Source organism: Danaus plexippus, chromosome 4, assembly GCF_018135715.1.
Source record: "Danaus plexippus chromosome 4, MEX_DaPlex, whole genome shotgun sequence".
NCBI classification, from domain to species: Eukaryota; Metazoa; Arthropoda; class Insecta; order Lepidoptera; family Nymphalidae; genus Danaus; species Danaus plexippus.
This window is the reverse complement of record NC_083538.1, coordinates 2,724,889-2,833,998: the sequence shown is the minus strand read 5'-3', so window position 1 is coordinate 2,833,998 and position 109,110 is coordinate 2,724,889. Positions and strand designations below refer to the sequence as shown.

General features: G+C 32.0%; 22 protein-coding genes and 2 long non-coding RNA genes across 26 annotated transcripts; 12 read left to right on the top strand and 12 right to left on the bottom strand.

Annotated features, from left to right (window-relative positions):
- Window positions 1-7,346: 7,346 nt before the first annotated feature.
- LOC133319885 (uncharacterized) lies at window positions 7,347-10,771 on the bottom strand. The gene is made up of 3 exons (XR_009753352.1): window positions 10,545-10,771; window positions 9,877-9,952; window positions 7,347-7,973 (listed from the first exon to the last, which is right to left on the bottom strand). It is a non-coding gene; the product is annotated as an uncharacterized LOC133319885 (long non-coding RNA).
- Window positions 10,772-20,126: 9,355 nt separating this feature from the next.
- On the bottom strand, window positions 20,127-27,522 carry LOC116768548 (visual system homeobox 1-like). The gene is made up of 3 exons (XM_061524531.1): window positions 27,021-27,522; window positions 20,459-20,697; window positions 20,127-20,177 (listed from the first exon to the last, which is right to left on the bottom strand). Exons 1-3 carry the CDS (start codon window positions 27,247-27,249, stop codon window positions 20,127-20,129), a joined length of 519 nt encoding a protein of 172 aa, XP_061380515.1. The 5' UTR covers window positions 27,250-27,522.
- Window positions 27,523-33,443: 5,921 nt separating this feature from the next.
- On the top strand, window positions 33,444-34,215 carry LOC116768636 (histidine-rich glycoprotein-like). The gene has a single exon (XM_032659401.2). It carries the CDS (start codon window positions 33,484-33,486, stop codon window positions 34,195-34,197), a length of 714 nt encoding a protein of 237 aa, XP_032515292.2. The 5' UTR covers window positions 33,444-33,483; the 3' UTR covers window positions 34,198-34,215.
- Window positions 34,216-36,766: 2,551 nt separating this feature from the next.
- LOC116768635 (histidine-rich glycoprotein-like) lies at window positions 36,767-37,571 on the top strand. Its single transcript, XM_032659400.2, has one exon. The coding sequence runs from the start codon at window positions 36,811-36,813 to the stop codon at window positions 37,522-37,524; it is 714 nt and encodes a 237-aa protein (XP_032515291.2). The 5' UTR covers window positions 36,767-36,810; the 3' UTR covers window positions 37,525-37,571.
- A 2,774-nt stretch (window positions 37,572-40,345) lies between these two features.
- On the top strand, window positions 40,346-41,172 carry LOC116768627 (histidine-rich glycoprotein-like). Its single transcript, XM_032659387.2, has one exon. It carries the CDS (start codon window positions 40,380-40,382, stop codon window positions 41,115-41,117), a length of 738 nt encoding a protein of 245 aa, XP_032515278.1. The 5' UTR covers window positions 40,346-40,379; the 3' UTR covers window positions 41,118-41,172.
- A 209-nt stretch (window positions 41,173-41,381) lies between these two features.
- On the top strand, window positions 41,382-42,462 carry LOC116768590 (histidine-rich glycoprotein-like). The gene is made up of 2 exons (XM_061526021.1): window positions 41,382-41,472; window positions 41,551-42,462. Exon 2 carries the CDS (start codon window positions 41,556-41,558, stop codon window positions 42,327-42,329), a length of 774 nt encoding a protein of 257 aa, XP_061382005.1. The 5' UTR covers window positions 41,382-41,472; window positions 41,551-41,555; the 3' UTR covers window positions 42,330-42,462.
- A 656-nt stretch (window positions 42,463-43,118) lies between these two features.
- Window positions 43,119-44,203, bottom strand: LOC116768418 (eukaryotic translation initiation factor 3 subunit K). The gene is made up of 3 exons (XM_032659130.2): window positions 43,809-44,203; window positions 43,505-43,724; window positions 43,119-43,311 (listed from the first exon to the last, which is right to left on the bottom strand). Exons 1-3 carry the CDS (start codon window positions 44,079-44,081, stop codon window positions 43,160-43,162), a joined length of 645 nt encoding a protein of 214 aa, XP_032515021.1. The 5' UTR covers window positions 44,082-44,203; the 3' UTR covers window positions 43,119-43,159.
- Window positions 44,204-44,437: 234 nt separating this feature from the next.
- LOC116768734 (TATA-box-binding protein) lies at window positions 44,438-46,028 on the top strand. Its single transcript, XM_032659537.2, has 4 exons — window positions 44,438-44,883; window positions 45,026-45,156; window positions 45,274-45,517; window positions 45,595-46,028. Exons 1-4 carry the CDS (start codon window positions 44,593-44,595, stop codon window positions 45,868-45,870), a joined length of 942 nt encoding a protein of 313 aa, XP_032515428.2. The 5' UTR covers window positions 44,438-44,592; the 3' UTR covers window positions 45,871-46,028.
- Window positions 46,029-46,413: 385 nt separating this feature from the next.
- Window positions 46,414-50,563, top strand: LOC116768538 (WASH complex subunit 4). The gene is made up of 5 exons (XM_032659276.2): window positions 46,414-46,802; window positions 46,914-47,080; window positions 47,210-47,700; window positions 47,771-49,900; window positions 50,106-50,563. The coding sequence occupies exons 1-5, from the start codon at window positions 46,525-46,527 to the stop codon at window positions 50,310-50,312; spliced, it is 3,273 nt and encodes a 1,090-aa protein (XP_032515167.2). The 5' UTR covers window positions 46,414-46,524; the 3' UTR covers window positions 50,313-50,563.
- Window positions 50,564-52,032: 1,469 nt separating this feature from the next.
- LOC133319552 (atherin-like) lies at window positions 52,033-53,120 on the bottom strand (the record flags this gene model as incomplete). Its single annotated transcript, XM_061524524.1, has 1 exon — window positions 52,033-53,120. A coding segment is annotated over one exon (528 nt), but the record flags the coding sequence as incomplete, so codon positions are not given.
- Window positions 53,117-62,104, bottom strand: LOC116768494 (pre-mRNA-processing factor 40 homolog A). Its single transcript, XM_061525696.1, has 18 exons — window positions 61,898-62,104; window positions 61,608-61,829; window positions 60,845-61,000; window positions 60,622-60,770; window positions 60,058-60,209; window positions 59,464-59,588; window positions 58,848-58,996; window positions 58,580-58,691; window positions 58,373-58,498; window positions 57,968-58,097; window positions 57,489-57,595; window positions 56,973-57,078; window positions 56,435-56,664; window positions 55,569-55,766; window positions 54,882-55,001; window positions 54,163-54,279; window positions 53,574-53,728; window positions 53,117-53,277 (listed from the first exon to the last, which is right to left on the bottom strand). The coding sequence occupies exons 1-18, from the start codon at window positions 61,898-61,900 to the stop codon at window positions 53,124-53,126; spliced, it is 2,511 nt and encodes an 836-aa protein (XP_061381680.1). The 5' UTR covers window positions 61,901-62,104; the 3' UTR covers window positions 53,117-53,123.
- Window positions 62,105-62,518: 414 nt separating this feature from the next.
- Window positions 62,519-63,626, top strand: LOC116768765 (barrier-to-autointegration factor). The gene is made up of 2 exons (XM_032659576.2): window positions 62,519-62,774; window positions 63,162-63,626. The coding sequence occupies exons 1-2, from the start codon at window positions 62,649-62,651 to the stop codon at window positions 63,306-63,308; spliced, it is 273 nt and encodes a 90-aa protein (XP_032515467.1). The 5' UTR covers window positions 62,519-62,648; the 3' UTR covers window positions 63,309-63,626.
- Window positions 63,627-63,720: 94 nt separating this feature from the next.
- Window positions 63,721-65,728, bottom strand: LOC116768682 (syntaxin-5). The gene is made up of 4 exons (XM_032659467.2): window positions 65,578-65,728; window positions 65,020-65,496; window positions 64,683-64,891; window positions 63,721-64,606 (listed from the first exon to the last, which is right to left on the bottom strand). Exons 2-4 carry the CDS (start codon window positions 65,405-65,407, stop codon window positions 64,148-64,150), a joined length of 1,056 nt encoding a protein of 351 aa, XP_032515358.2. The 5' UTR covers window positions 65,408-65,496; window positions 65,578-65,728; the 3' UTR covers window positions 63,721-64,147.
- A 1,930-nt stretch (window positions 65,729-67,658) lies between these two features.
- Window positions 67,659-68,837, top strand: LOC133319658 (RING finger and transmembrane domain-containing protein 2-like). Its single transcript, XM_061524819.1, has one exon. It carries the CDS (start codon window positions 67,718-67,720, stop codon window positions 68,684-68,686), a length of 969 nt encoding a protein of 322 aa, XP_061380803.1. The 5' UTR covers window positions 67,659-67,717; the 3' UTR covers window positions 68,687-68,837.
- A 114-nt stretch (window positions 68,838-68,951) lies between these two features.
- On the bottom strand, window positions 68,952-70,153 carry LOC116768751 (magnesium transporter NIPA2). The gene is made up of 3 exons (XM_032659556.2): window positions 69,937-70,153; window positions 69,727-69,869; window positions 68,952-69,655 (listed from the first exon to the last, which is right to left on the bottom strand). The coding sequence occupies exons 1-3, from the start codon at window positions 70,151-70,153 to the stop codon at window positions 69,053-69,055; spliced, it is 963 nt and encodes a 320-aa protein (XP_032515447.2). The 3' UTR covers window positions 68,952-69,052.
- A 944-nt stretch (window positions 70,154-71,097) lies between these two features.
- Window positions 71,098-74,789, top strand: LOC116768579 (ribonucleoside-diphosphate reductase large subunit). Its single transcript, XM_032659324.2, has 5 exons — window positions 71,098-71,327; window positions 71,398-71,486; window positions 72,001-72,178; window positions 72,427-72,626; window positions 72,702-74,789. The coding sequence occupies exons 1-5, from the start codon at window positions 71,288-71,290 to the stop codon at window positions 74,580-74,582; spliced, it is 2,388 nt and encodes a 795-aa protein (XP_032515215.2). The 5' UTR covers window positions 71,098-71,287; the 3' UTR covers window positions 74,583-74,789.
- Window positions 74,790-74,992: 203 nt separating this feature from the next.
- LOC116768354 (uncharacterized) lies at window positions 74,993-76,633 on the bottom strand. The gene is made up of 6 exons (XM_032659046.2): window positions 76,334-76,633; window positions 76,005-76,264; window positions 75,769-75,915; window positions 75,592-75,688; window positions 75,162-75,360; window positions 74,993-75,094 (listed from the first exon to the last, which is right to left on the bottom strand). The coding sequence occupies exons 1-6, from the start codon at window positions 76,403-76,405 to the stop codon at window positions 75,018-75,020; spliced, it is 852 nt and encodes a 283-aa protein (XP_032514937.2). The 5' UTR covers window positions 76,406-76,633; the 3' UTR covers window positions 74,993-75,017.
- A 1,023-nt stretch (window positions 76,634-77,656) lies between these two features.
- On the top strand, window positions 77,657-83,543 carry LOC116768353 (T-complex protein 1 subunit delta). The gene is made up of 11 exons (XM_032659045.2): window positions 77,657-77,882; window positions 78,304-78,356; window positions 78,437-78,526; window positions 78,625-78,792; window positions 79,083-79,224; window positions 79,953-80,161; window positions 80,557-80,696; window positions 80,917-81,121; window positions 81,390-81,672; window positions 82,093-82,292; window positions 83,123-83,543. The coding sequence occupies exons 1-11, from the start codon at window positions 77,777-77,779 to the stop codon at window positions 83,138-83,140; spliced, it is 1,614 nt and encodes a 537-aa protein (XP_032514936.2). The 5' UTR covers window positions 77,657-77,776; the 3' UTR covers window positions 83,141-83,543.
- LOC116768355 (mediator of RNA polymerase II transcription subunit 8) lies at window positions 83,535-84,770 on the bottom strand. The gene is made up of 4 exons (XM_032659049.2): window positions 84,433-84,770; window positions 84,120-84,365; window positions 83,893-83,989; window positions 83,535-83,803 (listed from the first exon to the last, which is right to left on the bottom strand). The coding sequence occupies exons 1-4, from the start codon at window positions 84,595-84,597 to the stop codon at window positions 83,565-83,567; spliced, it is 747 nt and encodes a 248-aa protein (XP_032514940.1). The 5' UTR covers window positions 84,598-84,770; the 3' UTR covers window positions 83,535-83,564.
- Window positions 84,771-85,165: 395 nt separating this feature from the next.
- On the top strand, window positions 85,166-86,050 carry LOC116768608 (rRNA-processing protein FCF1 homolog). Its single transcript, XM_061526275.1, has 2 exons — window positions 85,166-85,307; window positions 85,397-86,050. The coding sequence occupies exons 1-2, from the start codon at window positions 85,305-85,307 to the stop codon at window positions 86,009-86,011; spliced, it is 618 nt and encodes a 205-aa protein (XP_061382259.1). The 5' UTR covers window positions 85,166-85,304; the 3' UTR covers window positions 86,012-86,050.
- On the bottom strand, window positions 86,046-89,029 carry LOC116768607 (DNA methyltransferase 1-associated protein 1). Its single transcript, XM_032659360.2, has 8 exons — window positions 88,593-89,029; window positions 88,324-88,487; window positions 88,016-88,234; window positions 87,795-87,926; window positions 87,447-87,713; window positions 86,759-86,900; window positions 86,528-86,682; window positions 86,046-86,365 (listed from the first exon to the last, which is right to left on the bottom strand). Exons 1-8 carry the CDS (start codon window positions 88,795-88,797, stop codon window positions 86,252-86,254), a joined length of 1,398 nt encoding a protein of 465 aa, XP_032515251.1. The 5' UTR covers window positions 88,798-89,029; the 3' UTR covers window positions 86,046-86,251.
- A 4,429-nt stretch (window positions 89,030-93,458) lies between these two features.
- LOC116768799 (uncharacterized) lies at window positions 93,459-98,376 on the bottom strand. Its single transcript, XM_032659637.2, has 9 exons — window positions 98,243-98,376; window positions 97,639-97,868; window positions 96,984-97,083; window positions 96,778-96,908; window positions 96,408-96,705; window positions 96,142-96,324; window positions 95,789-95,866; window positions 95,326-95,480; window positions 93,459-93,566 (listed from the first exon to the last, which is right to left on the bottom strand). The coding sequence occupies exons 1-9, from the start codon at window positions 98,355-98,357 to the stop codon at window positions 93,510-93,512; spliced, it is 1,347 nt and encodes a 448-aa protein (XP_032515528.2). The 5' UTR covers window positions 98,358-98,376; the 3' UTR covers window positions 93,459-93,509.
- On the top strand, window positions 97,090-98,399 carry LOC116768800 (uncharacterized). Of its 3 annotated transcripts, none has more exons than XR_009753473.1 (3): window positions 97,090-97,576; window positions 97,659-97,811; window positions 98,257-98,399. It is a non-coding gene; the product is annotated as an uncharacterized LOC116768800 (long non-coding RNA). The 3 variants fall into 3 exon arrangements; XR_009753471.1 differs by having other exon boundaries at window positions 97,659-97,779; window positions 98,257-98,388; XR_009753474.1 differs by having other exon boundaries at window positions 97,659-97,831; window positions 98,257-98,349.
- A 1,309-nt stretch (window positions 98,400-99,708) lies between these two features.
- On the bottom strand, window positions 99,709-104,257 carry LOC116768802 (retinoid-inducible serine carboxypeptidase-like). Its single transcript, XM_032659639.2, has 9 exons — window positions 104,123-104,257; window positions 103,801-104,024; window positions 103,625-103,724; window positions 103,409-103,539; window positions 101,871-102,177; window positions 101,608-101,799; window positions 101,023-101,100; window positions 100,604-100,758; window positions 99,709-100,234 (listed from the first exon to the last, which is right to left on the bottom strand). The coding sequence occupies exons 1-9, from the start codon at window positions 104,172-104,174 to the stop codon at window positions 100,172-100,174; spliced, it is 1,302 nt and encodes a 433-aa protein (XP_032515530.2). The 5' UTR covers window positions 104,175-104,257; the 3' UTR covers window positions 99,709-100,171.
- Window positions 104,258-109,110: the final 4,853 nt, after the last annotated feature.

Here is a 109,110-nt window from a genome sequence, read left to right as displayed (position 1 = left end):
GCCTATTCAATGTATACATGATGCCACCCAAATTGTAATTGAATGAAAATACAGATGCAGACAAAAATTTTCGATGTTAATTCAGTCTTTTGAAGTTCATGAGGAAGGAGAAATTTTAGGTTTTCACCCGGATGCAAGGAAGAGCTACAACAAAAGTATATAGGCGTGCCGTCCGTTGTCTTATGATAAAAATTCATGCAGAAATTATATAATGAAAACGCTCCAAAGCGTATCCTAGAGAATGGCCTGGCTACTTTACTGCTGTAGGCTGTTTACCTTGATTTCAACAAGTTGTGGTAGCTAAAAAGCCTTTTTGCACATTTCCACGAAGTCCACATAAAGGAGGTGAAGTTTGACAGATCCTGCCATTCCACAAATGGTAACAAAAACACCTGTTAATAACTGAGTACAGCTAATATAGAGTGGCAGACGAGACGGTATCCATGTGTTGAGTGCCATTGATATAGACGAGCAACTACTAACAAATACTCGTAGAGCATGGCCCCTCAGAAACTCAGCAAGCTTATCAATAGGGTCATCGCGACGGAGCAAATGGAAAGCTTTTGAGACGTCAAGTAAAATTTTAAAAACTGCACTGTTGTTCGCTAGAACTCTCCTCAGTAAATGCGTTTCATCTACCAGAAGATTTTGGTGAAATTTTGTTTCTAGATGTGTCATAAAATCTGTTTCTAGGTGTGTCATAAGGTGTTCCATTAATATACGTTCAGTCTGTAAGATAATGGAGGTAATAATGTCGGAAGACAATTGTCAGGGTCTGCAGGGCCTCCTTATTTACAGGTACCATGTTGAAAAGTTTCGAAGATTTAGGGAATATACCAGTCATTAAATAGGGACAGATAAGCTTCTCAAAAGTAGTTTATTTATAATTCAATTCTTTTTTCTTTTATCAATCTGGACATATTAAAATAATATGGGTCTTTATCCATTTTTGTATATAATATATAACAAGAATGTTAGTGACCTCTAAAGGAATCTGAAAGACTCGGTAGATAGTTAATTGTGTGAAGAAAAGATTAGGTGAGCCTTATTTTATTGGCAATGCAAGGGTCATTAAAATACAGGTAGCTACAAGGACAAATCATTTTAATCGTGTAGGTTTTATAACTAAAGTAAACTAGAAACTAGAGCTTGCCTTCGAGAGTGTGAATTTGACTAAACATTTATAGTATCTGTGTACATGTTCAAGATTGTTGGCATAAATTCTCCTACTAGAATAAAATTCTTATAACCTAAAAAACTTCATTATACAAATATCGAATCAATTTAAGTTTTGGCACATAATAATTTAAAAATAATATATACATTTGTAATGTAAATAAATTTACGACTTATGTCAATACCACAAATTATACATTATTTACGCTGAATGAATTAACATGTGTTTATTTTGGATAAAAAGGGATTTGATTTTATTAAAATAAAAAATTCAGTTCAATTTATGAACTCGTTTGATATTATATAGAAATATAAAATATAAGATCAATTGTCTGTGGAACGTCATATCTTAATCAAATCAATTATTATTATGGAAAAATGTATAAATAAAATCAATTCAGCCTTGAAAATATTGTAATGGATCGTTCATTATAAATAAGGTATGGCGCAAATGCAATAAGTACCTACTAGTCTAATTAGCCTCATACGTGACGGAATAATCATTATCGTATTAGGATAGGTAAGAGTTCCAAATTGGTCTAAATGGAAACTTTTGGAGGTTGTTTTTAAAAATTGCTGAGAAATTATTGATAAACAAAAGAAAGAATCCAGAAATTTACTGGGTCACTACTGTAATTTCCAACAAATGTTGCTATAATTTATAAATAGGCAATGACCTATAATATCTTTCAAATCTTGAGGTTTAATTACGTATAACTCTAAATATATTTACGCTTAGTAAGAAGTAACTAATATCAACTTATTATATATCTCTGTAGTTCCACACTATATATTATCTATGGTTCAGTAGCACTGAATGCAACGCAATATATCAACTGATGCAATTAAGCATGTAAAGGAATCAATTAAATAATTACAGTCGTGTTGTCACGTAATAAATTTGTATAATAGCCGTTTTATAGTAATTGTAATAATAATAACACTTAAAGCGGATACGGATCTGTATAATTTTTTTTAATTCAAGCGATGACTTATTAAACAGAATTGGGATCAAGATATCAGAGTATTAATTTGTTTTGTAATTTAATTTAACACTTTCTACAAAAATATTCAAAGAACCCTTGCTTCATTGTAATTACCAACTTTTGTACGTTGTAGGTCTTCCCGCTTACAATAATAAAGAGCTGGAATCAAATTAAAAGTTGTTAAATCTGATCATTTAGACTTAACTTACTAAGTTTTTCGGCCTAATTTTTAGCATTTATATTACTATGACTTCTTAAAATATTTCAATTGTATAAGGGAATTCCCATAATAATATCATTGGAGTACTTATTTCAGGGGTTGTATGATTGTTCCTATAAATGTTTAATATCAAAGTGTCGAGGGTAACGACTAGGATTAAAGAAATTTACATTTTTATGTTAACCACAGCAAGGAATGGCCAGATGAAATGGGCTTAGTGGCGTAAATCATCCCGACTAGCTGACAAGAACATCAGTTGATCTTAAAACCTCATGATATTAGTGAAATATTTGTGAACAAATAGCTTTACCTACTATGGACTACTTTTTAAGTGGAAACCAATGACCACGGACAGATATTGAGAAAACGAAATATTTTATTTAACAACACACGATATTCAAAACTCCTAGAAAATGGGGTTCTTATAACGGCTGTGAGATATTTTTATGTTCCAACTTACCATGGTTTAAGATTTATGAATCCATTGACAATATGTTTTTGTAAAAGTTGTGTTTCCTGAATATTCCTTATCCAACCCGAATATACAAGGTCAAAGCGTATTTATTGGGAAAACAACGTGTAAGAAGAATTATATAAATACAAGTGTCTTTTATTTTAACATCGTAAAATTGTTCAATATATGCAAAATTTTCATTTAAAGACCTCCATGTGAAGCTCCGCATGGTGGGTTTAATTTTTTATTATCATTTTCGTTTCCACGTCAGAGGCAATTAATCATTATCATTTTATACATTAACAACGTACCACAGAAAATATTTATATGTAGAGTTAAACAATATACCTAATTGTCATCAAAAGGCTTTTAATGTATTTATTAAAACAATTTCTTCCTGCTCTAAATATATGAAACACGTATTTGAATAGAGATAATAGTAAAGCGTACACACTAAGAGCTACAAAAAAATCAAATGGCGATTGACGTCGTGTTATTATGAATAGGTTTGTAAATCGGTTGCTTTTGTTTCACACAATATATCTCGTCGGAGCTCTACGTACCTATTGTTAGTTTGATCCGGTCTTATTATGGAAATGACACAGTGATCTTAATGCTTAATGCGACATTGTGATCAACGTTTATGTCTGTATCATTGAACGTTTCGAGTCTATTAGTTTTTCCGATCACGGATCGAACATTGTTCCTCGCACATATATAAGAATCGGGATCCTTTTGGACTGCATTGAAGTCACAGCCGTTGACAACAATCCCGTCTAGTGTTTATACGGTCTAGACTTGCGAGTTGTTGTGGTACTAAAAATATCAGTTAAAATGTACAAATTGGTGAGTTTTAAGATATTTCATCCTTCTGATAGATTTTTTTTTTTACAATTTTGTTTTTTTTTTATCTAATTATCTGTACATCCGTAAAGCTCAATTCTGTAATTATAATTTGTTTTATATTTCTTGAGCTACCTCCTATGAGAATTCTTGTGAGCCTCAACATACCTAATATGATGATTATTAACTAAAAGTATGTCATTTTCCAGATGTTTTTCATCCTGGGCGCGATGCTATTGGCATCAGTGCTAGCCAAGCCCCAAGTGATATATGACTACGGGTACTATGCACCCGCCTATGTCGCCTCCTACAGCGCCCCGCTCGCGTACTCCTACCCCTACGCCTACGCCTACTCCTACCCCCTAGCATACGTGTGACCCCTAGTATATTCGGTAGTCGGTTAAGTGACATATTTTTATCATTTGTGATATCTTTACGTGATTTTGTCAGCATCACATAATTTAATTTTCAGTTCACAACTACTGGGTCTTATAAACTCTTCATGTTATGTTGTAATACAAGTACTTATAATATTTAATAAAGGTTTACGTGTTCATATATATTTTTTTATTTAATAAGAAATCCTTATTAAGTAAGAATAGAATGAAAAGCTTTATTGTTAGTTCTAAATATTAATACGATTTTTATCAATATTTACAAAAATGAATATGTAAAAAATGTATAGCAAAACAGTTTTGTAGTTTTATGATATCTCAGACTTTCGCGAGTATTCATTTAAATGAAACTAATATTTTTGGGATTACTACGCGTATTTTATTATTCCCGACGTTTCGCTTAAAAGGTTGCTGCAAAGTAATCGAAACGTCGGGAATATGTAGTTTTTAAAATAATAAAATACGCGTAGTAATGCGAGAAATATCAGTTTCATTTGTAGTTTTATGTAGATTGTCAATGGACAATTTAACAAAACAACCAAATATGTACGATAAAAAGTTTCGATGGGATTACATATTTTTATTAGAGGTGTTGCTGCGTGCGCCATTAAATTTATTGTTAATTTGGCTATAGGTACATCCGTATAACTAGTTTTTGTATCTTTATATTTCATTACTGATTTTTTAAAGACATTTTCATTTTTTAAACACCTATAATATGAATTCTGAAAATTTTATTTTCTGTCTACAGAATAGTTCGGTTTTAACTACTTTAATACCGTGTCCTTAAAAGAAAGCTCGTGCTGTAATTAGAAATCTATCGTTTTGTTCCAGGTGATAAAAGTTCTTAACAAACAGACGAATAAGTGTCAAATTTCAGAGGTCACAGATAATTTTCATAGTATGAATACTTATACGTACATCAATGTTAATGTAAATATTACTCATACAACAAACTCAGTTTAAGACTAATTAAGTAAAATTTTATATTCTAATATATGAAAAATTATTGGATTTATTTTGGGAACTTAAGTAAAAAAATTCGCTATGTATTTTATGAAACTTAGAAAAGACAGACGAAGAAAAAAATATGTATTATTCAATTTATCGAAAAAATAAATGAGATTTAACGTATATAATATATGACAAGTTAATCGAATTCATTGGTGACAGCTCATCATTATTATGACAAATTCAATGACACAATGATGATGGCACGCGCAAGGCCTCATCAGAGCACAGGTACCATGTATTTGTATGCAGAGCAGCGAGCATTTTGACAGTTCTCACCATTTTTGTTACGTAATCATTATTTATAGCAAACACTATCACTAGTTTGTATGGATTATTGAGCCTGTTTTTTTAATTTTCAACCGACTCAAGAAAAGGAGAGGTTATCAATTCGTATGGTATTTTATTACGTTTGTCACCTAATGACTTTCGACTGGGCGAAGCGATATTTTTTTTTATTATTTGAAAGCTGATGCTTCCCGTTTGGTTTCAATTCAATTTGATCTAGTTCTGACAATGGCATCCGTGAAAAAATCATATAAGTCTGAAATTAGAATTAAGTATGTGTGAGACAAATGAAGGAGGGGCTTGAACGCCAACCAATTTCGATTTATTTATTTATAAGAATAGACTTCACCAATGGTAGCATGATGATTACAATAACACTATGGAATGTTGAGAAATTTGAGGAAAATCCTTAAAATGTGTAAATATACATAATACACATTAAGTAATGGCAATACATAAGGTGTATTGTGTTTGACCTTCACTGTCAGAAGATAGATTTCGTAATCTTGTTATTAACCGACTTCAAAGTGGGAGGAGATTGTCAATTCGTCAAGGAAATTCTATTTTTAACTGAAAAGTTGCATCTCCCAGGTGGTTTTATGGTCACAAAGTAAAATTTTTATAGTAAGATCCTCTAAAAGTTTAATGAAATAAATTTTTTTTAGGGAATAAATTCTTTTCATATAAATGTACACTTGATCTAATATATTAAAGCAGATTATTGGAAAGTAAATAAAAATAATGTTCCTTCATCTATGTATGGTGTTTAGTCGATTTTTGTACAGATATTTAGAATTTATTATTACATAGGTTAAATAAAGAAACAGTAAGTATCGAAGTGAAAAAATATTTTTTGCTTTTTAGTTCCTGGACCTATGTTGTTGTTTTTTTGAAATCGGTTGTTTTTTACTGTTTGTAACGTGAGATTGGATGAGTAGCTATTTGATACTCATTAAGAGAGAAAGTTTTGTATGATTCATAACAGTGGCTATGTAGTTTCCTTATTTATGAGGATAATTGGAACTAAAAATTACAAACCAGCAGCCGTCGAACGAGGGGTGTTAAAGAGAATTGTTCTATAGCTAATAAAAATATGTTGTTCAAACTTCATACAAAACCATTTATAATTTATATGTGATTATCACCCGGATCTTTTAAATCTTGATGCATAAATCAAAATTTATATAATTAAATTGAAATATACATACATATAGAAAACTAGATTAACAACAGAATTTATAAGTATAGGAAAACGTCACACAGGTTTTGGTATAGAGAGGGTATAACTACAAATATTTAATTGAAGGTTAAGTTATAATTTTATTTTCTGTTAAGTAAATTTTAACTATTTTATTTATAGTATTATTCTGTTAGAAAAATTGTTTTAAGTGAAACAGCCGAAACTTAACTTTTTGTATCTAATGGGTTATCAAATGTAGATCAAATTACACGAAGGGTGATTTTTATTTTTTCTCAAAATGGTGGACTTAAAAATTGAGCTTAAATGTATAAAGAGAATTTAAAATATTACGGGTCTAATGTCGCAAAATAATATCAACGTGTTACTTCCGATACAAATAAAAAATGATATTCTTGAGTAATTATATAATAATTTGAATTGACTTGACCAATTGATGAACTAAAAATAAAATATTTAAATTTATCGTGATTAAGGTTAATATTTTTTTTCCTTTTGTTCCTTTGCATCATTTTTTATTTGGTCTTAGATGTGAATTTTAGTATTGGGAACAAATAATTTTGTTACATTACAAAGAACGAGGAATATTGTCTATGCCTGAGGGATAAATAATTTATTACTTCCAATGAATTAGATTTTATTGCGTTTGCCTTTGTCTTGGATATTTGCAGAATAATATGACCGTAAAACATTCATATTATAAACTATCGTAATAAAACATCCATTAAGCATTACATATTTATTTTTAGTATACGAATATATTGCCAATTGAATATATTGTTTTCCTACTCAGTAGATATTTTAATCTTAGGAGAGATCATGATTTTGCTATAGGTCTATAAAGTATATTTAATGTTAAACAACCAAAACACATATTATTGAACATGTTCTAGAATGTTATATATTTATTTTTTTTAATTCAAAAGGACAACTTTATGAGAATCTAAGTTTCATTTTTCATCTATTTTATATACGCTAAAATTGTTATATTGAAATTTACATAACTAGATATATTTTAGCTAGATATTAATAGTAAAATAAAAATTACTTAAAACTATCTACCTACATAAGCAATAATACATAGCGTGGAATAAAATTGTTAAACTTATTTTATTATAACATTTACAAAACCGTTTCACTGTTTGTCCAAAAGCTTGTTTGTGCTCATTTCACATCACTTTCTGTCTGAGGTCTAAGCTACCTCTAGATCCGAGTCCTCGGAGTCGTCTGTATAGGGCCGTGGCGTCGGTGGTGCTGGTGGTGGCCGTGTAGGTGGTGACAGTCTCGGCCTGGTGGTGACCAACGCCCTGCCACACACCCTTTCTTCCTGCAATTTCCGCAATCTCTCCTGTTCCTCGCGCTTCTGTTTACGCCATTTTGCTCTACGGTTTTTGAACCACACCTATGAAAATAAGATTCAGGATTAAATAACAACATTAAGGTTTATTACTTTTTTATTTAAGAAAAAGGCACTGGTTTCATAAAAATTCAGGAATGAGAAAGATTAAATACGTACGACGGTAATACTAATATTTTAAGGTTCAGAAGAAATTTACTCAGATGCTGTAGGTACAGCATATAATGACGCCTTTTTAATGACATATCAACCTTGATAATAATTTCATTTCAATTAAAATAAAATTCATATATAATTATACATATTGCCAAATGAAAAGAGAAACAGAATGAAACATCTGAAAAAAATATTTTTTAATAAAACAAACATTTGAAGGGGCTGTGATATTATGTTCTATAAATTTAGAAAATTAACAGTAATTCAGATAACATTAAGGAGTATAAACATATCCTTAAATAAAGCACAGGTTTTAATTTCTATTGCAGTGTTGCTATCTAATACTTAATTTACACTTATTCGGGATATTTTATGTTTACAAGTTCGTGTAATGTAATGTCAAAGTGATTACTGTTCCATTGTGACCGGAATAATAAAAAATATTGCTAATTAGATTCGTAGAAACATTCAATTAAAAATTCACCAATAATTTTAAAGCTAAAATTATGTGTTGTTTTTTATACATACGAAATAAATTAAATTTTATACAATTATAAAAATAATAAAATGTCTAACTTTTCATTGTTGTAGCCGGATTACATAAAGTAATACATATGTATAATATAATATTTACAATATACATTTTATAAATATATTGTAAATAACTTTAAACCAGACATCCAATCCATAGAAAAAATATCTGTAATTTTTGATTTTAATTTAACGCTCAAAACTTAAATTACGTTTATCTTTTTAACTTGTCACAATTGGTTTCCATTGACAGGGCAAGCCAGTCCCAAAAAAATAAAAATAAACCAAATGTGTTTCAGATAGTGTAGCTAATTACGTGAAAGAAACTTTTTAACAGTAATCATGAAAAACAATTTAAAACCATCATTCGAGTGAAGTAAATATAAAGGGTGCAAACCTAACATAATAAACTCAGCACGCTCAACTTCACAATCTATTCGTTACATACAATTATTATATAAGGGAGATAATAAATTCATATATAAAACATTTAGATCCAATCAACTGTGAAACGCGTATATGAAAGTTCAAATGAATAGTACTAAATGCGTTACAATTTCGTTGTATAAAAGTATCTTTGTCCGCAGACTATTGATACATTCAGGCGTCCCTGACCGCTACCGGGCTAACATATTAAAAAAAATGTATTTGTCGACATCTCAATGATGTTTCTCGGTACATATTCCACTCGACTTAACCAGCACAAGCGATATGCCGTGGGTGGTCGATCCCTGGACAACAGGCCGGTTTATCACAACGCTTTTACTACTGCTTTATTTATTGTAAATTTCTTTAAAACTCACCATTCATGACTTATTCCTTACATGTTAATGCGTTTTGATATACTGCAAAATATCTTAAATGCTTTTGAATGGAAATACAGATCGAATATCCATAAATTCTGAGATTCTGAATATTTGAGATCTTGTGCATTTTTATAATAAACGTATAATTTAAGTTTCGTTTTATATAAATTGAATATTGAGATGAATATAACATAAAAAAAATCTACATACACGGTACGTAACGGTATGTGTAATTATAATCTTCTAAAATTAAAACTAACTTCGACCCAAACAGCTACAGATAATATCTATATAGTAGCGATACAAAACGTGCCGGTTTCAAATGTTGTTGGAGGCTTAAAATTAATTCGTCAACGACACCATTGTTGTCGTTAATTGCATTACAAGTGTCGGGCGGTGGCCCAACAAAGGCGTTATTAACTTTCGGAAAATGAGTGAGGAGCTTTCGCACTTACCGCCTTCCTTTCATTGTTAGCAATTCATGCGGAAAATATGAACGATGCCACGATCAGACTTTAGGGCGACTGCTGCCTGTGGACGCCCGCACATAAGATTACCTCGCACTTTTGTCGGTTCATTGTTTATTTTATTGTATACCGATTCATAAATATTGCTTTCAAAATGAATATCCCTATTGCAACGAAAGGAGTAGATTCTGAATAGCCATTGAATTGTTGATTAAAACTATACAATAGTTTTATAATCGTCTTGCATGTGAGGCAGAGATTTTTAAATTAATACCATATTCTCATAGCTTCTGTGGATTTTATATACCATAAAGTATGATTAAATACTGGATATCTTAAACGTATTTTATACATATATACATCTCAAATTAAGAGATTCTTTTTTAAACAAAAATGGCTGCAAGCAATGTTTTTTGTTTTTGTAACGATAAGATTGAAAACTTACATCATGAATAAAATATTGATTAACAATAATATCTTCAATGTTCTTGTTTTATTTAATGTAATTTAAATAAGAAACTATAATATAATAAAAAAAATGAACCACTTATAAAAAAAAATAATTAAAAGAAACTACCGAGTTTCGACATAATTTGAACGAATATAAATTTAATATTTGTTCCTTTCATCCACTTACTGAGAAAAGATTAGCTTACTTTTTGTTTTCGTGCCATAACACTTTCCGTCCTAAGAACTGTTCGATGCCTAAATTTCTAATAAAAAAATAAATATTCATGAATTTTAAACAAATTATATATTTGTTATAATCATATTTACGTAGCTATTATCAGGAGAATATCACCGTAGGTGACACAACTAACATGGAGATATTAATAAATATATGTACATATAAAACTATATATTTTAAATCAAAATCTATTTAAATCAAACAATATAAATTTATACTATAATATATATAATATGCTTAACACAAGTTGGCATTGTCACACTACATACGGAACGTATTGAAGTTTTTCATTCACAAGTCACGAATTATGGTGTTAATGTGGGTTATTGAATTAAAATCGGCATACATTTCGTATGCAGTTGTAACGCAAACTAAAATAAGCATACAAGTCAAAGAATGACTTAAATTATTGATGATAGTATATCTCGTTATGTTCATTAACAATTGAAATGACTACCGTTTTTTATATGTTACAGACACACATCAATACCCATCTATGCACAATATAACAGCGAGGTGGGCTTAACTCCAAACCCTTTCCATATTTTGATTGAAAGCCTAAACCCAATAGTAGGTTGTGATATTGAGTCAAATATAAGTTTTATAAAATTCTTTATTTACTGTGACCATCGTTAAAGTTGTTACATGTTAAAAAATTACTAAAGCCTTTGTATATGCCAATAAATCTCTTTGATAAATTAATTTATGATGACTAAATATATTAATTGAAAATAAAACAATGAGTACATTCTATAGTTGAATTGTGCGGCCGGATTTTTTATATAATTCTATAAAATTACGTACCTAGGCCTACAAATCACGTGTCATGTATCCTAGATTGAACGAACCCGTTTAGGAAATCTCTTTTAGATTAGATAGCATGTTTAGATATATTTCACGGTAGACGCAAAAGGAACTTGTTAAAAGCCACGGCTTACACCGAGACACAGAATACGAAAGCTTTTTATACTTTAACTTGCAAATTAGACTTATATATTATAGGACATAATGACCTTTAACTGAAATTATATGCAGATATAACTCTCAAATAATTAAGAATTTAAAATTAAAGAAACAAGTCTCCGATTCGGTCGAGATGATTAATAGATTGATGGATTGACGGATGATTGTCTTTCCGCTAAAAGATTTTTCTAGGCATTGCCAATAAATGTAACATAATATAATAAATCATATTAATACCAACTTCCTAACTTCTCTTTTCTACGTACTAGTGGCTGAAGGTACTATGTACATTTGGACAGATGAAAGCTATTGAAATATAGTGAAAGCGCATTTTATATCATATACGCCAAACCGCGGTTATGGGAGCGTATAAGCGTATTATTCTTCGATAAAAGCTCTAAATCAATGAAGAAACCATTAATATGATATAAGGATAACAAATCTGCATTCAAACATGTTATGTTAAGACGAACGGCAACGGTCTATTGTTTTAAGCCAATAACACATTAAATTACCAAATTCTATTATAGCCGCTGCACTACACCCGACATGCATACATAATTTGAGCTGGTACGCCAAAGACAAACAATGTTTTATTGAAAGACTAAACTGCATAGTAAATGTGTATGAGTTTCGTCTTTGTTTCGGTTTAACGAGAACGTTACATAGCTAAGTATTAAACTGCAAAGTCATACATTATGAACAGCTAATAATTTCTAAACGATTCATTATGAAATAAAGAAGCAGATTAAATTTTTTATCGTCATAACACTACGATGCTTTAAAAACTATGCTGAAATTATGATAAATAATAATATGTACCTATTCATGAAATATTAAAATTTAAATCGTTAGTAAAATTATAATAATTCCATCATGTTAAATAATCAGAATTATAACAAAGAAATTTTGCCTTACATTATTAAAAGTGATGGGGAAAACTTTGTTATCAACATTGCGTATAACCGCTTTTGATCACACGGTTATATTAAAACGTCAAAGTTTAATTAACATTGAGTCATAATGTGTATTTACATTAATTATCTAACAGGGAATAATGCGTAAGTGTAACGTGTTTTGGAAGACAGCAGATGATAGTGGGGGGACGTTCGCCCTCGGCTATCGGACCTCGCGTCAACGCCTACACACTGCCTTGCTTACACAATATACCTAAGTGCTGAAGAAAACAAAATAACGTCTATAAATAAATTACAAATTTCCTGACATTTATGAAACGAACCATTCTTTCAGGTAATCAATTATGATTACTTATTTAAATGAAACTAATATATTTTCGGATATACTACGCGGATTTTATTATTTTAAAACTACATAAGATCACTCATCTCATCTCGTCTGCCCGTGATCACGGTTGCTGAAAAGTAACCGAAACATCGGGATTATGTAGTTTTAAAATAATAAAATCCGCGTAGTATATCCGAAAATATATTAGTTTCATTTAAATGAATAAAACTCGTGAAAGTCTTAGATCTCATTAATTATGATTACTTTTAAAATCTAGAAAATAATCATAAACTAATATTACATGACATTTACAGTGCTTAAAAGATTTATAATTGAATTTAAAATGTCGATCACGTCATCTAAACAATATGAGAATGAAAATTACACGCAAATCAGCTCTGAATACAAACTATGCGCTCTGATCTAATAGTTTTTATATTACCTAATAAAACTACTCACACGAGTTATAATACGTTATTGTATCTTGAGCAATATCCAATAACAACAAATATGTTTTAAGAAAAAGCAACACTTGATTGTCATTCATTCTAAATGTAAGGTCGTATCTGTTATAAGTATCAATAAACATTAAACGGAGGGTTGAAGTGAAATGATGGTAAAGAAAATCGTGTGAACGAAACAGCTCGGACCGCAGACCGCAGAGCACAGAGCACAGACCCCACAGAACACAGAACACAGAGCACAGAGCGGAGAACGAACTTATTGTAATAATGTTGTTAGAATAAACACCGCTCCCTCCCGCCTTGTTTGAGATTACAATTACGGTTTTAGCGAACTGATTTATTAATGGATCGCCTGATTCGCTCTTGATACTTTAATGTCGATTAATTTATATTCTACTATGTTATTTTTTGATAGATTTGTTCCAAAAAAATGTTTGTTTCAACGCTATTATGACCGTCAATTGATCTCTCGACATATTTTTGATATGTAAGAATGTATGTGTGAATTATCTGGATATATTTATAGATATTTTTTTAAGTTTCATTGCTATTTATCAAATGCGAAGTGTCTATTTTTGTATGAAGTTTTTTTTATTATGAATTGCCGAAAAAAAGCTTGAACTTTATAGTTGCTACCATCAATAGGGTAAAAGGTGAATAAAAACTAAATAATTTAATTAAGGAAATGGGAATAGTGAAGTAAACGCTTTAAAGCTGCTAAGTAATTTTTCATAATCCGCGCAAAGCTGACACACCTGTCGCATAACGGGTCCATTAACTGTGAAATACATTAGTCAATATTAAAGATGCCGCTCGCGAGTATAATTCCACAAAGGGCACTTCAAATCACACCCATTTATTTCCAGCTAATGTCAAAACATTACCCTCCAGCCCGAGGCTGGGTGAACATCCCCCGAGCCTGTCACTTCGTATCAATTACCGCACGCAAACATCCATACTATCGCCTCTATTACTACAACAGCATATCTACACACAATACGCCAACCAAATCGAAATTCAATTGTCAAAAGATTGCTTCAATAGTACGTACCTCAGATACGATGCGAGCCCGAAAAGTATTTAGTAATATGTGTTTCAACGGAAAATAAAACTTATCATGATGCTTATAAATACGTTATTCGTGTAGCCCGTTTTTTAGGGGTGCCCCAGAGGGTCGCTCCGCAAACATCGAGCTCCCCTAAACGTTATACTTTGAAAACAATAATTTGTATTGCGTATCGAACGCGTCTATAAATAATGGAGTGATACTTCACCGGGAACCGAGCCGGGAACGGAGTATTGGTTGAATTACGTTTATAGATATTAAATTAATCGTTTTAAATGGTTAACAGTTACCAATAATTCATTTATATACAAAAAGAAGAATGTTCTATGTCAGTATTATACCCAAAATAAAGTTTCCATTAAACATCTTAAGTGTTCTCAACAACTCTAGTTACTTACGAAGCTGTTTGTAACTTACTGGTGTCTTAAGAAAATATCATTTTACTTAATTCGAACTACTTTGTCAGTAATAAATTTAAGTGCTTATTATCTTTCAGATTTTGTTATTTAGAGCTTAAAACAATACATAGAAAAAAAAATGTTAAAACAAAACTGCTATATGGAGTCGCTGAGTGTAAGCTTGTAAGAAATTATATATATCCATATTAAATATTTTTTTCCTCTTTAATCTAATGTTATAAAAACGACCTTAAAACACGTTATTTTTATAAGCTAATCAATCAGATAAGGCAACCAAGTAGATCGATGTAACCATTGCAAACAATATCCTTACTTTCAAATTCCCCGCAACTAAGTCAAATCTAATATTTATAGGACGGACCTCGCTCGATTCCAGTGACCACACTCAAATACATTAAGAACTGTAACTTTCTTTAAACTAATTGTATAAAGGACTTTTAAAAGTTAAACATTACAAATCTTTTACTTGATCTCAATTAAACTAAGGACCAATAGATACTGTATCTTTTTACAGACATATAGGGACTTTACGATTATATTTATGCTTATTAAAATATTATCACGTCAATTAACGTATATATATGTATAATATTTAAGTATATATAAGTATAATATTCTAATTATATACCTAGATATACATATATATGTATATACAATAGTATATAATTTTTAATCACGTCGCGTAACTTCCATTCTTAATAAGTGTTCATAATTTTATTCGCATTCTTCATCAAAAGTTAAATTATAACATAATATATATAAAACAATACAAAGATTCGTTATACACGTCTCGTTTGACAATCAGAGGAGAGCAACGAGCGTTAAATTAAATAGGAGAGAACTCTTTGATCACCGGCGACGGATCGGCGATCAGCTCATAAAGCGTTATTGCTCTCGACACGGAAGCGAAAGACAAAATGGCGTTGCTTTATTACTTAGTAACACATTGCCGTATCTCTTTTATAGCTACCTATTAGGAGATAAGTCGAGGGAGGCTGCATTGACTAGGAAGCATCCGCCGCTCAGCTGGGCGGAGCGACACGCCTACTTTTTCGTTATACTGTCTGGGGATGTGCTTTGTCGTTCAAAAGACTTTCCTCGTATTCTGTATTCGTTCAATTTCAAACTTTGAAGCTGTACCCGGCACATGTACCTTGTTGTGGTGCATGGATACTTTGTGAAAAGGAGTACTATAACCGTATAATGAGGATGAAGGCGTTATAATCATGATATAATTACTATTTTTAATATATTAATGATATTATTTTTATTCAACATACTTAACAAGCAGTAAGTGTAATATTAGCCACTTTAGTACAGGTTTTAATACGATACTCAGAATGCTTTTTCCAGAATATCATATTAATATATATTGTAAACAAAAAAAAAATTCTCATTGGTTAAGTTTACACTGAGATTACAAACAGATTTTTTTTGTTACGTTAGTGTTCAAGAACTGTATTACAATGCTCAAGACTTTCAGAATGCCAGTAAAATATCGGCTCAAGCATACAATTGTACCTAATAGTGTTCTAATGATGAACACATACATGGAAAATCTGCTTTGTTTGTAATAAATTAAGAGAGACGTATTCCATCTTTATCGTTACAAAACAGATGAACCCTGACTTCATACGTAACGTATTCTGATGTACAAACATTATTATTTCATTATAAGCTAATATTAAACATCAAAATGAACACAAGCTTTGGATTTAATCAGACAGTACTGTTTAAGATCAACATTGGAACGTCGTAGCTCGCGGGAAAGTTAGCTCGTATTGCCGCGGAGTCTCAAGATTAGTTGCATCTTCAATTATTAACTGTACAAAGAGTTGAAACGACGGGAAAAATGAACCCTTCATTGTCTCTCCGTTTGTACAGAGTTGCTCATCAGCTAAACAATGAGAAAAATTTGTCGTCACTATTTACATTACCTTGAGGTTATCAAGTTACTCTGTGAATTATTTGCTTAGACATTGTTGATTTTGGCATTAAATTATACTACTTAATGGCTTGTGAATAGCGAATGAACTCTGTAGCCAAGGAATTTAATATTATTAATATACATCTAATGTATTGATTATCGCTGTTACAGCGATCGATCCGTGATGTTGTAAAATGAAAAGACTAAATTCGAATTTATATAAGGCTTAATAATATAGTATAATTAAAAAATCCAAAAAAAAAAATTAACTGTAAAAAATTAAACTAAAAAATCTTATCGTCTAAAACCGATCCTGTCTAGACAAGACAAGACACATTAAATACTGAATAAGTAAGTTCAGGTGGAATCACTTTATTAATAAATATAATATATTTATTAAGGCTAAACTCACATATTTGTACAGAATCATGAAAAAAAATTTACTCACGATATTACTTAGGAAATAAAAAAACCTGGCACCTCGACTTTAATCAAAAGTAATAAATGTATGTAAACACAAAATTATAGGGCTATTGTGCATTTTAAATAATATTTCAATGAAATCACTAATCACATTAAAATTTACGAATTATCTTACGACACAGTATGACTAACAGGCAAGTAATGATTGGATATAACTCAGAAGACTGAACTGAAATCGAGCCAATGAAAGACTTCGTATTAGTAGGAAATGTTTAGTTTAGTGACATTATATAATTGTGAAAGCGTTCTTATGTACCTTATATTAGAAATAGTTTAGACGAGGGATAGGTATTAGTCGATAATTGTTCTGATAAAGGAACATTTGAAAACCCAAAACTGTTCTCAAATCCGTGTTATGGGAGACGTATTATTATTAGAAACTATTTTTATAAAGAAATACTCGCTCCGACGAAATTCAATAAAAGCAAAGTTGACTCCGACGTCTAAATGTAAGATGAAAGATAATTTCATCTCTCAAATGTAACTACAAGTTGCCTAATTTTCAACGATTTTCCATACAGCCTTATTACTTTATTGTATATTTTTAATAGGACTAATTTTATAGTTATTCATTTAGACCTAATAATAAAAACGTCCATTATAAATGAAGAAAAAGGAAAAAAGTCATTGAATGCTATTAATACGTACAAATGTACGTCGAGGGAAAATCTATACAGAGAAATAAAGTTGGCATGTCTATTTGTAATTTTAAAATGACATTCTTTTATTTTTTTTTCTGTGTCCGTTTGGTGTGGCTAGTCTCTGAAACGAAACCTTCTTTGACGGGATTTTCACTGGCCTAATGTAATTAGGAGTATCTTGATTTCACTTTTATTTCAGAAATCAAAAAAAAAACACAGAGGAAATCGGGAGAAATTTTGTTTTTAATTAAAGTTATTCTATTAAAAAAATTTAAAACTGAAAAAAAAGCTGACGTTGTTCTATCAGGGTTTTATTTTAAGTGAACAATAAAAAAACTATTCAGAATAAAATGTATGATTACGTTAAAAATGTATTATTCACTGAATAACAAATAATATGAGAAGGTAGCTTAGTTTAAATATGATGCATTACAAAGGTTGGTAATAAAATAATTTAACAACAATAAAATACAAAGCAACTCAATTTTCAGTAAGTGTTGTGATGCCTAAACAAAGGCGTTTTAATAATGCATTTTCCAATTGCCGCTGCGCAAATAGCGGGGTAGGAGCACGGGTTCGCAAAAAAACGTTTTTACTAAATAAAAATTGTACATATTTGATTTTAAATCTATATTTTTAAAACGCGCATTACAATATACTCCTTAATGGCTGTGTTTCCATATTAAATCAACATAAACTATTCACGTTAAAAATGGATTTATTACACAAAAGAATATGTAAAAAAATCACAAATATAAATTACTTTTTTACAATTCTTTTTTTGAAAACTTTATTACATAAACGACTAATTCAGTTCTCGGATCGTATCAAAAAGCGTCTTATAAAGACACATATTTCCACAGAGTCAGGTAGCGAGTTACGCAAATCGTAAAAACACCGTTATCCGAAGAAAAGCCTTATAAGTGACCCTCATTAGCCTCATTGTTGTACTTTTATCGTTTCCGGCACCCTCTGCTCCGGCTAATATAAATAAATCAAATTTAATTAACCCAGATTAATTTTCGCGGCGTCGTCATCCAGCCCGCCTCTGGGCGTCCCTTTTTATTAACCCCGAGACGTACTTTGAGTTCTTCACTCGGCTGCTGATTTACTATGGATTCTTTAATAAAAAAGTTTACATTTGATTTTTCGTGTGATTTCTATATTATCCCGAAGCCTTACAGCGTCTATTAAATGAACTCTGTCACATTGATGTCTTAATTCATTTTGTTTTGTGTCCATTTAATTTACAATAACAAAAAATATACATATTAATTAATTATCTGTTGCATAATGATCTGTTGAAAGCGTGAATAAAATGAAAACACCACACTTTACTTATCTGTCGTTCATATATCTGTTGTAAATGTGGTCTAGGTACGTTTTATAGCATTTATATTATTTATATGTCTAATATTTTTATTTTTATAGTTATTTTTAGTTACATAGTTTTTTTTAGTTTTATAGTATTTATATGTCTAAGAACTGGAAAGATCCGTATAATTTGTTATTTGCGCAATATAAAAACGAGGACAAGTAAACACGGGTACTCTCCGGGTGGTTCGTTTGAGTGGTCGGCACACACTTGACCAACACCGGTAGCTGGCAAACAACCACAAAATTCTGAAGACGGACAGTTAAGCTGTACAAACATGCTGTTAACTCATATATAAGCCGTTAGGTTACACGGGCTAGCTGGATCCATATTTAACGAAACAATACGTTAACCAGCCTAGAAAATTAACATAGCTAGGTACTAACCATACTTCTACGTACGGAATTCGTACATAATTTTTTATGGATAGTTTAAATAATATTAAAATATTATTGTAGGGGAGAGTCGGGGAGCCGCGGATACAAACAAAACTGATATTATTTTTGAAATTAACATAATTAGATATTTATTTAGAAGCAAAACTTTTAATAAAATATATGTTGAAGTGGGTCGTCGAATCCAAGTCTGTGGGTAGATCAAAAATAATGGTTCGAGTAATAAGAATTAGCAATACCAATGTTTCTGTCTTTAACATAGATTTGTATCGTCAAACTACTTCGACATATATATATTATTTTAGTACAAGTAAGAATCAGATATTTTTTTATCTTAATTCTAATCGAGTTTAACAAACAGTCTTAAATTTTGTAGGTATTTCAGGGTTATGGATTTTGTTTTGTATCTCGCCATTATAAGACCAGCTAAAAAAATATATTAATTATATTTTGAAAGCTGTTATTATATAATTTATAATTAAAAAAATATCGATTAATAAAGGAAGAACTTTATGTTTTGTGATTGTTTTTTTTTTATGTTGGCCACCCACGAAATGTTGGCACACAAAGTGTCACGTCAGCTCTATTGACTCGGATCCGTTTACCTCTTCTAAACTTTCCGCCTTGAAAACGTAATCTCATACATGTTAATGCAATACTACTTAACAAAAAAAAAACTTTTTAGGCTACGAAGATTAGTTCGCTATGTTTTGCAATATAATAGACGAAGTATTTATATAGCTACTATCTTAACTTAATGGTTTTTTAATTATATGGGACAAACATAAGCGTGGTGTGACGAGGACCTTAATTCTGTCATCATGCTGTAGAGTTTACATCAAGTCACCTTTAAAAGAATATATAGAGTTTAAATTTAACATAAATAATAGAAAAAATTCGGTACCTCAACTCTCTCTTCCTTGAGGTCGACTCGTAAGGCGAGTTGTTCTCTGAGAACTACATCAGGGTAGTGGGTCTTATCGAAGGTGCTCTCCAGCTGTTCCAGCTGTTCTTCAGTGAAGATGGTGCGATGGCGCCTCTTGCGCTTCGGCGGCGGGCCCGAGAGACCCGCTAGCGCCGCCGCCGCGTACCCACCGTACAAGCCCGCGTAGCTTCCTGCCTGAGACACTGCACTGCTCACGCCTACACAAAATATTATTTTTTTATAGTATATTTATAATTATAACTTATCCATAACATGTCTATGTACATACAGAGTATATACATAACATGAAGTTTTATTATTGAATGCATATTCAGTCAATAAAATCATGTCTTATACATAGTAAAATTTTTTATATCTTTTTATTTTTATATTTATATTGTTGTTGGCACTTATAAGTTTATTTGTATAAGAAAATTAACTGGTTTACAACATGTTTATATCTAACTTTAAATAGTGTCACCATATAGATATTTATTAATAAATATTTTTTTCTAATAAACGCAAAACAAAATATTGCAACCCTCGAATATGAATCAAGGTACAAACACGTCACAGTATGTTAGAATTAACCTAACATTGTAACGATCGAACCGTGAATATCCGAGCTTAGAGCCCTATAAGCGCTCCCTGGAGGCGGACCTTCTCAACCATTCAAAATATTAACTCTGGAAAGAAAATTTTTATATTTTTGCATACTTCCGCCACTGGGGGTATTACATTGTATTATTTCCGATAGAAATATAAAAGCTTTTAAGGCCGGTAGCGTATTTCTGAAGCGCTATCAATGGTTTTGCACACACCGACTTGGCAGTCTTCGTTCGCGCGAGCGTTCGTCTAAGCTGTATTGATTTAAAAATAACTCGGCTAGCACTATATGGATCAAAGTTAAGTATATAAGTTCTTGTACTTATAATATCTGGGTCGAAAGATGTATCCAGTTACATATATTGTTGGATAAATCGAACGATTTAAATAAATTTGACAAAATGAATCAAAAAAATGAGAAATTAAAATCGCTTAGATCATTAAATGAGTTAGATTAGAGCGTTAATTAAGTTCTCACTTACAGTGACACTAATATCATTTAACCTTATATTATGTTTTTAAGATTGAATCAATTTTGAGGTATAATTAAATTTAAATCCACGTAGAAAATCACGAATGAAAAACTCATAGATACAAGAAGAATTCAAGCTACTATGTTTGGAATAATAGAATGTCTTAATTGCAATCGGCTAGAATTCCACATTCAGAAGATTACTGCTTCGGAACTATATTTTCAAATGAAATTTTCATTGACTTCTATGAGAATAATAAGTTGTTATTATTTTAAATATGTGATACATAAACAGGAGAAATTTCTAAATTCTCAACGTTATGTAAAATATATATATGATCACCATTCTATAATAATCAGTCGTCAGAGAACTTATACTGTCTGTCCACCGACGGAAGAAATAGACATTAAAAAGACATGAATAATATGTTTTATGTATATGTGTTCAAAGATTTGATTAGTGGTAAAATACGCAAGTTATATATTATATTGGTACAGAATTAATAGTTGCCTTTCCCCTAATGAGATGTAAAACTTTCGCGAGTGTTCATTTAAATGAATTAACTATTTTCGGATTACTATGCGTTATTTTTTTTTTTAAACTACATACTCGCGACGTTACGGTTACTTTGCAGCAAGCGTGATCACTTACAGGCGAAAGTCTTTCCCCTCACGCTAAATCACATTTTGATTAACCTTTAATTAAGACCACGAAGCCATTCTTTGCTTATCCAAGTTTTTAAGTATAATAATTGTATATACATAGCAATTGCGTTCAAAACACATATAAAATTATACTGATATTTTTCGGATTTACTACGAGAATTTTTATTATTTTAACTACATAATTCCGACGTTTCGGTCGCTTTTCAGCAACAGTGATCACGGGCAGACGAGATCGGCCGAAAGTAAATCCGAAAAATATTAGTTTTATTTTAATGAATACTCGCGAATGTCTTAGATCTCATTACATAATATATATATAGATTTTTAGAAATAATTTTATACCAACATTTTTCATATTAAACCGACTTGTAGAATACTAAAATTTATATATTAAGTAATTATCCTCTAAACATTAAGTGTATAAAAATATATGATTAGATAATGTTTCCATAGTGGAGGTCTTGAAACGGAAATAAAAAAAATGACATAATTTTATAAACGAAAGCAACATAGTAAATTTAAAGTAATTTTACAGAACAAGTGAATGGTGGTGACATCTAATCATAATAGGATAACTTATGACGAATAGTGAATCCACTTCAGCAATACTACAATACGGCTTCTACAATAATATGGGGGAGTGAACACTTAAGCTAACGGTACAATTCTGTTCACTAAGGGTTCAGATATGATAAATATTTTTGGTAATCGTCCAAAATATAATTTCCATAGAAAAAATGGTAAAAATATATATATTAAACATAAAGCTTCATGCAAAAGGAAATATTAGATTTAAAGAACATTATTTTTTTTTATTATTTATATCGGTGTATATAGATATTTACCAAATGTAAAAAGGGAACGATATTATTTAATTCTATAATATTTTAACATTAACATTAACACACATTTAAATAACTTTATTGTATATATATATATATATATACATATTAATTTACTTAGTTTGTTTTGCTAATAATTTTACAGCCACTTTACAGAATAAAAACTCAAAATATGATCCAAAAAAAATCCACAAAATTTTTTTTACCGTGTTGTTGTTTTTGCGGGGAGGATCCATAATGCCCTTAAGATATTTTTAAATTTTTAAAATGTTTTATAAGAGGAAAGTCTTTAATTGTGATAAACCCTGTCTCCCCTCGATCCGCGAGGGACTGCCAGCGGCGTCATCTCACCGCTTAGCGGAGTAGTTGGATTTAAATTGAAAAGGTAACGCTATGTCTGGAGATAATAAAAAAGATAATGAACATTCAGGTGTTAAATGTGTCGTTATAACATTAATTATTAATATAATAATAATCAAAATTTTCTTTTCTTATTTAATCTCGCGTCACCTGTTAAATAGATTTCGTGTTGAAGTTTAAAGAAATAAATCTTATCTTGTTTTATATAATGAGATCTAAGATTTTCGCGAGTATTCATTTAAATGAAACTAGTATTATTCGGATTTACTACGCGGATTTTATTATTTAAAAACTACATAATACATATATGTGAGAGCGAGGGGATCCTCGTAGAACCTTGGCCAAGGCCCTAGTCCTTTAAAAGGATTTCGAGTCTGGGCGTTAAGTACCTATGACGATGGACAGGCTTCCATTTTGAAGCAAAGATAGTCTTTACTCAAAATGATACTTGTTTATTGCTAACAAATTCTTACAATGAATGTCAAGAATTGTGTAGCAGAGATTCTACCACTGTGGCTCCTAAGAGCGACCAATGTAGAATGAGTTCAGTACAATTATGCTTGGACTTGTATATGGTAAATTCACAATTACAATTGTGGGTACTTGGAAAAAACTAATCACCTGATGTATTAATAAAATTATTAACATCGGTGAAGTGGGTAATTTGAAAACAATTATAATGAACGAATACACGAAAAGGAATATTTTCGATACGAGAAGGCTGTCGGCGCGACATATACATACACCTCGTCTGCCCGTGATCACGGTTGCTGCAAAGTAACCGAAACGTCGGGATTATGTAGTTTTTAAATAATAAAATCCGCGTAGTAAATCCGAATAATACTAGTTTCATTTATCTTGTTTTATAGTTGTATAAGTCTATACGCGAGGGTAAGAGTCAGTTCAACTTTGTTGACAATATACACGTCAGAGAAGCCTTATATTCATATCAATATACCTGAATAATATGCATGAAAACATTTATTTTTAAGTAAGAAATAAATCAAACATAAATTATATAGAATTGCTGTTTTATCCTTTCGTCAAATGACCACAACACATGCAGAAATTTTATTCATTATTTTGTTTGCATATATAACATCCTAGAATATTATATATATACATTTTATTCATAAAAACAAAATTAAATTATTCATATAATAGTCTTTTATTAACTAAAAAAATATATCGTACTTTCTAAGCAAAATAAAATATAGCAGGCGTTTTATAGTAACAAAAATAATATATGTATATACTTTAGAAATCGATGAAGAGATTAAATTTAAAAACACGGATAGAGGGATAAGTTGATAATTTTTAATGAGATCTAAGATTTTCGCGAGTATTCATTTAAATGAAACTAGTATTATTCGGATTTACTACGCGGATTTTATTGTTTAAAAACTACATAATCCCGACGTTTCGGTTACTTTGCAGCAACCGTGTTCACGGGCAGACGAGGTGTCGTGTCGTGTAGTTTTTAAATAATAAAATCCGCGTAGTAAATCCGAATAATACTAGTTTCATTTGATAATTTTTATATAAACAAAATTTTAATAATAAATAACGAAGAAATTTATAACTGAAATTGACTTTAACCGAAGCTTGGCTGTCATATACTCCGATTCCTCATAATATTCATATCACGAATAGAATTATAGATTATAAATTGTTTTGCACATACATTTTTTTTTAATTCAATTAATTTTAAACACGTATAAATGTGTATCCCGTTTATATTTATGCTTAGTTTTATCAAAAGCTTTTCGATTCTTGAACGATTAGACGAACGCTGATACTTTTGGACAATGCTTACCTGAGCTTTTCCACATTATTTTGATTTAAATAAATAAAACATTCTTTGGGATTTAGTAAGAAATCCTACTAAAAAGAATCACCACCCTCTATATAGAGCTATCGAATACATGGAACGTTTAATTTACTGCAGTAGGCCCGACAACTTAATTGACAAAGTGGCTCATTGAAATTTTCATCCTATATTATTTATTTGATTTTCAGTTTACGGAATCTTTTACTAACATCTATCGCTTTAATGCTATATATTTCTAGATTATTTTTTTGTAATTAATAAAAAATATACACTAAATTTGACAACAATCGATTACGAAGTTTAGACAAACACAAACGACGTAAATTTTAAGCATATTAGTTTTGGTATTTTTATTTAATTTACATTATATATATTATTTACTAAATAAATACATTAATACGTAAAAATTTTTGTAATAACATTTATATTACAGCGAAAGATAAACATTTGACAATGAGTTTAGAATTAATTTTAAGAAGATTTTTAACATCTCAAATCTGACTTTAAATAAAAGGTAAAAACAAATGTAATCGAATTAAATAAATACTAAGTCAGTATTTATTTTCTTAAATAACATTTGATTTTATTTCTTGATAGATGAATTGCAAGTAATTTGTAAATTTTCTAGACTTGTAAATTATAGTATTTATTTCTAAAAGTTACGACCAAATCTATCGAATATCTGTATTCGTAGCCGTTGCTTTATATCGGATCTATTACTCTCACACCCCTATCACTATTTTTCAACAAACTAAATACGGAGCGTTAAGCGTTTTGACTTTATGAATAAACCTACGTTGACTCTATCTTGTGCTCAAATTAATGCATGTAAAATTGAAAACTCTGCGTAAGTAGTATCAAAATGCAAACTTGCGTTAAGGTTACGGATCATATTTTGTAATTAATATTAATTTAAGTTGATATTGTATACGATATTTTTGGTTGAATAAAACACAGATTCTCGCGTTGAAGACTAAACATATCATATTCGTATAGTCACGTGCCGTTAACTATTGGTTTAAGATTAGATGTGAGATTAACCTTATTGTTTTTACCTTACTAATTAAGTTATACTTTTAAGATCTTGTCAAACAAATTGTTCTTATTATTCAGCGATTCCGACCTTGTCGAACTTTTGTTAATTTAACCGAGAACTTTAATGAGAACAACGAGAAAAGGACGTTAAAATAGTCGACAAGATAAAAATGAAATGAGCTTAAACAAGAATATAATAATTTTACAGATTATTGTTGACGTAAGTAGATGAGAAAATTTTTTTTTGGATAAAAGCTAAATGAAGAGCCCCAATTTATAAATACCTTTACGAGAGTAAAGTAATGAAAATCATTAATTAATCACGAATTGATTACGACTGTTATATAATAAATATATTGAATAATTTACAGAAACATTAAATATTAAACAAATACTATTACTGAAAAAACATTTATGCTTAGAGCAAGGTTAGTATTCTTCCTATATATATTTATAAAGTTCAATTTTAAGACGCGGTAAAGTAAAAAGAAAAATATTACTTCATTCTTAGAAGACATTTGCATTGTATAATTATAAAACAAAGTAAAAAGTGGGTAACAAAACTTGTCACTTAAAGATTGAAGTTAGTCACCGAGATTTCGTGTAACTTAAATTTATACTTTTTTCTTTTCCTACATATATGGAGAAATAAAATAAAGAATAGTCAAATGTAAAATAAATAATAGCAAAATATTATTTAATGCAGCGTGCTCTACTTACAATACATACCAAAAAGTTCGTGCGCTCTATGGAAGGGAGTATGGGCTAGGTGGTGGAGTTGCAGCGGCGGTATGGGTGGCGGTGGCCGTGGTGCCAGGATGCTGTCGATGGTGAAGAGTGGCGGCGGCGGACGGTCAAGCAGCGCCCCCGAGCCGGCCGTGCAGCTCGCGCCCCCCAGGAGCAGCGCCGTGGAGAGCAGCGCGGGCGCGTCACGCTGCCAGCCGCCCGCACCGCCCATATCCTCGCGCTCCGAGCTCGCGCTCTCCGCCACGCTGCCTGGTCTCCTTCGATAGACCGACAGACCGATAGACCAATAGACCGATAAACCGAAATATACGCGACACCGCACCGCATTATACTCTAACGTTTCTCTCAACCATTTCACTCACACTTTGTTCAATTAAGTTGAAAGTTAATCAATTATTATATAATATCAATAAATTTATCACTCTGCTATGAGAAGCGTACGCTTCATATATTAAATCCCGTGATACGATTGCCTTAGAATCGTTTTAATTCCCTTTCCGTTCCGCGGTGATCCGAGCGCGTCTGACGCTTGTATCGTGTCGTCTGTGTTCGCGGGGTGGCTCGGGGCTCGGGGCTAGGGGGTTCGGGGGCTCGCTCGGGGCTGCGGAAGGCTGTGGACGGGGCGTGCCACAACAGGCGCCGCCTTCCACCACATTAATGGATGTGACAATACAACGCTCCTAAACACTCACTAATAACAGTAATCTTTATCCCTTCCTATCATATATATACATTAAGGTAGGAGCCGCTGTTCTATTCTTATATTTATGAATTTGGCGGATACTTGCATATTATAATATTGATATTGAATTAGTTTTTTATAATATAATTAATCATTTCAAGTTCCGTTAAAGACGATGTTATATTTAATTAAGTACGTAACTAAACGACATATGTTATTTCATATATAGCAAATTACATGAATAAAAGCAAATCCATCCACACAGTTTTATATACATGATTTCATTCACATATAAATTACATTCAGAAAAGGTTTTTTACAAATCAAAAACTACCACCTACAACGCGTACCGACATATTGTATTAAACGAGCAACGTATGGGTAAGACTTCCTAACAACACAGGCTTAGCGACAATTGTAAGAGATGCGAGGATTAACTCCGTAAGAGAGAACAAATTGAGCGACGGCTTACTCCAGCGAATGTCGCGCCCGCGGCGTTTGCGATGTGTTCGTCTTTTTGCAGCTTACCAACACAACAATGCTTAATTCACTACATACTAACATAAACACATGTCCTTTCAAATGACAAAAAATATGTACACCATTGACGAATGATCATATTCTGTAGTCTTGACATGACCAACGACAGGCCACTGAGACTTCATTAACTATAATAATCTAAAACCAGATATTAAAATAAGATTATACTATTATATACAAAACGTTTATTTTATAATATAATGTGTAATTTATGGTAAACGACGCGACATCGCTCTGGCGCGCGGCTCTTCGCAAATATTTACAAAGGCAGGAACCACGAAATCCGAGCTTGGCTCTGTTTACCTGTAATTGATGTAATTAGTCGTGTCGACCAGCTGCCAAGATAAAACTTCATCAGAATGTTTGAATAGTTAATACGATACTTTCACGGACCGGAAACATCTTTACGGAGCCCTGTTCGAGCAAATATTGAACGCACTCCACGATGCATGACTATTGACATAACGAATTCAATACTACATTGATGCGATGCAAGTAAAAACTTTATTGTAATGAATTTAACTGGACAAGGAAAATGTTAATATTTTTGATTTATTGGCGAAAGCTTAAAAAACATTTCATTAGTTTGATTTTTTTTTTTAATTTCGCTTGAAGACTAAAATATGTTAGGAATGGCTAAATCAAATAATAAATAGCTCACAATTTATTACGACTCTACTTTTAAATCGATTTATTTGTTTTTATATAAAAGAGTATATCTCTATAATGATATACAAAAAGATTCAGGATTCTGACAGTTTATTTATTTTCTCATTGCTCTACCTATTCGACCCAAACAACATATTAAGTCGTTCTTACAAACTCATTGTCAACTAACGAAACATAGATCCGTGTCACAAAATATTCTAATACAAATAAATATCAATAATAGCATATCAATATAATAACCGTGTATTGTACTGGTGACTTCTATATCAATGTGGAAACGGGCACATAATATATATGTCAACGATCTGTATCGCTAACAGCAGCTGTCAATCCCTGTAGCCTGTATGGAAAATTAACTGGGTATAATGCTGAGATTATCCGTGTATGACTTAATACTGCCGGTCACATAAAGAGCATAAGCATTAAAATAGCTAACAATAGAAAGGGATTATCCAAGCCGTACTCCCAGCAGCTACAATGGCGAATTGAAACCAAGTTCTGCTACGCACCAGTATTAACTGTAACAAAACACATTAATACGTTACAAAAATAAATTATTGCATAATTATAATGATGATATTCACTAATTAATTAAATTATGTATGCTATTCTTAAAATCTTTACGTAATAGAGTAATGCCTTTAATATTTATTCTCTAAATCTTATTTTATGTATCACTTTGTAATATTATATATCTACTTAGTCACTAAACTTTAAAGTTATATTTTAAATATATGTAAATCAATTAACTTTTTTGTTTTGTCAAAATTTAAGTAATTCACCAAATAGCATATGTATATAAATCACTTCATCATTACGTAATTATAAATTCTATTATAAAGAGTTTTGAATTAACAGCCGAATTTTAAATCACGGAAAAGTACTTGAAAGATTTTTTTTTTAATATTCAATAAAACTATGGTTTTCGGGCATACTATTCGTTTTAACGTATTACATTTAACCCGACGTTCAGGTTACTTTACAACATCCGTGTGCCCGTGACGGTTGCTGCAAAGCAACAGAGACGTCGGGGGTGGGTAGTTTTTAAAAATAATGAAATAACGCATAGTAATCCCAAAATATTAGTTTCATTTATGATGTGAAATATTTGAGTTTAAAATTTTACGTTATTTTATATAAAAAATTGTTTAGATGTCAAGGCCGCAGCATTAAATATAAATGAATTTAAAACTTAGAAAGAGTTATTAATAGAATATTACATATATTCTTATTCTGTGTAATTTCATTAATTCCAGAAGAGAATACTTAACCTGAAGATTGTGGTTTATTACTAAAAATTAAACGTGCAAAATTTATCTGACAATCGGGAGACAATTTGTGTTCCCATATCTGTGGATCTTGAATACCGCATAGGTTCTTTAAATTCATAAAGTGAACAAACTACCGTTCAGTAAGGGAAGTATATTTAGATAGAGTAGTATACCTATATTCAGTAGTAACTTAGTACAGTATTATTTTTATCATAGTTTGTTATACAACAATTATTACCCAAAAAATGACGACGAATTAATATTTCTTTATAAGAAAATGCAATGAAATGTTTAACTTTTCATGATGCATTTGTCATTAGACGGCTTGATAATATGGCGGCTTATCAACAGCCAGCCCGTGTCTTTCCAGCCACGCAAGAACATTTTCAGCTATAGTTAGGCAACAGCATGTCATGTACATATAGAGTAGAATTAGTTGTAGTTTCTACAAGATTTTTGTTTGTTCCATTATAACAATTAAATATAGATAAGTGAAGCAATTCCTAAGACGAATCCAAGGGTCATCGGAGAAAAATTCTCCAATTTTATTTTGTTTTAAAGGTGGTTATTAACTGATTTTTTATGAAAAATCCTGTTTATTTATATTATTTATACCTTAATGATGAAAAGTATAAACGAAATAAATGTTAATATATCAATTAATTTTACATAATTTTTTTTAATAGTTTTCTTAACCCTAAGAACAATTTAAAAATTATATTTCTCAGAAAAGATTTCTAGATTATTAACAATAATATTTAAAAACTTACTAATCGAATAACATTTGTTATACAATGAGGGAAGGTAATTTATAGTATTACAGGTATAATAGCATTACCTCTTCATGACTAACTGGATTGTATGTATGGACTAGGCTCCTTAGAGACCGAGTAATACCGGTAAGTATGACGCCCTCGATACCCTAAGAGCATTAGTCTAGCTTTAAATTAAAACTAGGTCTTACTTGTAAATTACCTCTGCTATGACCGATACTTTTTTTTTAATAGAATCTATACAATGCAATAATGTATGAAAACTAACATAAATAAGACTCAACAATGCGTTTATTTAGTTTACTTAACGTTTGTGAATGAAATAAATTCCCTGATTTCCAAACGGTAGACAACACGAGGCTCTTGTAACTAAAGTGTTGCAAGGAAACATTAGCAAGAATATTACGTTTTAATAATTTATTTATAAAAATTAATTGCCAATGAATTTCCTAAGTGTCGTTGTGTTTAAGAACAGAGACCTAACCATCATTGACTGTTACACAACATACTGTAGTGCAAACAATAGTCTCGTTTACTAGTAACCTTGAAAACAATGCGTCTGGAAAGCAAATCTTTAGAAAACCGTCAACCGGCCGTGTCGATCGTGAACTTATTTGGAACAGTTTCTGTAACGCAATTGTTATTTATGTATCTCACTGCACTAATTGAGTTTTGAAAAGTTTTTACGTTAAAATTCTTATGCTGATGTAAAGTAAAAGTTAATTTAAAGTTTGTTATACATCAGTTACAAGTGCTCTGTATTAATAATAATATGCCGTCAATCAATGTACCAATTATATTTAGTTCTGTCATTCAGTCTTCCTCAGAGCATTTCATATATCACGAATAGAAAGTAGTTTGATTGAATACAATAAAATTGTTGATATATTTACTCAAAAATGCAATTTATTTAAAAAAAAATATATAAATATGGTTTGTTGTTACTCATACCAATAATTTAACCATGGCTCGCCGAGTACACTAAGAAATATGATAGACATTCATATCCGTTAGTGAAAGCAGCACCACGAAGTCTCCATTTTAATATTTCAAAATCTGTATTACTTTGTAAGCGTGTATAATCGGAGAGAATATGTAAACAGTTTTACATTGTGTTTAGGAGGTACCGAAAATACGGACTTTCGGTGGAAGGGCCTGCATTAAATAAGTTAAGTCGCTCGGAAGAATTGTTTAACGCTATCCAAATATGGATGTTTTATATTGGATCCACTAAGCAGATAATTTTCGATAGCTCACAGATTATACACATCAATCAAGTGAATAAAGCGTGAGATTATCAAACATGTTTGTGAATGTGCTAACTAGATCTTACCAGCGGCTTTACTCGCTTTTAAAGTTCCGTCTCAATTTTACATTTTAAGTTTATGGGATGAAAAGTGACCTTTAAAACAATAATAATGTTAACATAATGTACGTACATTCAATTGGATTATTGTGTCGTTAATTGACAAACACAGCAATAATTTTTTTTTTAATTACAAGTCAATAAACCTTCAAATTCAAATTTAACATTTCAAATTTAACTTCAAATTCTTAACATGTTGTTGCTCACAAAAATAAAGCTTTTTTCATTTAATTATTATTAAAAAACACGTATATATATATATATATATATATATATATATATATATATATATATTTTAATTAAGACTTACTAGACTTACAGGCTGAATAGAGTTTGTATTAATGTACAGTGTATTATAAGGGTTTACAATAATGGGATACTTATGATAGAATATACATAATATATTACTTGTAATGGAATATAGAACGGTATTCGAATGATACAACAAAAAAATACATTGTAAAAAAAACGTTTCAATAAAATCCGATGAATTATATTATTATAATAATTTAAAAAAAAATAACACTAACAAAATAGATTTATTTATTTGATTACCTGTGAAATTAAATGTAAACTATCGAACACGCAACTAAATATTAAACTAATGTGACATCCTGATGAGTTCGTATGTCTCTATATTTATTTAAATTAGACGGGCTTTAATTAAATTTTACTGTAAACATTGTCAATTTATCTCGCATCAATAATGTAACAGTATAAAATGGTTTGAATGATATTGATGCCTAAAAGGTTTATAAAACGGAAATCAGAAAGTTATTTAATTACTTACACCTCCATATTCCTCTACGAGATGTTCTACGCATGCTACGACATACAAAACAACATATAGGTACTGTACTCCAATATACATATTATTGCATTTTTATTTCTGTTTGCTTCATAACTGTTCCAATGAATTTATTCCAAATGTTTCATTTATTCATATCAAATCAAACAATTAAATTTCGTCCATAAAAAATGTATTCAGTTATTAAATCTCTGAATACACCGCTGAATTGTTGCGGAATGATAATGTTTCTCCATCGTCTGAGACTAGATTTTTCGAATATAAAATAGACGGGCAGGTGTATAGAGGTCAGTCACAACCGGACTTCCGATAGCGAGGTAATCACCAAGATACATCATGAGGGGGTTGTTGGTGTTAGGAGTGATATGTTTAGTGACGCTATGTACAGCCCACGAGGCTGAGGCCGACGACCAGGCTGTGGCGGCCAGCAAACATGAACATGGTGGCGGCCACGAACACCATGCCCACCATCATCATGAACATGGCGGCAAAGGCCACAAAGGACACAAGGGACACCACCACCATCACAAGGGTGACGAAGGTCATCACGGCAAGCATCACCACGAAGGTCATCATCATGAACACGGCGGCGGTCATAAGAAACATTGGGATGAACACGATCATCACGGTGAACACCACGAGAAAGGCCACCACCACAAGGGAGAGAAACATGGACACCACGAACACCACGATAAGGGCGAGAAGACCGACGGATACCACAAGAAATATCACAAAGATCACTTCCATAAGGACCACGACTTCCACGATGGACACCATCACGAAGGCAAACACCACAAGCACGGACATCACCACAAACACCACGAGGATCATGGCGGCCACCACAAGAAGGGAGGTCATCATCATTCCGGTCACCATGAAGACCATTATGGAAAACACGGCCACCATGACAAACACCACTACGACGAGGATCACCATGGACACAAGGGACATCACGGACATGATGAACACCATCATCACCACCATGACCATGGCAAGAAGGGAGGCCACGAAGACCACAAGCACTGGGGTTTCCATCATGGAAAGCATTAATAATAATTTATTAAACTGTTGTTTATTTATAATTTCTTGTTGAAAATTTAATAATGTTTTCTTTTGTATACTTTTTTACGAAAATTATAAAAAAATAATTAAAAAAAAAAAACATCACGAATATAATTCTTTTATTATAGACTTACTTTCATTTCTACTCTTTTAATTTCAGTTTGCAAAAATAATGCGACTTTTAATTAAGGGTGCTGATTAAAAAAAGTAGCAGCCCATTTTGTTGGTCAGTGTGATTCGTTTAATTAAGATCGAACTAGATAATTTTTTAAGAAAAAAATTAATATTAAATTCAAAACTGGATACTATTAAAATTTCCTAAGGATAAACAAGTTTGTGATAGTCATATATTTAAAATAACTTGAGCGATCATCTAGAAAATTAAAAAAAAAACAAGAAGAATATACAGCTCATAGCCTTAGCTGTTTTAATGTCGTAAGAAAATAGAAGTATATACACATAGGCTGCTCTCAACAGAACTGTATAATTGTTATAATATATCAAAGTTCATTCCTACGTCAGAATTTATTATTTTATTAATGTCCATAAAATTAAAAAAAAATAAAAATCAATTTGTCGCAAAATAACGAGAAGCAAATAGCAATAAATTATAAATATGTAAGTAAATTCATTTAAAAAATTACGAAAACTCAATTTAACAGAAAATACCAAGGTCAATTATTATTATCTCAGTTTTTCGTAAATATTTCGAGTTCGAGTTGGTAAAACCCAGCTGTGACCCATTGAATTCTACTTCAATACAGTATAAAGTTACTGGAAAAGCAAAATAAATGAGCTAGAACAACATTATTCGGATGATTCTCATTTAGAAAGGCTTCGTCATTAGGAGTTTAAAATTCCAAAATATTAATCTTTTAACTACTTTTGCTTCTCACTTCCAAGTGTTAGTAACAGTTTGTTTAGCAAGAGCCGATATTGTCACACTAAATGCGAAGCCTTTCCTGTTTCTCATTCATTAACCTACGTTAATACTGTACTGTGACAGTAAAATTTTAGGTAAGCATAGAGTACATTCGTCATTAAAAGTAAAGACAGAATTACCTGTAAGGACAAAAGTTAAAACATTACATTTATGATTTTGTTAGTATTATGTCATCAATTCTATTATATAGATACTGAGCAAGAATATAATATTTAAGAAACCATTTATATCACAGCTATAAATATAAGGGTATTGAAAAACCTGGCGGGCAACTTCCAACTTCATAAATTTACGTAATTCTATCTATCTCACATCAACATTGAAATAAAACTAATATTTTCGGATTAACAACGGGTTTTTTTTATTTAAAATACATACTCGCGATGTTTCGGTCACTTTGCAGCAACCGTGACCACGAGCAAACGAGATGAGAATATTTCTCACAGTTGGTTACTGCAAAGTAACCGAAACGACAGGAGTATGTAGTTACAATAATTAAAAACGGGCAACAAATCCGAAAATATTCGTTTTGTTTCAATGAATACTCGCGAAAGTCTTATATCTTATCATATAAAGATCTTCTCAGCAGATACACCTTTAAATGGCTACTCCGTACAAGGATATGTCATGTCATGTATGTATAATGATATTTTAAATACATTCCTAATATATAAAATCCCCCCCCCCCTATAATATGTACTTAATAATTAATCTGAACATATAATAATATTGTTATGGATCGCTGTCTATAAGATGAGAAAAATGGTGACAATGTGACATTTAACAAATCACCTATTTAACGTGCAGTAAAACAAAAATTCACTTCAAAGTTTTCCTTACAATATGTGTAATATGTGAGGAAAACTAATATAGAAGTATTTTGTGAAGGCAAAATATTATGATCGTTACATAATTATTTATATTGTTTAATTAAAAGTAACTTAAATCGAAATATTATTATTCCGAATACAATAAAATACAAAGTCGTGGGCACAAATAGTAACATAATAAATGCATTATTTAATTTCGGCTTATCCACTTATTCAACTATACAATAAGTATGTTCTCAAAATTTACATAGACAGTGATTGGATTCAAAAATAGTGATATCTATTCAGTTTCTATTGACATAATAGAAATTATATAGTCTGATTTATAAGCTTTCATATTTAACTATAAACAAAACTAATAATAACGAAATACAATCTGTTCTTAAAAACAAGACAACTTTAAAAAGATAAAATTATATAATGCGCATTATATATTACTTTAGAATTATTCATAAACATTAATTCGTCTACTGTTCGTTCTCTTTTTGACTTTTCATAAAAATATAGTCCTCAACCATAAAACTTTTTTGCAATAAACGTAGTTTAATTACAGTATAAGTTATACAGACTCATTAAAAAAACAGTAAAAGAAACGTTCAAATCGAGAACTTGCGACAGGAAACGAAAAAAAAGAGAAGTCAAGAGTTAAATGGCCTTGACCCTTGTAGATTTACTAATTTAACTTTTTAAAACTGATTGCAGCTGTTGCAATATTATTCCAATAGTATAGACTTCGATAGCATGTTGTTAATATAAAATAGGCGGGCAGGTGTACAGAGGTCAGTCACAACCGGACTTCCGATAGCGAGGTAATCACCAAGATACATCATGAGGTGGTTGTTGGTGTTAGGAGTGATATGTTTAGTGGCGTTGTGTACAGCCCACGAGGCTGAGGCCGACGACCAGGCTGTGGCGGCCAGCAAACATGAGCATGGTGGCGGCCACGAACACCATGCCCACCATCATCATGAACATGGTGGCAAAGGCGATAAAGGGCACAAGGGACACCACCACCATCACAAGGGTGACGAAGGTCATCACGGCAAGCATCATCATGAAGGTCATCATCATGAACACGGCGGCGGTCATAAGAAACATTGGGATGAACACGATCATCACGGTGAACACCACGAGAAAGGCCACCACCACAAGGGTGAGAAACATGGACACCACGAACACCACGATAAGGGTGAAAAGACCGACGGATACCACAAGAAATATCACAAAGACCACTTCCATAAGGACCACCACTTCCACGATGGACACCATCTCGAAGGCAAACACCACAAGCACGGACATCACCACAAACACCACGAAGATCATGGCGGTCACCACAAGAAGGGAGGTCATCATCATTCCGGTCACCATGAAGACCATTATGGCAAACACGGCCACCATGACAAACACCACTACGATGAGGATCACCATGGACACAAGGGTCATCACGGACATGATGAACACCATCATCACCACCATGACCATGGCAAGAAAGGAGGCCACGAAGACCACAAGCACTGGGGTTTCCATCATGGAAAGCATTAAGAAACTGTTAATCTCTTGTTGTTATTGTTGCCAATTTTTTACTCTGTTATTATTTTACATGTTGCTTGGTTATAAAAAGATATTTGTCAGAAGTGTTACTTAGGCGCAACTAGAGTAATATTAAAGAATAATTTTGTATACTGGTTTTTTTAATTATGATTTTATGAAAGATGCAACACCACAATAGATATGTGTAAAATTATCTAAAATAGCCATAACATTAGAATTAAAAATCATTTTAGATCCAAGCGTAGGAAAATTAAACATCGAACTTAATTAGTATATAATAATGAATAAATGATCATATGAGATCACTACTAATGATCATATGAGGTTTTATATATTTTTTTTTGTTTCTATTTTTTTTTGTAATTTTTAGCATAATTGGCCTATGATTGCAATTATTTTAAAAAACTGACATAATTCAATAATATTATGTATTGTATTTTATGCAAGTTCTTGTTTTATTGGTAAACATATTAGAAAACTTTTGAAACCTTACCAAAAATATCTATAAAACGGCCCCTTAGTATAAGGATAAAAAAACAACTAGTATACAATTTCCTATCATAATGTAGCATGTCTTATTTTGAATATTTATAACTGTGTAGTCACTTAAACATACGAAGTCTGTACGAAAATGTAATTATCAGATATTAACTTATCAATTATTAACTTATAAATTATAGTATTAAATATTTATAAAATTCATCTTTAAATTTCTGAACAGCTGATCCTTTGATCGAGATGAGAGACATTTCTCGAATACATAATGTGAAACAAACATCTCAATGGTTAATTTTATCTTTGAATGGCTTTGTAGAAATACTCGTAGTGATTCTTTCCATATAACTAATACACATCATTTTTTTCATCACATTTAATCTTTATAGTCTTCAGAACTATAATATTACAATAAAAAAACCATTAATAGTTCATAGGCGATCTTATCCACCATCAAATAGAGTCAATTATGGTAAAAAAAAAATCAACCATAATTAATTTTGTGGTAGAGATTTTTTTACCTGAAGATGTATCTATGCCTGTATTTAATAATAAAATTAGAACTTGTTTTAAAAAAAAAAAAAATATTTATTACTATTGATTGGTGTACTTGATTGTTAATCATATTTAAAACAGCTAGAAATAGTTGACTTAAGAATTAAGACGTTAATTAACATTAATTGTCTATTAGGTTACCTTCAGGAAAGAGCTGAAATAATATAACATTATTTATAAAAATGATATGATATGATATAAAATATGTAATAACAATTTTATATTTTTAAAAATCGAACAAGATCCATTTCATGTTCTTTTATTTTGAAATAGATGAAGGATAAAAAGAAGTTAATAATAAAGTCTTTTGTTTTAAAGATTAAAAAGATAATAATTTACGTATCTGATTAAATAACACATTAAAGAAATCTAAGAATGTTTTTTATCGCGTTTTTACTCAGGGACTCAGGAGCGCTGCTGAACGCAGACAAATTGATGGAAATAATCAAATTTGAATTGAAAATAATATTCGCTATAATCTTGCTCTGGTGTCATTTTACTGTAAGTTCAAAAAACAAAGGAAGAGAATGTAAAACGTGTTCAAAGATTGACAGAAATTTTTAATTTTAACTTTTCCATTTTACATGAAATAGTATTAACATATTATGTACTTGTAGACAAGTTATTTTCTCTCTAAATAATGTCATAAAATTTACCGTAGTATTGTTATAGACCCTGTGCTAACCATAGTCACCTCACTTAGTATGTGAGCGGTAATTCTTGACAGATTTTCGTTTAAGAAAAAAACGTAAACAGAATAAAAAGTGTCTTTCACGTAAGGTGTTATTGGAGAACCCATAAAAGAATTTTGAGTCAGGTGTGTTAAAAAGCAACTGGAGCGAAAAAGTTATGGTGATAGGATGAGTTAGATTGACATGTGGTGACCTCATACTCCATGGTCACATACCTTAGAATGGGTTAATATTATCGCTAGCACTATAGCTTATAAGATGTAGCTCAAGAGATCTTTGTATTGGCTTTTCCAAAACAGAAATGCTGAGCGATAAAATGATTGCTAAACTTTGATATAAGTAAAATTGTTCTATAAAAAACTGAATAACTCATACACTCATATATACCCATCAAAAAAAAATTGACTACATAAATATTAAGGAAATGATTTCATAATTTCCTTAATGGTCCGAAGACAGGCACACGAAAATTATAGCTGGTTCTCCTACATTTATTAAAGAATTTTATTTGCACGAAAATGGCTTTTCATTAAAAATTAGACAATGTAAGGTTTCTGGAATCTTTAAGATTCCGAGCTACATTTTGTTTTACAATTAATTAAGCTTTATCAACAAGACTTACAATAGATCTTTATAGCTTGTTATAGGTCTAGGAACTTAATATAAATAAATAATTCAAATATAATTAATGGACTATTTTCTATTTACAATGAAAAAAAATTGTTTAAGAATACATATTTTTGAGAATATATAATAACTAATATGCATAGATTATACCTATTAATAATTATTAATGTTAAAAATATTTTGGTAACATTTATGCATAATTATGAAACAAGTAAAAAGTATTATTATATATTATTTAAATGACTTTTCTTTTGTCTTCTGGTAAAAAAAGTGCTATCCAAATAAATAATTTGCAACTCATAGAAAATTATATAATGTCGCAAGAAACAAAGCCGTAACGGTCGTCCTTGTCCGGAAATTTCACCAGCTGCAACGGCAGCTTCAATATTTGATATAAATAACCTCTCATTTTAACGGTAGGCCAGAACAATCCCATTGGTGAAACCATCAAGTTTAACATTCAGTAGAGCCGTCACGATGAGGACGCTCGTCGCCCTTACCTTGTTGGGATGTTTGTTTGTTTTTTGTTTGGGTCGAGAGATCGGACAAAAAGAAAATGATTTAGAGACAGCAGCAAGCCATCATAAAGGGCATCATCACGAGGAAGGCGGTGGAAAAGAGCATCACGCTCACCATCACCACGAACATGGAGAAAAAGGACATAAAGGGCATAAAGGCCACCACCACCATCATAAGGGCGAACATGGGGATCATCATAAACATCATCATTCTGGTCATCATCACGAACATGGTGGTGGACACAAGAAGCATTGGGATGAAGATGATCATCATGGACACCATCATGAACATGGCCATCATCATAAAGGAGGCAAACACCATCATAAGAAGCATCACGATAAAGGTGAAGAAACTGAGGGTTACCATAAGAAATACCATAAAGACGAGTATCATAAAGACCATCACTTTTACGATGATCATCACAAGGAAGGCAAACATCACAAACACGGCAAACATCACGGACACCATGAAGACCACGGTGGTCACCACAAAAAAGGGGGACATCACGATTCGGGACACCACGAACATCACTATGGCAAGAAAGGCCACCATGATAAACATCATTATGATGAAGACCATAAGGGACATAAAGGTCACCACGGACATGAAGAACATCATCACCATCATCACGACCATGGAAAGAAAGGCGGTCACGAAGACCACAAACACTGGGGATTCCATCATGGAAAGCACTGATAACATTAATTTAATCATATATTTTTCTTATGTTGTATACTTCACATATATTGTAAATAAATGAATTAACACCTTATGATGCTAAGTATTTTTATTACATTGCATTATTATTTAACATGAAACAATATTTACTATATTTTATTCATAATCGAAACGGAACTAATTGAGTTAAACCAAAAACTAATGATGTCGTCATCAAACCAACGGAATCACTCGTCCAGAAATATACAGCAATATGATTGCTAAAGATCAATTTGCAATCGACAACAGATGAAAGCGCTGTTATCTATAAATTCAAATAGTTAGACCGTTTACAACATTATAATTTTAGTTCGCTAAGGGGCTACGACAATTGGTAAGTTAAAATTTCTGATATAAAACAATTGTAAAGGTATTGTACTTAAAACAATTAATTAGTAATTAATTATTTCAGTAGCCATGAGGGGAATACTAATAATAGCTTTAATAATATGCGCATTTACTCTGACATATGCTCGTCACGTGAAAACAGAGGATGTGGCACCTGAAAAACAATTAGATCAGGCACCGGCAGGAACGGAACACAAAGAAGCAAAGAGTAAAGATAGTCACAAAGAAGAAGGCGGTGGTCACGAACACCACGCACATCATCATAAGGAAGACGGTGAGAAAGGAGACAAAGGCTATAAATCCCATCATCATCATGATAAGGGTGATCACGGCCATCATGAGAAACATCATCACGAAGGTCATCATGATGAACATGGGGGACACAAAAAAAAACATCACGATGAAGATGATCATCATGGAGAACATCATGAGGCCGAACACGGACACAAAGGTGGAAAGTTTGGCCACAAGAAAGGTCATAAGAAGGGTTCCAAAACAACTGGCTTCCACCACAAATCCCATAAAGACGAATATCATAAGGAACATAAGTTCTATGATGACTTCCACAAGGGTGGCAATCACCATAAGCACGGTGACTTCCATGGCCATCATGACAAGAAAGAGGGACATCACAAAAAGGGAGGACATCACGAAAAAGGTCACCATGAGAAACATCATGGGAAGCATGGTAAACACGACAAAGGGCACTATGATGAAGACCATAAAGGTCATAAAGGTCATCATGGACATGAAGAACATCACGCACATCATCATGACCACGGTAAGAAGGAAGGCCATGCAGGTGGTAAGGAATTTGGTTATAAACATGAAAAGAAAGCTTAAACAACTTTATTTCAATATGATATATTATATAGTACATACTACATTTTATACTTCATTAATATTTTTAACTTGTAAAGGTAAAAAATCAATGATGGACTTTGTTATTTGTTGTTAATAAATTGTTTTTATTATTTCCTTTATTTTATTTTGATATTAAGAAAATTCTGTTAAATTCTAAAAATCCACTACAAATATGTAATTTTACGATTAAACTGACACTTGCAAGACACTTAATATAGTTATCATAAACAGAAAATGCCTTGCTTCATTTTGAAAAACAGCTGATACTGCTACACTGGGGGACTGATATTGACCAAATGTATTTAAAAATTTGTGCAAGAATACTGGCTGTCAAATGAAAAAAAAAAAGTTAATCTATCTATATTTATTAAAACCCCTATGTGCAACAGATTTGTAAAAGTAGGGTCATTATTGTGAATAATTTAAATTAAGTCCAAGGAAGATATTTCTTTGCAAGATCTTTTCTTTCAAACTATTAGTTATATGTCAAAATTTTCATTCAATGTTTGTTTAGATAGCATTTCATTCAATGTTTGTCTAGATAGCAAAAAATTACTTTAAAAACCATTGACTTTGTTAGTGGTTCAAACCTTTTATCAAAATAAAAATGCATTTAGTTTGCCAGATAAAAAATAAGTAAAAAACCACAGCTTTAGAGCCACAATAATTACATAATCATTTTTTGTAATATTACTCACAATGAGGTATTGCATTTTATGTTAGCACAAACTTACATAACTCACATTGAATTGATGAAAAGAAAAAAAATTAATCAAATCTTACTTTTATTGAAATATAAGATATAAAAATTACAAAATTGCCATTAAGGGAGCGAGATGATCAAATTCAATTTTCTCTGTAATATTCTTAGTCTTGATGTTCTCATCTTGATTTGCGATGAAGATAAGGTTACCCTCATCCTTCCAACCATATTTTTTAACCCAGTGCTTCAGGGTCACATCTAAAAAATATAACAAATAACTATAGCCATAGACTATTTTTAAGTTTAAAATAAACCTTAATTCAAAAAAATATACTTTAAAAAACATTTTTCAATAAACAAGGAGAAAATAAAATAGAAGTTAATGAAACATCATGAAACAGATTCCAATATAATATTTTTGCTATTTAATTAAATTGGCCATAACACTCACCATCGATTCCACCTAACAAGTTAGCAAGGTTATTCTTGTCAATAGTCTGGAAAGTAATGCCGACAACATGACAAACAAACTTGCGAATGGAATCATGGAAGCTGCTGATACGGTTACACAGTTCCGGCATTTGGTGTACTCTGTTCCAGAACTGGGCAAAATCGCATTGCTCAAGGATATCTGCCAGATACTTTATTTGGGAAATGGTCTCATTTTCCACCTGAAAAAATTAAATTAATATACTATAGCGGATTCTTATAACATAACTCATGAACTATGGGCTATTAAGTGTTTTTGAACTTACTACAGATTCTAAAAGCAGACACTTGCACAATGTAAAGTCGGTGTGAGGGAAATTTGTAAGTGCCTTCAAAAGTATCTGGCACGTTATGTCAGGGTTGAACCTTTCTGGATTGAACTGATAAAGTTTCAGAACCGCTAAATTTGCTTCTAAATCGTATGTATTCTCCCTTGATTGTAACTCAACGTATCGTTCGAGTGTCTGAAGATTGGCTGGGTTATATCTCTCGATACTTTTCAAAATTGAAGCCACAGTTTGTCTCATGGTTTCTGCCATTTTGAAAACAAAATAATTTTCCAATTTAAACTCTTATGTCTTAGAAGAAGTAGAGTTTAAATTTTGCAAAAAGTAAAGCGTGGAATCTCCAGATACCAATGTCTGACAACTTTTAAGTGACAATGACATCTCAAAACTGTCGTCTAACATTTTTTTTATAAATTCAACGATTGTATAATATAAATTGTATAAAAAAATGCACTCAAACGTACCTAATAAATTGTTTGGATATCGACCAACCTAATAAAATAATAATTCAACAAAACTAGATTAAAAAAGTAAGATGTTCCAAAAATTTATAATAGCAACGTTCCCCTATTGACATTGGTCACAAATGTGACAAGTGACAAACGTTACAAACTTGACACAACACGGTGTATGAATTTTATAAATATTGTTTTTCCGCCATTTACAGCTAGAATACTAAATTGAAGTTTTATTTGTTAGTAAGATTGAGTTGTTTAAAAAAAATTATAAAGTTTAGCCAGAAAAATATTGTAAAGCCATTAAGATGGATCAAATGCTTCCAAGTCCATATAACATACCAGGTATTGGTACTCCCTTGCACCAACCTGAAGAAGATCAACAGATTTTACCAAATGCTATGCAACAGCAACAACAACAACAGCAACAACAACAGCAGCAGCAACAACAACAACAACATTCCTTGGTATCAATGGGTTCATCGCCGCTCGTGGGTTTTGGCGCCTCTATAATGGGCACACCTCAGAGAACGATGCATACGTATGCTCCAACAGCCAGCTATGCAACACCTCAACAGATGATGCAACCTCAAACACCGGTAATAATTTTAAAATTACTCTAAAGTAATAAGCATATATTTTTTCTTGAAATTTGTTACTTGCACATAAATCTACACAGATATATAAAATTTCTTAAAACAATACCTAATAATACAAATTAAGCAAAAATTTTGTTTTTAGCAAAACTTAATGTCTCCATTGATAACGGGTTCAAGTATAGCCGGTCAACAGATCCTAAACCAAATGAGTCCTGCACCCATGACACCTATGACTCCACATTCAGCAGATCCTGGAATATTACCTCAGTTGCAGTGAGTTGTTAATGGAATATGTTATCTAAGTTTCAAAATCTTTATTATCTTGTAAGTTTTGTATTAAATTGTATGTTAATTGCAATGAATTACATATAAAATATTCTATTGTTATAGAAATATAGTTTCCACAGTAAATCTTAATTGCAAATTAGACCTTAAAAAGATAGCCCTACATGCCCGCAATGCTGAATATAACCCCAAACGTTTTGCTGCCGTCATTATGAGGATACGAGAACCAAGGACTACAGCATTGATATTTTCTTCTGGCAAAATGGTTTGCACCGGTGCCAAGAGTGAAGAAGATTCCCGCCTTGCTGCAAGAAAATATGCCAGAATTATACAAAAGCTAGGATTTACGGTTAGTTGAATTATTCCTATTATACCTATGTTTGATAATTAACATAAATATTTATCAGCAATGTATGTTTATTTCAGGCAAAATTTTTGGATTTTAAAATTCAAAACATGGTTGGAAGTTGCGATGTGAAATTTCCAATTCGTCTGGAAGGCTTAGTGCTAACACATGGACAATTTAGCTCTTACGAACCTGAACTCTTCCCTGGACTCATCTACCGAATGGTGAAACCTAGAATAGTTTTACTGATATTTGTATCAGGAAAAGTGGTACTAACAGGTGCAAAAGTTCGCCAAGAAATATATGAAGCTTTTGATAATATTTACCCAATATTGAAAAGTTTTAAGAAACAATAATATAGACATAGGTATAACTATAATGTAGTTATTTTACTTTTATTATAAATTATGATTAAATATCGCAGTTGTACATTTTTAGTTTCTAATTTTAGGTAAAATTGTATCTTTAAGTAAACAAAAACTTGTGTTTCAATAAAGTGTCTGTTTTTATATCATATTGCTTTTATTATGCAAAATTTTTTTTTATTTCTTAATAGTATATGCTCAAACCCAATTTTTTTTGTGGACAAACAATTGAATATAAAAGTACAATTTAAAATTGTAAAACACCTCAAAAGCGAACAAACATTGTAACGGACATTATTTGGTTAGTTAATATTGACTTAGACTTATAAAGATTCTTCTTTGTGTTTTTGCTTTTTCCAATATTAAGTATTAAAATCTTTTCATGTATTTCGCAAGCGTAAAATAACAAATATAAAAAATATTTACGAAATGACAGCTACTCAAAGGACGAGAGTCCATTTCTTTACTTTAAACAAGTATTTAAATGTCAAGTTCCATATGACATTGAAATATCAATAAAAATTAAGAAAAAAGGCTACTATTTAAAGTTGTCAACTTATTAAAAGTTCCTATGCTACGAGTAAAAACTTAAAGCTATTTGATATTTCTTTATTAATAAGTAAAGGATTATACAACCGAACCATAATGAAAAGTGATGTTGAAAAAGAAGCTGGTGGTCGTGTATTGAGGAGTTATGGAGAATTCTTTAAAAAACAATATCAAGATTACATTACAATACTGGGAGATGAATGCACTGAAGAAAATAAAACTTTTTTGCCAATACAAGCAGTTTTAGATTCAACAGAACGGATAACTATGATCGATTTAGTTTCATCTGACAATACTCTTATTACTAAAATATTGAGTGTGTTGTCTTCTCTATGTGTTGAAATAGAACAACTTAAATCAGAAGCTTTTAAAACGTCAGTATTAAATAGATTCCAAGTTTCCAGATTGCCTTATCAAATTTTGAATTATTTTTATAACACGTTTCATATTAACAAAATGAAAATGTAAATGTATTGTTGTTGCAGGCACTTTAAATTTTTATCATCATATGAAGAATACATAGAGAGTGATATTTCATCACAGATGAGATCAATATGTGAGCTGAGTTCATTTATCAGCCGAAGTAATGAATTGTTAAATAATATTTTCAATCAAATATTTACAATATTCAATGGCAGCGACATTAACATAAGTAAGTCAGTTTTTAACATATTGTACTTACTTACAAGTTGAACTTAGTTTTTGTACTCAATAGTTATTTACAATTCATTTCCTATAAAGTGCCTTTTCATATAATTAATGTAATAATCCACAATTTTAGATGGAGTACAATGGCACTTTGTGATAAATAAGATTGGTGAAATTTTCACAATACTTGTTATCTCTGAACTACTTATATCAAGATGTTCACTTGCCACAAATTGGAATAAATTTAGCAAGAATTTGAACACTTTTAATGGAAAACCTGACGCATTAGACTGTGATGTAGAAAGACTTCAAGCTTTGAAAGGTGCAATTGATGTTATTACGGCAAAATTAATGAATGACGACATAGTACAGACGACACTTCATAACTTGTTACTATTAAGGAAAAATTCTTTAAACATCCAAAACTGTAACAGAATGTCAACAGAATTTATGCAATACATTAAACATGCTATATTTAATTTAGATAAATTAGTACAAGAGAAACCCAATAGTGAGAATATGTACAAATGTATCAAAATAAATGCTTTGTTTGCTTTGAACTCTCATTTGTTTGGCAGCAACGATAAGAAGTGTTTTAAAACATTGATGGACTTAAATTCAAAGGTACGGTTAATGTTTTCATGGATATAGAGCAATAAAAAAAATATTGTTAACGTCATATATTAACTTTTAGGCTCACAGTGTTTATGTCAGTGGGACTGTGATGTGGTTCCCTGAACAGTTTCTCCAGAGGTATGTACCATCGGTCTGCAGCAACTACAATAAGCTATCCCAAGCGATGCTTAAGACACGTCAAGCACACACAAACGCGAAAAAAGCAAATTTAACTAAGGATATAGTGACTCTCCAAAATCTTTGCTCTCAGTGGACATTGACAGTTGAGGATATTTTCGCCAGCAATAACAAACTTAGTGCAGCTGATATGACTTTACATGCAAAAACACTCCTAGATGGTCTCGATCTAGCTGCCAGCATTAACTATTCAGTTTTGTGTTTCGTTAATTTACACCTGTCTCTCGGTATACCACTATCAAAGAATATGCTGATGAATATCTTTGAAGTAATGGAACTAATAAAGAGTTTGTGGAACACGGTCACCAGAAACTACAATCAGATAATAAATTCGATAACAATGATCGTCCAACATTTAATATTTCAAGCTGCCTCTTCGATTCAGGAGACAAAGAAGACCTTGATGAGTGACAAAAAATATGCTAATAAAAAATTAGACGAGCTGACTTGCGTCGTGATAGCCGAACAAGCTATTAAAGGTGCAGCTACGTTAGAACGTAACATAGCGACGAATATAGCAATCAGTTTCATCTCCGACACCACTTTCATTGAAGACAGTTCCATAAGGCTAGGAATGCTTCTCGAAAAAATACAGATCCTTTCAAATTTCACAAAGAACATGGCTCAATACTGCAACTGTTCGTGGCTGCTGTGGCATCAAAATATAATACCGCTATACTTCGAGCAGAACTTCAGCCATCAGATAAATACTGTGAAGTTGAAGTATTTCCTTATGGCCTTAGAGGATTCGATTAGTTTTCTCCAAGAAACAGATGCTTACTTTGGCCTCGATAAAGCTCTCGAATTCAGGAACAAGCTGAAAAAGATGATCGAAGATCACGTCTTAGATCATTTCAGTCAAAATATCGAAACGAATCTGCGCTTGCACATCCATTCTCACTTGCAACTTGACGTAATAAATCCTTTGACATTTGACATGCTGAAGAAGACCTTGCTTCTCTTGGACAATATACGGCTTTATAACATTTATATGTCAGTTATTCCGTCTGTGGAGCAATATTTATCGAAAACCTATTACAATCTAACAACCGTTGTGTTATCAGATTGGAAAACATATGGAGAAATGCGACAAATGGCGAAATTTAAGTTCGATATTACGACGATCAGCGACAATTTGCCGACGCAGACATTAGAGCAGGGTTTGGATGTGTTAGAAATCATGCGCAATATACACATCTTCGTGTCGAGATATCAGTACAATCTAAATAACCAAATCTTCATCGAGAAAAGCAGCAATAACAAACACCTCAAGTCCATCAATATTAGACACGTAGCTAACTCTATCAGGACTCATGGTACTGGCATTATGAACACCACCGTCAACTTCACCTACCAATTCTTGAAGAACAAATTCTTCACTTTCTCTCAGTTCATGTACGACGAACAGATAAAGTCGCGTCTAGTTAAGGATTTGAGGAATTTCAAAGAGACTTCCACGGATATGGGGAACGTGTACTTATATAAAAATGCTGAAAAATTCAACAAGGGCATAAAAGTTTTGGGGGTCGCTGAAGATGGTCAAAGCTATCTAGACTTATTCAGGGATCTGATCAGTCAGATCGGAAATGCTATGGGCTATGTTCGAATGATTCGGTCCGGTGGCCGCCATTGTTGCTGCGACGCGACCACGTTTCTACCTGACCTTGAACCAAAATATTTTAAAAAATTATGCGAGGAGAACCTCTTCGATGAAAAAACTCTAGAAACAGCTGAAAATTTAGATGAGAATATTAATGGTCTCATATCCAATTTCATTCAAGGCACTGAATATTTTAAACTTCTTGTTGAAGTTTTCGCTCCCGTTTTTAGAAATCCAAAAAACGTTCATCTCAAGAATTTCTTCATCATTGTTCCGCCGCTCACGCTTAATTTCGTTGAACACATGATACTATCCAAAGACAAGATGTCAAAGAAGAACAAAGTGGGGGCTTCCTTCACGGACGATGGTTTTGCTATGGGCATAGCGTATATATTGAAGTTATTAGACCAAGTAAGCAAAAATTCATTCATCATCCGACATTCATCCAAACAGCATGACATTTCAAAAGTGCTTTACTATCTTTATTTTAATAAATTATAGGAAAAATATTTTTATATAAAGAAAATTTACTCCCTTAAAGGACGTATTATTTAATTATTATTTTTTGTCTCAGAAAGAAAAAAATATGACTACACAGTGTAATGTATGCTTTCAGGATTCATCGTTCGAATCACTGCACTGGTTCGACTCTGTATGGAATCACATCAAAAAGAAAAGGGAAATAATTAATGAACAGAACAGTAAGGGGACGTTACAGCTGCAGCAAGCGCTGGCTCTCACGGAGAAGAAGCTCAAGACACTCGAGGTGGAATACAAACTGCTGTATTACAGTTTGACGAGCGCCAGAATATTTTTTAAATAAATCTACTATAAATTCTATTGAGAGTCGACTGTTGTTTGATTGAGTAAATTTTTACTTTTTATAACATTAAATTTGATAGTGTTTATGTCGAATTCATGTATGTACATAATAAACAATTGCCTTATAATAAAAAAAAAAACATATGTATGTATATTTTTATATTATTGTATTTAATAGTCTCATATATTTTACGTTATAGTCTTGATGAATTTATTTGTTATGGAGGAAAATGTAATAAATTTTAACGTTAATGTTTTTTTTTTTATTAATTTTTGTCTTAATCCTTTTTCAATCGGAAGTATAAATCCAAATGAACGTCTGCTAACAAGCAGTTCTGATACTTTGAAGGTGCCTGGTTAAATTCGATGTGTGTTTGGAAAAATTATGCTGATAATTATAAAAAAAAAATCCATAATATTTAAGCGTGTCATAAAAATGTGGAGTGATGAGGAAATATGGACTTATTTTATAAAGATTTGTAGAGAGTTAAAAACTGTGACGTCAAACAATAATAGTATTAAGTTTAGGTAAGTTAAAAAATAATAACTAATATTACTTTTTGCGACTTGACTGTTGCTATTAGCCTTACAGACTGGTACAATCACCTGGTAGGGTGGGTCCTAGGTGGTCCGATAGGATCAACCCGTGAAATAGGGACCTGAAGGGCCTTGGACGGTATGCCTGTACCAAGGGCAAGAGGTCGACTTCGTATTATGAGGTCATTGAAGGGTGATTAACATCGGGGAAGATGGCTTCCTCCTCCTTCATGTCTGTATTGTCAGTTGTTGTCTTATTGTCAAGGCCTTAGGCCGTCTTAGGCCTTAGGACGTTTCTTACTCATCTGGGAATTAATTGACGAGGAGTATTCCGCCGCTTGACGATGAGCGGGTCGGTCTCTAAAACCGTGGTTTCAAAAAACGTCTTTGAGATCGTCTTGAAGTGTACGGCTATCGTAAAAACTAGAAAAGAGTTCTATGGAACCCGGGAGTTCCTGATGTAGCAGAGTGCGCCTCCAGCATTGCGCATGTATTTATTATGCAGAACTTGCAATCTGTTAAGGCATGACAAGGTTTTGTAAAATGTGACCTTGTTTGTAGGTGACCCCCAGATAGTTGGCTCTTTTTTGCGTAAGTAATTGGTCTGTCGTACAATTTACTGGCTCTTCTGAACCAATAACAGCCCACGGAGAATAAAAAAAATATATTTTTCTAATTATCAATTTGACACGAAAAATTTATAATATTATGGAAATTTGATTTTATTTATGTTTTAAAAAGTCATGACTTCTTTGGTACATTTATTAAGATGAACCTCTGAAGGTTCTAACGAAAATAGAATTAAAAAATTTCCATTGTTGCATTGACCGGAAAAACCGCTCCCAAATGACATTTGGCCAATTAACGTATGCTCGATATTGTCTCGCAACTGAACGCTTGCGTGCAATTGTTTTCGCTTTACAAAAGCCTTAAATTGCACATAATTTAAATTTATTCGCTTAAGATTGCCAAAAATCACAAAAGTTCCACTTATAAAAAAATACAAAACACGTCCAGAACAAAGAGTAATCAGTGAGTATTAGTTACAATAAAATAAGTAGGTTATTTCGTTGATTTTGTTCCATTTTAAGCTCACAAGATCTTAGCATGGAAAAAATAAAGCTATCGAATCTCGTAAATGGAATATTTAATTGAGGGTAGAGTAGAAAAAAAAACGAATCACATTCGGTATCTACATTTTATTTCACAGAATTTTATTAAAAAGATCCTTTGACATAATTTACAGAATGTCATAAATGTGTATTATACTAGACCCGCTCCGTGTCATAAAATTAGCGTTCGTTCCCAGAGAATATATAAACGGTTGCAAACGACACTGGATTAAATAGAAAGAACAGCGGTTACACGGAATAATAATTAACACCGAACTACTTGTATACAACGATAAGGATTCACCGAACTACCGGCTACCAAACGATTACCATATCTGACAGTTACACGAATCGGCCGAATGATTATACGATGGCTACATCGCAAAACCTAAGGACGCCCCGACCCGGACGTTACACTATATAAAACATACAATTATACTATGTATATGAAGAAAGGAAAGGTACGAGTGTCCGTAGTACATGTCGTAAGTGGCTACAATAATAATTATAACGTCTCTATTAATGGAGTATATATGTGAACGTGTATTTATGTATAAGTGGTAAATGTTATACGTATATTATATTTGTAATGTTCCATGTATACAGGATGCATGTGACATACGTTTTTCCGTTTACAAATTCGACGTCTCAGATTCGGTGTCCGGCATCGGCGATATGAGAGGTTGTTTGGTGCAGTCCTCCGACAGCGACAGCGGGCTGGGCGGGCTGGGCGGTCTCGAGGGCGGGGTCGTGTTGGGCAAGTCCGCGGCTCGATCGCAGCACGGCGAGCTCGCCGGGGTGCTCGGTGATCGGTTCTTGTACACGAATTTAGTAAAGTCTATTCTATCTATGGACCGCCTCGTTTGCGACGACTCGCCGCAGTAGGGCGGCGTCGCCGGAGCGGCGGAGGAACATCTCGACCTCACGCCCGGCGTCCTGGCACGGGCAGCGACTTCGACCGCCGGCGAGCGGGGGGAGCGCGGGGAGCGGGGCGAGGGCGGCGGCGGGGAACGGGGGGAGGGCGGCCTCGATGGCGGAGAGAGGGGGGGGTAGTGGCGCACGCAGATAGCGGCGGGCAGGGGGCTGTGCGGGCTGAGCGGGCAGTGTGCGTGGCGGCGGGCGGGCGGGTAGCGGTTGAAGATGTGCACGTGCGTGACGCGGCGTCAGTCGGCCTCGTGCTCGTGCAGCTGAGCGAGGAGAGCGGCACGGCGCGACTCCAGCTCGGCGTCGCTCCACACGGCGCCGGTCGCGGAGCCGGCCGCCGCCGTCACCGCCGCGCCTCCCACCGCCGCCGCCCCGCCGGGACACGCCACCGACCTGACGTCATGACACTCATGTTCTAGTCCGTTCAGACTCATTCATTATAACATGTTTGACAGCGATGCGTTTTCAAATGAAGTGCGGACAATACGCGTACAGAGTTACAGATTTACTAGATTCAGATATTTGTCGATTCTCTTAACGCAGCTCAGATGGAAACGCATCCTTTCGAGGTTCAATAAAAAGCATTCGGCGATGTTAAGAGGTTTCTTTTATTATCCTATATGATGGTTGATACATCTCGCGGTGGACGCGGCACAGTCGCGGGGTCTGGGGGTGGGTCAGGGCTTCACCTGTCCTTCTTGTCCCGTTTCTCTTTTTTCTTCTTGGGTCTGTGGGGCGGTTCGGGCTGGTCGGGTGAGCTGGGAGCGCTCCTTTTGGTTTTCTTACTCCTGTGCTTCGCTGGTTCCTCGTCTGTGATACCTCCCTCCTCAGGCGTAGGAGATTTCTATATGTGGAAATATATGACAATAAAAATGCAAAAATAAACGCTTAATAAATATTCAATTACAATTTTTGTAGCAGCAAATAATCGAATGTTGGCCCTGATTATTATTATTAGAGACATAAAATATACACGATATAATTTTATTATTGGATACACACATATGTATCTAATATACAATGAAAAACAATAATATTATGTAGACGAAATAAATACTTATAAATTAAGTAATTCTAAAATATAGCTTTAACGCAGAAATTATATTTTCTTCGACTTCTCTTTCTCATTAGTCATTATCATCAATCTACCTACATTGGTCTCGTATACTATTATGGTAAATGAAATCAAGCTAAATCTCCCAGTGAATGTTAGTGTCCCGTGGACACTGCTCTGTGCCCTACATTGACTGTCGTTAAGACGCTGTATAAAGCTGTTACCGGCGGCGAATGCTTGCGATGTTTCTTTTTAGTCTTCTTGTTCTTACGTTCCTCGTCCGAGGGCGAGGCGGTCCCGGAGGACAGACGAGTCTCGGACACGGAACGGGAACGAGACGGCTGGAAATATATAATTAGTCTTTTAAATTCTTTATAACACGGTTTTATGGAATAGAGAATACCTTAATCAGATTTTTTTTTATATTTGCATCGTGATATGTAATAATTAAAAAAGGGAATGTAATGATACATATATAGTAGGTATTATATCTAAGTTTACTTATTAGAGAACGTTACACAATAAATAGAACATTTTTTAAAACACTGATCAAAACTATTACAGAGTACTTGTATGATTGAGTGAGAATATAAATATTACACGATTAGCTGATAACAGGAATTTGTGCTGCCATATTTGGTTGCTTTGACGAGTGACTTTCATTTTAAACCTAATACACGATGAGCTGTAATGCGACATGCGATAGATAAACTAAAAAAAACTTTGAGATGTCGTAATCAAAAATACAATAAACATATATTACTCATTCTTATTCTTATCTCTGATATGTTTGGTCCAATAGTAAAACGGATAATTAGTGTAGTAACAAAATCCAAAACCAAAAAGTCCCTTTACATATTTTAATATGTCTGTATGCATAAATATATTATAACGAATCCTGCCTTACTATAAGATAACGTTTTACTGTCCGTTATGATAATACCTTCAAGCTCACGATAGACGGCGATCTTGACCGTTGCTTCTTCTTTTTGGATTTCTTCGATTTTCTCGGCTTGGGGTGATGGTAATGCATACAGCTCTCCTCCTGCTCGTGTTGATAGTCCTGAACATTAACAACAGTGAATTAGAAATAACAACAAACATATATATGTTATACTCGAGATATTGAAAATATTAATTGAAAAGAATATCTATTAAATTAATGATAAACAAAGTCATGTGGTTAATTAGATTGTAACTAGTGATGTATCCAATGTCCGCATACAAATTTTGCAAACACCTGAGTAAATAGAAAGATCGTAACCGAAGCTGAAATAGATAAAAAAATTACACTTTTGTCGTTCTAGTACATCACTAACAGCAATTTTAAGAGATTTGCATTATACAGTGCGAGATCTACAATAGATTTCTAGAAACATTAAAAACGTTTATCCCCACTATATAAACACTTAAATGACTCCACCCACAACGCATCATACTGTGATCGTACTAGGAACGTGTCAGGCCCGGCATGTAACACGACACGCTCTACTATGCCCTCTAGAGCATATCAAAGCCATATGTATCGGCTTTGATGAGGTAGCGTCAAGCCCAGGGTAGAGTCCTTATGGGAATATTACCTTAATACTTCAACATTATTTACAACCGCCCCCCCACCACGTGTTCTCACCATGTATATCCGCTCACGTTCGTTCTCGTCCTGCACGGCCACTATCTCTGGTGCGTTCAGATCTATCTTCTCCTTCGCCTCGGCCCACGACAGCGCCGGGTCCAGTCGAGCCTCGCTCAACAACCACTTGAACGCGCTCTCGATTTTCTTCTGAGCTTTTGATTCCTCTTTCAATTTCTCCTTGTTCTTCGCTTCGGCCTTAAAAACGGGAAAATTTTACCATATTATATTATATGGTGAAATAGAATGACTCTTTTTCTAAAATAACACAAAATAATTACAATATAATAAAATATGTGTACTAAAATTATATACTTCTTTTAGTCCGTATGGCAATCGAATATCTCGTTATATTTTATATATGTGTAAACTTAACAGCAAGTTTATTTTGAGAATTCATGATTATTAAAAGATTTTTTTACCACTATTGGTATGTCTGTCACAATATAGCAGATGCAAGTTAGTTCTGGTAATATACCGGATATTAGTGTATATCCCAGACGGATCAAAAAACATTGTATCTCATTAGTTATCTGTTATTTGATGATTTCTTCTAAGGTGTTTGGGAAGCAGTAAAAAACCAGTATATTAAAATAATAAAACGAAAGATGTCAAAACGTCAAGTGGCTCCATCTATGCTTTCAAGGACAAAAAATACAGTACAGTACAGATAATGTAGAAGAAAGAAGAAAGATCCGAATCCGCGGACCTGACTCGGGCTTCGGATCCCCACGCCTTTTTAGATTTTCAACAACATCTCTTTAGTTAGTGCTTACATTTGTGACAACAAACTAAACTACAGTCCCCTTGATAACATAATCGCACGCCCAGAGGAAACTATTATTAATGCTATAAGAATAAAGTACCTTTTCAAGTAATGAATTGTATGTGAGCTTAACGTTCCCGGCGTCCAGCGACGCCGACTTGCTGTCCTCGCACACGACGGTGGCGAATTCCTCGAAGGTGGTGGTCGGCTTGACTTCAAACTCTTTCTCCTTCAGGATCTCCTTGATGATTTTCTTCTCGTCGTGGAACCTCGCCTTGAGGTTCTCCACATAGAACTTGAACAGGTCCAGAGGTGTTGAGCCGTTTTGTCCTGAAACATACGGTAAAGTAATAAATATATATTAAAAAGTCAGACGATGGAATCTGGCAAACTTTTTATGTTTTGTAATTTGTTTGTGTTTGATTTGAGTCCAATTCCTGTACGGAAGGAATGTGAAATATTACACAATATTAAAAACAAAAATATATGTATATAATCTGTTCTTATGAGCATTAACTTTAATTAAATCTGAATAGTGTGCTACAAGTAATAAGTTCTGGTGATATCACAGATGATAAAATTCAATATTTCCTACATATATGGACTCGATTGTGTTACATAAACTATTAACTAGTCACCGAGCATAGCCGAAAATCGTGTATCAGCTGATATGACTGGATACAGTTCGACCCACAGAGACATAGAAGTCAACTTCCCTTCTTCGTGCAGACCGTCCAATAGTGCCTGCAAAATTTACAATAACCTCTTGATGATAAGATTTTCGCGAACATTCATTTAAATAAAACTAATATTTTCAGATATTATTCATTAATTTATTTACTTTGCAACCGACACGTCGGCAGTATGTAGTTTAAGATAATAAGAAAACTCGCACAACCGAAAATATAAGTTTTATTTTAATAAATTCTGGTTGTGAACAAGTTAAAACTTGGTCGGTATTGGTAAATAATATGATGTCAAGTATAATGTGGGTAGATCGCTTCGTCATATAATGTTCTGTCATAGTCTTGCCATTTAGCACAGTACACATATTACGAACATAATATAGTTTTATTGACAATACCTCTTTAAGAACTAAATAGATTAAAATCTATAAAGATACTACTTAATTTAAATTATATATATATTCATACCAGAAAGTTATCTCTATTCTTCCTCTGCTGTCGTTTATTCCTCTTCTTGACTTGTTCTCTTTCTTGTAGATATTCAGCTTCCATATTTCTTATGTGCTGCTCGAATACTGTTTAACAAACAAAATAATAACTTTTTACATATTAGAAAGGAGGCGAACCAGTAGACGGCCTACTTGATGGGCAGTAATCACTGGTGTTCATAGACATCTGCAACATTGGAAATGTTGCGGATGCGTTGCCGACATTGATTGTGTTAGAGGGAGAGGAAAGATTGGGAAAAGAGAAAGGGCAACCGTCTCTCTCACTCATCGGACGAAACGCAGTCACTAAAGACTACTTCACGCTGACCTCCTGTGAGAGGGTGGTACTTTCCTGGTCGAGCCAGCCCATGTTTGAGCTGTAGTTGCCCACAGCTAGGCTCCACCTTAAACACATTATCTGTATAATATTCTATGGTACTCTTCTTAAAAGCCACTCACCTATTAAAGCGTCCTCTTTGTCCATACCCAGTAGACTGACGTCATTCTTAAAAGCAGCATTCTCGAGTAGTAATACTTGAGCTTCACTCCAAGTACTGTTGTAACTTATTTCATTCATGTTTTCTAAAACCTAGAAATGTCAGCATAAGAATAAAAAGTCATAGACAATTTTTTTTTTTCTTGTAACTTTATAACACAAAGCTTTTCTCCACTATTTAAAGAAAAATTATGCGAATTATATACACATTTGTGACAAGCCTTCGGACTAATTTCATTGAAACGAGTCAAGTGATTTTAGATGAGCACAATGAAAAATAACAATTCTACCACCTGTATTACATCTCTGTGATTAAAAAATTATTTGCCCATGAATAGCCGCAAATTTCTCACTAATTCATTACTAACTTGAGATAAAATTTTCATATTCCGTTTCTTCAATGCCTTGGCCTCCTCTTTTTCGCGTTTCGCTATCGTGAAGATGCAGTCTTCATAAATGTCTCTTCTGTCCGAGTCAGGAACACATCGCCATATCTTTATATTAATATTATTCATTAAATAACATATATACAGGTAGGTAGTGTAAATATAAACACCTATGTGTGTATAGAATACCTCTAGATTATTAAACATTTCCTCGCACTTGTAATACTTAGTGAGTGACGTCACACGATCGCAACTCAATAAGAACTCCTCCAAATTCTCCCGATTCTTTTTTGTTTTTAATCTGTAACAAATTTGTAGAAATTTAAATAACGAGAAACTTATATCCAACAAGACCATAAGTTGTATATACATTTTACAACGAAATAAATGATTATATAAATTAATGGCTTATATTTAAAAAAAATCTCTTAAAAAACTTTAATAATTTAATTCGTACCTCTGCTCCTCCCTCTCGTCTTTAAGTTTCTGTGTCTTGTAGGCATTGAACGCCTGTTTCTTTTCATTTAATTTCTTGAACGTGACATATCTCGGATCTTTTGATATAATCTTGACGCATTGCTCCCATGTAGCATTGGAAGGTACATTCTGAAAATTATAATAAATAAATTATGAATAATATTCATATTGTTTAACTGATAAGAACTTTTAACGTGTATCAGGGTCATGAATATGTCAGAAAATAGTTAAGCCTCAACCGACAATTTGTTTTGTATTTGTAATACAAGCCTTTACTTACCATTGGACAAATTTATTATAACAAAGAAAATTTATGTCCAAACTTAGCCCAAAAAATAAACCTTAGGGCTAAGATATTTTATTAAGACAACCCCAGAAATCAAAACCTGCTCTAATCATGAAAATTTTAACTGTTTGTTGTGAGACTTGGTACTTATAGATAGTAATTTTTTTCTCAGTTTGACTGCTGTTTTGTCACTTCAGTAGGTTAAATTGTTACAAGGAACCATTGAAAATGATTACAGATAACAAAAGGGGAGAACTTTGTGTGATACATTGGAACTAATATTATATGTATGATGTATGGGATTCCTAACCCTTTCTTTGAGCAGCTCCTTGAACGCCTCTATGGCTTCCTTCTTGTCTTTGTACAGTGTTTCAGGAGTTGGTTCAGCATCAGCTCCATTTGGTTGTGGTGGGGCGGCTATTTCCTCAGGCTTTACTGGGATTATGAGGAAAATATTATTTAGTAAGTTTACAAGTGTCTCTATCTAAAGCTATATTCTATACTTCTAAATATTCTTTAATGTGTTACATTTTATAAAATCCCATGCGCTAGTTTTTGGCAGAAGTATATGTAATCAAAATAATAAAATGATTATGAATTTTTATAACTTAATTATGGCAATTATTTGAACACATAAGACTAAACACTATTAGGACTACATAACAATATACACAAAAAAGTTAACTCACAATAAACAAATTTAATAAAGTTTCCTTTGTCTATGGAATAATTTTTATGGCTATTAATGTCAACAAAAATTATTTTAGGGCATTTAAAAATGGAATGAATATATTAACCAACTTAAAAAAAGGTTGACGTTCTCAATTTGTCTGTAATATTTTTATTTATAAAAATATTGAAATTACTTAAATCACCAAACAGTATTAAAATCATTTAAACTTACTTTCCTCTGGGATAGGTATAGATGTCGTAAGGCCGGGGTCTATAGATGCTAGTGTCTTGGCCATAGCTTCATCTAAAGCTGATGTACTGTTAATGGCCGGGGACATTGGCAGAGGTACTTCACCTGGCGGTACCTCGGCATTCATTATAGCACTGAAAATGAGTAATTTTTATATACCCATGGAATATTTACCATTTTCATGGTTTCAGTTTATGACAAACGAGATAAACTTATTTTTATATATCCCATGAAGAGTTATATCCTATGACAGTCTGGAAGACTTTAATTTCTAAATTTTGAATATGGAATTAATTAGATTTCTCATAAGAAAAATCTGGCAATTTTGCATTAGATTTTTCTGCCTGCAAATTATTTATTGCACCAAAGATCTTTGATGATTTCGTTTATATGGAAGTTTATATTTTAAAGTGAATAACTTGGTTAAAATTTACAAGTGTCAACAGCAGACCAGGTGCAAGGTGTGTTTAATTATCATTTTGTAGAAAGGAGAGTTCATTTCTGTTCAGCAACACAATCTTATATTTAAATAACATTAAAGCTTACTGTGCTGCTTCTTCAGCGGCTATTTTGTCTTTTATCTCTTGAAGTTCCTTTGGGATAACCCAACTAGATTCCTTTGTTTCAATATTATGATAGTAGACTCGGCCAGCATCTGTGGTATATTCTTTCCATACACACGACGACAAAAGTTTCTGTAATTTTCAATCAGAATTAAATATACAATAAATTTGTATTAACTACTAAACTTATAAAATATTGAACAAACTTCAGCGGGGGTTTTCAAATCATCTGGTTTTTCCCAAAGACTCTGTTTTGTTATGGAATTGTAATAGTAAGTACGTCCATCTGGTGCTTTGTGTTCAGTCCATGGGGAATTCTGATTCACCATGGGCGATAATTCTGGTGCTGGTGCACTTAACTCCTGAAATACAAGGCCATTCATCAATTATGCAACATTTATAACACATTCATGTTTGAAATTGATTTATATATGTATCTATATATAAAGAAATCAAGTATTGTGATAGTTTATATAAAACCATAATTGCTTTTTTGTCCTTCAACATGTAATAACAATTCAACAATAATTCAGGACTGGTTGAGAATGCCATGTTGGTTTTAATACTCAACAAAGTAAATAAACACTATTGATTTTATAAAACATTGTTGTTTGTTGTTAAGTATAGCATACAAGCACTTAAACAAATATAATAAAAAGAATAACAAGACCCGATTGAAAACTAATACAAACTTATCATTAACTTTTAATTTTATTTATTAGTTTTAAAGAAATTTTAAGTAAATTTAAATGAAGTATGATATGATTGTCTACTTAATTGAATCAAAACAAGTTTTAAAGGGTTAATTCAATCATAAAATGTATTGAATACACAAAGAACAATGGAAAAAAATTATGCTAAAACATATATATACAATATAGTTATTTAGAATCATATATATCTTTGATTAATGAAACATTATTGCAAACCATTTACATTTATGTCATTTACTGAAGAGTGGATACTTACTGGTTTAAAAGGTGGAAATCCTGGTGGAGGCATTGAAAATGGTGCCATCATAGGTGGAAAACCCATCGGCGGAGGAAGTGGCATATTCGGTGGCATGCCGGGAACCGGCGGCATCGCTACCGCGGGCGGCATGGGAGGCGGCAATCCGCCGAGCATCGGCGGCGGGAGCAAAGGCCCAGTGCTCATAAGGCCTGGTGAACTAGTACCAGAGCCAGGAGTATCCTTAAATTCGTCCTTAATTTAGGTCTTTGTTAATTTTATAATAAAAAAAAATTTTAGATTTTTGTTACCATTGTGCATGAATAATAAAACTTCTTAGATTATTGAGTTTAACAACTCAATATTCATATATTATTTCGTTATAACTATTATATACAAATTTTGTAGTTAGATTCATTAGGCAAGTGAAAATAGACAAAAAAATTATTCAACAAGTCTATGTTCTACACAGTTCGACTGTATTTCCAATCAATGCGACTAATTAGTAACTTGTAAATTCTGTCAAGTGTTACCTATATGCTAATGCGTCTGTCAGTTATAGTGTAGTCAGTACTGCTATAAAGAGTATACAAAATTGTGTTTTTGAGTTTTCAGCTACTGAAACAAAGATAATACTAAAAGTAAATGTTTTTGAGTGTTATAATAATTATAAATAAAAAAAAAACAAGAATAAGATTGTACACATTCTATAAAATGTAAAGTGTATGTTTTGCTAAAATTAGAAACAGCTTTGATGATGAATATACTTCTTCTTGACTAAAATTTATATTAAGAATCAGGGTCGCAATGAGAATAATCTTGTTGTCAAGGTTTTATTTTGGAAAATAGTCATAATCCATTTAGGTCAATGAAAACTATTTATCGATCCTTTATAATGAGTGTTCAAGAATAAAACTACAACAGTTATAGAGATCAGTATAGTCTGTGACAAAATGCTATGTAATTAAAGTTTGAAAGCAAGAATAATTTATGCCGATTTCCTTAAACTCGCGTTTTGCGATATTTCTTTTTTTGTGATAAATTTGTTTGGTATAAAATAAAATGTCGAGTACCTCCCAAAAACATCGCAACTTTGTTGCCGAACCCATGGGTGAAAAGTCTGTTACAGATTTAGCTGGTGTTGGTGAAGTGCTAGGAAAGCGTCTAGAAACCGCTGGCTTTGATAAAGTGTGTATTTTGTTTTTGTAATTATGTATCCTCAACATGTTGTGTTTTTAACGTCTTTGTAAATTTTTATATATTGATATATACGCCAACTGTCTAGTAAACGTAAACGTGTTGCTATTCGGATGGCGCGAAATAAGATACTTGTTGACTAGTAAATAGGTTACATTGTATACATATACTTTTCGGTTTCCTATAATAACTTCCTACTGCCTAATTACAATGTTTATACAGGAAGTAATAAAAAAAGTATTACTATCAAACTCGTGCAAAACTCGAAAAACCAAAATATAATATATTCAATATAAGACGCCGATGGCATGAGTCACTAGTGATGATTCTTTTATAGCGTAATCGTTACATTTAACTAATAACAACATTTATTTTCAGGCTTATGTTGTATTGGGTCAATTTTTGGTATTGAAAAAGGACAAGGAATTATTTCAAGAATGGATGAAGGAGACATGCAGTGCTAATTCCAAACAATCTGCTGACTGCTACCAATGTTTAAAAGATTGGTGTGATGAATTTTTGTAAACATTTACTGAGTGAAAGGATACTTTATTTTATATATACTTGTATATGTAATAGCTACATATGGTTATAATAGGTGTATTGTGTAAATAATATAAGATTTGTTAAATTAACTGAACAAATTATGTCTATTTAAGTACAAATGTCTGTTCAGTATATTCTATTATAAGTATAAGCTGTGTGGAATATATGTTTTTTTGAAATCCTAATGATTCTTAATCTGTTGATTGTCATAATTTTAATTTCTGGTCACACAATTTTGTAGAATTCATAACTGATCTAATAATTTGTTATTCTGATAATATATGTTTTAATAATAAATGGCACTTTTTTTAACATCGAGGACCAATAACTACAATATTCCTATTTCCATTGGGAATAATTTAATTATTCTTATAAACAATGAAACAAAATATCCTAATCAATAAATTTTACTGCACCAATATATAATTCTCACAAATAATATTAATAATATATTTATAGAATACTTTACACATTCCCTTTATATGTACATAGTATGATCAAAGTTATCAATACATCTTATCTCTGTCGTAAAAATTAATTAAAAAAAAAAAACATTAATTTATAATTGTCTAACATAATAAACTTGTGTCCATTAAATTAAAAACAAAAAATAAAAAATGAAGTTTATTCAAGTCATCGTTGGAACTGGCGATGCTCTAATTAAAAGTAAATCAAATATCTATTTTGCGATTTAATCACACCATCATTGTTAAGAGAACACTGAATTTTGAATAAAAAAACCGACCTCAATTATAATAACTTACAAATCAATTAATGAAATGCTTTAAAATTTTTTTAAAATGGCTGAAAATCAAACTTTAAGCCAAGAATACGACAAAGAATATAAAGAAGAAAATTAATACACCAAAGACTTTAAACATGAGTGCTCTATTTCCTGTTATATTTTGGAAATATTTCATTATTTCTCTATGGCCAGCTTCAACATTCATTTCAGCTTCTTGGATGTTGGCATCTATTCTGCCTATAGCCTCATCCTGTTCTTTGACCATGTGAGCCAATTGTTGGAAAATCCCACCCAACTCTACAATAGTACTCTCAATGTTATGCATAGTCTCCGCTCTTTGTTGCACATAGGAATCCGTATCATCCCTTAGTGCTAATTGTTGGCTTTGAAGAGGAGAGGTGTCCCCTAAATCTATACTAACTTCATCTGGTTGCAATAAAGATGGAACCTCTTTGACCACTGGAGCAGATGCAGAAAATTGTGTGCGTCTATTATTTTGATGCTTAAGATTTTCAGACCTTACTTCAAGTACCTATAAAAATATGTATATATATTTAGTATCAATATACAAACAACTGATCTGTGAACTCTTTTATAAATAAATATACCTGTTTAAACTGGTTACTCATAGATGCAAGTCTTGACTGTAGTGCTAGGACTACACTAGAGGAATGGCTATGCATGCTCTTCCGTCCTCTAGGCATTTCTCCGAGCCTTGCTATCTGCTGATTCAGGGAGTTTAAATCTCCTTTTATAATATATGTTAGCTCATGGATTTCCATAGGGCGATCGTCAAATAGAGACTTCTTTTTTGCCACTATAAATAGAGAAACAAATATTTATTCTAAGCAACCCTTATTTTGAACCAATATTACGGAATATGAAAGTATTTTAAAATCAAATGGTTTTGAATAAAATTGTAAAAAAATATTTGTTTATACATACACAAGGCAAGCTTTTCAAGTTTGGTGTAGGTACTTGTTATGTTTTTACTTATAACTTTTGCCATACTCATAAATTGAGAATATGTTGCGAGCATTGCAGCTTTTTTTTCATCTTTTATTATAGGCCGAGCAAACGTTCGACCTTGGAGACTTCTAACTGTTGACGCAAATTCTTGAGTCCTATCTCTAGCAGCCATCACTGCTTCAAATACAAATTCCTCAAGAAAGTCGAACGAAGTATCTGGTACCGAGTAGTTCTCTTGCTGCTTATCAGAAAATGTTGGCTGGTAAATGTGTCCGTTTTTGTTGAGTTTATCGTAGGGTATTAATTCTTCTTGTAAAAGAGGTGTCTTATCCGACACTCCGACGTTTCGACGACGAGGGAGCATTGCATTATTGACTTAAATCTTATTAGGAAGTAGCCCCTTCACTTATAATACAACACCACTTTCGAACTGATGTAACAAAACTTTGGAACCTAAACATATAATTACATTAAATTATTACAAAGTAATCAGTATGCCCAGAATATATATTTTTTAAATAAATGTTAACATACTTCTCAAAGACAAATAATTTATTCAAACAATAAAACTTGAGACTGATTAGGAGAAACTAAAATTATATTCCCTTAATTAAAATTAAGATGAACTAGAGTTGCTGACGTTGACATTTTGTTTCGTGGATGACATTTGCGTTTTATAAATCAGTTCTCAGATTAACAACAAAGTAAAAAATAATAGTTTATAACATAAGCTATAGTTAACATAAATTTTTATATTATATACATTTATATATATTTTTGTAGTATGAGGTAATAGCATGTAATTAGATCTTATATTTGCGTTTATCAGTGCCTAAATACAGAGAGTATATAACAGATATGTCACGTAGATAAGAAGTTGATATAAAAAAATTGAGAAAAATTAAATAAACATAATTTTGAGTGTATGTTTTTAAAATAATAGTAGCTCATTACACATATAAATCAACCGTCTCTTATAACAATTTAGTTAAAGTTAAGATAAGAAGGGAATTGAGATTGATTGAGAAGAGAAACTACATATAACAGATTTGATGTTAAGCTGAGAATTTTTATATTAGATAGAGGCATGTAAGGTAGTTTTTTTATTAATCTTCGTTTAATTAGAATTAGGTTATAGAAACATGGAACGTTAAAAAGGAGATGAAATAATGAAATGAAGGCTTCTGGAGGCATATTTTAGATATATTGCCATCTGTGAAGACGATTTAATTACACCTAGGACGATTCTTCACAGCTATGTAATCTAAATTTATTTAACATTTTAAAGAAAAAAATCCAAGTAGATCAACTACTGTCCGTGTGACTGTGAGGTTGTAAAATGTAAACAATTATTTGTGCGAAGCCAAGAAAATTAACCTCATTTATGAGTATATGATTTAATTTTAATATGTAGTTATTTTTTAATTAAATGAATTAAAACTAAACTTGAATAAGTTAAACTCTAGTTAATTCAAGTTTAATATGTGAAGTTTCGGGCACGCCGCTGTAGCGGCGGTAAGGCCCGTTCTAGAGGAATGGCTCAATAGGAGTCATGGCGCCCTCAGCTTCCGGCTGACGCAGGTACTTACCGGACACGGGTGTTTCGGGAAGTACCTTTGTCGCATAGGCCGGGAGCAGACGTCCCAGTGCCACCATTGTGGTGACGGCCGCAACGATACGGCGCTGCATACGTTGGCGGAGTGCCCAACTTGGGCCGAGCAGTGCCGTGACTTGATCGCGGCTATAGGTGATGCGGGAAATCTCTCGCTTCCGACTGTAGTGTCTGCTATAGTAGGGAGCGAGTCTGGCTGGTGTGCCGTCGCCACCTTTTGCGAGGCTGTGATGCTCGCAAAGGAGGTGGCGGAAAGAGAGAGAGAGGCTGCCTTCTCTCTCCCCTCCCGCAGCAGACGCATTGGGCGCCGAAGGGTGGCAGAATTCCAGCCACCGTAGAGCTCGGCCTGTGGACGGCAGATTCGGGGCATCGTGTCGTCCGAACAATTGCAGGCTTCGAGGCGGCGGCGTGTGTTCCGCGCGCGCCTCATAGTTGAGTCCTGTGGCCGGGTGACGGCCGCAGATTGGCTGACGGGGCCCACCTGACCATCTGGTGGGTCAATACTTGTCGGGGGGGTGGCGTCGAATGCTTTGGCGATACCCGCCCCTTTTGACATATGGGTACATGAGGAACACGGGTTGGTTTTTAGTCAGTAAGAGTCTGACAGTCCCCTTCGCCCTTCCCCGAGGGCGGCGGGGCTCCATGAGGATTTTCCAACCCGACACCAAAAAAAAAATGTGAAGTTTCAGTTTCAGTTTGTCTTTTTAAACCTGATTTGTTTAATTACATCTATTCATTATAATAACTTACTTTAATTATTTTAAGTAATTCAAAAATTATAATCATGAAAATCATGTAATTATGCTAATTTAACAATTATATTGAAATAAATACGATTACATTTTTTTCATACTCTCGGAGTACAACATAAATAAATTGTTTATGAAAGTATTTTAATTTTATTATTATTTTCATTGTCCGTTGTGTATTAAGTCGTACAAAAAAATGTGTATAAAGAAACCAACCACATTGACATTTATACTAATATAAACATTAAATGTCAAAATTAAATTATTATGTCAGTTAAGGAGTCGAAGTTATTAATTTAAAATATGTTTAAAGATGATTGTATATTTAGCCCAAGTTGTCAACCTGATAGCTTCTCTGATCCAGAATTTTATTGTTCTTACATCTGCTGTGGGTCAGGTGATAGTTGTATTGATAACAAATATATCAAGTCTAATTATAAAAAGTATCGGAAGTTTACTGATATTTTTTCAAATAATTTATGAAGATAATAAAAATATTTTTACGGAACAATTGCCTAACATGGCAAACGAAATGTTTGATGCAATATATGGTCAAAGTTCGCACCTTCAGAATATTTTACTTAGCTCTTACGAGGATTTAATTTATAAGCTTAGTACAATCTTAAGCAGTATAAAGTGGACGTTCAGTGCAGTGTTTATTGTTTGTCGTGACGTTCTGTTGATTTTGAAAAAGACATTAATATTTTTTGGTGATACATTGTGGCTTTTGCTTACATTTGTGCCTGTACATTTGCCCTTAATCTTAAAGACATGTATTGTGTATGTTAAAGATTTAGTAGTTAGTAATGTTATCGATGTATATATGGAATTGCTTAGAGTAACAAATTTTTTATCCGATGTGCCTTTGGAATCATTCATAGGCTTGATCACAGCCATTATTATAACCCGTTCCTTTATACATTTTAGATCAACTATTCAATATCAAATAACCAATGTTTATTGGATAACTTTGAGAAAGATAATGTATTTATACTATACCATTTATAACTATTTCACTGATCCCGAAGGGCGTATTATAAGTCAATTGGTTGGTGGTCAGCCCATTGTGTCTAGGAATATTCATGTACTGGACAACTCCGATGATCCCAATGGCGCGGATGCTTTATGTGTTATATGCCAGGAACGTCAGAAGTGTGTCTTGACATTACCCTGTCGACATGTGTGTCTCTGTACTGAATGTTGCATGAGGTTGTATGACTACCAACGCACATGCCCTGTCTGTAGAACATTTATTTATCACTCGGTTACTGTTTATTTATGATAATATTTATTACTCATAAATTGTATCCACATATTTTCTGTTGGGCATCTTCAAAAAAATGCTTCTTTATTTCAACAAAATTTATTACATTATCCTGTCTTCTCTGTTGACATATTTAATATGGTAATTTGAAATATATATAAAAAATTTATGGCATGTTTTTTTTATGTAAGATTGTCACTTTTGAAACAGCTTGCCTTATAAGGTGAGGTAATTTTTTGTGTAAACTAATGTATTCTTATTGAGACTTATTAAAAATAAACAATTTCTTGTAAGAAAATACTTATTATTATCATAACAATACAAATTTAATAACTTAATAATACTACAACATAAAATTTTAAATGTCAGGTAACATAATTTAAATTAGTGTACAACAATATTATTTGAATTATATTGCGTTTCTTTTACGATATTCAGTAAAAAAACAGCAATCATAAGAATAAGAAAGCCAACAAAACAACCTAATATGTCTTCTATACTCATATGTTCCCACTCCCTAAATAAAATTCCAGAAGACATTATGACTAACACGGTAAACATTACATAATACACAGGTGTCACTACATTTGTACTAAATATATCTATTGCTTTGTTCAAATAAACCATTTGTATCATTATACAAGCTATAGAGGAACCTAAGAGTAACCAAAATATATATGATGATATATTATTAACATTGGTATTTATGGTTTCTTTAATGGCCAAAGCGACTCCTTTACAACACACCACAGTTAAGCTCCCTATCGCAGAACAAATTAATAAATACACTGTCACATTGGTGTTACCAAAACGAGGAACAAAGACCATCTTAATAATGACAGACATCAATATTATAGTTATAACATAATATACAAAGGTGTAGTTTGTAATTTTATCTGATAGTTCAGCAAAACTAGTGACCTCATCATGTTTTGGTGAGTGCATGACAAATATAACGGAACCCAGCAGACATAAGAAACATCCAAGCTGAAATAAAAATATTATTAATATAAATTTTAATATAATCAATTTACTATTGCATGACATTGAAACCAAACCTTTCCAAGGAAATACAGTTTTTCATTGAGTAATTTACTTGAAAGCACTGCAGCTACAAGTACACTTAGAGCACCCAAAGGAGTTACAAGTGCTGCTGGGGCAAATCCGTATGCTATTAGATTGGCAGCCTCTCCTGCACCCACTTAAAAGAAAATTATCATCAGCATACTTATTAGCAGTAAAACTTTTTTTCTTAATTTTCATCATACTTGTTAGGAGTCCGAGCCACCATAGCCATTGTTTCAAGTATCCATACCCTCCTGCAGACGCTCTAATATTTCCCAGAGCATTCATACGCTTCAATGCTACTTTTTTTATAATAAAACTAGATCCAATAAATATACTCGATGATATTGCGAGACTTAGCCCTATTACAAAGGATCCGTAGTCGTTATCTTGTCCATCTATATTTTGGTTCAACTTCATTTTTTTTACTTCTTGTCATAACTAAAATAGTTTATCAAACATATATCTATTATACTGATAAGAACAAAACTAGTAACGTTCAAAAGACTGTTCCGTTGATTATCAATATGAAATCACATGAATCAAAAATTTTAAATGGGGTAATGAGCATCCCATATTATATATTCGACATAATATTTAGGTTTTAAAAATTGACTTTTTGAAACTTAAAAAAAATTGTAGTCAGGTGGTAATGACAGATTTGATTGTATTGGATTTTTTAACTCTGTGATAACTACCCAAAATTTAAAGGCAGTGCCAACAAAAGGAGAAGCAAATTAAAATCTTTTTGTTCTATAAATTTTTTATGAATATAGGTGACTTAATTTGAATTTTAAGATAAATTAATAGCCGTTCCAATTGAACAAACGTGTTTTTTAATAGTGTATTTATTATGTTGATAATTTATTGAAGGTAACGTTTTCTTGTTTTAAGTCGTACTATATTTTAGAAATCAGTAAATATATTCAATATTTTTAATTCCAACAAATAAAATTAATGAAAATACCAACATGTTTTACGCTTTTAGTGTCCTATTTAAAAAGAAGCATGTTCTATGAAAAACTTTTGTCTATCTTCTCCTAAAATATATTTAAGATACTTGAATATAAAAAGAAATTTCTTTTTGAGAGTATTTTTTAAAATACATGCTTATAAACACAACATTTACAGAGGACAGTTTCGCATTTTATTACATAGATACCTTAAAATAAAAACTAAGGAACATTCTACTTCTACTTTAGCTTTAAATACGACTTTTTTTAAATATGCTAAAGATACCAATTTTCTAGCAGCTTGAATGACTAATTATAATTTAGTAATAGGAAAGGATAAGTATAAATATAGTATTATAGCAACACATAACAATAATACCGTTAAGTAAATTTTTTTAGTGGATAATCCTTTATTTTCCCGCTTTTTTAACTGTCATTGTATACAAGTTACCTGCGGTTGCTGTCGGTTATCAGAAAATAGAGTTCCTATATATATTTTCGTGAAGTTTTTTTTGAAGTGTTTGACACTCATCGACACTGATATAATTACTGGGTAGCAAGATACTTTATCATTATTATAGAACACAATATAATTATTAAAATGGTCGGAAAAATAAATAAATTATATGTCCTTAAAAGGGGTAAGTTTTTTTTAACTAAGTTATTATTCTAATTAGTTCGATAGATTATTCACTATAAAAGTTTATTTAGATGGCCGAATGGAAGAAGTGCATATTGATAAAATAACATCGAGGATTAAAAAATTGTGTTACGGGTTGAACATGGACTTCGTTGACCCTGTGAGTACATAAAAATATCATTTTCCTTAAATATGACACTAACATTTATTCCTGCAAAGATCTTAATCTAAAGGTAATATTTGTTGTATTTATGTATCAATCAATTCGATCATGACTATAAATCACAGGTAAAAAAAATTTTTTTTTTTTTTTACCTGGGACAAGAACATTTATTTATAACTTTTTAAAATTATAATTATTTATATTCCTTATTATAGCTTTTTTATTCCGCTTAACAGTTTAGTAAAATATCATACCAGTAACTACAACTTTTCTGTAGTTATATCTAAATTGATGAATAGAATACTACTTATCATAATGAATTTATTATAAGGTAGTAAGGTCCTCTTTATTTCTTTTAACTAATCATGTGCCGTAATATTTGTTCCACACTATAGTTCATCTCATCTCTTTATTTTCTAAATATTAAGCTGTTTAATAGATATACATGTTTTTAACTTATGTACTTGTGTATAAATAAAATGTTCATTTAGCCAATGTTTAACAATAACAGGTGAGTATAACACTGAAGGTCATAAGTGGAATATATTCTGGTGTTACTACAGTGGAATTGGATAATCTTGCAGCTGAGACAGCAGCTACAATGACTACGGACCATCCCGATTATGCTATTTTAGCTGCCCGGCTTGCTATATCTAATCTTCATAAGGAAACTAAAAAACACTTTTCAGGTAATCAGATTTTTTATCAGTAAAAAATTCTATGAAAATGCTTTTTAAATTTTAGAGTTATTATCTTCTACAAATAAATCTTAATTGTATAAAATTTGAATAACATCTTTTTCAGTCAAGTAAATATTATTAATGTACCAAATTTTAGATTTTTTTGCAAGTACTTGTTTATACATCGTGGCATTTTATTTACTCTTGCTATTAATGAAGATATAACATACATTTCAACAAAAACTTTTTTTTCATAGATGTGATGACTGATCTATATAATATAATTAATCCATACACAAAGAAAAGATCACCCATGATATCAGATTTCCACTACGAGATCATTATGAACAACAAAGATAGACTGGACTCGGCGATCGTTTATGACAGGGATTTTAAATACAACTACTTTGGATTCAAGACTCTTGAGAGGTCTTATTTATTGAGAATAAATAATAAGGTGTTTATTAGTACAATTTTAATTGAAACGTAATAAATTTAGAATATAATTTAAATTTATATATTCTTTGTGTAGGTTGCTGAACGTCCACAACATATGCTAATGCGTGTTGCTATTGGAATTCACGATAAAGATATTGATGCTGCTATAAACACATACAATTTGTTGTCTGAGAAATATTTCACACATGCGAGTCCTACATTGTTCTCAGCTGCGACTCCAAGACCTCAGTTGTCATCCTGTTTTCTTATTGGCATGAAAGACGATAGTATTGAAGGAATTTATGATACATTAAAGCAGTGTGCACTAATCTCAAAATCGGCTGGTGGAATTGGTCTTCATATTCATTGTATAAGAGCTAAAGGAACTTACATAGCTGGTACAAATGGTATTTCAAATGGACTCGTTCCCATGTTGAGGGTGTATAATAACACAGCAAGGTATGTTGATCAAGGGGGCAATAAACGTCCGGGAGCATTCGCCATCTATGTGGAGCCGTGGCATTCTGATATCTTCGAGTTTTTGGATTTAAAGAAGAACACAGGAAAGGAAGAAGTGAGGGCCAGAGAATTGTTTTATGCTCTTTGGATACCAGATTTGTTCATGAAGAGGGTTGAGAGAAATGAAAATTGGAGTCTGATGTGTCCCCATAACTGTCCAGGGCTTTATGATTGTTACGGTGAAGAATTTGAAGCGTTGTATGAGAAATATGAACAAGAAAACAGATTTGTCAGGCAAGTACGCGCTCAGATATTATGGAAAGCCATTATTGAAGCGCAAGTCGAAACTGGTACTCCATACATGCTGTACAAAGATGCATGTAACAGAAAAAGTAATCAAAAAAATCTTGGAACTATCAAATGCAGTAATTTGTGTACTGAAATTGTTGAATATACATCGGAAGATGAGGTTGCCGTGTGCAATCTCGCCTCAATAGCTCTAAATATGTTTGTTGAAAACAAAAAATTCGATTTCAAAAAACTGAAAGAAGTAACTAAAACTGTTACACAAAATCTGAACAAAATTATTGATGTCAACTTTTATCCTGTACCGGAGGCGAAAAACTCGAATATGAAACACAGGCCCATTGGTATCGGCGTTCAGGGATTAGCGGATGCATTTGTTCTTATGAGATTACCGTATGAGAGTGAGAAGGCAATATTACTTAATCAGCAAATATTTGAAACGATCTATTACGGTGCGCTCGAGGCAAGTTGTGAGTTGGCCGAGAGAGATGGTGTTTACAGCACTTACGAGGGAAGTCCTGCTAGCCAAGGGATTCTACAGTACGATATGTGGAACAAAACACCCACAGATCTTTGGGATTGGGCTGCTCTTAAAGAAAAAATTGCAAAGCATGGTCTTCGTAATTCCCTTCTATTAGCGCCAATGCCCACTGCCTCCACCGCTCAAATACTAGGAAATAATGAATCGTTTGAACCTTTTACATCAAACATTTACCAAAGGCGAGTTTTGTCTGGAGAGTTTCAAGTGGTCAACCATCATCTTTTAACAGATTTGACTCAAGCGGATCTATGGGATGAAGAAATGAAGAATCTCATTATACATAACAATGGTTCCATTCAGAACATTGAAGCAATACCCAAAGACATCAGAGATCTGTATAAAACAGTATGGGAGATTTCCGTCAAGACGACAATTCAAATGGCTGCGGACAGAGGAGCCTTTATAGACCAAAGTCAGTCATTTAACATACATGTCGCAGAACCAAATTATGGAAAATTAACATCCATACACTTTTACGCATGGAAAATGGGTCTGAAAACTGGCATGTACTATTTACGAACAAAACCAGCTGCCAATGCTATACAATTCACCGTAGATAAGTCTAAAGTTAAAATCACCAATGGTAACACGCAGAAAGATGAGGCAAGCATGTCCATGATAGCTTGCTCCTTAGCAAATAAAGACGAATGCTTAAGTTGCGGTTCTTAATAAGTTAGTTAAGAAATAAGTTTTTATATATAATTATGTGTAATAAATATTTTTCTAAATTAAATAAGCTTTAATAATTCCGCACAATCTACAATTTTACCAAATAAATGAGATACAAAAAAATAAAGAATGTTTTTAATTACTTAGATCAGATTTAAACATAGTCTAAATATAAACAGTTCTTAAATTAGCGTCCTTGAATTATAAAAAAAAAGTATTTATTCTCAGTTAATATTTTTAGTTTAACTACAAAATTATTTGACTCAAGAAAAAAATTACATTGTTGTTTCGTAGAATTCAGGATATTATGAAAAGATATAGCATTGATATAAAGATATATATTATATTATAATAAAACACAGAAACCTTTTATATATTGTTTTTATAATTTAGTATAAAATTATACTTACAGTATAATAAATATTGAAAACAATGTCAATTTTTCTTGTAACTTCTTAAAATGGGGTGTATTATGTCAACTGCTTCATAAACTTCTTGATTAGTTTTAGCGCCTGAAACATGTATAAAGGAATTATGTGATGATAAAATTAATATACATATTTATTACTTAATATTTACCTGTTATAACCATTTTTCCATTAACAAATATTAGCAACACAACCCTTGGTCGTATCATTCTATAAACGAGGCCAGAGAAAAGTTCCGGTTCATATGAAGTGAACTGACCGTGAGCTTGCTGTAGCGCTTCCAGTTTTATGGGAAATCTTAAATCCGCTGTTGCTAGAAAATTAAGAACTTTGAAATCAACAAATTTCACCTGCAATATAAAATGTTAATGTCAAGATAGAGAAAAATTTTCCAATCAACTGCATATGTAAGAAAAAATTGATTAGTATATAATGTTGCCGCAATTGGACCTGAATTAAAATGTCTAGAAAAATAGGGTCTCAAGAATGAGAAGAGCAGAAGCAAAAAACAGGCCAAAGGTAGCTTATATACTCTTGTCTAATCTACAATAAATAACATGAATGTTATTAAAACGTGTTACCGGAAAACCAAGTTTCTGAATAATTCTTGCAAATTTTCTAGCTGCGATATATGAGTCATGTCCATTTTTGGCTCCCGTACAGACTATTTTACCAGATCTGTAAATTAAAAATTCAGTAAAAGATAGAATATTATTTTATACTTGGTAGTTACCTATTTGTATATGTATTTATTATACCTAAATACTAGGGCTGTGGCTCGCGGTTCCAAAATCTTCATAACGACTCCATTAAATCTAGCAGGGTTGTATTCTGAAAACCTTGTTCTACAGTATATGTCTAACAAATTCAGTTCACAATCTAAACTTACTGTAGAAATACAATTTCTGAAAAAAAAAATTGTTTTAAAGTTTATAGAGCATGTTCAATAACTTAGATTTTATTAAAATAACTTATATATAAGTGTCATACTAACTGAAATTTTATACTATTTTTTGCTTGATTAACTGCACTTGCCATTGGGGTAATGGCACTCATAGAATTATGTGGATTCACAGATGGAGTTTGTGGAGTGAATGTTCGATGTGTTGGTGTCAAAGTTATATCTCCTGAAATTTGTGGAGTTGATGGCACATTTTCTATGGAATGAGGCTTAGGTGTTCCACTTGTTAAAAGCTTCGTATTCCCTCGTTGTGGGTTTTGTTTTTCATTAACTGGAGTGTGTCCATCAGTTTGCTATAATATATATTTTTTTTATTATTACAAATATTGTATATGAAGTAAAAATTATTATAGGTCACCTACCATATTTTGTACATTAACATCAGTCACGATTTCCGCCATAGGGCAGTCAGGAACAGAAAGATCTGAATCCATGGTGAAAGAGAAAAACAATTGTTTTTACTATTGCATTTGTATATTAGATATTAAACTAATAACAAAAATATTTCTAGGTAATTTTTGTTTATTTTCGTTGTTAACTAATGTTAATAATGATATAGACTGTTGTAGCATTCAATAATTTAAAAAAATGTACAGTAAACGTGTGCAGTCCTTCACAAATATACAGAGATATCGAATCTGGACAAAACACTTGATTCTGATCTCTGATGACAATTGACAAGAGTAACACGACTGACAGATGATACTACTATGACAATTGACATTTACTGACATTTGTAATAATTGCAATGTGGAAATGATATTAAGTAATATTAGAAATATTGCCTACAATTATACAGACCATAGTAGTAATATAGTTCAATGAAATAAATTTTTTTAATTTTCTTTAATTTTACCTCCCTTATGCAAAAACTAAGCTTTTTAGATTTATCTAACCTTGGGGTTCGATTGTAGTTCCACGTATCTAAAAAGATATTTTATCTTACTCATGAAAGAAATTGCTTTGCATTAGACTTATGTTTATATTGCTACTGTATAAAAGTTTTAGCTTGATTAATATCGTGCATCTGGAGTTTTTCTTTTGTTTTTTGTGGTGACCAATTTCACTTTTATGTGCTCATTGTGTAAGAATACACATGTATTTTCAGAAGAGAAACGGTTTATCTAATAACTGTTTAAATAAATGAAATTTAAGACTTTCGTAAGTATTTAACTGTTTAAATTCTTTAACAAGTTACTTAAATTGTATATAAAAAAAAATACCAAATTTAATCTTAACTTATGAACTTATCCGAATATATTCGAAAAGGGAAATTGTAGGTCTTCTGTTATCGGTATAGTATATATAAAATCTGTGTACATGTTAGGGCACATTCGAAAAATATGGGACTGTCTAAATTAGAGACTATTTAACGGACAACTGCCATCATGAGGGTTTCGAAAATAATATTAGCCCATTAAAAAAAAATTTAGAATTTATATAACTATTCTATAAACATCGACAACAGATAGATTTTTTATAATTATATATTTTTTATAATATTCTTAGCAATATTGGTGATATAAAAAAGAACATATGCATAATTATAACTTAGTTAATTTTATATTTATTAAAAATGACTAAAAACTACAATAATTCATTATACTATGTCACAAATATAAAATACGTGCATTATGTCATAGTTCCAAATTTGGTCATTTGATTTTGACATAAAGAAAACAATAATTATTGTCAATGTCAAATTCCATAGAATCTGTTTATGATTTTTGTTCAAGTTAATTCTAATTTAAATCGGAAAACATCAATAATTTCGTTCAACCTAATCACATATAATTTTCAAAATAATGGCTCCTAAAGCTGGTGGTGATTCTGCTAAAGTTAATTCTTCTGTATACAAAGATAAAAGTAAACCTACAGATATTCGTCTGAGTAATATAAATGCCGCAAAAGGTAAGATATAATTCTTTTTTTTCAATTACAGAATAAATAAGATATATCAATTAATTTTAAAACTTTACTAATAGAAATATTTCTTTAAGAAATGTGAAGTGCCGTATCATAGTTTTTTGTTATTTTGCTCTTCAACAAAAATTCAGCTGCTACGATTTTTGTATTTTTTTTACATAAATACTACATATTTCTCGAAAAACCTATATTGATGAGGTGTACAATACACTAAATAATCGCTTAAACATTGTTTACCGCTGTTTCTTTACATTAAATTTTATAATAAACTATAACCCTTTTGTAAGTACCTTTACATTTCAAAAGGAATAATATGTTCGTGATGTAGTAACTTTAAAAAGTTTTTAGTGATTTTCGTGAATTAACTTCAATAAACAAAATTTTTTTAATTTTCTTCTCTTTACAGCTGTCTCAGATGCAATTCGGACAAGTCTTGGCCCTAGAGGCATGGACAAAATGGTAGATACACACGAAAAGTCTTATTTAAGAACTATGCAAAAATAACATATCCTAGACAATAATTTCATCGAATATTTCAGATTCAAGCTGCAAACGGAGAAGTGACCATTACAAATGATGGAGCAACTATTTTGAAACAAATGAGTGTTATTCATCCAGCAGCTAAAATGGTAATTTTAGTTTACATTCAAAATTTTAAATAATATCGACCTGGACTACTAGTACTGCAGATATAATAGATATATGTGGCTTAATCACAATTTTTCAGTTAGTTGAACTATCGAGAGCTCAAGATATAGAAGCTGGTGATGGTACAACATCAGTGGTTGTGATCGCTGGAGCACTGCTTGATGCTGCTGAGAAGCTGTTACAAAAGGGAATTCACCCCACTGTTATATCCGATGGCTTCCAGAAGGCTTTACAGATGGCCCTACAGGTAATAAAATACCTATTGCAACTTGTATTTACAATTATTATGTTTAATATACTAGGTACTTGTGTAATTTACAAATACTCAATTAATATATGACTTTTTATTTATATATATACTATGATGTAACAATTTCGAGTTGACTTGTTACACATATACTTTATCTTACCTTCATTAAACAGTGTTTTCATAAAAATCCCTCATATAATATGTCCATTGATTTCTTATTAATTTATATTCTTCATTCATTCATGGAGAAGAATATTTTTTTAATTTTTCAATAAATTTACTTGCAGGTTATAGAAGGAATGTCAACTCCAGTTGATTTAAGCAATGAAGATGCACTTTTGAAAGCTGCTGCTACTTCTTTGAACTCTAAAGTAGTTTCACAGCATTCCACTATATTAGCTCCAATTGCTGTTCAAGCCATCCGTGCAGGTAATATAAGTATTCATATATACATATATATGTGTGTGTGTGAATGTATGTATATGTGTGTGTGCGTGTGTTGCTTAGTTTTAAATGATTACATTATTCAAATTAATCTCTGTAATAATTAAAAAAAAAAAGACAATACATGCTTAAATAAAAATGAAACTGTCCCATGGATTAGGTTAAAAATATTCCTACATTGATTTATTGTTGTGTGTAAATTTCTAAAATATATATTTCTTTTTCTAATTACAATATTTTTCTCATAACAATAAATACATTTTCAAAATTTAACATATATATTATTGGAGTTAAAAAAAAATTGCAATGGTTATTACAATGTATGTGACATGTGTGTAATTTTCTGATATATATGTATATGCAACAAGTAAACTGAATTCAGTATCAAATAACATTGCAAATTATCCATCCATTGCTATTTTTAAATTAAGACGGATTTTTTTTTATCGTTTTAAGGATTTAATTTGATGTAATATTACTACTAAGTAAAATTAGTCAACATACAAACACAGAAAGATGATAATTTCTTTGTAATAATGTCACAGGAATATAAAAACTATGAATAAACATGAGAAGTATTAGGTTTCTACACTAAGAGACTCAAATAAGCGCTTATTAGTCTAGCTTCCAAACCAACAGTCTTCATTTAATAACAGAATTTACTGATGAGTAAAGTAGTAATAATTAATGATATATATGTATAATATTTTTAGTAATGGAACCAGTTCCGAACGGCGTCGGCGCACGTGTGGATCTCCGCGATGTGAAGGTGATTGAACGTATTGGTGGAACAGTGGAAGACACTGAGCTTGTCCAAGGACTGGTCATTCCTCACAGAGCCTCCAACGTGAATGGACCTCACCGCATTGAGAAGGCTAAAGTGGGCCTCATACAGTTCTGCATCTCACCACCAAAAACTGATGTAAGTTCAATTTATTTTCATTCTTTGTAGTATATAGTTTATTAGGAGATGCACTTTTTTTTTCACTTCGCTCGAAAAAAGCCCACGGTGCACATTTTGTTGGACATGGGTTTCGTTTTCCGGTTCTAAAATCGAAATTGGTGGTCCGATCAAAATTTTTTTCGGTAACAACCATCCCAGATAAATGGGCTATCCAACAAAAAATTCCTCTACTCGGTCGGATAGTCGGTTGCCGAGGCCGTCACCGTGGATGAATGACCCGAGTCAACGCGCATCACTCTAAAAGAAAATTATTTATACAAATCTGCATTCATCTAGATTACTATGTAGCAATGATACTACTGAGATTGGGTACATTATACATATATTTATTTATGTGTTGGTTACTTTAACAGATGGACCACAATGTTATTGTATCGGACTATGCTGCTATGGATCGCGTGTTGAAGGAAGAACGCCAGTACATATTGAATATTGTGAAGCAGATCAAAAAAGCCGGCTGTAATGTGTTGTTGGTTCAGAAGTCAATTTTAAGGTAGATAAACTATTATATACATATTACATAGTATGTATTCGCTTCGTCATACAGATTGAGATTCTTAATGCCTGAATTATTTATATTAGCATTAAATTAACTCATGACAATATGTGTACAGGTTAATAACTTTAAAAAATTGTTCTAGATTTTTACTATACTGTTGTGTACTGTATAAGTAATGTGCCAATTGTATGTTTATAACTGAATGTAATTTCAGAGATGCTCTCAGCGACCTGGCCATTCATTTCTTGGACAAAATCAAAACTATGGTTATCAAGGATATTGAGCGTGAAGATATTGAGTTTGTGTGCAAAACTCTTGGATGCCGTCCCATTGCTTCCTTGGATCATTTCACAGCTGAAAATCTTGTCAACGTAGACCTTGTAGAGGAAGTGAACGAGCCATCCGGGAAGTACATCAAGGTATAAAAATAATTTATGATTTATTATGTAATAGGTATATAAGCAACTGTTTGTTTCACAGTGCTTACTTGTAATCACTTAATCTTTAAATTAAAAAAATTAAAATTTTTTTTTTTTATTTGTATGTGATTTTGTATCTTATGAAAGATTTTCTCAATACCTGGATAATGGAAATATTTATAGTACAGCTTTACGTTGTAGCAATAAAGTTGTATTCTTAATATATTTTTTTTTTCATGTTAATTCTTTTTTACTCCGCCTTTTATAGATGACAGGCTGCGCCGGGGGTGGCAAGACCGTGTCGGTTTTAGTCCGCGGTACATCTTCCGCTGTGGTTGCGGAGGCGGCTCGTTCGTTGCACGATGCTCTGTGTGCTGTCCGCTGTGTCGCTCGCCGTCCAGCCCTGTTGCCGGGCGGTGGCGCTCCAGAGGCCGCCGCGGCCGCTGCTTTGGCTCGAGCAGCCATCGCAGCCCCCGGGGCTGATCACTACTGCCTCAGAGCGTACTCGGATGCCCTGGAGGTCATACCCTCCACACTCGCAGAAAATGCAGGTACGCTGAACCACGTTACATTGTATATATAACAGTTTAATGATAATTATTCCTTTCATTTCCAACGTATTGTTATTTATAGTATTGATAGTACATAAACTCCATAATATGAAAGAAATTGACCGGAAATCTATTTTTAAACCAAAATAAACGAGACAGTGTTCAAGACTATTTATGTAGCTGTGTGTTTTGTAAGAAATCATTTTAGAAATAATAACATTTTCATGCTTTTGAGCACAAATTAAGCACGCATACTATTGGTACTTTTAAAGTGATTTAGCAGATTTTATTGCTTAATATTTTTTTGCGATGTCTTAAAAAATAAAGTGTTTCAACAAGGAATTCGTCACATTGCTAGAGTATTATGTTATAAGGTACTAATTGAGATATATTATAAGAACGTATCAATATATTCGTCAGGTCTGAATCCTATCGAGACGGTGACGGAGCTGCGTGCCGCTCACGCGTCCACGTCCTGTGCCGGCTCCGGCGTGAATGTCCGCCGCGGTCGCGTCACTGACATGAGGCACGAGAACGTCTTGCAACCGCTGCACGTGACGTCATCCGCTCTGGGACTCGCCACTGAGACTGTGCGGGCTATACTCAAGATTGACGACATTGTGAGTTATCTCCTTACTACATGTTCCCCACCACCAGCTGGTATAATGATACTTAATACACACAGTTTGTATGTTTACTTTTACTGGCTGTACATGTAGCACTAGACACGGTTCCTTGGGAATCCAACATCCCCAAAGACCATACTATCAAGGTCAATAAATATTACGAGCTCACAAACGAACTCACTCGAAATAGGTTCGTCGTGGATTTGTACGCGGTAGAAGTTGGAGCGAGAGGTATATCGGCAAAACCTCTCTAAAACCTACTAAAAGACTTGGGCCTGTCCAGAACTAATATAAGTTCATTCTTAGAACGTACTTCGAGGTAGTACGTTATCTTCAAATTTGATTAGGTAGAGAGAGGGGCTTGGACAGTGGAGGTGAGCGTCTAACGCGCGTTAGATAGGGGCCCCTTAAACCTACACCTGGGCCGCAAGTCCCAGGCACTGTTGAAGCTCCTCTCCCTGCGACGCGATGGACCCTGCACCCGTACGGCGAATCCATTGAAAGCTAAGAGGTTTCGTCTCTGTATAAACCTTTTAGTTCTTGTAAAGTTATATTAAGGGTCTAAAAAACATTCTTATATACAATTTGTCGTTATTAATGGTATATAATCTTTTTAACATTAATTTTAATGTAAGATAAAATTCCATTTTGTATTCAGAAAGTTGACTGCATATATGGTTTATAATTTAAATAGATTAATATTGCTACATTTTGTTCCTAGGTAGGCGACTATTAAACCATTTACTGATAATTTTATGAATTAAATTATCACTAATATATTTTTAATTTTTATTGCTAAATTGAAAACCTTATGTTTGTTACAGGTCAACACAATCAACTAAAGACTCGAAAATGAATGTGAAGAACGTATATCAAGTATTAATTCCTTCTCTTATTTAACATTGGGTGTTAAATATCTATTTTAAAGTAATTGCATTGCACAAGTTTCGTTTTATGTATTGATTTATTTGCAGCATCTTGCTACCGAGGTCGTTTTAAGTTTGAGTTACTCAACAAGATTGTTATTCCTGAACATGTCTGCAACATGTTCTCAATTACTGATACGATATTTCGCACATTCTCGTCTTGTTCACTTAAAGGCTTTATTAGTAACCACTTGCTAGATTTTATTTAACTTTAAACTCAGTGATATACTGTCACAATTGTATTGTGCTGTCATTGTTTTTAACTAGGACATGTATCAAAACTAATTTAGTGATTAATAAAAATACTGAATGAAAATAATGTTTTATTTGTACTTTTAAGTTATCGTTGATAAGGGTGTATTTGGTTGGCGGCTTTGATGTTAGTTTTAATAGCCGATGGAGCTTTTGGCATCGTCGGTTGAGCGGGACCCATCTGTGGAGTGGGCCCACGGGCTGGACCCATGCCTGGTGGCACTCCCTGAGGTACCATTGGAGGCATACCAGGTCTCAGGCCTTTACCAGTACCAACAGCTGTTACAAGTGCATGTGTGTCAGCGATACTGTGTGTTGGTTGCATGCCTTGAAGATACAAAAATCAACATTCAAAATCATATATTATTTTCAATACCTCAATCAATACATAGTTTTTCTTCTGGATACTATCTTACCTGCAGATCTCATAGATTCTCCTTCCCAGTCTTCTCGGCCCTTTGAGATTATCTCCCACACATGACTCACAACCTTGGTAAACTGAGCTACTTGCTTCTATTAGAAAAAATGTATATAATGTACTTTTTACTACCACAGACTACAAGATATAATGATGATATAATATAACAATACAATATGCTGTCCATCAACATACTGTAGTCTTATATGTATATAAACTACCTACCTGTGCAGTGTCATAGCTAAGAGTGTTTGCTTTATGATTTAGCTGCTGAAGACGTTGTTCAGCTTGTGGTTCAGGCTTAGTTCTTAACAAATCCGGCACTAGATCGTGAGTGCAAGCTGGCACTCTGCCTTCACTAAGTCGAGCTAGTTCTTCATCCCTCTCACAACCCAATTGTAAGGGTAGAACAACCACAGAACGCAATGAAGGCGCCAATTCAGCTTGAAGTATTTTACTTAAACCTGTTAACTGATAAATTAGAAACATTTAAAACTGATCATAAATTTCTGTTGGTTTTTTTATATAAGTAACTTACATGGCCTGATAAAATAGCATAATTATCCAAGAATGTAGGCCAGTTAATTGTTTCATATTCTGTTTCTAATTTTGTTATTAGTGCTTGGATAGCGGTTTTCAAATCGTTTACTCGGTTTAATATTGCATGCAAAGTAGCTTCAAGTTGTTTCTCTTCGCGTTGCATGTTAAAATAAATAAATAGTATATCTTATCACAGTACACTTATTGAGTATCAATCACTTAGAAAATATAATGTAAATAACAAGACAATAGTATTATTCACTAAGCAATAATCTATGGAACTTGGAAATCTACCAAATAATGTTAAAGGTTTAACATACATATACAGAATATCATAAGAGATTAGTATTTACATGAATGTCAAAATTCAAATGTCAATTACATACACAGGGTAAATCACTAAAACAGATTAAGAATTCCAAATTTTATTTACACTATAGGAATTAAGCAGAGGCTTTTGTCTTTATCAATATTTGTTACGCAAATAGACAACAACATTTTATTTCTAAATGTGCTTACATATCATATTAATATTTCTGAAGAATTGCACTGTAAATGGTTAACATCACGGATAATTTCAAAGCTAATTAAGAATTGTTTGGGAGGGTCTTGAAATCAAAATTTTTAAAACGTGTTGTAATTAGGCATTATAATTTATATAAGTATATTTGCTATATAATTATAATTATATATATATTTTTTTACATTACATTTCCATTGACATCTTTCAAATGTCACAATAAAATCATAACAACATGTGACACTTAATAATTAAAGTTTTCTTCACGTGTATCACAAACATAATTGTTGATTTTTTTGAAAATTGAATTAAAACGTATATTTAAAAGCAATCCCACTATCTATTCTAACATGGTGAGTACCATAAGTATTTATGAAATGTATTAGCATTCTTTTGTAGTCTAACCTACACTTAAAATCTTGTTCAAATTCTTTTTCTATAGGGCAAACAAAAAAAGACTAGAAAAATCGTAGAAAAAAGGTTTGCTAAAATGAAGAAGATTATAAACCCTAACGATAATAGAATAAAAGCTAGTGATCGAGCGGATCCTAAGAAAAAGAGGAAACCAAATCCAAATGAAGTCAAAATTCGTGAAGTGCCGCAAACGAGTTCTGCCCTGTTCTTTCAATATAACACACAATTAGGACCACCATATCACATATTAATTGATACAAATTTCATAAATTTTTCTATTAAAAACAAGTTAGACATAGTTCAAAATATGATGGACTGTCTCTATGCAAAGTGTATTCCATATGTGACTGATTGTGTTTTGGGAGAATTGGAGAAACTTGGAAGGAAATATAGGGTTGCGTTACGAATTATAAAAGACCCAAGGTTCGAAAGACTGGCGTGTATGCATAAGGGCACATATGCTGATGATTGTTTAGTGCAACGAGTGACACAACATAAATGTTATATTGTGGCTACAAATGACAAAGATTTAAAGCGTAGGATAAGGAAAATTCCCGGAGTGCCTATTATGTATGTCGCCGACCACAAGTTTACCATAGAGAGAATGCCTGATGCTTATGGTGCACCAAAAGGTGCAATTTAGTATAGGATAAGATGATAAGAAATAAACTTATGCCTTTTATATGCCATTTTCTTTTAATCATTCTATCTTTTTTACAGACAAAAATTCTACATTTTTAAACACCCTACTTATACATAGAGTACTTCATTAAGTTATTAGTTATTTTTATTTACTAAATAATATTCTATTATTTAAATGTAAAACAGTTTTGAAAGTCTATGTTTTTCTGAACAGAACAACATATTGAAGTCTGTGTAAATACTATATAGTAGTGTTCAGGGCACTTGGTGATCCAACCACATCAATAATCTCTCCGAGGGGTTTTATTTCCGCATCCACATTGGTGTTGCAAATTGATGCTGGTATTGTTAATGTCTGTCAATAAAAATGATTTATTAATTACCATAAGCAAAATAATCTTTTATAAAAAACTGTCATGAAATATTTTCTGACATTAAAAAATTATTTTACAAGTAGTATTTTAACCATTATGAATAATGCCATTATTATTACTGTGAACTTAGTAAATAAACTAACCTTTCCAGGGTTCAGAGCTTCATATTGGTGTCTTAAAGCCTGCAATTCAAACTCACAAGACGCCAATGCATTTTTCAGATCTAATGCCAAAGCTAGATCAGAACGTAATTCATTAAAATGTTTACAAATTGCTTCCGTCGGTGTTGGTGCTATATCTAAAAACATAATAATATTTTAATGTATAAATGAAATCGAGTTTCTATTATATCTTTTTATTATTGTTTGATTTACCAATATTCAAAAGTCTTAATTCCTGCTCTATTGCTTTAGTCTTGCGCTGTCCTACGCCAGGTGGCAGCTTCATACGTTGAGATCGCAACCAAACGCCTGCACCCCGAGCCTCAGGGAACTTTATACCTGACCATTCCACAGTCTATGGACAAAAATAAGCAATAACATGTACATGGTTTTTTTTTTAAATATGCTCAAAGAACACTGGCAACACCAAATTTCTTTTTATACAAGCCTTATTGAGATGAATTAAATTTTGTAATGATTCAGAATTGTATTGCTTTTGGGTTTGAATACATATCTTTAAATTTACTATTTTACCTTAAGTTGCTTGAATTAAAATTCATTCAATTCAAAATAAATTCATGTTTTGCTTAAACGAATTATTTAACAATAAAACTAGGACTTTCGTATGTATTACGAGTTTTTCATTATTTTTAACTTATACTCCCGACGCGACGTTTCGGTTACTTTGCAGCGCCCGTAAAACGCTTAGTACATAGGAAAATATTCGTTTTATTCAAATGAATACTTGTGAAAGTCTTAGATATCATAAATTTTTAACTCTTGGTGACCGAGCTTTGCTTGGTATTTTTTCAGGTAAATTATGTTGACAAATGTTATCCGCTTCCTGTTGCTGAATCCGTTTATGGTGAAGAACATAGTAATTATTTAATGTAATTCTCACCACAGTTTCAACAGTTCGGACTGGTCGTTGTTGTGCTGTTAATTTTTTCTTATGCAATTTTCTATCATGTCGTCTAGCAATCGTTGATGTTGAGCCAGTGGGAGTGTTGGCGCCTTCGTTCACAACACTGGTTTGGTTACTAACAATACCATTCCCACTGTCGGCTCTAGAAATGAGTTTCTGTAAATCTTGGGTCTTCCTTTCTCTTTCACGTTTTCTTGCTTCAATTTTTTTCAACTCCGCCAATAACATTTGTTCTTCATCAATCTGTAAGTTGTAAATTTTAGTAGATATATATATGAACAGAAAAATAAAATGTTCTTATTATTTTATTTGCATATATATTACCTGTTCTTGAGTCCTATCAAAGAGCCTTTTCAATTGTTCCTTTCTTTTCCTTTCATGTTCAGCATCGTAATGGTAAACTCTTTTCTCACCATTGACCATTGTTACGGAATTCGACCAAGGATTCGTTTTCACCTGGTCCATATTGTAAAGATTATTTTATGTTGTACGAACAAAGATTATTATATTGACTTTGCAAACATCTTAGTTTTGAAAAGCCTCACCTTACTTAAAATGGCACAAATATTATAATATCTCTCCTTCAAGTCCTCAACACTTCTGTCTCGGAAGGCAGCTCGGTCCCATCTATCATGTATCACAATGAACCGCAGATCAAACCTTTGACACAGATCCATCAAGTGGTCCGTCTCGGCCTGACTCCAGTCTTCAGATTTCAAATACTGATTATATTCTGATTCTGAATAGGATGGGATTGATACTTGCTGAAGTATAACAGAAGTTGTATTAGTTCTCCACACTTGTAATATTTACAAAACCATTCATAATCATGTCACATCTGTAATAAACCTACCTTATTGAATTGTGCAAATGGATACTCTTTTGCCTCATCAGATGCCCTCTTCCAATGGTGAAACACAGCATTGTCTTTGCGTGCTGGGTTAGTGAATGGTGCCCAAACCCATTTCCTCACTTTTCGCATACCGAGTTTCGCTTTAGTTTGTTTATACGCTTTACCTGGAAGTGCAGTCTATATAAATATTTTTTTTAAAGCAAAACATCTTCTGTTGTGACTTAACAAGATTATTTACGTTAATAAAAATAAGGGATTTATTGTGTTACCAGTGTCAGTAGGTAAGAGAGGAGGCAGATCCTTGTTATCATTGTATAGTAGAGCAAATACTTCACGGTGCATTCCCTCCGGACGACGCACCGTCTTGGCGGTAACATATTTTTTTTTTGCTTTGTCTCCATGGATGATACTGTCTCTTGTTATTTCTGAAGCTCCAGGTTGTTCTATATCTAATATATCCAAAATATCTGCCATTTTAGATGAATTATGTTATTACAGTGGTCCGTGCACAGTGTTTATAGTTTTCAGTGTGAGCTGTCGTCAGTCTTTTCACTTTATGTTAGAATACAAATTTAAATTGGAATTATGGAAAATTTAAACAGAATGAAACATATTTTAATTGTTCTAATCTTAAATTAAATATTTAAGTTTCACTAGTTTAAAATGTCTTATTATGGCTTTAAAATTTAAGTGTATCCATAGTGTCAGTTTGACAGCGAATGACAATAATTTAGTGTTGCCAACTTTTATAAATTCGAGTGGACTAGTCTCATTTCCAAAAGTCCCCAGTAAGTCTAAAACTGATTCCATCTGGGGTGGATTCAGAATTATATTCTAGGATACACAACAAGCGAGTCTCTTTAATTTATTTATAATTAAAATAAGTATGATACTTTTAATCTTTTTTTAAATGTATTATCATCAATGTCATAGTCACCGTCTTTGTTGTAAGACTATTATTACCTTTGTTTTTAGTATACATTGGAATAATTCCAACAATATAGAAAAATAAACAATCTTTATTTCGGTTTTCAACCGATCTCTTAAGAGTATCTCTTACCCGTAGTTAGACAATGTAATGTTTTTAGAACATACTTTCGAATTAAGAATTTGAGTGTGGTTATGGCAGTATAGCAATTGCCAGTTGTGAAATCAGAGAAAAAGGATTGTTTCGGGGTGATTACTCCAAAATGTTATAGTATAAGTAGTGTTATCCCACTTAATGCAGTTAAATTATATCTTTTTTGGAGCATGCCGGCTATGAAATCTTTGCTTAGACCTGATATTTGTTAAAAAAATATATATAACAAATCCAAGCCTTAAAATTGTGTTTATTTGTATTCCATAGTTGTCAAAAAAGTCGCTAAAACATTTTTGTACTAAAATTTTTGTTGTCTCAAAGTCCTAAGTTCTGTCCCCAAAGTCATCTAATTGGAAAAACTAAAATTGTTTTATATCTACTTAATGTAAATTTAAAAGAGGTATTTGTAATATAAGGGATTTTTAAATTAATTTTTGTGAAGTATTTTAGCGAAATGAGATTTTTTGATGTAAATTTCTTGGTTGCGCAAATTGTAAATGTATATATTTTTTGATAAGGTACCATTCAATTATGCTTAAAGAATGTAAAATGTTTTACATTAGATTAGTCATTAAAATGGAATTTAAATACAATTAGTTTCTAAACATAATAGTGATTCATTGTTGTGTTCACTTGAAAAAAGTTTTTGTAATTTTTTAAAATTTAGATCAATACTAAATTTTATAACAATCATATCGTTTAAATATCTGCACATGATAAAGGAGTAAGAAGAATAATTTCCTCTGTCACGTCACTACAACAATAAACACTTAACACACCTTGAAAGAACTTATCTTCGTTAAGTTTGATTTAAAAAATATACTGTTGTCATATTTGTTCATTATTTTGTAAGGGAGTTGTTTATCATCTTAGCCTAACATTAACTTGTCTATTTATAATTAATTGATCTAAATGCTGTAATTATTAATGTTTTAAAATTATAACTTCTTAATTTTGAATATTTAAATGAAACTAGTTTTTTTTACATACCAAGCGATTTATTATATATTACATGTTATTTATTTTATTAATTTTTTTTAAATATATTACATTTTACCTGACATATCGGTTACTTTACAGCAAGCGTGATCAGGTAAACCAGGGGTTCTCAAACTGTTTTTATCTACTGCCCACTTTGAGGATAAATTATTTTTTAGCACCCCCATTTTTTCACCTTCCGAAAAACCACTATAACTTATCCTTGCTAAATGAAATTACAAATAACCCCCAAGCCTCTACACAACGTCCCATTTTTTCCGGGTTTCTTAACGCCCCCCTTTCGGCCTGCATCGCCCACAAGGAGGTGTGATCGCCTGTGAAAGCATAAATTAAAGCAAAATTTTATTCAAATGTGTACTCCCGAAAATCGTAGACATCACCATAACTTTGAATATATTTCACCATAACTTTGTTACTACAGCTCGAACATGAGCTGGCTCTACCGGGGACGTACCACCTTCTCACAGAAGATCGGCGTGAAGTAGCCTCTAATGGCTACGTTTTGTCCGATGAGTGAGAGAGCCGGTTGTCCTTTCCTTTCTCCCACTCTTTCCTACAAAGGATTTTGATGTATTCAATTACCTTTTGTCCTGCATTCCAAGTCTCTCTTGAAGTGTTGAGCGTGTTTCATTCCTGTCCAGGGAGACCCTGCAACTGCGGGTCGGATCGGGGGTCTTTCCGTAACCCGTGCCAGCGACACACAAAACTCAACTCTCAATTCAGACCAAGGGCAATGTTCTTTGACAGGAAGATTATTGAACCATCAGCATCCTTCCCTTCACCTCAAAGCTGGCAACGCATCCACAACACCATATTTCAAATATCCGTGGACGATGGTAACTACCTCCCTTCAGGTAGGCCGTCTCCCCGTTTGCCTCTTTTAACATAAAAAAAGTTTCTTTTATTCAAAAAAATACGAACTATCGCTAATTTGTAAACAAAAGTATTTTTTCTATAGAAATCGTTTATCGTTCAACTAGCCCATGTATGTATGAAAGGTTTTCTTTTGATAATTTTTTACACGATTTACGATGAAACATCTCGAAGTTTCTCTCGATAATGACAAGATATTTTTATTATTTAGGGTAATATAGTCCATGTTAATCCGAGAGCCCTAATTGTAAATCGATACATTTGTTTTGGGTATAATTAGCCTTTACGAAGAAAATTAACAGTGTCTTTCATAGATATTTCACCTTTATTTCTATATTTAATATGTAATTGACCGTTATATTCCACTCGATAGGTTTTTTGTCGATTTGGTGTTGTATAATTTGTCTCAATATAAGTGTAAGTGCGAAAGATAACAAAGATATAAATAGTAAATTATATACGTGAGAAAGATATATTTTATATTAAGTTTGTTCAGGCTGCACGCAAAGTGTAAAAACATTCAAATGAAGTATTAATTACGACAACTTACTTACTATTATTCGAAAACAGGTTCCGTCAAATTCTTCAATTCATTCAGGTAACATTAAGAATTTGAAACCTCTGCCGGCATTTATTATCCCTTATTCATTTATATTATTTTTTTGACATATTTTCAATTTAAGGATTATGTATCGAAGACGCTCAATGAATTGAGATTATTTCGGTATATTTTACCAATTAACATTGGCTAAATAGGGAACCATTTGTTTTTTAATGCTATTTTGACATAAAAAAAATTTGGAACATTAAATTATTATACCAAATTACGTCTTGTATAAACATAAATAGTGCCTTTAAAATATACTTGAGAATAATGACAGGAAAAAGGAATTACAGAACTTAAATGAAAATTGTGTTACAGTATTCACCCGCGCAATGCAGGTTATTGAGAGCCAGCATATTTTAAAATCTTACAAATCAAAATTTAAAAAAACATATCCAGTCCCTTTTCCTTAACACATGTATCGGCTTAACTTATTAGTAAGTACCCATTAAAGAAAAGCGAGCAGAAAAATGAAAAATACACGTTTTTTTGAGAAATTTACTTTAAATCTTTATCATCACCTTTCTCGGCGACGGCTTATCGTTTATCACTATGTTGCACCAAATACTTACGCAAGGAGAATCTAGACTATCCTTAAAAATCTTTTACCTACACCTAGAGTAATTGTCACTTAATGTAGAAAACCATTCATGTAGTGTGTTTGAAACATGATATAACGATATATTTTAAATTCACCAACAATATTATGGATTAACAATTTCTGATATCAAAATTGATACGAATAGTACAATATCAGCTGCATATATAAATCTTAAGAGTAAAATACAATTAAAATAATAGTTTTGTACATTTATCACTTGAATAAGTAATTAATTGTTGCCATATCAAAAGCAGGCTGTCAAATGAATTAACGAAATCATAGTCACAATTTTAATAACTTTAATAATTTTAATCTGGATAAAGATATTTTTAATTAATGTAATAAATATAAGTCTAATTTACAACTAATGAGAATACAAAATCTGTCAAGACGCAATTTATTTAGATTTAATACTTCGCTTTTATCCGAAATTATTTTAAACTTTTATAACTGATCCGTTTGCGGTTACAGATAGAACTTTATTTCGGATATGCGATAGTTTTGGTAACAATTACAGAACTTTCTAACATCCCTAATGTCAACCATTAACTTGCGCATAATGAGCCCATTACAATGTGGATAGCCGTTAATATTTCAAGTGGTGCTTTTAAATGCTCGATTGAAATAAGAAAAAATGAAATGTCAGTCTCATAGCACAGTGAAACTTGTTAAATTCATTTATATCGTAGAACGCGAATAGTTAAAAATAAAGTTTGGTGAACGTAGTTTTATTTTTTTTTTAAATTTTTAGTATATTGCGTATATCTAGTAGGTAGGTACACGGTTAAACTAAAAAGATCTATTTGATTAATTTCTTCTTACACCCATACACTGCTTTATTCACCCGCATAATATTTAGAATAGTTTACGATTATTATCATTAAATAATTTTGTAGTTGGTTAGACATAAAGTTCTAATATATTGTTTTTGACTTTAAAATATATTTAAAGGTAAAGGAAAATAAAACCAATAAAAATTTAAAGTGAATATTATATTTATAGTTGCCAACATTTTAAAAGTAAAAGATTCACGACGTTGCAAAATGCAAAAGTGACTTAAAAGCGACAGGATTTTCCAGTGGAACCTGAAAAAAAGTATTTATATGTATATTAAGAATGTTTATATTCAATGTAAATGTTGTCGAACTAAATTTATAGCACTTAATAATACACATACAATTCTTTTTAAATAACGGTCACCGAATATTTTTTTGTAAAAATGTTCTGTGTATGTCATATGAATATATACTCTATATTTAAAATTTATAATACGAACCGCGAAAGCTTTTATGTTCGATTCAATTCTTTAACTATCCCTTTCGTACCAAAATGTGAACACAACGTTCCGCCAAAGTCACGTACAATTCAGTAGACACTAAGAAGATTGCTCCGTGCATTTGTGATTTTTTTAATTTTCCGACTGAAGTATTCACTACTCGAGAAACGAATTTAATTTAAAAATAATATTAAAATAATAGAAACTTTTTTGTATATTATACAAGGATACAATAGAAATTTATATATATATATATAATGATTGTAAGTAAATTTTTAAAATGTTGTGAGTTAAAAGTAGATGGATAGGGAATGTTGTGGAGTGAGACACCTTAAAGGGTTGAAGAACTTTTGGATATAAAGAGGAAATGGGAAACAGTATCACTAAGACCTAACATGTAGTCCCACTAGCTGGCCCAAATTTTCATCTCGAGTGAGAGGCATTATGTGCTTTGATTACCCAGATACAAATTGAAAGGAACGCGGCCGGAGAAAGGACAACAAGCCCACGTGGTCGGCAGCATTGTTGGAAGAATGTGTGTGAGCACCTCACAAAATTTTTCATAAGGTATTAATTCTGACATAGTCGCTTCACCCTATCTACTACTCCCAGATATCAGGATTGAGGATAGAACTGATTGCATCTTTAGACTTCTCTTGTGGAACGACATGTTTAGGAGTTTGTCTACAAGAAGGACGAGTGAGCTCCACAAAACCTACCCGTATTACCTGGCCGCTATCCCTAAAGTACATATTTTCTTACTTTAAAAAAGTTGCATGCAAAGGTTACAGTGATTTTTGAAGTTGCAAAGAGTTTTCTTGAAGGCTTTGTGGGTGGATTACTTATTATAATTTATAAGGTGTTTGTTTTCCTTGATGAACATATTCTAATGTTCAAAGTAATGTTCATATTTTGCCTTATGGTTCTGGCAGATTCACTGCGAAGCCCAAATTTAGTGTATGTACAATTTTAAGAATTCTCAGTTCAGTTTTCAGTTTCTCGATGAAAATTACGACATTTTGTATGTTTTTGGACGGCGGAAATCTCAAGGTGGGAACGCGTTTCGTTTAACTTTAATGTGAAGGCACTTAGCACAGACAAATTGGACGCTGTAATTTCATACAGTATTTTAAATAATAAATCATTTAATATAGTTCCCAATTTTTTTAGAACAGGAAAATATGAAATATTTAGGGAGGAAAATATTGGTGTATTGTTAATTATTTGAAGCGAATTTTAATGAAATACCTGTGGAACAATTTATGATCCAGTAGGGATAGTATTTGTTATGAATTAGGAAAATAATAATAATTTTGGTCGATATGTTAACTATGCAAAATAGAATGATTGAATTTATTATTTAAGTATATTACAGATATTTTTTTTTTATAATTGTACTCTTATTATAAATTATTGACATAGAATATAATCCATTTCGTTGGTTTTTTGCCTTAAACGAAATGTTATATAATAAACCTAATTAAGTAATGGTTAATTTTGAATTAATTTGTCGTTTTTTTTGGATGTTCCTTTTTTATTCTGAAGGATTTATTATTTGACTGCCTTACCATAAGTCCAGCTACGTTTATCCAATAGAATCGCAGTTTATCGGTTATTCTAGAATATCCTTCCAGCAACCCGTTCAATACCATTGGCCTCCTTGTCTGATTTAGGAATTCTTCTTGACCTTGCCAATTCAGAGTTCGGATCCACTCCCACTGACCTGAATTAAACATATTTTGATTAAATTGAACATTGCTACAATTTTGTTTATTTTCGATGTCTTCTAAAATCTAATTTTCAAGCTCCTTTGGGAAATACAAGCCACTCTATTGTAGCTCGCAATCTTTTGAAAAGGGAACAAAAAATGTTACGTAGTCATTTTAATTATAGCAAATATTTATTACTTACACACATTATTAAATAATGTATCAATACTATGTTGCGATATTTTTCATTTAGTTTTTACTTTAGTTTAATCATGAGAATGGAATAATTAATTAAGGCTGTGGAATAATAACAAAGAATTACCTGGAGTATTAGAAACCGCATCCAAGTTGCCGTTATAAATAGTAACGTTCACATTTGTTTCATTAAGAATGTGCTCAACTGAAAATTAATAAAAAAATATTAGTATACCTATACCTACATATACAGTTTAAAGTAAATCTTGAACATGACACAGATGAAGAAGATACATAGGTACTTACGTTATTCGGTGTTAAATTTTATTTATACTATTTAAAATAGAACAGTTTACAGTTGATGTTTTGAGAGAAATATTTAGAGATTATCTAATATTTATACATAGTTTTATGCCTTGATTTAAAATCTATACATATTGACAAACATTTTATATTATATGTTAGAAACAACCTGTATACCTGCATGAACAATAGGTTTCATATAAGAGCTCTTAAACGCTTGAATAGCTTTTTCCCGTTGTCCGTCGTATCTTATCTCATTTGAGATACCTAGGGCTGGTCTAACTACAGTGTCCATAAAGACAGAAGCGTTTTGACTTAAACCAAGTATTCTGTTTACGTAATTGTTTTGTCCAAAGTAATCTTGAATAAATGTTAGTAAAGAATTAAATGAAATATACGTAAATTGTTCATAGTAACCCAGTGATATATTTATTAATACGTACCCCTATTTGATTCGCGCGTAAGTTTTTCAACAATATAGTTTAAATTGACGCTAACGGCTCCGGCGTTGTTATTAACAAAATTGTCTATGGATGAAAACTGATCAAACGCCCGCTCAAAAGATTCTGATTGAACAAGCGAGTACGTAAGGTTTGAAAAACTTTCAATTTCTGTTCTACCTCTCCCATCGATGTAAGCGAGTTCCTCCAAATAATATCCAAGTTTCGTTAACGCTAAGGCTGGTGAAATAACTGGATTGCCTAAAATAACTCCTTTGATTTGATCAGACACGTTATCTTCCTGAAAACATATTGCTTATATTTATTAGTTTCGTTATATTAAATATATTTTATAAAAAACAGTTATACTAACCATAGCTAACTTTGTAACTAAAGGGATCACTAAATGCGATCCGTCTCCCATGCTACATAAGTAAATAGGAGATTCCCGGTACTCGTTGTGTACATCGTAAAATGATTGAAGCATTCTCCACAAACTCTCAACTAAAATGTTATAAGTGACGTAAATTATTTAAATAAAAAGGATTTAATTAGGAATATGGAATTCCATAGATTTACCATTTTCATCTAAACTTGGGAGATCTCTATCTTCTGATTCGGCTGTACTGAAGCCGGTCCCAATGGAGGCATCGACAAATAGTAAATTATAGTCATTTACCTGTAACATTTTATCAAGATATAATTTCTATATTTACATTTATCTCTTTGTTCCATTATTTGTCCGCAATGATCGTTAAGACAATTTAAATGGGACTTTCAGATTATGACAAACTGTTTATTATAATAAAATTGCGAGAGGTTATGCTAAACATCTTTAGGGTTCATTTAAAAAAATTTTAAACGAATTTAATAATTTTATTTAAATAACTAATTGTGAATAACCATTCAATATAGGTAATCATTTTCAATCGCATCAATTGTTCCAAAAATAATTAGAGTAATTCAAGGGTCGGTATAATTATAATACTGAAATTATATAATTGATCAGTTGTGATGGAGAATTTCCCACAATTGTATATTATAGTTTAGTATGAATTGACGTATCAATATGAAGTGGGCAACAATTATAAGAAATAATATTTCTAAGTACCTACGTATAAGGCATTCTCGATAAAGTAGATTTCTTCATGAATATCAGCTGTCTTCAATGAGTAAGTGTTTATGTGACTTAACTGAAAATTTTGTCGGATATTTTGACAAACTAAGTACCAACCAGGGAATCATTTCTCTTAGTGAGATGCACGTCGTACGGTCCGAACATGCCGAAGTTGGCGAGGAAGCTTGCTGGGAGCCCTGTGACGCCATGGAACCATAACAACAGAGGTCTTTTAGTTGGGGTCTCGGCAAGGGTTGGGTAAAACCACCAGAAGACGTCACCTTTGCCACGTACTCTTGTGAATGCTGCCGTATAGCTGACATTGCCTATGTTTTCTCCCTTCAATTCTGCCAAAATAAAATGAATACTAATACTTAGTTTTAAAGATATTGTTCGTTTGCTATGATTATAGCAAATATTAGCAGAAATTCCTTTAGTTAAAAGTTAATAGTTTTGATGTATTTAGTAATATAAAGAAGATTATATTATATACATGTATCACAGTCATCGTAAAGCCTACTTTTTATCAGAAATAATCATAAAGATCTATCAATAATAAGACACAATGATTATTTTTCTTTTTATTAAGGGTTTCCACCTCTTGTGGGACAACCGATATTGACAGTGTCAATAATAGCAACTTTAAAACAGAAGCTAAAGTTACAGAATTAGGAGGGGTACATTTATTTAGTATTTTTTTACTATTAATAGAAAAACTTACCTATTATTTCATAGGGCGGATCATCAGAGGACACCAACCACCAAATCAGAACGCCAAGCCCGGCAACAGCAACAAGACCTATTGCAACTAAAATAAAAATAGTTACTTTGCGCATGACTCTTAATTGACTTACATTCACATTCACGTCGAACTGTTGACCAAGTTTTTTGATAAGATTATTAACTTTTATCAATATTAATAATATTAATACTCGTAGATAATCTTAATTCAAAATAATTACACAATATTTAAAGATATTATTATTATCGCAAATAAATTTTTGTAATTAGTTTATTTATACTTACTGTAAATAACGTTGATATAAAATAACGTAATTATATTAAATAGTAGTTATAAATGTTTTGGGCTACAAATTTGTTTTTTAATTAAAAAAAAAAGAAACAATATATATTAATGTATTGAGCTATTTGATTATTTAGTAAAAAAGATTTATTTGAAACATCTTGTAATATTTGTCTATTTTATTTTTTTCATGTCATTTTTTTTTTATCTGCACGTAATAACAAAAAACTTGTGAAAAAAGGGTCATTTTTTTGTTATTAGAATTATAAATAAAAATAAATACAAAAAAGGTATGTTGGTTATTCTGGGCAACAAATCTGGGTCGGTATAGAAAAGTCGGTATTTGGCACTTCAAAATTATGTGCTTTGAAGCAAGAAAGCAAATATGTAACAGTAATTTATAACTGTAACGTGTAAGGGTTGGGTAGCCGTGGGATCAGAAAGAAAACGCGGGAAAGGCAACGCGAAGGGAATGCAAAATAATATGAACGTGTATTGACATAGTACGCTTTAAGCCTAAGTAGTTATAATTTCTTGGTAAAGTAAATCAATCACAAATAAAAATGTTTCTGTACGCGGACAGATATTATCGATGACTTAAGATTAAAGATAGACCTTATCTAAATTAGTGTGCAAAGAAAATGGCCATAATTGTTTCTTTTTTCCAACGAATTCGTTTTATATTTCTCCCAAACTGACCGTTGTAATATTCAGAAATCTGGTTCTGAAAATCCTGAAATGTAAGCATTTCATCAAGTTTCAGTGAAAACAATAATTTTGCCTGTTTTTTTGAAAAATTAACTTAAAAGAATGCGTTTCACTTCCAAATCAAAATAGGTTCTATAAAGTTTCAGTCAATAACCAATGAAGTACAAATGATGTTTTTTATTTTGGTACAATATCGATGCAAGACCGAAAGCCCAATTTTGCGTAACGGAAATAGTATTACGATTATAAATAATGTTTCTATATAACAATTAGTAGTTGTTTTCTGTTTGAATGTTATAAACACGATACCAGACGGAGATAGTATAATTACAGCTCATTCGAGATTTATAATATAATGTTACATTGTAGAGCAACTGTTATTCGTTACCTAGAATAATTACGGTTGGATGCGATACAGAGAATCATAAGGATACATTCTTAAAGAAGACACTATGTTGATTATAGTCACATGTTTTTATTTAGTCGTGAATGATAAAAATAAACTGACGTCATACTGAAGATGACGGAGTAAAGCGTGTAATATATTAGAAACATCACACAGACATGTTTATATTTTAAAAGCGATGCCTTTTAATAAGTGTAATTGTATCGAAGAACAAATTGGAAATTGTGGTTTCAGTAAAGCTTAGTTAGTTTGAGAAGTAGCTGTTTCAGTTCTTATCAGATATCAAGCTGATTATGAATTCACAATGAGAGACTTAAATCCATTATGCAGCCCCGAGCCAGTTTATTAATTCTCTTCTTTATAATGATCAATACAATATGATAAAGTTATACATACTTCATAAAGGACATATTTTTACGTTAATATTGATAGATGTTTTAATTAAACAATGAAAGGAAAAAGCTTTGTTTATATTTTTAACCGATTTAATAATAATGATAGTGTAATGTATTTTAGCCAAATGAAGTCATGTCACGTAGGAAGGCGCTGCTTCCCGCGGGATTGTCTCTAGGGACCTGCAACGTTAGTTATGATTAGATACTGTAATTTATTTCTGAATCACATAATCTCATCCTTCTTTTTATTTACAATATATCTGTATAAACTTTAATCTACATATGTATAAAATAAGTATATTTCAAATATGTGCAATGTATGTATATCAAACAAAAATATTATGGTTGGATTTCTATACGGGTTCAGAATTTGATTACAATAGAAAGCAATATAATAATATCGATATTACTCAATTTGGTTTCGATTATTAGTTTATACGTTGCGTATGTTGATGTAATCTAATAAGTAATATATACAAAAACCATTTATATATATCGAGGACAATTGGAATGAAATTTTTTTCTATCTTCTATGTGCATTTAACTTACACTGTGTCCGGCTAGATTTATCCAGAAGAAACGAAAGTTTCTGTAGGATTTGTAGTATCCTTCCAATCGATTGTTGATCCAGATTGGATGGCGGGTAGCGTTTTTGTAGCCTTCAGCTCCCTGCCAGCGAAGACGATCCACCCATAAGATTTGACCTAGACAGTTGAATTTTATAGAATATTTGCAATTCACCTAACCTTTCTCCTTATTATTAAGTGCCTAGAACATAATTTGTGTTCTGAAACAACATTCTAAATCTCAATAAAAGTAGAAAAAAAAAATTTTAAAATTTTAGTGTGTGTGAAAATTAGCAAATAAGTTATGAGCTAATATTAAAAATAGCTTTGGATGAATTTGAGACAGTATTTTTTGGATTCAGTTAGAGCATTTTAAATATAGACCTAATAAACTGTACTTACCTGTGGTACTACAAATGAGGTCGAGATTTCCATTGTACTTTGTGATAATAATGTCCGTTTCGTTTAGAAGCTTCTCGACTGTAAATTAAATATTTCATAATTTCAACTTCTCTGTAAACGTCAGTAAAAATAACGCCGTTTCCTGTTTCGGCTGTTTGTGAGTTACAAAAATAATTAAATGTGTCCAGGTTACGCAAAAAAACTAATATTTACAAAACCAGGTGAAAATAGTGATTTATAAATTCTCATTGAAACCTCTAAAATGTGTAAAAACCGAATTATTTAGTTATTTAAAATAAGTTTCTAATTTATTATTATCAACATAGTGATAAGATTCAGTGAAGTATTTTAAAGAATTTCCATAAGTTTCTGTATATGTCATACAAATAAATTTTGGGAAAAAAAAGTTTTTTACAATTTATATTATAACTATATATGTATATGACATACATACATTACATTTTATATAATGTAAAAATATATGTGTAATTTTTCTGTTCAATTATTTTTTATTGTGTCCTGTCGATAATGGTGTACAATAAAATAAGATAAAACTATATGTTCTGTTATATATTATTTTCTTACTGTTTTCGGTCACCGGTTTCATAAAATCCGTCCTGAGAGCGTGAAATACACTGTTTGACAACGCAGTCCAGGTGACATTGGCTGGGATTCGAAGAGCTTCCTTCACTCTCGTGTTCATTAAGGTATTAAGAGTATTTCTTGATCTTCTCGATTTTCCATAAAAACTATCTGGCAGCATAAGTTTTTCTAATTCTAAAAGAAAAAAAAAATTCAACATATTTGTTTATAGTTAAATAGTCGTATTTTCAACAAAATTTTCCTACCATTATCAAAGGTCTGGGGCACTGGATTTTTAGTTAATATATTGTAGAAGTCCACTCTAGTTGTTGCTTGTAAAACAGCCGTTTGGGTCGCAGACCATTGAGCAGTTGCACCTAGATATAATCCCTCGTTGAATAACCGTTGAGTCTCTCGTGCAGATGTTTGTATTTGTTCGTATCCAGTCTGGTCAACCAGACCAGCAGCTAACAGCAGTGGTCCCCAAGTGAGAGTGGAATCTACTGGACTTATCCAAGCGTTGCCCATAGCTATTCCTCTTAAATTCGATTTTATCGTTCCAGCAATTTCAGCCTATGAAAGTAATTGTAATTAAATATATAAGTATGTACCAAATTTAGTAACTTGAAATCAAATTTTATTTAAGTCGTACGCGTTGAAGACATATGTATTTTAAGAAGTAAAAAAAATACACCTGTAATTAAGAAATTTCTTACATGAAAGTTTGTATATAATATATTAAAGAAAAATTTTAATTTATTAGATCAATATAAAAAGTATGGCTTTGAACCATTACAATAACATGTAGGTTGCTATATTTTATTCATACATTATTTCGTGAAGAATCACGTGCTTTGTATAAATTTAGTTAGACGGTGTAATGTATATATATGCTACAAACAGATAACACTCACATATTCTAATCTATACAAACATATAAATAAAGTTTGTTTGTAATATTGAAGTTATCGTTTTTTACTACATGCTTATAGTTATATATGTATACGGTGCATACACCAAAATAACATATAAAATCCCAGAGGATATTTGTGCGACGGCGTCCAAACCGGACACATTTTTATATTCGCGAATTTTAAAGCGTGTTGTCATAATAGAGCTTACGGTTCCTTGGTAAACCAACATCCGCAAAGACCATGTCATCAAGGTCAACAAGTAGTACGAGCTCACTAAGAAAAGGTTCGTTGTAAATTTATACGCGGTAGAAGTAGGAGCGAGTGGTAAAAAGCCAAATTTCTCTACAACCTGCTACACGACTTGGGCCTGACAAGAACTAATATCAGTTCATTCTTGGAACGTGCGTCGAAGGCAGAGCTATTAAGTTCATTTCAAATTTGGTTAGGTAGAGAGAGGAGCTTGGACAGTGGAGTGAGCGTCTAACGCTCGTTAGATAACCCCTTAAACGTACACCTGGGTCGTAAGTCCCAGGCATTGTTGAAGTTCTCCCTGCAACGCGATGGACCCGGCACCCGCACGGTGAATCCATGGAATGTTGAGAGGTGTCGTCTCTTTTACAACTTTTGTCTGTCTGTCTGTTTATTCAAGATAATGTCAGTAATGGCTGGATTTATTTTGATGGGACTATTATTAGTAGGTAGCTGATGTAATAGGCGGTAACTTGGGCTATTTTTTATCCCGTTCCCGAATCCTGTTTCCGAAATTAAGCGTTATCATGCGCGATAGGGATCCGGGGCTTGAAAGAGTTTTCAATATTTTTTTTACGCATACAGAGTCGCGGGTAACAGCTAGTTTATATATGTAATTTGATTATTCATGTGATTAGTACCTCACGCATTCGGATACCCATGTCAATCGCCATCTTTCCGCCGTATGATTGTCCGTAAATATAAAGTGGCACTTCTTCGAACTCAGGATTAGATCGATAAAACCCTTTCATCAATTCGACAAAGTCGAGAGCTGTAATATTAATGGGAGTGTTAGCTTCATTTACTTCAGAATGTTTCATTTGAATGTTTTATACAAAATTGTATTGTAATGGTACCTATTTGATCATTTGTTGTTGTCAGATAAATAGGATCATCGACGTAGCTGAAACCTGTACCAACGGGGTTATCGACGAAGATGACGTTAAAATTGTTCACCTGGAAACATAATGAAATAAAAATATATTTCGATAAAAAATTAATAATAATTTAATATAAAATAAATCTTTTTTACCCAAGTGTAGTTTCTTTCTTGCAAATTCTCATCAAGTGGACCAAGTATTTCGAAGTTACCAATGCCTGTAGAGGAACCACCGGGTCCACCTTGCAGCCACACGATGAGAGGTCTCTCAGTGTGATTTGATACATTAGCGGTGGTGTAGTACATCCAATAGAACATGTGTGCTCCATCTCTCACAGTCACATACCCGAAATCTTGTTTGTAATCTCCGAATTGAGCTGAGTCAAAGAAACAAAGTATACAAATATCATGTCATTGTGTGCTTTTAATGAAGTTAAAACGTAACTTGTGGAGTATTCCAATCTTAATGGCTTACCGTTGACATAAAATGCCGTTGTTAAAACTGATAATATTTTTAGAACAAACATCCTTATAGACTATGGTTGCAAACTAAATAAAATTTTATATTATACGACAATTGTACTAATCTGATAAATGTATTAATGTTTTGTAATAATAATGTTGTGATTAAATATTTATCACTAACCACTTGAATTCAGATAAATTTGCCGTGTTTTTACGTGATAATACTGTAAATATGATATGAAAGGAGGTTAATATAGTATTGTACAAAAAAGAAAGGTGTTTTATATATAAAAAAAAACTTTTTTTTAACTTGCAATGTTTTTATGTTTGTTGTGGTCAAATAGTGATATTAAATTTTGAAGTAGATGTTTTATAACTTGATAGAGTTGAAATTTTGCGTATAAGACCGGTTTGGATGACAATACATACATGTTTCCTTTGTGACGTCATTGATAATCCAACGTAGCGGTAGATCCAGCGTTCAGATTTGTAAATCGTCGATGCACACCTACAATATGGATAAGACATGAAAGGGCTTGCTTCGAATGACGTAGAACGTCTTAAAGCCCAAAATAAATTTCAAGCAAAATACCCTTTTTTAAACAATAACTATATTTGTCCTGAAATGAAAAGGTTGCTTTTTTACTTCAATACTTTTACCATCCGCTTATAACGTTTTTACATTATTTATATGATTTAAAATTTTATCCCCAGCTGATGAAGAAAACCTTATTAAATAGCTTGATGTGTTTGATTTCAACTAAAGATTTTTGTTATCAGGTAAAAATGAATAATTAATTAATGGTATATAATTTGTTTTTAATTTTTTAGTGATAAAGTATTTTTAAGAATTGGCCAAAATGTAACGAATTGAGTAACAATTCGAGCACCACCGAATTTTAACATTAATAATGTCATTGTAGTGAAAGTAGAAGGCACGTTTAAAGGCGTTAGTCATATATAATAGAATTATTTTGTCTTCATCTGAATTACTAACATAAACCGATATAGTTTTTTAAAACTACCCTAATACATCCAATGCTTTTATGGCAAAAAAGAGAATTTTAGCAATTTTATATAGTAATTTTGATTGAGAGTGAATTTTTTTACATACTTCATACTTCTTAATAATTATAAGATTGTTGAAGAAAATAACGCAAGGTAATATAAAAGTCTTGCAATTAAATTAACATTTTCCAATAAATAATATTAAACATCAATTGATTGATTATCATTTGTTTACTTTTATTAGTATTTAAATTTAATAAATAAAAACTTCAGTAAAAACAATAATATTTACGGTTGAAGAATTATTAAATTAAAACAAGAAATGATTATCACAAATATTAATTATTAATAATTTTATTTATAAACACTGTGGTTCAGGTGTGCCACATCGAAACGTTTGATCGCAAGCCCCTCCCATTAGCCTCGATGTCCTCAAATGTTGCCAGAATATCTCAATTATTTGGTCATTCCACATGAACTGCTTCAGTGAGTGTTGCGATGTGTCATTGTTTTATTATCTTTAATTTAAAATATCATTTCCAAATATAAGTTAAAATTATATTGATTTTTAGTTATTTTTGTCTACTTTCTTATAGGCATATTAATTATTCTTAAACCACAAAATTTATTTGGCTATTATTAGAGTTTGGTGCTTGTCAGGCGCCATTTGTTTAGGCGAGTAAAATTATATCAGTCTGGGAAATAAAATAGAAATAAAAGGTGCAAGAGAGTTTTTACAAAATTGATATACATTAAAAAAAGAGTGCTTATACATACATACAAATATTGTGAAACAATTGCATTAAAACAATTTCATTAACTACTTATCGCGACGAATGTTGAGCTATTTTCCTACATTTTGAATTTTTTTTTCTCTACTACTTTGATTACAATATTTATTTTAACATCAGAGGCTTGTAGACAAATTTTTGAGTGAAAGAAAAGATCAAATGACTAAAAAGATGATAGTATTTTTTTAAATTTTATTTATACAATAAATTTTAGGTGGTACAGTTGAGGTTATTCGAAGACTTAACTGTATCGTTTAATGTTTGGTTCAAGATAAATAGCACTGGTTTGTCTTAATGCTATAATAAATACAACTTTTTACTGCAGCAAATTTATGTTTTGAATATTGGTAAATTTTTCTGTATTTATTTTTCAGTAAATGTTTTTTCTACTTCAAGATGTTTATGAGTGATCGAGGTTGTTGAACATTTCGGGATTTGGGCTGTTTTGCCTAGTACTTCTATCGTCATATATCATCTAGTAGACATATTTTATATATTAATTTGTCATTCTCAAATTTCCATTAAATCCTCTTGTAGAATTTTCCGTCTAACATCACATTATAAAAATTTTTATTATCAGGTTTCTTAAGTTTAGAAGGATTTTTTTATTAAAAGAAATCCACCAAAATTCTTGTTTCTCATTCTTTAAAACCTATTTTATTTTGTTGCAGATCAATAATACAATTTCCTTTATGGTAATACTGTGTAACAACATACCGATACCCATTATAACCTTTCGCGATTCCCAATAAAAAAGTTAGAATCTGCTCTACTTGTTTTTGATATGGTAAAACCCACAATTTTTTTTCACTTAAACTATCTCGTTAATTATTGCCATATTATTTTAATTTATTCATGATTTTAATATCCTAGTAACATAATTAAGGGTTTGAAAATAAGAGTAATAAATGCTATACTTATATTATTTACGTGCAAGGTTTGAAATAATTGTTTAGTTTATAAACAAAAAAAAAAAACTGAATGAAGTTTCTATAGATCATTGTTGTTGGAAGTAGCATTGGATCGCTTCCTGTTTTAACAAATTAAAGGTTACGATAAAAACATGTGACTGAAATTAATTACACTCGGAATAATTACAATCTTCTTCCTAATTTCACTTAATGAAGACTGCTGTATGGAAAGACCCGTAAATCCTAGAGGCAGTGATCACCCTCATGGAAAACGTCCAGTTACAGTCCTGTTCTTCAAAATAATATTGAATTTTCTTCGGATATGTCATATCTCCAAATGACAAACAATTAAAATTATAAATTGAAATCATTATTTTACATTTTTTAGTAAAATCACTAAAATAGAGTAAATGGACTTGAATATGAAATTTAAAATCAATTTCAAAAGATGTACTAACAAGAATAACTATTTCAATGAACTTTATTCCTGACCGGGTTTTTAAAACTACAGATTTTGATGATATTAGGAGTACTACTGATATGAGATTACTCTATCTGATGTGAGCCGGTTTTTAAACTTGAGTACACTAGGCTAATTATGGACAAACGCCATCAATATGAATTTCTCCGAAGACGTTCGACTAAGGATGTTATGTTGCATTGCATTTTAATAGAGAAGAGAACTGAGAATTAGATATCTGACTTTTAGAGGGGCGAGTACGAGTAGTTATCACTTTCTTAAGGAGGGATGTCTCCCGATCCTTTGTAACTAGGATTTCTGACTCTCAAATTTTATACATATGGAAAGGCATAGTTAGGATGTTATTTTCATCGCAATACTCTTGTTATACCGATCTTTCACTATGGCACAGCAAACAATCGACCGATTTTTTTGTTTGCAGCGCAACAATTTCCTTAACTGGGGAAATCCTAGTTCCGAATTAGAAATCACCAGTCGTAGCTACGCAAGGACGTATTCAGTAGTACTGATAAGTTGTTTTCAAAAACAACTTATCAGAACTACATATATATTGAAATATACAGATATAGGTACGCCATATATGGAGTTCTAAAAATGAAAATAATATTAAATCTTATATTTAGGTCTAAAAGGCCTTCCACGTCATAAGTGGCGCTTTCTTATTAGGTAAACTAAAAAAAGTACCCATTTCAAAAACCTACGGGTTATCTTAAGGATCAAAGTTGAGCAGTTAGTACATAACCTATGATATATTAACGAAATTTCGAATCTAAACAGTTATAAAAAACATCAATCCTAGTAAAAATACCTTGGCTTGAAACGGGTACGCGTTTAAATGGACAACAGATTGATATGTTATTATAGATATTTTTATTCCCATTAAAACATTATTATCACTTACATGAGAATTACACTTATAATATAACATTTATGAATATACATCCCACTTATGACATCCCACTCGTCACAAAAATAAAATGACAATGAATACATGTTTGATGGTGATATAATAGGCATTGCCTAATTTGATATCTTTATTTTGTCTCCTTAGGCACATATAATTAGGCCATATAATGCTTAAATTATGGAAGTTACATTATTTACTATTATATAATTGAAGCTCATTAAATAAATAAAACGGCGGATGGAATTAATATCGTTTTTCATTTTAAAACACAATTTATTACTAACCATTATTATTTCAAGATAATTATAAATATTTCTAAAATAAAATAAAGGCTTATATTTTTTCCTTCTCTTCATTATTCCCTTCAATTTTAATTACTTTATTTAATTTATCAAGGAAGTGATAATCGTCATTTATAAATGACGTTTTAATATAATATTCTGAAAAAAAAAAAATCTTCACAGGCACAAGTCACAAAACATAAATAACTATTCATAATTCATTTTCAGTAGCGCTATGGTGTTGATTTTCTAAGCAGATTAAATTATTCAGTTGAGTGGAACTATAATTGAGAGCGTGTTGAACATTTTTACCTTTGTTTGAACTAAAATTAACTGTCTTAATAGGTACCATTACCTCTATATGGTCGTGGGTTCGAAAAAAGCCACGAAATTACCAATTTTTAACATGTAATAAGTCTTCTTAATTTTATTTTTTTCATTGTCATCTCCTTGTCACATTTTCCTCCTGTAATTTCAGCTTGTTTTGAAAGGATTTTCCTTCCTCATTTATCAGAAAATAACGAAAGGGTTTTGACCATTTCTCACATATTATCAAAGTTAGCTAGAAAAAAGTAATTTTTGTGGTGAAATTAATATAATAAAAATTGGTGCTGTAAAA

Excerpts from the sequence above, each read along its gene's own strand:
- LOC116768548 (XM_061524531.1), bottom strand. The coding sequence starts at position 27,249 with ATGGGCGGTGCGGGCGGCTGGCAGCGTGACGCGCCCGCGCTGCTCTCC. Across the intron at positions 20,698-27,020 it reads TAGAGCGCACGAACTTTTTG|GCGTGAGCAGTGCAGTGTCT; the intron begins GTATGTATTGTA and ends TATTTTGTGTAG. Across the intron at positions 20,178-20,458 it reads TCAAGGAAGAGAGAGTTGAG|GCGGAAAGTTTAGAAGAGGT; the intron begins GTACCGAATTTT and ends TACGTTTTCAAG.
- LOC116768636 (XM_032659401.2), top strand. The coding sequence starts at position 33,484 with ATGAGGGGGTTGTTGGTGTTAGGAGTGATATGTTTAGTGACGCTATGT.
- LOC116768635 (XM_032659400.2), top strand. The coding sequence starts at position 36,811 with ATGAGGTGGTTGTTGGTGTTAGGAGTGATATGTTTAGTGGCGTTGTGT.
- LOC116768627 (XM_032659387.2), top strand. The coding sequence starts at position 40,380 with ATGAGGACGCTCGTCGCCCTTACCTTGTTGGGATGTTTGTTTGTTTTT.
- LOC116768590 (XM_061526021.1), top strand. The coding sequence starts at position 41,556 with ATGAGGGGAATACTAATAATAGCTTTAATAATATGCGCATTTACTCTG.
- LOC116768418 (XM_032659130.2), bottom strand. The coding sequence starts at position 44,081 with ATGGCAGAAACCATGAGACAAACTGTGGCTTCAATTTTGAAAAGTATC. Across the intron at positions 43,725-43,808 it reads GTCTGCTTTTAGAATCTGTA|GTGGAAAATGAGACCATTTC; the intron begins GTAAGTTCAAAA and ends TAATTTTTTCAG. Across the intron at positions 43,312-43,504 it reads CTTGTTAGGTGGAATCGATG|ATGTGACCCTGAAGCACTGG; the intron begins GTGAGTGTTATG and ends TATATTTTTTAG.
- LOC116768734 (XM_032659537.2), top strand. The coding sequence starts at position 44,593 with ATGGATCAAATGCTTCCAAGTCCATATAACATACCAGGTATTGGTACT. Across the intron at positions 44,884-45,025 it reads TGATGCAACCTCAAACACCG|CAAAACTTAATGTCTCCATT; the intron begins GTAATAATTTTA and ends TTTTGTTTTTAG. Across the intron at positions 45,518-45,594 it reads TACAAAAGCTAGGATTTACG|GCAAAATTTTTGGATTTTAA; the intron begins GTTAGTTGAATT and ends TGTTTATTTCAG.
- LOC116768538 (XM_032659276.2), top strand. The coding sequence starts at position 46,525 with ATGAAAAGTGATGTTGAAAAAGAAGCTGGTGGTCGTGTATTGAGGAGT. Across the intron at positions 47,081-47,209 it reads TGGCAGCGACATTAACATAA|ATGGAGTACAATGGCACTTT; the intron begins GTAAGTCAGTTT and ends CCACAATTTTAG. Across the intron at positions 47,701-47,770 it reads TGATGGACTTAAATTCAAAG|GCTCACAGTGTTTATGTCAG; the intron begins GTACGGTTAATG and ends ATTAACTTTTAG.
- LOC116768494 (XM_061525696.1), bottom strand. Across the intron at positions 58,499-58,579 it reads AAATGTTTAATAATCTAGAG|ATATGGCGATGTGTTCCTGA; the intron begins GTATTCTATACA and ends ATTAATATAAAG. Across the intron at positions 53,729-54,162 it reads ATCGCAAGCATTCGCCGCCG|AAATCTCCTACGCCTGAGGA; the intron begins GTAACAGCTTTA and ends TTCCACATATAG.
- LOC116768765 (XM_032659576.2), top strand. The coding sequence starts at position 62,649 with ATGTCGAGTACCTCCCAAAAACATCGCAACTTTGTTGCCGAACCCATG. Across the intron at positions 62,775-63,161 it reads AAACCGCTGGCTTTGATAAA|GCTTATGTTGTATTGGGTCA; the intron begins GTGTGTATTTTG and ends ATTTATTTTCAG.
- LOC116768682 (XM_032659467.2), bottom strand. The coding sequence starts at position 65,407 with ATGCTCCCTCGTCGTCGAAACGTCGGAGTGTCGGATAAGACACCTCTT. Across the intron at positions 64,892-65,019 it reads ACTTGAAAAGCTTGCCTTGT|TGGCAAAAAAGAAGTCTCTA; the intron begins GTATGTATAAAC and ends CTCTATTTATAG. Across the intron at positions 64,607-64,682 it reads TGAGTAACCAGTTTAAACAG|GTACTTGAAGTAAGGTCTGA; the intron begins GTATATTTATTT and ends ATATTTTTATAG.
- LOC133319658 (XM_061524819.1), top strand. The coding sequence starts at position 67,718 with ATGATTGTATATTTAGCCCAAGTTGTCAACCTGATAGCTTCTCTGATC.
- LOC116768751 (XM_032659556.2), bottom strand. The coding sequence starts at position 70,153 with ATGAAGTTGAACCAAAATATAGATGGACAAGATAACGACTACGGATCC. Across the intron at positions 69,870-69,936 it reads GTGGCTCGGACTCCTAACAA|TGGGTGCAGGAGAGGCTGCC; the intron begins GTATGATGAAAA and ends TTTTCTTTTAAG. Across the intron at positions 69,656-69,726 it reads AACTGTATTTCCTTGGAAAG|CTTGGATGTTTCTTATGTCT; the intron begins GTTTGGTTTCAA and ends TTTTTATTTCAG.
- LOC116768579 (XM_032659324.2), top strand. The coding sequence starts at position 71,288 with ATGGTCGGAAAAATAAATAAATTATATGTCCTTAAAAGGG. Across the intron at positions 71,328-71,397 it reads ATTATATGTCCTTAAAAGGG|ATGGCCGAATGGAAGAAGTG; the intron begins GTAAGTTTTTTT and ends AAGTTTATTTAG. Across the intron at positions 71,487-72,000 it reads ACATGGACTTCGTTGACCCT|GTGAGTATAACACTGAAGGT; the intron begins GTGAGTACATAA and ends TAACAATAACAG.
- LOC116768354 (XM_032659046.2), bottom strand. The coding sequence starts at position 76,405 with ATGGATTCAGATCTTTCTGTTCCTGACTGCCCTATGGCGGAAATCGTG. Across the intron at positions 75,916-76,004 it reads AAAAATAGTATAAAATTTCA|AAATTGTATTTCTACAGTAA; the intron begins GTTAGTATGACA and ends TTTTTTTTTCAG. Across the intron at positions 75,095-75,161 it reads TGGAAAAATGGTTATAACAG|GCGCTAAAACTAATCAAGAA; the intron begins GTAAATATTAAG and ends TACATGTTTCAG.
- LOC116768353 (XM_032659045.2), top strand. The coding sequence starts at position 77,777 with ATGGCTCCTAAAGCTGGTGGTGATTCTGCTAAAGTTAATTCTTCTGTA. Across the intron at positions 78,357-78,436 it reads CTAGAGGCATGGACAAAATG|ATTCAAGCTGCAAACGGAGA; the intron begins GTAGATACACAC and ends CGAATATTTCAG. Across the intron at positions 81,673-82,092 it reads CACACTCGCAGAAAATGCAG|GTCTGAATCCTATCGAGACG; the intron begins GTACGCTGAACC and ends TATATTCGTCAG.
- LOC116768355 (XM_032659049.2), bottom strand. The coding sequence starts at position 84,597 with ATGCAACGCGAAGAGAAACAACTTGAAGCTACTTTGCATGCAATATTA. Across the intron at positions 84,366-84,432 it reads ATGCTATTTTATCAGGCCAT|TTAACAGGTTTAAGTAAAAT; the intron begins GTAAGTTACTTA and ends CTAATTTATCAG. Across the intron at positions 83,990-84,119 it reads TTAGCTATGACACTGCACAG|AAGCAAGTAGCTCAGTTTAC; the intron begins GTAGGTAGTTTA and ends TTTTTCTAATAG.
- LOC116768607 (XM_032659360.2), bottom strand. The coding sequence starts at position 88,797 with ATGGCAGATATTTTGGATATATTAGATATAGAACAACCTGGAGCTTCA. Across the intron at positions 88,488-88,592 it reads TCTCTTACCTACTGACACTG|GTAAAGCGTATAAACAAACT; the intron begins GTAACACAATAA and ends CTGCACTTCCAG. Across the intron at positions 88,235-88,323 it reads CATTTGCACAATTCAATAAG|CAAGTATCAATCCCATCCTA; the intron begins GTAGGTTTATTA and ends GTTATACTTCAG.
- LOC116768799 (XM_032659637.2), bottom strand. The coding sequence starts at position 98,357 with ATGCGCAAAGTAACTATTTTTATTTTAGTTGCAATAGGTCTTGTTGCT. Across the intron at positions 97,084-97,638 it reads CTAAGAGAAATGATTCCCTG|GTAAATGACTATAATTTACT; the intron begins GTTGGTACTTAG and ends AAAATGTTACAG. Across the intron at positions 96,909-96,983 it reads CCCAAGTTTAGATGAAAATG|TTGAGAGTTTGTGGAGAATG; the intron begins GTAAATCTATGG and ends ATAACATTTTAG.
- LOC116768802 (XM_032659639.2), bottom strand. The coding sequence starts at position 104,174 with ATGTTTGTTCTAAAAATATTATCAGTTTTAACAACGGCATTTTATGTC. Across the intron at positions 104,025-104,122 it reads AACGGCATTTTATGTCAACG|CTCAATTCGGAGATTACAAA; the intron begins GTAAGCCATTAA and ends TCTTTGACTCAG. Across the intron at positions 103,540-103,624 it reads AACAACAAATGATCAAATAG|CTCTCGACTTTGTCGAATTG; the intron begins GTACCATTACAA and ends TTAATATTACAG.